This window comes from Musa acuminata, chromosome BXJ1-5 (assembly GCF_036884655.1).
Source record: "Musa acuminata AAA Group cultivar baxijiao chromosome BXJ1-5, Cavendish_Baxijiao_AAA, whole genome shotgun sequence".
Taxonomy (NCBI): Eukaryota; Viridiplantae; Streptophyta; class Magnoliopsida; order Zingiberales; family Musaceae; genus Musa; species Musa acuminata.
This window is the reverse complement of record NC_088331.1, coordinates 3,109,742-3,231,024: the sequence shown is the minus strand read 5'-3', so window position 1 is coordinate 3,231,024 and position 121,283 is coordinate 3,109,742. Positions and strand designations below refer to the sequence as shown.

The 121,283-nt window shown below is 37.2% G+C and overlaps 10 protein-coding genes and 2 long non-coding RNA genes across 25 annotated transcripts; 7 read left to right on the top strand and 5 right to left on the bottom strand.

The window, feature by feature from the left end:
- Window positions 1-7,243: 7,243 nt before the first annotated feature.
- LOC135673023 (L-ascorbate oxidase-like) lies at window positions 7,244-9,558 on the bottom strand. The gene is made up of 5 exons (XM_065181693.1): window positions 9,201-9,558; window positions 9,018-9,110; window positions 8,714-8,926; window positions 8,461-8,637; window positions 7,244-8,369 (listed from the first exon to the last, which is right to left on the bottom strand). The coding sequence occupies exons 1-5, from the start codon at window positions 9,495-9,497 to the stop codon at window positions 7,413-7,415; spliced, it is 1,737 nt and encodes a 578-aa protein (XP_065037765.1). The 5' UTR covers window positions 9,498-9,558; the 3' UTR covers window positions 7,244-7,412.
- Window positions 9,559-13,572: 4,014 nt separating this feature from the next.
- LOC135674902 (protein SODIUM POTASSIUM ROOT DEFECTIVE 1-like) lies at window positions 13,573-14,833 on the top strand. 2 transcript variants are annotated; one of them, XM_065185164.1, is made up of 3 exons: window positions 13,573-13,979; window positions 14,290-14,365; window positions 14,491-14,833. In XM_065185164.1, exons 1-3 carry the CDS (start codon window positions 13,707-13,709, stop codon window positions 14,610-14,612), a joined length of 471 nt encoding a protein of 156 aa, XP_065041236.1. In that variant the 5' UTR covers window positions 13,573-13,706; the 3' UTR covers window positions 14,613-14,833. The 2 variants fall into 2 exon arrangements, with proteins under 2 accessions (XP_065041236.1, XP_065041235.1); XM_065185163.1 differs by having other exon boundaries at window positions 14,479-14,833.
- A 1,414-nt stretch (window positions 14,834-16,247) lies between these two features.
- On the top strand, window positions 16,248-21,582 carry LOC135585872 (2,3-bisphosphoglycerate-dependent phosphoglycerate mutase 1-like). 2 transcript variants are annotated; one of them, XM_065181690.1, is made up of 9 exons: window positions 16,248-16,464; window positions 17,060-17,310; window positions 17,614-17,837; window positions 17,980-18,098; window positions 18,203-18,359; window positions 19,436-19,537; window positions 19,624-19,743; window positions 21,303-21,353; window positions 21,442-21,582. In XM_065181690.1, the coding sequence occupies exons 2-8, from the start codon at window positions 17,061-17,063 to the stop codon at window positions 21,345-21,347; spliced, it is 1,017 nt and encodes a 338-aa protein (XP_065037762.1). In that variant the 5' UTR covers window positions 16,248-16,464; window position 17,060; the 3' UTR covers window positions 21,348-21,353; window positions 21,442-21,582. The 2 variants fall into 2 exon arrangements, with proteins under 2 accessions (XP_065037762.1, XP_065037764.1); XM_065181692.1 differs by having other exon boundaries at window positions 16,329-16,464; window positions 17,004-17,310.
- A 750-nt stretch (window positions 21,583-22,332) lies between these two features.
- Window positions 22,333-26,444, top strand: LOC135673022 (uncharacterized). Of its 5 annotated transcripts, none has more exons than XR_010513207.1 (5): window positions 22,333-22,486; window positions 23,651-24,641; window positions 24,713-24,942; window positions 25,072-25,211; window positions 25,601-26,444. It is a non-coding gene; the product is annotated as an uncharacterized LOC135673022 (long non-coding RNA). The 5 variants fall into 5 exon arrangements; XR_010513209.1 differs by having other exon boundaries at window positions 24,713-25,211; window positions 25,601-25,841; window positions 26,112-26,444; XR_010513208.1 differs by having other exon boundaries at window positions 24,713-25,211; window positions 25,601-25,999; window positions 26,112-26,444.
- A 368-nt stretch (window positions 26,445-26,812) lies between these two features.
- On the top strand, window positions 26,813-30,363 carry LOC135673019 (uncharacterized). 2 transcript variants are annotated; one of them, XM_065181687.1, is made up of 6 exons: window positions 26,813-27,608; window positions 27,770-27,851; window positions 28,736-28,865; window positions 29,004-29,318; window positions 29,407-29,576; window positions 29,729-30,363. In XM_065181687.1, the coding sequence occupies exons 1-6, from the start codon at window positions 27,288-27,290 to the stop codon at window positions 30,127-30,129; spliced, it is 1,419 nt and encodes a 472-aa protein (XP_065037759.1). In that variant the 5' UTR covers window positions 26,813-27,287; the 3' UTR covers window positions 30,130-30,363. The 2 variants fall into 2 exon arrangements, with proteins under 2 accessions (XP_065037759.1, XP_065037760.1); XM_065181688.1 differs by lacking the exon at window positions 27,770-27,851 and having other exon boundaries at window positions 26,815-27,608; window positions 28,741-28,865.
- A 141-nt stretch (window positions 30,364-30,504) lies between these two features.
- LOC135673020 (U-box domain-containing protein 35-like) lies at window positions 30,505-33,795 on the top strand. The gene is made up of 5 exons (XM_065181689.1): window positions 30,505-31,694; window positions 32,454-32,760; window positions 33,026-33,144; window positions 33,264-33,379; window positions 33,453-33,795. The coding sequence occupies exons 2-5, from the start codon at window positions 32,508-32,510 to the stop codon at window positions 33,682-33,684; spliced, it is 720 nt and encodes a 239-aa protein (XP_065037761.1). The 5' UTR covers window positions 30,505-31,694; window positions 32,454-32,507; the 3' UTR covers window positions 33,685-33,795.
- Window positions 33,778-38,469, bottom strand: LOC135673018 (serine/threonine-protein kinase D6PK-like). Of its 3 annotated transcripts, none has more exons than XM_065181684.1 (3): window positions 38,140-38,469; window positions 36,128-37,093; window positions 33,778-34,982 (listed from the first exon to the last, which is right to left on the bottom strand). In XM_065181684.1, exons 2-3 carry the CDS (start codon window positions 37,075-37,077, stop codon window positions 34,118-34,120), a joined length of 1,815 nt encoding a protein of 604 aa, XP_065037756.1. In that variant the 5' UTR covers window positions 37,078-37,093; window positions 38,140-38,469; the 3' UTR covers window positions 33,778-34,117. The 3 variants fall into 3 exon arrangements, with proteins under 3 accessions (XP_065037756.1, XP_065037755.1, XP_065037758.1); XM_065181683.1 differs by having other exon boundaries at window positions 36,128-37,322; window positions 38,140-38,468; XM_065181686.1 differs by having other exon boundaries at window positions 36,128-37,081; window positions 38,140-38,468.
- Window positions 38,470-43,813: 5,344 nt separating this feature from the next.
- Window positions 43,814-49,817, bottom strand: LOC135673017 (zinc finger protein CONSTANS-LIKE 9-like). Of its 4 annotated transcripts, XM_065181681.1 has the most exons (6): window positions 49,660-49,809; window positions 49,198-49,256; window positions 47,971-48,571; window positions 47,029-47,256; window positions 45,280-45,602; window positions 43,814-44,604 (listed from the first exon to the last, which is right to left on the bottom strand). In XM_065181681.1, the coding sequence occupies exons 3-6, from the start codon at window positions 48,553-48,555 to the stop codon at window positions 44,475-44,477; spliced, it is 1,266 nt and encodes a 421-aa protein (XP_065037753.1). In that variant the 5' UTR covers window positions 48,556-48,571; window positions 49,198-49,256; window positions 49,660-49,809; the 3' UTR covers window positions 43,814-44,474. The 4 variants fall into 4 exon arrangements, with proteins under 4 accessions (XP_065037753.1, XP_065037750.1, XP_065037752.1 ...); XM_065181678.1 differs by lacking the exon at window positions 49,198-49,256 and having other exon boundaries at window positions 49,660-49,817; XM_065181680.1 differs by having other exon boundaries at window positions 49,198-49,811.
- A 2,753-nt stretch (window positions 49,818-52,570) lies between these two features.
- LOC135673016 (cytochrome P450 724B1-like) lies at window positions 52,571-55,884 on the bottom strand. Its single transcript, XM_065181677.1, has 9 exons — window positions 55,641-55,884; window positions 54,717-55,041; window positions 54,488-54,640; window positions 54,164-54,406; window positions 53,998-54,081; window positions 53,840-53,918; window positions 53,584-53,690; window positions 53,183-53,307; window positions 52,571-52,956 (listed from the first exon to the last, which is right to left on the bottom strand). The coding sequence occupies exons 1-9, from the start codon at window positions 55,844-55,846 to the stop codon at window positions 52,854-52,856; spliced, it is 1,425 nt and encodes a 474-aa protein (XP_065037749.1). The 5' UTR covers window positions 55,847-55,884; the 3' UTR covers window positions 52,571-52,853.
- Window positions 55,885-62,536: 6,652 nt separating this feature from the next.
- On the top strand, window positions 62,537-77,478 carry LOC135673014 (enhancer of mRNA-decapping protein 4-like). Of its 2 annotated transcripts, none has more exons than XM_065181676.1 (12): window positions 62,537-63,409; window positions 64,799-64,848; window positions 64,923-65,079; window positions 65,262-65,480; window positions 69,271-69,399; window positions 69,640-71,193; window positions 75,012-75,359; window positions 75,681-75,800; window positions 76,001-76,171; window positions 76,300-76,461; window positions 76,667-76,810; window positions 76,960-77,478. In XM_065181676.1, exons 1-12 carry the CDS (start codon window positions 62,666-62,668, stop codon window positions 77,266-77,268), a joined length of 4,107 nt encoding a protein of 1,368 aa, XP_065037748.1. In that variant the 5' UTR covers window positions 62,537-62,665; the 3' UTR covers window positions 77,269-77,478. The 2 variants fall into 2 exon arrangements, with proteins under 2 accessions (XP_065037748.1, XP_065037747.1); XM_065181675.1 differs by having other exon boundaries at window positions 76,664-76,810.
- Window positions 77,479-77,493: 15 nt separating this feature from the next.
- LOC135673015 (uncharacterized) lies at window positions 77,494-78,982 on the bottom strand. Its single transcript, XR_010513205.1, has 3 exons — window positions 78,482-78,982; window positions 78,124-78,365; window positions 77,494-78,052 (listed from the first exon to the last, which is right to left on the bottom strand). It is a non-coding gene; the product is annotated as an uncharacterized LOC135673015 (long non-coding RNA).
- A 524-nt stretch (window positions 78,983-79,506) lies between these two features.
- On the top strand, window positions 79,507-81,931 carry LOC135673013 (uncharacterized protein At4g14342-like). The gene is made up of 4 exons (XM_065181674.1): window positions 79,507-79,637; window positions 80,111-80,196; window positions 80,288-80,411; window positions 81,692-81,931. Exons 1-4 carry the CDS (start codon window positions 79,626-79,628, stop codon window positions 81,737-81,739), a joined length of 270 nt encoding a protein of 89 aa, XP_065037746.1. The 5' UTR covers window positions 79,507-79,625; the 3' UTR covers window positions 81,740-81,931.
- The last annotated feature ends 39,352 nt before the right edge of the window (window positions 81,932-121,283 follow it).

The following is a 121,283-nucleotide window of genomic DNA, read 5'->3' as shown; positions in this document are numbered from 1 at the left end:
TTATTTATTAGTTGAAATAAATTATTGTTCTTACCAAGTAAATGATTATGGATTCATTTAATGATAATGATTCTCAATATCAGGGGACAATTTCTTATGAAAATGAGACATGTCAAACAAATTATTTATATGATTACAAATAATAGAAACATTGTTGATGGATGTCTCATAGAAATCTTTGCTGAGAAATGCCAAATAATTTAAGGCATTAATCCTGTCAAATCTTACACCAAACTTTTCTCATCTCTTTGCTGATTGTTGTGTGTTTTGATGTTTTTTTTTTTTTTTTGGTGTCCTAAAATTATTTTATTGATTCTCTGTGGTTATACAAAATTAATTAATTATATATATAATAATAATAATAAACAACTGATTGGCTATAATTCAATTTAAAAATTAATATATAAATCAAATATTTTCGTAACCATCATCTATAAATATTTGAATGATTATTTATACGTGAGATATGTTAGCTCTAAAATACTCACTAAGCATCCCATCCTATATGAATAATTGAATTCTAAATTTAGGTTGGATCCTCGGAATTATAAATTAGGTCGTAAAACAGAATACTACAATACAAGTTGATGAAGTACCAAACAATTAGCTTGGGGCGATCCTTCCTTACATTAAACATGAGGTGCTGCTATTTGATTTGTAGAGGGAAGCAGGAGCAGAATCCTACTCTACTCTGGGAGTTGTTCTTCGCAGGATAACATCAAACTTCCGAAATGTTAAGCTCATTAAGATTCTCATACTGCTGCTATTCATTCCCATGTAAAGAAAGGTGGCTGCAACATCAAGAACACAGACAACAACATTGTATGCTTCTCAGGCATAGGTTTCAACTTGCAATTAACTAAAACAAAAGTAGTATCCACCTCATTAAAATAAACTGCATAAATAATCATGATAGTGACAAATGATTATTAAATATGATTACGGTAGGGAACCAAAACCTTCTACCCAACTTTGCTATGCCTATATGCTCTTATGGTTGTTGCTGTGCTAAAGCATCATCATCATTTTTTAGTTTAAGTTGAAGGGGTGTCTGCCCATATATTCTTTTGGCATCCATCGTTCAAGCTTTTTTTTTTTTTTTCTTTTCCCAAAAACAAAAAGAGAATATTATAAGGTAACCCATAAAAAGTTTGATATAATTATCGATTATAAATTAAATTAACCCAATCAAGCTCATTAGAGTCGTTAGAAATTGTAATAGAATTATCAATTAGTAAGGGTACAGATAATTTCTATCAAGAACTTTTGAATAATTTCCTCGTAGATACGATCTAGCTTACAATGTCACGGGTATATACTGTTCACCTCATATATTTTCCTCGGATACACTTACATTCATGATATATGGAGCAATGTCTAGTATAAATAAACCATTATGCAATATTCCTTTAGTGATGATCTTATCATAGAATATTATTGAACAATCATTCTTCTTAAAAGAAACTAACTTATGTCCACTAATTGTCAAATATGAAATGAAAATAATATTTTTGATAATAGAAGGAACAAAGTAACATGCATCCAATGCAATAGTAGCTCCACTAGGTAGATGTAGGGTGATCTCGCCAATAGCCACTATAGCAACTTTTGCTCCATTACACATCTTGAGATCCATCTCGCCTCTCGCCTCTCGCCAATCTCCTAGGCCTTACTAGAACCTGCAATGAATTATAGATGTGATAAGCACTGTCGGTATCCAATACCTATGCGTTATCATAAGAATCGACAAATGGAGACTGATCATGAATGTACTTAAAGTTTTTCCAAGCTTCTATTTAACTTCTCTACAAGATATTTTTTATAGTTCCTCTTCCGGTGCCCGTCTTTGTCGTAGTGGAGGTGTTGGCCTTTGTCCTTTGTCGAGTCCTTCTTAGCAACTTTTGTTTTACTCGGTTGCCTTTACTCTTGCCCATCTTAAAGGACTTTTCTTCCTTCCTTTTCTTTTTGGTCTCACAGAACTAACTTCTTTTTCTTGATGGTACTCTCAGCCTCTCTCAACATATTGAAGAGCTTAGGGAGAGTCACCTCAAGTTTCTTCATGTGAAAATTCATAATGAACCAAGAAAAGGAATCTAGTAAGGACTGAAGCATAAGATCCACACACATGTTATTTTCTAGGACCAGTCCTAGACCCTTAAGCTTCTCTATCCACTTAATCATCTTGAAGACATAGTTCTGAACTAATATCCCCTTAGTTATCCTGACACGGAAGAGACTTTTGATATCTCATATCATTGAATTCTTTCATGCTTCTCAAATTATTTGTAGAGATGCAGGAGAATGGATCTAGTATCCATCTTTTCATACTACCTCTATAACTCAAGAGTCATGGAGCCCAACATGTAATACTGAGCAAAAGTGGAGTTATCTATGTACTTTACGTAGCAAGCGATCTCATCCTCGCTTACCCCTTCCTTAGGTGTAGGCATCACTATGTCAAGGACATGCTAGTCATAGGTACCCAGCAAACCAATCACGTGAGTGATGGCACGTGTGACTTGATACATAATCTTTTTGCTTGTTATATGTTGGCATATATCACTTTATAACTATATATATATATATATATATATATATATATATATATATATATATATATATATAGTGATGTCCTTGGATTTGTGCAATGGGAATCAGATCGTGATAAGATCATGATAATGAGATCGATTCACCTTTAAACACAGATCCTAAATAATCCCGGTCACAGATTACTCGAGAGGGACATCGTGATAACCGGATAGACCGGTGTGCTGTATACCCGTCCATATGATGAATGCAGCTGGTCTCATAGCCACTTGTGTAGGGACACTAGGGATACAATACAGGTGCTCATTGGAGAATGAGTTCACTGATTGATCCGCTTACGAAATGATGGATGGTTGATGATGCCTTATTGTCAGACAGCGATTCCGTAGTCCTAGTGGTGTATCTGGTCCTTAGACTTAAGACACCAAGGATGTCCTATATGAGTGCTCTACTCTTTGATACTAGACTTATAGGTTTGGCTGTCTCAGATCTAGTACAATTGGTCATTCGGAGTGATAGTCGACCTTACGAGGGCTATTGAGTGTCGATAGAGGATCATCCACTCTCGGCGTCATGAGAGGAATATCTCATGTGTTCTTACTCAGACAAATCCCTGGCTATGGTCATTCGGGTTGAGAGAGAAAGAGTTCTCCGGGAGAATCCGATTAGAGCGAGACTCGAGTAGAAACCGTAAGGGTCTGACAGCACCATGCTCGATATACGGTCTCTGGGATATTAGATGGATGAGGGACTATAGGTACACGGTAACTGAGGACAGATAGGTCCAATGGATTGGATTTCCCTGTATCGTTTGGGGACTACGGCGTAGTGGCCTAGTACGTCCGTAGTCGATGAGTCAAGTGAATTATTACAGAGATAATAATTCATTGAGTTAGAAGGAGTTCTGACAGGTGTGGCTCACGGCTAGCTCGATATTGGGCCTAGAGGGTCACACACATATGGTAGGCATTGCGATGAGTAGAGGTTCGGATACGAGATATCCGACGGAGCCCTTGTCTTATTGGATGCAGATCCAATACCCACTAGGGGAGGACCCATTAGGGTTTGACAGGGGACCTCTATAAATAGGAGGGATTCAGAGCCTTATAATCTAGAGTCTTTGCTTGTCTCTCCTATTTTCCTCCCCCTCTCTACCTCAGAGTAGGCCCGGAGTTTTGAGGAGCGTCGTCGCAGCCCTACTATGTGGATCACCGCTAGAGAGGAGGACGCTTGACCTCCTTCACTCTCTCCTAAGGATCTGCAAGGAAACAGGGATATACGATATCCCTAGATAACACAATATACTCTATACGGAGTTTTAAGTTTCATGGATTTTGCGCACCAATCTTCGTACGACGACGAACATCTCTTTGGGAAACGGGGGATTTTGTTTTCTTGTTCTTCTGCTGCGCATGTGATGTCGCCCCCAAGATTTTCCAACAGTAAATGCAAACCAGATTTTTATAGTGGTTCGATCGTCGTGACCTACATCTACTCCGGATTCCTCTTTTGTCAAGGCCACCGACATCCATTAATATTCTTTTAATAAGCGAAGAACAACTACCCTTTTATACATTTTTCTTCTTTTCACAGGTTTAGGAGACAACCCTTACAAGCCACTCTTTCACAAGTAGTCCCTCACATATCTCCCTTAGGACTAACTCTAAGCACTAGGAGGAGGGAACTTAAAGTTTTGGTAGAGTTTACTCAGTTTTGTTCTCAAGAATTCTTGCTCCTTTCTTGCTACTCAAGTGGGGTATTTATAGGCCCCAAATGGTTTAAAAAATGGAGCCAAAAATTTAAATTAGATCTTTTGGGTACAAGTGGTACCACCGCCCAGTCTAGCGGTACCATCACCTAACACATTATCACTAGGTGGTACCATCGCCTGATAGCCTTGTAAATCGGGTTTTTCAAGTTTTTCGACTCACAGGCGATTCTACCGCCTGTTCTGACAGTGCCACTGCCTGACCCAACTTTTGGGTCATTGAATGGCCTCCAAATGAGCCCAAATTAGTCTCAATTAAGGCCCAATTGGCCTTAATTGAGTTAACATTATTACACCAAAAGCTAACTCAATTAGTCCCATAAACTACTTTGATCTTAGACAAATTATTATAAAGCATGAATCCTTTGTCTGACATGTCATTGGTTCATCCGGCGCTCGCCCGATCCTTCGACGCATCGTTCTCTTCTTCAATGTATTACCCAATCAGCATGTTGACTCCCGCAACTTTTGATCTCCTTGGCGTAATGTTTGATCCTTCAGCTCGATACCCAAATTCACGGCACGAAGCCTTCTGTCGATACGTCGACCAATCCTCTGACCCAACATCCAATCTTCTGACATGTTCACTCTGGCACAATATTTGATTCCTCCTGCTTTAATCAATTTGCCTCTCCTTAATCGAAGCTAGTCCTGCATCACTCAAAATGTAAATTATATCATAAACTCATCAATTGATTTCATCACCAAAATCTTAGATTCAACAGGTAGTACGTGATGCTATACCTTTTCTACTCAAAGGAATAGGTGACGAAGATAATGGAGAAGATGATACAATCCCAAAGGTGACAAACTATCAAAGATTTATTCCAATTCAGTGAAATTTTGCTCTTTTCGAGCAAAATTTCTAACATTCTAGAAGTTCAATAGCAATAAAGAGGTGGACTATAGTAGCTAACTCAACACAAGGAATACGAACACTTCATGTGCTTTAGAATTATGAACCAAAAGTAAGTGAAATTTAGTAAATAGCCTGATACATAAAGTACAACTCTCGAAGAGAAGAACGAAGATAAGTAATTTTTGTCTTTTTCAACTCTTAAGAGAATGGATGAAATTAAGTACTCAATTCTCTTACTTATCTAATAGAGGAGCTTTATACATGTTCAATAACCCTTCAAAGAAACCTAGTAAAAGATAACAATTATCAAATCCTCACCAATGATGATCGATTCAACTAAGAATATATTATCCACTTCATTTCTTAATATAATATCAATCAAAAGTGAAAGTTATATGAACCTACTTAGAGGCATCAACTAAATAAGAGAATTAATTGGTTAATTTTATGAAAGAAAGACATCAAAACTTTAAAGCTATGAGGCAATGCTTGTTAAAGCTCCAACATGCATCCATCTAGTTCAAGCAGTGTGAAACATTTGATAGACTACGCACAATAAAAATGTCTTTTCCTTCATTTGAAGGATATGTAGAAACCAGCAAAGGCTAGCATAATTCGATCGGCCCTACACTAAAGTGAAAGTCATTAGCGAGTTGAAAAAAAATTAACTAATCAAAGTTTGACTACTTAATAATAGCAGTAGAGAGCAATTGAGAGGCATTGCAACTAAAGCAAAAGATCGAAGATTTAGCAAAAGTGAGAAGATATGGCATTCACAAAGACTTCGACGAAAACGTCGAAGGAATAAGTGAGGGAGAATATCACAGACAAATATGTACATAAGGTGTTTGACATAATATTTGAGTATATCCATGCTTTTTAATTTTGTTAATGCTTTACACAACATATAATAGGCTTAACAATCTCATTTTGGTTAGCTTTTATGATCATCTTCATCTTATAAATGTCGTGAAGTTTTAAGGGTTTTCTAGTTTAATAAAGTGTTGTGAAGTGTCAGTCAGCATAATACCTTAGAGCTACCCAAGTGACATATGGCTAAATGACCCTTAAGGATAGTGTCTAAGATTGGTTCACTGCATTAATTTATAGTAGTATAATGTGGATAGTGTCTAGGATTGGTTCACTATATTAATATATAGTAGTGTTATGTTGTACGATTGTTCAAAACTTATGAAGTCTATATTTATAATTTATATTGTCTATTAGGTGTTTGTTAAAATATTTATTTATAATCCTAAGTTAAATGTTTCCTATAACTCATCTTCTATTTTGTTAGTCTTTAGAAGATCACGAAAGATGCCGGAGAGACTAACTTAGGTGGATACTCAAGGGTATCGTATGACTTAGATAAAATTAGTTAAATCCATAATATCATATGACATGGATAAAATTAATTAAATCCATAACACTCTAAAATGTATGTGAAGTTATAGCTGTTAGAGATGGCCTTCGAGTGGCGATGCTGGATGGATGTAGAATGATCCATATGGAATCTGCTTCAGAAATGTTAGTGGAGGTCTTACACAAAGCTATTTCTCCTTGAAATGTAATTAAGGACATTTGACATATATTAATATTTTTTAATTCCCGTATAGTCTATCGTGTATGAGACAAGAATGAGGTAAATTGGTTTGCTTCACATGGTAGGCTAATTACATCTACATATTTTATATCATTTTTTTGAGAGGTGAGTGATTTTTTTGAGAGGGGAATGGCTCCATCAGTGTGTCATTTTTTGCGCTCTGATACGTTAGGATCCAAAGCTCCTTTAATATGTATGATGCTTAAGTAATATACTTTTCTTTTATATAAAGAAAAAAAATGTGCATATAGTCTACAAAAACATGCTAATGGTTACCAATAGGCGCAAGGTTCTGAATGCATGGGAGCTTCCACATGCTTAGAGTTTCCATCACCCATATATATATATATATATATATATATATATGTTTCATCTTTGTTTTATTTTCAAAGAATGTGTTTTATTTTTCCATTTATACAATTTACAAAAGAAAACATTCGATGCTAAAGGAAAAAAATCAAGAGCAAAAACAATAGTAATAATCACAATAATGACCCATCAATTCTAAGGTACAAAACAAATGAAGATATGATGGAATGGACATGTAGAGGAGAGGACCCAGAAGTTGTTGAGGGTGTTCTTTTAGATGCGCGCGTAGCCCTGATCGATATCTTTACGATCCGTACGCGAACGGCTTAAGGCCCCCTCAAGGACTTGGAATCGCCACAGCCCATGATGGAGGTGGGCAGCTCGCCGACCCTGTCGACGCCCTCCTCGAACACAATCCCCATGCCCATGAAGAAATGCGACTCGATGTGGCAGTGGAACGCCCACGCTCCCGGGTTGTCGGCCCGGAACCGGATCGCCGTCCACCCGTAATAGTGCAGTGGCACCGTGTTCTTCATGATGGGATCCACCAGGTTGTACTCCTTGGGATGGACCTCCGGGTCGAACTTCCCCGACCCGTAGCCCAACACCCAGAAATCATGGCCATGCAGGTGCCACGGGTGCGTCTCGCTCTTGTTGGCCTCAATCATGTTGGCGTTCTGCAGAATCACATCGACCGTCGAGTTGAAGTCCAACCGGTAGATCGAAGTCCCGGTGGTGGCGTTGTGGTTCTCGGGGACACTGTGGATGTCGTAGTTCCTGTAATCGTACGTCTCCGGCGCCGGCCTTTGGTCGAACACATGGCGCAAGTTCTCCTTTAGGGCGATGAGGTACGGCGTGTGGGGCATGTTGAAGGATACATTGTTGAGGGACCATCGGGTGTAGCCATCGACCCTGTTCTGCGTGTTGAGCAGGATGATCATGCGATCGGAGGTGAGCGGAGGAGGGTGGACGTAATCGGGATGGGATCGGATGGCGTGGCTCTGGTTGAACCTGTACGCGGCGTCGTCCCACGGAGGACCGACCGGGGGGGAGGTGGGAGGGGACTTTCTCGGGTGATTCGGGTAGTAATTGAGGACGGCCGTCCCGGTGGGGGTTCCCGGCTTCCGACTGATCACGTTCATGGCGAGCCAGTAGTTGCGAGAAGGGTCTCGATCGGCCGTGAAGAGGACCGAGTACGTCTCGCCGGAGTAGATGTTGAGGTTCTTGATGACGAAGGGCTTGACATAGTGACCGTCAGCTTCAACCACGGTCATGTTGTGCCCCTGCATCAAGTGAGAACAACTGCATCAGAACTGGCAGGAGCAGATGTCGTAACTTTGCGGAATTCCTTTGCGATGTTAACGCAGCGGTTACCTCGATTTCGAAGTTGAGAGCCGAGAGGGAGGTGATGCTTGCGATTCGGAGACGGTAAGTCTTTCCGGGCACGACGGTGAGCACGTAGGGCGAGCACTCGGGGTTGGTAGCATTGCAGACCGCGGTTGGTCCGGCGAGGGAGCAGTTGAATTTCCCTCTTCCATTGATCAGCAAAGACTGCAGGAGAAGGAAGACGAAACTTAGTCTTCAGCTTGCGTACATTCATGATAGTTCCGAAACCTTCGAACCATACCTGAGGCTCGCCAACCCAAACAAAGGGGATGGAAGCAAGACCGGTGGCCTGCTCATAGGTGCTATTGTGCCACCAATCGTTGAGAATGATGCTCCGGTCGTAGTCGTAGGCGAATGGCTCGACGACGCCGTCCGGCACCGCCACTCGGATCAGGCCGTAAAGCCCTGCCGACCTTTGCATCCCGTAGTGGGCATGGTAGAGGTAAGTACCAGGCTGAGATCAGTTGCAGAGAGAGAATGAATCAGTTTGAGTTCTTTTCTTCTTCGTCGGTCGAATCCAATCCTTGTGCGAGTAAAGAACTTACTCTGTCGACGACAAATCTGTAGACGAAAGTGTCTCCGGCGACGATCGGACACTGCGTGACTCCTTCGGTCCCATCGAACCAAGGCGTGCCGATCTGCAAGTCAAAGAAGAATCATGATTTCCACCGCCATCTATTAGAACAAAAGCAGTGATTTTCCCTCCAAGAACAAAGCGGTGTGAGCACCTGACGGATGCCATGCCAGTGAATGGCGACGTTCTCGGTGAGCAAGCTGTTCTTAACTCGAACGACGATGGTGTCGCCCTGCTGGGCGTTGATGGTTGGGCCGGGCGTCTGGCCATTGATGGTGACGGCTAGCTTCTTGAAGCAATCCGGCGACTTGAACTTATACGAGATATCCCATTTGTGGTAGTGCACCTTGGCTTGCACCAGGAGCCCAGTAGTTGACCATATCGTGCAGACGAGCAGCAGCAGCAGGCGTGGATTGCCTCGTCGCCAAGAAGCGCTGTATGACGCACTCATCTTCCACAAACGTTTTCTTTGCTGCTGTCGAGGCGAGAGATTGTGAAGCAGTGCGGGCTCTGCACAAAGGAGACCGCAAGGCTTTTTATATGATGGGAGTCAAAAATAGCTGCGGTCAGTCAACTTTGGCGGCAACGACGAGGTTTTTAGCAACAAATTTTCCGATTGACCGACTCTAATGGAAAAGAAAAACCATTTATCTTTCTTTTTCGTCTTAAAATAAATGTTAATAGTTTACTGCTCTGTATATGTCTTAAAACCATTTTTTATTTTTATTTCCTTTTCAATTTTGCCCATAAAAGGCGAGGAATCTTTCCTTTTTTCTTTTGACCTTCTAGATGGGTTCAGATTTGGTTCAATAAATTCTAAGCCGGTTCAACAAATCGAAATCCACTCCAAAAATAAAACAATTATTATAAGTGAGGTAAAACGCACTACCAACATTAATATTAATTATTATTTTTTGATTCGCTCATACGCAAAAGGAATCGTATCGTTTGGTTTGCGTAAGCAAAGATTAATCTCTCTTTAAGGAAAAAAAAAATCATACATTATTTCTGTCTTAGCTGTCTTTTCTCGGAAGCGAACCTTTTGCGCGTACGGTATCTCTATTTGTCGTTCATGTGGATCATATAACTCATTTCATTCCTTACTTCCATGCGGATTTTAAGATGAATGTGAATGGAATGGATCAGATCAACTCAAATCTCGTTCAAACATCGAAGACTTGTATGATAAGACGACACAAATTGACTTGACTCCCTCTGTGCGTGTTAGTTGTGAAGGAGATATAATAATAATATTATTATTAGTAATCGTAAGCTTACGAGGCACATTTTGTAGTTGACTGAGACGACCGAGATAAAGTCAAGGTCGTATTTAACAAAGAACAAGTAATTCGGTTGGTGAGAAGTTAAATCCATCCTAAATTTTAACTTGACTTTTATTTCTTTTTGAAAGAATCGTCCTATTTTTATTTATCAAGTGTGACAAATATAATTAGTCAAATATTTGAAAAATTATTTTTTAGGACTTTTCCTGGAAAGTGTCCCCACATTTTCAGACTTCTCTAATAATATCTCTTTTTTTTGTGGTCTAAAAACTATATTACAGAATTCATCCAATATGATACTTAATATCATTTTGACTTTGATAGATATAATTTATAATGATTCATATACCTTGATGAATTTCTAAGATACTGATTTAGATTCATATGAGTAGCTGAGTCTACTATTATTATTTGATTCAAGCTCTGATATATTACCTTTTCTAAATTTCATTTACTAATACCGGTCTTCGTAGATGATGATTACCTCCCTTCAAAGCAAGAGAGTCGAAGGACGACGCGTTCAAGACTTGTGGGAGTTGGCGTTGTTTCTTCCTTCAACCAATCCATCCGCGTTTGTGGAGCTTTCCTCCTCAAGTGGAGATTTCAAAGGGATAAGCCTTAAGAAACATCGATGGCGGGATTGCCATGCAACTTCCCAAGGAGAAAGAACAATAAGAAACTTGGGTCATCATCACCTAATCCCATCATTTTCGTCGTCACAAAGATCGATCATATGTGTCGTCACAAACGTCCCGTGATATGATGCTTCCCCTTTTTTTCTCTCTCTATGACTTTTTTTATGTTGACTATTGACAACGGACGGTGGAAGTCATGATCATCGAAAGCAACACGAAGATGGGGAGTCCTTTCTTGTCTCAGATTAGATTCATGAAAATTATTATGGTTCGTAAACACATTAAATGACAACTTAAGTGCTCAAAAAATCAGACTATTATCTTCCCTACTTGTTATAATTAAAACAATAGTTTCTTTTAGCAATCACAACAAATTCGGAGGATAAAATAGGTGTGGCCGGCAAATTAGTGTGTTCAAACCTTGTGCAGCAAGCAAGCATGCATAGAGCACTGTTTCGGAATTATAGACAGTTCTCCTGCAGATTTGCGGAGGATTCAAGGCATGACAGAAAGGAAATGACACAAGGCATAGCTGTATCAGATTGTATTCTTGTGTATCAAATAGGAAGAGGAGCAGTATTGATCTGGTTTTCTTGTAGCTGTTAGTTTTCATGCCTGTCTTTTCTTGTGAAGAACATTCCCACCACACAATTATTGTGATAACTACAAAGATACGATCTTTGAAATAGAAAGAGAAGTTTGGCATGCTTGCCTGTCATCACTATTGCTGTAATGCCTTCTGCTTCAGCCTGAAGCCAATGTGACAACTATTGCAGATTTCAACTGTACATCAAAGAAAAAGAAAATGCAATTAGGTAGCATACATGTACTGAAATCTAACAATAATATTACATGATGTCATAAGCTGAAGGTGCTCACAGTGCCTGACTCATCATATTGGTATACGACTTCATCATCTATGAGGAAAAAGAACCTTGTTTCATCATCATCTTCTTCTTCTTCTTCTTCTTAAACAGATATCTAGAAGAAAGTGAATTAGAGGTATCTTACTGCATGAACAAACCAAGCACCTCCAAGTGTCTAGTATCTAGGCAGTGATGAAGTATATGCATTAAGCTCGAAATATTGAATCATCAGTATTTTCCCATTAACAATACTGTGGGAGAAGATCCATGACATCTTTGTGTTTGCTTACCATCCAACTAGAGCAAATCCTTGTGCAATACCTCTCTCTCTCTCTCTCTCTGCGTTGACACTAGCTCAGTACGGCTACCAACTCAGCTCCAACTGACCTCCTGAACTCGATACTGACAACAGTCCCCTACTGTCTGCTATGCACTTGTAGTGATCGTAACCAATGAGGGAAGAAGCTATTGTTCCTTGATGCTCATTCTACAGCAATTCTTGACATTGTCATGGACATATCAATCATGAAATCTCTCTCTATGTAATTCATGCCAAATAGCTCAATATATACTTATCCTGCACTGTCAGCATCATCATCTCAGCACCTCCCGTAAGGAAATTGGTAGTAGGAGAGCTTTCCAAGTGCAACATAGTTCAGAAACTTGTCGCTGAGGAACTTGGTCCGGTTGTGGCCATAACCACCAAAAAGGTAGTCATCATGCAAGATATGCAAGTACATTTACTCTCTGCGGGTCCAAAGCTACAGTGTCTGCTGCCATTAAATAGTTTAGGGTTGCAGGATGAGTTAGGGTGGATGTGGCTAGATTTTTACCCGCCCTGAAAGGTGATGGGGACATGACAGAGGCTGTGGGGAGGAGCTCCACATGGGGGGCATGCACACTGCTAAAGCAGTGAAGCATGGTTGGTTGGCAGCTCTGGGCAACTACCAGTTGTCTCTCTGCTTTCTTAGGTAGAAGGTTGGTCAAGCAAATATGGACCTTCCAAGTTCTGACCTGATTCTACATACTTACCAGCACCTGTTTATTCCTTCACGATTAGCAATAGATTAAAGAGAAAAGTTTGTAGAAGAAGGAGAGATGAAGTCAAAATGTGCAAGTTGCTTCAACTAACATTACACACAAGATGAAGGGAAAGTATATCTGACAAAGAACAGCATCCCGTCACAGAGTTTCATTCTTTGAATAGGTAATTTGTACTGATTCTCTTTCTCTGAGCTACAGCAACTCAACTCATGTGAGAGCTGGAAATCTCCTCGTTTAGGTCCATCCATTTGAGACCTTAAGCTAAGGAGAGGGTGGGCGGAGGAACAACACAAGCAATGCTTCTCTCCCATCCTCTCGTTTACCCTGCTGCTGTAAGAGACAGTAATGGAGGAGTAACTGTTGTTTTCGCTGCAGCCTCTGCCTTCGGGTTGACGTATTAACGTACATATGTACGTCGAATCTGGTCGAGGCCACTTCCCAAGTCGCTTGACTGCGATCCATCCATCCATCGGCATGTTTGCAGGCTGAGCTGAGCTCATTTGTACATACTGGATCACATCTCTTCAAATTGTGCCACATGCAGTGCTGATAACGATCTCTACCCAAAGCAATGTTGAAAAGGTTATCTCACCGACCGATAAATATATGCAAACTTTGAAGTCTTTGGATCAGATCACATATAATACTAACCAAGTAGATCTCCTTTGAAGATTAGCTACATCTACTCCTTTCAAGTACCACCCTTCCCCTCCCTGTTCACATCCATGTATCATAGTGGAATATAGATACCTTCCACACTCCTGGCACTTTGAACTCTTCTTCTCTCTCTCTCTCTCTCTCTCTCTCTCCCCCTCACCCATTCACTGCAGGAATGAAGGCCAACGGCTTGCTCTGCCGGTCGCGGTCGGCCACGGCGGTGTGCGTGCCCGACGATCCTCGGTTGATGATCGTGCCGCGGCAGCTCGACAGGACTCTCGTCGACGTCAAGTGTTCTCGCCTCGGCGATCCCCGCAGGTTCAGTTCGGGTGATGGGAGATCAGTCACCCTTCCGATGGTCATGAAGAAAGAGCGAGTGCCACGAAAGCCTTCCAGCGGCAGCAACCTCATCTCCTCCTTCCCTCCATCTAATCATCATGTGTTTCAAGTAAGTCGAAGCTTTAGTTTCTTTTTCTTGTTCTTCTTTGTTTTGAAGAATATTACTTTCTTCCACGAGATCATTAAACTGTAGTGATGATTATATTATTCTATGAAATCAGAAGAGAAGGATAGTAGATTCAATCGGAGCAACAGCATCCAATATAGAGTGGTAGAGTAGATGTAGAGTAGTTGCATTGGAAATACCTTTGGTTCTTCTTTACATGTATAATTCATCCATAAAACATCACATTTTTCAGTCTAATTTTTTGTCTACTATAAATGATTTTGTCATCTTTTCTGCCTTTTTGTTTTGCCAGGTTGTGGTTATGAGAGTCTCACTACACTGTCAAGCCTGTGCAGGAAAAGTTAGGAAGCACATTTCTAAGATGGAAGGTATACACATTAGTTTTCCCAATCAAAAAAAGAAGTTCCATAAATTGGCAAAAGATATAGACAATCCTCGAGTTTCTATTTTATAACCTTTTTCTCCTGAATATATACTTTAGTAAACATGGCAGGGGTGACATCCTTTAGCATAGAACTGGAGTCAAAGAGGGTTACTGTCATGGGCTATGTTTCCCCAGAGGGGGTCCTGGAGAAGATATCAAAGGTGAAGAAGGCTGAGTTCTGGCCTTGCTGAGTAGGGCATTTCAAAGGTGAAGAAGTACGAGTCAAAGCATCTCTTTGGATATGATACCTCATTTAGTTTCTGGTTGTCTATGTGATGAATTGTCTAGCATCAGTGGCTGTCCTTGTAATGTCATATTATGAATATAATTCATGCAACATGTATCTCTGAGTCAATCTCTTAGCTGTAGTAAGAGAGCACCCAACTAATTTAATGTTGTGGATTTATGTCTACTGTTTGAGAAGGTAGCAACACTACAGTAATCTGCAGCAGTGAAGAGCAATTCTGAATTGATCCTTGACAAACAAGGATTTGAATGCTGTCCCTTGGAGGGCAGTGATGCTCCTCATAGGACCACTTAAACATAGGCACTCCAGGTATGATGTTGTGATTGATTGAAACACTTTTAGGTGAGGTGGTGCAGTTTCTTCTCAACAAACCATCAACCAGCAGTCACAAGCAAGACAAAGAAATGAAGCAGGTTCACCATACTTTTTTTATCTTTGCTCCAGAGCAGAACAGCAGCTACTAGTTGATGGGAGTCATGGCTTGTTCATTTGGTCTGCCCAGTGTCCTCCACTCAGAGAACATGGGAAGCAGCAACCTCAGCTTGTCCGATAGACACACTGCTGCACTGGTGCAGTACTCAAGAACATGGGGGCTGGCTTTTTGATGCATGCATGGTGTTCAGTCCATTGATTGCTTCAATCAGCCACAGAGAGAGATGCAAACTTCTTCTCTGAACCATTGCTTCTTCATATATGGAACCACTGTATCACACAAACTGTGAGATTGTAGGTTGAAGGATGCTTTGATGGTAGGAGCAACTACAACCAAAAAGTCAAACTCTTTTCTTATTCTCATTCAGCAAATCTTGTATGCATTTTGTACCATCAAAGTTTTAACTTCATTCCTAATGAACTTGTTATCCACAAGTCAAATCAAATTCATAGAACAACTGATCAAGATTATGAGCATTCATAAGGAAGATAATTAAATAGTTCTACAAATTCTAGACATATAACAATATTTTCATCACTGACAAATAAAATGAATTTAAAAGAAAAAAAATATAGCAATTTTTCCGACAGTAAAAAAAATTCATCTTATATTAATTTCTTTCATAAATATTGAACACAAAAACAAAAATCTTCTACTAAATTTAGTTTCTCTAAGGGTTAATCATTGAAGCAATCACAAAAGTTTTGTAGCGCCAATGTGAGTATTGTTCAACTTGTAAAATGTTAATCATCAATCTATTTGTATCTTCGGAGAGTCACAGAAAGTGAAATTTTATTTTAACAAACAATTAATCGTATAAATAGATTTATCACTATCAGAAATTGGAATTTCATGATGCCAATTAGATTGATTAGCATCTTTATGTCTGCAAGAAAAGGCATAAAAGAAATAACTTCAATCATTGACAATTTGGTCAACTCACCATAATTGAAGCCGACGCACGTTGGAAGACGAGATAACCCTTTTGGTTCTCGGTTTCTGCTTTTGCTTTTGCTTTTGCTTTTGTTTCCACCAAAAGGAAAACGTTTTCCCCCTTCTTTCCACGTGTCCACGAAACCCCCCTCTCTCTCCCTTACGCCAAGTTTGCCAAAGGTCGTCATTTTAAATCACACGACCACCCGTCTCGCTTCGGCCGATTGAAGCTTGCTCCTTTTCCGACTCCGATCGCCTTCTAAAGAAATGCTCTCTGTCTCTCTCTCACACACACGCACATCCGTTCGATCGCTGCTTCTCTTGGCCTCGGTTTGACCGTAATCAAATCGGGTCGGGGGGGTTCAACGAAAACGCTACAGATATTGCGGCCTTTCAGGCTCTGATCGACCTTCCTGTGCGCCCGAATAAGGTTGACTCTCACATTCTTCTTTCTTTTTCCTACAAAGTGTTCCCAAATGCGTAGAACCGTAGAGAAAAGAGTTCTTTTGTCTGTTTGATTGGAACGCCTTTTTGTCCTCAGAAGGGGATATTTTTGTTCTTTCCGCTGCGTTTTCTAGAGTACATTTGCTAGTTGAAATCCAGAAATTTCATTCATAAAGATCCGTTCTTGAGTCCCGTCGGTGGAGAACTGATTGCCTTCAACACATCTCGTGGTAATTCAATCAGTGGTCTAAATGTTTGAATTTGATTCTTGCATGTTCCTAGCACTTTTCCCTTTTTATTCTTTGGAAGAACCAACATTTCCTTTTTCCTTTTTATGCCATCGTACACTGGTTTTAGTGCAATCTTGCAGTTGACGTATGTTATGGAACCCTTGTGGCAAGCTAGAAAGTTAGATAGAAGAAATTGCATTTTTATCGCAACTGTACTGTGATTATGCTGTTGAAAAACGCATTAAATTTATGTTCTTTTCTCATAAAGTTTTATCCTTTATTTTTCTTTTTGAAGCAATAAATCATGTAACCAACAATATTGTGTTCTCACATTGGTGTATGCTACACCAGAATGGCTTCAATGGCATGCCATCATGCCCTCAGTTCCATCCAAACTCAGGGATTGCAAAATAAAGTTGGAAGCTTTTCAGGGAAAATAGTTTCCAAGGGCTCTATGATAGACATGGGACTTCTTTCAAGAGCAATCTGCTACTCTGTGAGAAGGAATTTGTTTACGGTTCATGCATCAAGCTCTTCTCCAGTTGCCAATCCAATTCAAATACCATCAAATGGCGAATCTAAAGATTTTAGGAAAAAATCAGGTAAGTGTATCTTGCAGTTCTTGCTGTTACTTTGATACTCCTCACATCGCATAGGATGTTATATGCGACTGGCAAACCTTGGTTATTCTTTACTTAATTCTCTAGCAACTGTATATCCAAAGATGACAAACTAGGCTGCTAGCAGCCAAAAAAGGGGACAAAGATGAGAAAGTTTTTAAACTATTTTTGTAGTGGCTAGTTTTAGACTGCTTATGCATTTTCATTAGAAGTTTTACTTCTTTGTAACTAGATATTGATTTTGTTTTATAACTAACATTAAGTATTATCTTATTGCTTTTGCAGATGAAACTGCACTTATACTGATAAGACATGGTGAGTCTTTATGGAATGAGAAAAATCTCTTCACAGGATGTGTTGATGTACCTTTGACTCAAAAGGGTGTGGAGGAAGCAATTGAAGCCGGCAAAAGAATAAGCAATATACCTATTGACATGATCTATACATCTTCACTGATTCGTGCTCAGATGACTGCTATGCTTGCAATGACCCAACATCGCCGCAAGAAGGTTTTTGTTTCTTCCTTTACTTTAACCTTGTTAATTATGTGAAAAACTTCCTTTGTATCCATAGCATCTCTTAATATACTAAATTACCAATAAGCCTGAACAACTTTTTTTTTTCCTTCCTTGCACATTAATTTTAATTCAGGTTCCAATCATCAAGCACAATGAGAGTGAACAGGCCTGGAAATGGAGTCAGATACACAGTGAAGAAACAAAGAAACAGTCCATTCCTGTGATAACATCTTGGCAACTGAATGAAAGAATGTAATTTCTTTTTCTTTTATCCTTCTGTATATGAGGTGACTCATCACTATGAAGCTTACATCAGGATGTCACATGATTTCACTCTCTTCCATTGTTTTCTCTAGGTATGGTGAACTACAAGGCCTCAATAAGCAAGAAACAGCTGACCGTTTTGGAAAAGAAAAAGTTCAAGAATGGCGTCGTAGTTATGATATTCCTCCCCCAGATGGTGAGAGTTTGGAGATGTGTGCTGATAGAGCTGTGGCTTATTTCAAAGAGCAAGTAAGGACTACAGTAGATGATTAAGTTATTTTTAGAAGTTTCAGCTACTGTCACATGGAGTTCAGTTCTTGTTTTTTTTAAAAAATCATCAAGTGAGTCAGAACAACTTCATCGTATGATATGAAGCCTTTATCCTTTCTTCATATTTCTTATTTCTGTATTTGTCCATTTTTCTTATGCTTGGATCCTATAAAAAGCAGAAAAGGGATTGTAATTTGTATATCAGGTACATATCAGTTATTAAATGAATAAGTTTTTCTCCCACAATATGTGTGAGTTGTGAGAGGCTACAAATTGTCCATTGAAGTGAGTTCAAAGGACTTGAAGTGTGTCCAAGAAATTTCCTCTCTTATTTTCCTCTCCTCTCTTCCCTAAATATGATACCATCTAAATTCCACCATCGCAGAATTCTGAAAACCTAAACTCCCTGTTGCCCAAGACTTTTTTTTTTACTGCACTCATTTGATCAAACATTATTGTTGAAAACCTAATGTTGTTGGAGCTACTGAATGTTGAAGGCTAGTAAATAACCTCAAAATCAAATAAATCTAGTGAAGAAGGTGACATCAATGTCTTTTTCCTTGCTCAAGACTGGTGTGCATTTGATTTTGCAGTTTTGCACTACTTTTTCTTTCGTTGTCTGAATTGAGATTTTATAAGTTTGACAAAATCTAAGGTTTATGATGGTTTTTATAGCAAGATAGGCATTTTAGTTAAGTTTGCATATATGGTGGCAAGCGTTAGAATTTTATGTTCCTTGTCACCTAGCATATCTTATGTGTATTCTACTGATGTGTATTCTACTGATTATATAATACATGGATATAATGTTCTGTTTTCCTGAGCAATTTCGTGTCAGTGAAAGATGAACTTTGAGTTATTAATTGCATAGTGAAACTGTAGAAGTTAATTTGACTGTATCTTGACACAAACTGTATATCCTAACACAAACAGCAACATTTGCTGATATCTTGAATTTAAGCTACCTGAGAACTATCCTGTTTTAATCTATTTAGGATGTAGTACATTATATATCACCCTCAGTCACCTGACCACTGGGAAGGATTTCATGATAGATTGTACCTCAACTCTTGACTGGCAAAAATGTGATGATTGCTGCCCATGGAAACTCGCTTAGGTCCATTATTATGTACCTGGACAAGTTGACTTCTCAGGAGGTGAGGAGATGAGCTTTTATTATTAGAAGCTTTGTTTATTACATTAACTGTTTTTGATGTGGTTAAAATTATTACTTCACCTTCAGGTCATCAGCCTTGAACTGTCAACTGGCATTCCTATGCTTTATATATTCAAGGATGGAAAGTTTTTTAGGAGAGGAAGCCCAACCGGTCCTTCTGAGGCTGGTGTTTATGCTTATACCAGAGTATGCAACTTTGACACATTAAATATATTTCTCTTTATAGTTACCACTTTATGCTTGTTCCTTTGATTGACATAATATCCTTTTATTTTCACAATGTTGTTTAGTTGCCTATGATAAGTCTACATGGATGTATAGTTTGCATGAAACTATGTATATTTCTAGCTTTTAAGATAATCTGATTGTTGAATATGCAAGAAAGAAAAGGGAAGGTATTGAGAAATTGATGGCTCTCTGTTGTTATATTCTAGAAACTTATGCTCTGTCTGTCTTGAAAGTTTTCTTTTCTGTACATTCTAATGCTTTTCCATTACTTGTTCAACAAATTAGTGTTTCAATTTTAAGCAACTGGCAAGAAGTCCTTTGCTCCAGTTCTGGTATTCAAAATGCAAATAATGAGGCATTTATGCAAAAATATTTAATTTCATATTTAGGAGCCATTGGTATATCAATTATATCTCCTTGGTTTGATTAACTCTTTTGGTTCTCTGTAAGGTCAGGAGGTTTGCTCATCTTTTGTGTTCTAGCTCATAGGGTGGGCAATATGTTCAGAATCATATATTATTTGATTGTGACAGGAAGATGTTCTTGTCTAGTGTTTATTTTTTTCTTTCTGTTTTGGTTCTTAGGTGGGCAAATAGATTTAAGTATCTTTCTATATCATGTACTGAATCCAAAGGATTGATTTATGTAAAAGGATTTAATTAATCTGCTTAAGAAAATCTAATGAAGCTATAGCATATTTTAGAATCAGTTATGGTGAGTCGAAATGGTTAGACTGCATGAAAACTTAACAGCAGAAAGCAACTTGTAATGAAACAGTATGTGCTGTTTGCTGATGCAACAGTCATAATTGATGATCTCAGACGAGATTTTGAATGTTCTGTTGCTGCAAGGAAATTTGGGATAGTGGCTTAATGCTTTATAGAAATAAAATGAGTAACAATAAATGTAGTATCAGATTATAGTCAAGAAATAGGAGGTAAAATCAAATCTAAGATGTTTTAGAACTCCATATATGTACTAGAATGACTAAATATAAAATACTTTATACATATACTTAAACAACCACATAACCTCAGGTGAAGGAAGTTTGTTTCATTAAAATAACTTTTCTTATGCTTCTAGCGACATGTATGTGATGTTGATTTTTCAATGCCTTGGATTTTTATAAAGAGAACAATTACTTTTCTGGATTAATCAGAATCCTGGATTTTGGATTTTAACTTGTTAAAATATGACATATTGCATAATTAAACTGATTTTATATTCACAGGGAAAAAATTAAGATTCCATACTGCAGTTAACTAGGAATGCTAGAAGATATAATCTTTGAAGTCATTGAAACTAAAATTAAGACAGCAACATTAAAAAATAATGATTTGGACATGGTTAAGTTAATAATGGTTCCTATTCTTATATCTGAGTTAAACAATTCAAGTTCTTAGAAAATCTGTTACATGTTCTGCAGAAACTTCTGCAGACCAAAAGTAGTAAACAATTCAAGTTCCACTTGTTCTTGTTCATGGCGAGTAATGCAATTCTCTTGCCTGTGAATGCAGAGTTTGGCTCTTTACAGACAGAAGCTGGATGAAATGTTCCATTAACTACCCGTAAGCTTGTATCTTTGATCTTCATTTGCATGCTAATTCTACCAACTAAAGTCTGCTAATTTATGCCCCTATGATATGTTCTCCACAGGCTTCAACTAGGCCATACCAGAGTTCTCTCATCAACAAAAAGCTGACCCATTTGTGATGTCTTAATTCCTACAAGCATCTATTGATGAGATCTTTTTCCCCTTGTTCTAGAGATGGATTCGTGCAATGCTGAAGATTATGCAGATTACTTTTTCCCCTTTTCATTTTTGATCTTCATATTATCATAGACTGGGGGTGGTGTTTTGCTACAACTGCCCTATACAAATTCAGAACTGGTGAGATGATAAATCCAGAAGCACAAGGACTTGGAAATCAATGGTTTAAATCTCATTTATCTTCATAATGCTTAAATGTGGGTTCTCTCTTTATCATCATGAAGTACTAGGTTGGCTGGTGCTATCTACCTATCTTCATGTACATGAGATTGTGGTCAAAATTGACCAAAGGTCCTGTCATAATCTTACAACAATTAGTAAGTAAATGATTGGTGTTCTCATCTTTTGTTTGAACAATGGGTAACTGCTTTTCTAGAGAAAGGGTAACTTTCTTTTATTTATCTCAAAATTCGAGTTCATATATATATATATATATATATATTCCATTGTAGTTAATCTCCATTGGACTATTTTATTTTACATTAAGATCTTTGGAAAATCCATTATGATCTCAAAAACTTTAGGTGTATCTCTGAAGTTTAAATAAACATTAATCATGGTTAGAGTTGACGTGATTTTTGTATGGATGTTAATCACAGTGTTATATATATATATATATATATATATATATATATATATATATATATATATATATATATATTCGATCCCATGACTAGGCGTGAAAAGCTTTCGCCAACATGGGGCCCGGTCCAGCTCATCTTTGGTACCCCGTGGCTGAATCGTGTGGTTCCGTGAGTCCAGCCCGAGTCGATAAACCCGACCCAACCGGCCGAAGATAAACCCCGCTTCACCTGCATAACTATTGCTCGACGTCGTCGCCTCCGCCGCAGCCGCTGTGGCTGCCGTCGAAGCGCAACGTCCCCTCGTCGTGGAGCAGACGGCCGCCAGCTACTGGGAGACGTGCTCAGGGTTTGTATATATAATGCACGCGTTTGCTCGACTCCCAAGCTAGGGTTTTTCTTCGGCTGCTCGTCTGTATAGAGTAATTTTGTTTGAAGCGCTTGCTTTGGGTAATTTGTTGATCGTTTTTAGCTTCTTTCCCGTTTCTTTCATCACGTTTGATGAATAGGATCGCGATTTTTTTGTCGATTTATCTAATTGATGGTCTTTGTTGGGGGTCCCTGTGAAGTGCTGTGTTGATGAGCATTGATCCACGGTAAATTTCATTGAACGCGACTCTTTAGAATGTTCCATCTCATTTGAAATTGGAAATAAGAAAGAAACGGATTGGAGGGAAAACAAGAAATGTCAGTCATTATGGGTTTGGTATGTTGGTTTCAAGAACGATAACCTTTAACTTGCTTTTGATCTATCAAATTCTCTCAGCTGTATCTTTGCATCAGCTGGTGTGCATACGACCGTTGGCTTCTAATCAATATGGGTATTGAGCTTATAAAGAAACTAATTTCGACAGGAAAAGGCTAAACATGACAAAAGACATGATATGAGATATATTATCATCACTAAGCAGCAACAAGATAGTCTTAAACTCTTAAGACAGAAGCTCATTGGTTAATTTGCCTGCTTGCTCTGGAATAGTTTGCATAAGTTGTATCAGTTTGCTTTGACTATGTGCATGACTAACTTCTCTTCTAAAAATCAAACTAATGTTATACTTCAAATGGAGTAACAAAAGAACTTCGTTATTCTTCTTTAAGTTCACATTACTCTGGGAAGAACATCTAGTTGTTATAGTTAGGAATTGATATCTATCCTTGATGATTGAGTGTCTAGATGATTTTCTTTGTAACTAGAAAATTTCTAGTATTGTCAATTGCCTAGACCTCTTTGCAATATATTGAACCTGGTGATGCTTATTTATTATTATTATTTGGACAAATAAGATACCAAGGATATATTATTTAAGTCCTTATTTCCATTGGATAGAAGATTAGTGTGTATTTGTCAACTTACAAATCAATGAAAGGAACTTTTAGTTGGGTTGAAGATGTCCAATCCACCATATATACTGTTCAATTGGCCTAGCTTAGAGTTTTCTTATAGCTACTGTTCTTTTTTAATGTCAATGGAGCATGGTCTTTACGTTTTACAGCTCATTTGTTCTTTGTTTAGGTAACTGCTATCGATATTTCTTGGAGAAGCACATGACCGTCCATCAGAATTGTTTGCCTTGATATGGCTTCTTTGCTATTATTCTGGTCAGGTGAAAGTAATCCTGGTTCTTATACATCAACATCAGCGGTCAAAATCCTTGCGACACCTAGTGGTACTGCATTGGCAATTCCAGTCTTCAGGCCAAGGGCAGAAAAGGGCTACAGGCTACTGTTCCACAGTTCTCCTCAAGTTCAAGTGCTTGGCCCTGGGGGAGAAAAATGGATCCCTGGTGTGGAGTCACTGATAATGCCGCTCAGGTTACCAGATTGCAATGTAAACCATGAAGCACAACCCAGCTGGAACTGCAACAGCATTTGGCTCCATGACAAAGATATATTCCTGCAGTATGTTGATGGGACCACAAAAATTTTATGGCCTTGAGAAGCGATAAGGATGCTGTTATAAGACTCCAATGGAGCACAGATGGGACTCTGGGATACCTGGTATGTAGAAACTGGGAAGCAAGTGACAAAGTGTGGAACATTCATCCTTTGTGAATTCATGCTGCCCTTCACAAGGGGCCTACCTCTTATTGTGGGTTGCTCTACTGATGGAACAGCCTAATTCTGGGACTTATATATTTAAGTGGTGCAATCCAGACATTTCTGGACAAGTAGTAGATCGCATCTGTAAGTTCGTCTGGTAGATCACATTTGTAAGTTCCACTGTGATAGCAGAAAACAATTTTACCGGAGGATTGGACAAGGATAACGAAGTATGCGATTTAGCAGGAATGACGTAACAATGACACTCCAATGTCATGGAACAATGTCACTCCAGTGTCATGGGAACATGATCTGATACACAGCTGATTCCTGGTGGATCTTATCTTTTGACTAATGGCATGGATTGCATGCTTTGGGTCCAGAAAAGGCACCTCTTTAGACTTGTTCCCTAATTTGCATGCTTCAATTCTGGGACATGTGCGCCCATATGCTCCCAATATCAGGTATATTAATTATTTTTCTGGGGCCTCGTCTTAACCTTGAGAAGAACTTTCTGAAATGTGTCTGTTCCCAGATGAAAAGATGCCGAAGCCATGGCATTTTGTGCAAGCTCCTGGACACAATGGCTCTGTAAATAAGACTGTTCTATCCAACTGAGCCCGTCATAAGTACTTGCAGTAGAGACAAGCAAATAAATTCTGGGGAGATTTGAAGCATTGGGCACCCCACTTAGCTTGCTTGGAGCTTCGAAAGCTGAGATGGACAATGGTTGCTTTGATCGTACTTGAAAGATATTACTAAATGGTATTTACGGCTTTCTTCATATACAGGTTTTTGGTATCTATGTTCTAGTGCTTATTTTGAGCTGCCAACTTTCATGTCTCCGTAAGCTTGTAGTCTGCTGAAGGATTGGCCTGATTTTTAAAAGAACAGGTTAAAGACTTGGACAACCTAAACAGCAAGCCAAGAGGCCCACAAGAACTCATCCCATCCATAACAGCGTGGAAAATGCATAGCTTGAGCAAGATGGGGAAAATTGCTGTAGAAAATTAGAGAACCTGTTCTGCAAACATGTAACTGCTGCTCACCTTCTTCTATTGTTTTCCTGCATAGGTCTTATTATTAGATACGACACAAATAGCTGGTCCAGTTTCTCATTACTGTTCAATTTTGAAATGTTCTTTTGGTTAACTAGCTCCTCCAATTACAAAATTTTGCTAGCTATATATTTCTTCATTCCTCTTTACATCTTTTAGTGAAGTACCTTGTCACTTGAGGCTACACAAGACACCTGTATCCTCTTTTTGTTCTGTTTTCTTGTATGCTTACTGCAATTTTAGATTTAACAATTGTTAGAAATTGAAAGTGATTATTGATAGTTGAAGATGAAAGATCAATAGTAGATTACATCCAAAAGGCCACGACCATTGTAAATCTAACTTCCCTTTTCTTTTTCCCCAAGGAGTTTGAAGTCCAATGAACATTTCCTGATCTAATGAAGGGCAGACAAAATTGTGGCTTTGTTCCCATGGACCATCATCAGCTCTGGTATATTCTGAGAAATACCATATGTGAAAGTCAACAGATGAAACAATCAAGTCAAAGAGAAATTCCCATTCATAGTACCAGAGAGTGCTTTGTGAGACCAGGTCCCTGGGTCATTAAAGCTGATTGGAAACATCAGCCTGCTATTTCCAAAGGCAGTAAGTATCCAGACTGATTACATCGAACACTTTTCTTCTTCGTGTTTAAATGCAGGTCAAGCATCCAGGTGAGTGAGCTGGGAAGTCCACAGTCATGGGTTTCAAATATATATATATATATATATATATTTTGGTGATGGAACACTGACTCGTTGCTGGTAGCCTTATCCTGACCACTCTGCTGCTCTTTTAATGTGGCCTTTTTCTTCTGCACACAACATCTTTTGATCTGACCAGAGTCTCTTCTTTATTATCCACCGATGAATGCAGCAGGGGAAGCGGACAAATGGTGGGCCAGCCTCTTGCTTTCTGATCGCTCGAGAGACGATGGAGACCTTCCATGAAGAGTAGAGTTCCTTAGGAAGTGGCAGAGCACCAAACGCTGCTGCAAAGGATGTGATCACTAACAGCATCTTTTAAAGGGGTAGTGCTATATAATAAGTTGGCAAAATCATGCAAGCCTACCGTGATGGTTGGCTGCGATATTTTTGTCATTTTTATCTTGATGCGTGTATGCCATCATAACATTGTTACCTGAAATAATTATGATGAGCACTGAAAGATATCGTATTAGAGTGGTGTTATTTGATGCAGTTGATCAAATCATGAGAAGGCCAACATGATATGTGGGATGATTCAACATCATGATGATAGCTTTATGCATGTGATGTTCACGTGGATGACACATACATGCAATATGGATATCACAAAATAAATAATTGATCGATTATTAAAGATAATTGAATCACTAACATATTTAAACTAATTAACTAAATTGATTTAAATACACATTAAAAAATAAATATTTAAAGGTGGTTTTTTTGTTGTTGTTGTTGTTGTTATTCCTAAATGATAATGGATTTAGTTCATTTACTTAATGGATATTCTATATCCATTTTCAAGTGGATCCGAATCCAATTAAACCAGGGAGGTGTAGGCCAAGAGACACCAGGACCTGAGCGGCGCAGACGACAAGTACGCTAAGAAAACACCAGATTGAGCCATAGATCCTTGTCTCCCTTCCTAACCACTCGCCCCTTCTTCCATCTCCGTCCGCCCCACGCCCCCACGAGTCTTCATCCTTCCGTTCCCGTCACAAGGACACTGTCGAGAGGGAGAGGGAGAGAGAGAGAGGACGTGGGTCAAAAAGACGAGAGGGGGCAGCAACATTGCAGTGCACAAGTCGGTGGCCTGTCTTCGTCAGGGATCTCCTGAGACACTGACTCACGCCTCCCCCTCTACCCCACGGCACCGCTCTCACCCCGAGGCGTAGAGCAGCTGAAGCAGTAGCCGACAAACACAGGGAGGGAGATCCGCCCTCTCTCTCTCTCTCTCTCTCCGCCTCCGCACTCCTCTTTTCCTTATATAGAGATGGTTTCCGTCATGAAATGAACGGCGACGCCAGCCCCAAACCCGCGCCTTTTTTTGCCGTTTCCTTCTCTCACGATGGTCCTCCACGACGCGGCGGCCGCGGCGGATGCCGCCGAAGCGGACGCGGGTAGGGGGGAGGAGAAGAAGAGGCGGAGAAGGAAGCGGAAGGGGCGGGGGAGGAGGAAGAAGGCGACGGCCGAAGAGATCCTTGCCTCCGGATTCGTCCGACGGTGGGCCTTCCCTGATGCCTCTGTCAACGACCACGACGGAGATGGCGATGACGGGAAGCCCACCGGAGCCGCGGGACGGGTGGTGTTCGAGTTCCACTCACACTCGACTTGTAGTGACGGGTTCTTGTCCCCGACGGCGCTGGTGGAGAGAGCGCACAGCAAAGGGGTGAGCCTCACTCTGCTGCTCCCTTTCGATCTTTAAGTGGTCTCTTTTGGTTAACGATCGATGCCCGCGAGGTGTTCGCGTCGAGTTCTTGCCGTTTTCGTTGCTTCACCGGGATCCTTGTTGAAAGATTAGGTTTTGACACGACGTTTTGGTTTTCCTAGGATCTTTCGGAATCGTACTCTGCCGCTTTTTCTGGATTTGAGCGTGGTCTTCGTGATCCAAAGTCCCTTCTATTACTAAAAGGTTTCCATTTCCCTTTGGTCCTTCTCTGACTTGTTCGTCTTGCAGCCATAACACGAGCTTCTTTCTCTTTAGTTCATCGAAATATTACCTCTCTTTTTTCTTGGGTTTAATCGGTTGTGACATCAAGTTTGCACCAATTTGTCCATAAGGATAAGTATGATCTGTAGAACACGGATAGTATCTCTTTTTCATTTCTCTGTTGCATTGAACGACAGTGGTGACTATTAATCTTAATGATTAAGCTTCAAGGAGAAATAATTTCATTTACTTGTTGGGAGTCCTCAAATTCTCCTTATGCTGCTGTTCTGCAATTTCTGACATTGATTTATCCTCTCTGCTTTATATCTGTGACCAAGAACAATCAAAATAATGAAGCAACATTTCCACATCAACATCTCCCTTCTCATGTGACTGATCTCCTTTTACCAATTCCTAAACCTGTCAGCTTAAAGTTAACTTAGTTTCTCTATCTGAAGATTTGATTTGTTTGTGTCTTTCTTGGACACAAGATTCACCATTGGTAGTTGATACAGGTAACTAAGGACTTATTGTACTTGCACTCTGTACTTTCTAGCTATTAGTGTGCCACTCATGGGGTAGCCCGAATCAGCTTTCTTTGTTGAGAAGAGCAACTGATGGAGCCGTGATCATTCTTTGGTTTATTGAGTCCTCCATGGATTTATCAGGGCATCTTAGAAAGTTAGTGGAATAAAAGATCTAAGGACTTATACCTACCATACATGTTAATGAATCTAAATACTTGCCAAGAAAATTACAATCACATGCGTGTGTGTTTCTCTGCCTGGAGCATATGTGCATGGTGGTTTGGTGATGCAGGTTTGTTATGTATACTGCGAAACATAATTAGATTACCATGTGTCCAGAGCAGGTGGATGTACTTGCTTTGACAGACCATGACACCATGGCTGGTGTAGCAGAGGCTGTGGAAGCTGCCAATAAGTTTGGAATTAGGATAATTCCAGGAGTTGAGATAAGTGCCGTATATTCTCCTAGGTAAATACTTTTCTGCTTTTCTTTCATAAATATAAGAGGAATATTTCAGTTTTAATAGCTTAAATGATGTTTCGTATAAGTTTTTTGAAATCGATTACTGGGCTTACTTTGCTGACATGCAACATTAACCATGGAAAGGGAAGAGTCTGAGACCGAGGAACCTGTTCACATCCTTGCATATTATGGTAGCTGTGGGCCTTCACAGTTTGAAGATTTGGAGAACTTATTGGCCAACATTAGATATGGCCGTTACCTTCGTGCAGAGGAGATGTTGGTGAAGCTTAGTAAACTCAAAATGCCTCTTAAGTGGGAACATGTCGCCAAGATAGCAGGCGATGGTGTGGCTCCAGGAAGGGTTCATGTGGCTCGTGCCATGGTTGAATCTGGTTTTGTGGAAAACCTGAAGCAAGCTTTTAGTAGATATTTATATGACGGCGGTCCTGCCTATGCTAAGTAAAAGATGCTACCTTTTGTGAAATTTCATGTATTCTTATCTCTTATATCACTTTAAATGATACCTGATGATTGTTAAATCATATAGGGGCAGTGAGCCATTCGCAGAGGATGTTGTGCGATTGATTTGTCAAACTGGGGGTGTAGCAACCTTGGCTCATCCATGGGCATTGAAGAATCCTGTTGTCGTCATCAGGAGCTTGAAAGCTTCTGGTCTTCATGCAATGGAGGTTTATAGGAGTGACGGGAAATTGTCTGGTTTGATGATTTGAATTATCTTGGTTCCCTTTTCATTTTTGGTTCAAGGATACATATAGTAGTTTCTTGATCACTCATTTAAATATGGTGCTTTTGTGCTCTATCATTCTCTTTCACGGCATGCAGCGACAAGATATTCGTTTCCTTGACAGGGTTCGGTGATTTGGCCGATAGGTATGAGCTTGTGAAAATCGGTGGATCAGATTACCATGGAAGAAGTGGGCAAGATGAGTCCGACCTGGGGAGCGTTGCTCTGCCAGTTCTTGCCGTGTATGAATTCTTGAAGCTAGCTCAACCTATTTGGCACATTGCTATGAGAGACATGTTGTCAATGTTTGCCGACGAGCCCTCTGATATCAATCTACAGAAGATTATCAGGTTCGGAAAGTTCAACCTCACCAAGGAATATTCAGGTGTGAGCTGTGGCAAAGATGTTCTTGATCTGTGCCTATCTTCATGGCTAAATAATGAAGAAAGAGAGAATTCCGAACTTGAGGCCATCAAGGTGCAACTTTCTGATACCGTTCTTTGTGATAGAAAGAAATGCCTGTAAGGAGCAGATGATTTCTTCTGGTCTTTCTCTTTCCAATACTTGATCGAAACATTTTGAGCCGGTTTAAACTAGATGGAAGTTACCTGATTATTACAAAAGAAAAGTTTAGGTCTTTTTGGAAATTCATCTTTCCTGTTTCTTCGGTAACTGAGTTGCATGTGATAAGAGAAAATTCTGGTAGAACTTTGTCAAAACACATGTGCATATTTATCATCAATATATTTTTCTTCTTGATTTGTACTTGTCTGACATGCTTACTTTTAGTTCCATTGAACCTTTCTTCTACAAGGCTATTGATTGTTTCTTCAAATCTTTTGGAGTCATTAAATGCCTCATACTTTGATCTGTTAGCAATTGTCAATGCTTGCAAGTTTAATGAAAGCCCTTTGTAGTCACACCTAGATCTACATTACTGCATTTTAAGATGTTATTTGACAAAGCTTGAATCCAGATACAGGTAAATACTCGATCTGATCCATGGCCATTAGGGAAGAAAAAGGAAGACATCTCAGAGAAGGAAAGAACAATGTCTTCAACCCACCTCAGTAAAAGTTGGCATCAAAACCCATCACTTGCAATGCATTCACATCCAACATTTAGTGTTAGGACATAGCAAACAAGAAGTGGCAGACATTAAGTAAGGTAAAGCAGAAAAATTGACCAACTCTCTAACTCTTCCTGGTACACTTTATTACCATCCTACAATTTCTCTAGTATTGAGAGGCAAAAAAAAAAAATGGCAGAATTCTATGAAGCTAAAGATTGTGAGACATACTTGTTGGGGTGCCTTCTGCTCTCCAACACACTGGAGCACAAGTCATGCACCTCATCTAATTGGATCAAGGGATTTAGTAGGTGAAGACTAGGTTAATTCTTCATCATTCACATCCCATCCTCATAAATTATTATACCAAATAAGATTAGATGATGGTGTTCCTATAAGAGAATCAAGCATGGCTTCCCTAACATGTCCCATCCTAGCTTCTCTGCTCCAAACTCCCAGTTGATTGACACCTCAAGAACAGCATGATGGCATAAGTAGGTAAGATCACTTTCAGAAGAATAGAATCTACCATGGGAGAGATGAAATCGAGGTGGGTTGTTTGCCTTGCGGGGTATGTGTCAGCACAAATCCCCAAAGTGGCAGTGTACAATCTTAAGCATATCTGACAGTTCATTAGGCCTTCCTTCCTTCCTTCCTTCCTTCTCATGGTTATTTTCCAGTTCAAAGATCCCTGAAACAGAAACCTTTACATCAATTGTCGGTGTGCAAAGATTCAGCAGATCGATCTGCCACCACATCAGTGTGACAGTGGAATGGCAGCATTTGGTCCCCATTCCCTTTTGTTTTGTGGAAAGTAGTAAGCATCGGACCTTAAAGAGTACTTCCTGATCTAAGTTGGCAGATCTAATAACACAGGACTATAAAATTCCCCCACATGAGCATGTGATTGGACTCTTTCCAACATCGACTCTGAGAGGAGGGAGCAGAGCAAGGAAACTAGGGTTCCTAGCAGATGAATGCCGCAGCATCTCGGCAACAACAATTCAACAGCTGCTGATCGGTATGAAACTCTATATCATAGCTGAAAATGCATGGATCAATTCTTCATAGTCTCAACACCTAATTCCAACAATCGATCACTGTCATGTATAATCGAAACCAATGTTTGATGACTGACTTTAGGAAAGAGTACCAAATCTATGAGGCTCTTACCTTGGACTTTTTGGACTAATTTCTCCAAGAATATTCCCCATAATTCCCTCTCGCTGAGGAGTGGATATTCCTCTTTCAGGCAACTCAATGTTCAAACAAGAAACACAAAAGTCTTCCTGATCGATACGTTCGCAATTTTCAAACCAAGGAGAATGAACTTCCCATCCCTTTATATCAAAGTCAAACCTTTGTGGGACACTCTTTATTTATGAGACAACGTTGAAACAGTGAGGGCGACAAAAACTATATATATATCGTATATTCTTTCAAAAGAAGTACGATAGGAACAATGCATTGGGGACTATAGAATGAATACATTTCGATTGATGGTATCTTGCTGGTATATACGTAGCATCTGAGATGTATTATTAGACCTGATTCCTTTGGACCATTTGATTAAGGAGTTTAGCTCTTGGTGAAGAGAAAGAAACATCCAAAGTATTTTAGCACAGAAATATCCCCCTCGAAGATCTTGTCTTGTTTGGACTTTTATGTATTATGTTACGTTGACCATCCCAAACACGATCTTCTCCGATCTGCTGCTTCACAGAAAAGTCGAAGTAGATAAGAATCGCTGCATGAATTGATCCCATTCCTTCTCCTGCAGCGCTCGCCAGCGGTGGGATCGATGCAGTGACGCTCCGGTATCACCGTGGATCCAATGGCGCAGCCGATCAGGAGCGGCGGCAGCTGCGGGGAGATCGAGGAGCTGGGAGAGACGATCGACGACATCGTTCCTGGCAGGGGGAAGCCTGTCGTCGTCGACGTCGACGACGACGTTTACGTGGCGGTCGGGAAGGGGAGCTCGAGCATAGTTGCGCTGTCGTGGGCGCTGATGCATGCCGCCACCAAGCCTTCCAGCTTCGTCTACCTCGTGCATGTCTTCCCTCCCGTCCATCACATCCCAACTCCATGTGAGTCCGCCATGCCCCCTTCCTTGCTCCTGCTGATCCTTCTGGTTCGACGCCTTCTTCTTCTCTTTCTCTTTCGGTGTGATGGGTAGTAGCACTTCTTACCAACCAAATCAAGGTTACTTGATTTCTGTGATCTGCGATAGACATCAACACAATCTCTTTCGATGCCGATCATAAGACTTTTGTTGTCAAAATGCAAGTTTTGTCCTCATCCATCGACCGTATGGGTATCGAATGTCTTCTGATGGATGATTGTCCATCGTAGTAGGACTGCTACCGAAGGAGCAAGTGAGCCAAGCACAGGTGGAGTCCTACATGCATCAAGAAAGAGTTAAGAGACAAAACATGCTGCGCAAGTTATTGGATCTATGTCAATCTTTTGAGGTAATTTTCTCATCGCATGATTGATATTTAGGTTATGGAGTTTCAAGGAAAGATGATAAGAGTGAACTTGCTGTGTCTAAATATGTATTAATTTTTTCTTCATTTTACATAAATATCAGGTGCAATTTGATACTTGCCTTATTGAGAGTGATCAGATTGTAAAGGCTGTCACAGAGCTTATTCCAGTGCTCCACATAAAAAGATTGATTGTTGGGACCTCTAAATCCAACTTAAGGTAAATTACACCAATAAATAAATACTTGATTAATGATCATGCCAAATAAAGCTTTCATATGACAAACACACAGGAAGTGGAAGAAAGGAAGCTGTAAAGCAGTACAAATACAGCAGAAGGCACCTGCATGTTGTGAGGTCAAGATCATATGTGCTGGAAGACAAGTCTCAGCTCCTGATCAATCCGTGTCATCTTCCCCAGCTTCAGATAACCCTCACAGTGATAAGAACACAGATGGTGAGACAAGAAACAAGAAGACCAAGGACACAGCAGACTGTAGATGCATACCAGTAAAATTATTGTGATCTATGATTACTTTCTGCCTGCTATCATTTGTCATGATAGGGTGGAACATGAGATTGTTCTATATAGTAAATTGTGTGTGATAATAATAATCCTTCAATAAGTTTTAGCAATATCATTTGTCAAAGAAAAGGATCATCATCATGAGTTTTTGTCTCCACAAGAATGATATAGATTCTGCGAATATCTAGCATGGGAGAAAGAAAGTCTTGTTCATTTCTAAGATGATTAAGAAAACATCTTCTCTTGATCAACAAAAAGGAGAAGATACTTCAGCATCCATTTGATTAATCGATAATACATTTGGAAAAACTGTGGTGCAGCTTTCGGCTTAACGGAATTTTGACAAGTTATAACAAAATTGCAATCCTGACACCTTTAGTAACACCATGAGATTCTAGCACTTCAGCAGATTGCTCCAATGGAGATGAATCACTAGAAGAAATCAAATTCTAGATAGTTGTCAGAACATTTCTGATTAGCGGTAGCTGCAACTTTTTCACCCGTCGATACTGTCGGTTTGGACAACCGCTCAATGTCAATGGATTTTGGGATCTCGGGCGGACTTGCACAACGTATCAGTGCCCAGTTAACTCCCTCAAAAAAAGGATGCTGTTTGATCTCTGAGGCCCCGCGTTTATATGCAAACCGATGCTGAGGCTCTTTCACGAGCAGTCCCCTTATCAGTTCTCTGGCAGCGAAGCTCACGGTCGGGGACTCTGGGAAGCGCAATGGTTGCCCGACGACATTGAACAGTGTGGCCCTGTTACCTGATCCCTTGAATGGGGTCTTCCCAAACAAAAGCTCGTACATGAAGATGCCAAAAGTCCACCAGTCGACGGCACTTCCATGGCCCTCACCCTTGATGATCTCTGGCGCCAAGTACTCATGCGTACCGACAAAAGACATTGACCGGGCATCTGTGGGCTCTGCTATGAGTTCTGGCAATGGGCGAACCTGGTTCCCAATCTCTGGTTTCGATTTCCTGTCTTTAGATATGGAGAAAAATCGTGGACCAAAGCAAGTTGTAGGTGCCACACAAGAAGGCTGGATACAGGATGGCTCGATACAAGCTGGCTGGACACAGTATGTTGGATTGTTCCTCCTAAATGATTCAGAATCTGGATTGGAAGACTTGATCAAAGTCGGCCTTACTGTGCAGCGAAGAGAGAGATCAAAATCAGAAAGCATGATGTGTCCATCCTCCCGCACAAGCACGTTTTCTGGCTTGAGATCACGGTATATGATTCCAAGCATATGTAGGTATTCTAGTGCCAGGAGGATCTCTGCTACGTAGAACCTGCATTTTAAGAATTAAGTAGAAAGAGTGATCAGTGAAGAGCAGAACACCACAGATCTTGATGCCCTCACTCATTAAAAATAGCTCAGTAGGTTTTTATTTACTAATCATGCTACCTCAATTTAGTATCTGGTCTCTAGTTCATAGTCATCATTAGTTTCAAAAGATAACAAAACAAAATTAAGTTTCACGGACGTCATCGGCATAACATGGTACTCTTTTCAGCCTGCATGTGATCGGAATTCTTAAACTTTAAAAGGTGTGAACCCTTCTGCGGGTCTAGTTCAAATATTGGGATTCAGTCAACTGAAATTATTCAGCAATAAGAACTTGGAATACTAGTCTACGGATATATCAAGCAATGTGGATAAACCAAAATAGCAACCTTTAAGTTGACTAATAATCTAGCCAGCATTTTGACAGATAATGATATGATGCATGTGATTGGACCAACCTCCAAATATTTGTTCATACAATAAACTACACAGCAGCAATACTGCATCTTGAAAGTAGCTGATACCTCAAAACCACTTTTTGAGTAACATAAAAGCCAAGAGAATGGTTTCAGCAAATTTGACTCCTGTTTATGTAACATAAATTCTGCTTCAACCAAAGTATGATGTTTGAATTCTAGAGAAATCTCCAGAGATCAATCAACCTACAATTTATGGACTTCTAGTACCTACCATGTAAGACGAGAAAGAAATGTTTACTAATAGAGAATAACCTAATGATGAGCAAATGGATTTCCTCATTGCACTCTCATTTCCAGTTTCATGGCCCTTTGCTCATTCTGCTTCATTTTCCTTTCAATTCAAACCAATAGAAAATTAACTTAAAACAAACATGTCTTATTGCCTCCATAATCATTTAAGTGTCTGAATCAATGCTTTGAAGAAAATGAAAGTGAAAGAATCAAGAAAAGCATAAAGTTAATAAAGATACTAAAAGAAAGATGTATTATTCAGCAGTGTCGACATACACAAACTTGATTCACATGCATTGGCTGACCAAAACAGATCAATTCAAAAGGACTTCAAACCTATCGGAAGCAGGTGATGGACCAAAATAGATCAAATAAACCTAATTTATATTATGAAAACAGTAACCCCAAGTATAATAAGAAATTGAAGTGTAGAATGTACTTCACAGCTTGTTCTGAAAAATGTTTCCCGGGCTGCCTCTGACGAAGTGTGTGCAAATCCCCTCCTGGGCAGAACTCCATCACCAAACATGAGAATTTATCCGTTTCAAAGTGCGTATAAAGTGTTGGAAGAAATGGATGATCCAGAGATTGTAATATCTCCCTCTCTGTCTGAGCTCTAAGAAGTTTCTTACGACTAGCCAGTGAACCCTTATCCATGAGCTTCATTGCAAAAAAACTTTTTGTCCCACTCAACTCTGACAGATACACGCTACCAATATCACCACAGCCTAATTTTTTTAACAACCTAAAATGGCTTAAACCCAGAACCCCATCTCGTGAGCGGATCATCTTTATGGCTTCCCATCTTGAATCATTTGTTTTATGAGGCTTTGTTATGCTGCTACTCAAGCTGCTACATGAGCTCTCATCACTGATGTCGCTGTTTGTACTAGGTCTGCACATGCTGCTTTTCCCGCTGTCAACAAAGTCAGCTGTCAGACTGCTGGTTCCGTCACTAACTTTAGTGGATACAATAATATCATTTCCACTCTGTTCAGAGTTCTTTCCTTGATCTCCATTAACATAGACAACCACCGTAGTCTTATTGACTTCTGTGGAGAGTCCTTGTTGCATTGGTTGTTTCTGACTATCTGAGGGAAGTGTATCACTAGTTTCAGAAGAAATGATGGCCTTTGTATGAACTTTGTTTTTCGAAGTGTCAAAAGATCCCTTCTGATGATGTGTCAATTTTTTATCTTCTTTGTCATCATTCACAGCACACTTAGACTCAGTCTGATCCACAGCTACCACTTTTATGGCTGTAGCAGAATCTGATTTGCTCGGCTTCAAACTTTGTGAAGGTTTACAGACATTTGGTTCTATTTTACGACTTCCAGGTGCTTCAGGTTGGTGCTCGGGGCTGGTTTGCAAGATTGTCCTCGAAGCCATTGATCTATACGCAACACTTGTTCATGTAAGAGAGGAATGTGATCAATAAGTTGCTTATCAAATGAACCAAGATTTGCAACATTCAAACAAAGAATCAAATGTTTCTCTGACAACACATAAAACACGGTCGGTTTATCAAAACAATCAAGAAACACTCTCCTATGAACCAAAATTTATACAGAGATTTGCTGCATTGATAGCCATGGGAGTATCTGATCAGTTGTTTCAAGGTGGAAATATGTGCACTGCACAAAAAGATGCACAGCATGAATTAAGCGACTGCCGTCACAAATTAGGGACTCGAAAGACATAATTCACAAGAAAAAACTCAAAAGGAAACCCGTTGTAGAACATATAGCATAGCAAGATCATCAAACAAATGGAAAGTTCAAATCAGGGCAATTAAGAGTAGAGCAGCGACATCATCCATATCCAATCCTTCAGCGATGTGAGGATGCATCAAGATCCACAAGCAGATTGAACAAGAGCTATGCATTTTAATACACTACGATGTACATAAACAGAGGCTTTGGATATCATAATGTGATGCATCTGAATGCAAAAAAAAGTGTAGATAATGCACCTACGGGGAAAGATCGAGGCACAAATATTCCACAACGGAGAGGACCGTCGATCACATTCGACCTCAAAACAAGGATAAGGATTTTTTTTGTTGTTTTTGACGAAGGACCAGATGCTGCTCGGATTAGGGCGCCAGCACCTCAATAAAGACCCAAAAAATCCAGTAATGCAAAAGAAGAAGGAACAAAATAAGGAAATCAAGGATCATGAACACTACTGATCAGGCCAGCCACAAAAAAAATGCGATCTTTACACAACGAGAGATTTCGAAACCCCGGAATAACCAGAAAAGGGGTTTATCAGCGGGAAACCAACAGCAAGAGAGTGCTGTTTCCAGTGCAATTTCCCGATCATTAACAACGGAGCACAAAGAATATATCTGAAACCCAAATCCAAAACCGACGAGGAGAAGGCGCTGAAACCGACGGGAGACGCAAGAGACCAAAGAAGAACCGAGTGCGAGAGAGGCCAAAACCACACCTTGCGCCAAGCCCACAACTTTAGGCCTTCAGATTGGCAGGCAGTGAGATAGCTACCACTTCCTGGCCTCGGCAAATGAAGAGACTGAGAGCTGGTGAGGAATGGAAACAGGGTAATGGTGATTTGCCGAAGAAGCGAAGAGCATTAGAAATGGGGCAGTTTCAGAAAGGTTTTTGGATGTGTGGTGTGAGTCCAAAAGTGCATGGAAAGAAGAGAACGGTGACAGCTAAAGTTAAGCTTTCTTTTCTTTCTTTTCATCATCCAATTAGTCCATTTTTTCCTCGTCTTGTCTACAGTGCGCCACTCAATCGCCCTACTTCAAGTCTGCACTTCCCATAGATTGGTCCCTCTCTCTCTCTCTCTCTCTCTCTCTCTCTCTCGATCGATGGGATTCCTTTTAATGTGGCACAGTTACAGCTCTCTACATCGACTGCTCATTGACTCTCGTTAGCACCCAACCTATCCAGAGAGGAGAAAACCATCCCAGTTGGACTGAATCACCACCAAAATAGAAGATTTCACGGGTGATGTGGTCTCTCACAGATCTGATGATTAGATCCCATCTGGCCAGATCTGTCGGAGGTGAGGTGGGCCACCTAAATAGCAGAATCCAACGACAAGCTCAGTGCCTACTCCATTCTTTCTGGTCTTTTGCAAGCCCTCTGTTTCAGATTAATTATGAGTAAATGACTAATAAATTATGTTTTGGTGATTCACTAGTACGCATAACGATCAAAAAATAGCTTCCTTTGCGTGATTTAAAGAACATAACATCATCGACCGATTAGGATTACTCTGCTCACCAGTGCTGGTTGATTGCTTGAACGCTGTGGGAGGCGGTGGGTGCTGCCCACCCGACAGCCATTAAATTTTGATTTATGATGCCGCAGTCCTGCAAAGCTTGGTGGTGTTCCTCTCGTTTGACATTTGCGATAACATGGCTTCTTCTTCTTCTTCTTCTTCTTTCACCTGTTACGGATCTCCTCCAGCTTCTGCAACATGAAATGGAAGTGTTCTTCTGTTTCCTTAATTGTTGTTTGTTTCTCTCTTTTTCTCCCCATATATATAGCAACTGCAGAACTTCTATATTCCATAGCATAATTCACCATTTTGCATAGCGTTTTCTTCTGCTATATATAAAGCGCACGAAATGCCAACAAAAAAAAGTGTCTTCTTTTAGCAATAAAAAAATGTATTCTGCAGCCGTTTGACAATAAAAAATCGCCACTGAAGTGTTTTGGAGATGAAAGCTATTTGGTTCCTGAAATCTCTTACTAAGCAATGAATGTGCTTTTAGCAACAAAGAAAATATTTTGCACCTTACTTCTGATGCCTTTCTGTCGGCAGCACAAAATGAATCTTTCGCAACAAAAATTAGAAGAAAAAAAAAAGGTATTTGCAGATATTTCTTAATGAATTGACAACAAAACTGTGAAATTGTCACCAAGTGTTTTGGCAACAAAAGCTCACTCTCTTTTCCAGTAGTAGCTATTTTCAGAAAAGAAAGCTGCTTAATATCTGAAAGCTAGTTTTCAGCGACAAAAGAAGAAGTATTTTTGGCAACGAAAGTTCATCAGTAAGCTATTTCTTAAAGAAATGACAATGACAGAAGCATATAATGAATGCACTGGTGAGAGAGAGAGAGAGAGAGAGAGAGAGAGAGAGAGAGAGAGAGAGAGAGAAAGAGAGAGCTCTCTTTCCAGTAGTAGCTATTTTCAGAATAGAAAGCTGTTTAAAATCTGAAAGCTAGTTTTCAGCGACAAAAGAAGTATTTATGGCAACAAAAGTTCATCAGTAAGCTATTTCGTAAAGAAATGACAATGACAGAAGCATATTATTAACTGGAGAGAGAGAGATAGAGAAAGAGAGCTCTTTCCAGTAGTAACTATTGTCAGAAAAGAAAGCTGTTTAATATATGAAAGCTAGGTTTCAGCAACAAGAGAAGAAGTATTTTTGGCAACAAAAAATCATCAGTAAGCTATTTCTTAAAGAAATGACAATAACAGAAGCATATATGGCACTGGAGAGAGAGAGAGAAGGATGAAGATAAGTTTGAACTTTGGAGAGAGATGCAGCAACAAGATTCAAAAGGGTTCCAATCTGACAGCTGCCCAAGCAATAATCCAACAGTGGATTTGCTTACATTCATCTGCAGTGTTAGGACACTGTTTGGATATCTATGGGAGACCTGCTTGCCTCTTCAACTATAATGTCAAAATTATCTTTGTTTGGTGGTGTATAACTTCAACAAAAACTATATATATATATATATATATATATATATATATATATATATAAAAGCTTATATCCACAAAAATATAAGCCCCAAAATATCCTTTGCTAGCATACTCTGTTTTTTTAGCTTCACTAAAGGTTTATTATTACAATGAGGACATTATTAAGTATGTGTCCACTAATTCCAATAGGAACAACTTCCATCTGACTGACTTCATGCTCTATCAGCCACACTATTCTTGTGGAGGTGCATCTTTTAAGGTGGTATTAGGTCAACGGCAGGCCATTAGGAGGCATTCTCTAGCAATCATCATCTCCTTGGGTACAGTATTTAGCCACAATAAAAAAGGGCTACAAGATTCCATGTTTGTCTCCAACAATGTCTTCGATACAAGTAAAGCCTGCATTGGTCAATAACATGGATCCAGCATTATTATAATCCATTGGTTTACACAACAAACAAAATCCAATGTATCCTATTGCATAGAGGATTGTACCTCAAAACATAGGGAGATTTATTACTGTTGTTGAGCATCTCTTGACTCTCCTCCTCAGCAGTGCAGAAGCTCCAAGGCAGTGCCATCATCAAAACCTGTTTCTCTTCCTCCTGCAGGGAACTAATTCAAACTTGTCAACATAGGCATCTTAGAATAAGTTGCATTTTGTGAGATGAAATCTTGCAATCACACAATTCTGCAAAATCTATGATCTGAAATATCTTGTCCATTAATAATAAGAGACTGTCACGGTTTTAGAAAGGACCAAAAACAAAGTCTAGTTTATCTATGCACAACAATATGCCTGAAGATTTCATGGCCAACAGAGATTGCACATTAGTCAAACTTTCCAGATTAAGGTTTAGGATTTTGATGCTGGCTGATAAAAACAGCAATACTGAACAATTCAGAGAAAAAACAAACTAGAATGACAGCCTCCCAACAGAAGAAAACACAATTTATGGGAAATTAAGATTGCCTGAATCCTACATAAACCCACCCTGAAGTTCTTTGAAACAGAGATCATCATAGAGAATAAACTCAATGAGAATAAACTAAACAGATAGTGATAATGATAAAAGCTGGCAATATATCCCAAGACAATAGTGCCAAGATTAGTGCATATGAAACAATTCACTGTAGAATTGTAGGATATAAACTTGACAGTCTGGACCTCAAACAAATGCTAGAATTATGATTTGAAATTGAGATCCAGGCTCCAAGAAAACACTCCCCCCAAAAAAAAAAGTGAAAATTTCATTTGCTAGAACCAAGTAGTGATTTAAATGTAAGTTCTAACATACAGCAAGTGCAACAGGAATTGACATGTGGATGCAAATACATCATCACAGACAACCCAGCAGTCTGAAAGAATGGGCTTCTGTTCCATAACGAGTGAAGGGAAAAATAGAATATTAATACAGGAATCATTGCATGTTCTTCCAAAAGCACACATGCATTGTGAAGGTAGTGTCAACAATCCAAAATGTTCATCAAACATATGACACTGTAGAGGCTTTAAATATTGTGATCTTATGTGATTTAACCATGATAAGCCTCAGAAGCTATTATTAATGGAAGAAGTAGCCGTGTTGCCCATCTTGACACAGAATAACAGCCAGGTTTACAGAAGAAAAGACTTTAATCTGAATAAGATCTCCAAAAACTGTTGGCATCAGTCAAAACTTTTGCTGGTTGCAGCCAAGATGAGGGTCCTCTGCAGATACTGTGCTAATCTGGCCCTGCCCCGATGCCTCCACAGAACAAAACATGATGCCCTTTATAGCCCTTGTGCAGTTGTACTTTCATGCATCCAGCATGGCCTGGTGTTCAGGCTCTTCAAAAACATGAACAGATGAGGTGAAGGGGACCAGCAATTATTTCACATTCAATATTTTCAACCAAATGGATTGCATAAACAAGTTTCATACATACCCACAACCAAGCTGCCAACAAAAGTAATGCAAAAATTAGCTTCATTGTGATTATTAGGAGTGACATGACTTCAGGGATACAGCACTGTGTGCTGTGCTTGGGTCAAGCATCCAAGTGACATGCTTTCACTTGCTGAAGACACATGATGTCTGAGGTAAGAAGTGTCCAGACACATTTGATGGCTATTTCCAGCTCAATGTGGTTATAAAAGTAGAAGAACATTTCTCCTAGTTCTTTCCATCAAAAGTGAAAGTAATAAAATAATTGAATAGCAGGAGGGATAAAAAGTAAAATAATTTGTAAAAGTAATAAAAATAATTTTAGATATTTAATTTTTTATAGTTAATTTGAGTTTATTGATTGGAAATTAATGGAAGAAACATACATATATGTAAGATTTAAATATATTTCTACAGGAATATAATATATGTGCAATATTAGAATATGGAGGGATGAATATACTATTTTCAAAAATTGAAAGGATAAGCAGTAAAAAAACTCAATTTATGTTTTTATTTATTGGCAAAAGCCTTCTTTATAATTATTGATATTTTTTTATACCCACTGAATAGTTTCTTTGTGAAATAACAAAGGACAAAAGGTGTTTGAGGAGGACCTTAATACATTAAAAATGAAAATAAATTAATAAAAAAGATTTTTTTTATTGGGAATTGCTCCCATTTCAGTGATTCTTGTTTGCTTCATTAGTTGGAATGTTTGTGTTCATTTTTGCCAATCTACTCATTTGTTGTCCTATAAAGCCAAAAATTGGTCAGTGTGGACACATTAAAAGGAACATGAGTTCTATTTGTGTCAATTTTTGTGTGACAATTGTAGACTTAATTACTAGGCTGGCCAAATTGAGAGAATTAATTCTAGGCAGTGGCTGGTAAAAGATTGCATTTGATGTCACTCCATAGACAAAACTGAGGAATATAAAGTAAGCATGTGTTTTAGACATAAATTGTATGTTGTGGTGTCTCTAAATTGATCAGAGGAATATAAAATAAGCAAGTGTCTTAGATATAAATCATATGATATGATACCTCCAAAGCTTATCCATGGTTCATTGTGGTCATTTGACTTTTGTCAGTTATATACCACACCATCATTATACATATTACTAAAATCCATACATACTTGCATATGTAACAAAAAAATAAATTTCTTCATTGAGATCAAAAGCGCATGCAAACACATTACTGATAGTGCAATCATACAAGCAGAATCATGTATTAAAAAGGAGATAATATTCAACATGAAAAAGAATTAGCATTTATAAGGGTTCCCTCTCATAGGACAGGATTCAATAGAACACCTTGTGAGCATGTCTCATGTATGTGCATCTTGTAATCCATATACATAGAAACACATATATGAAAGAATAAAAGTTCATAAGAAAATAATGAGAATGAAATATCGCCAGACAAAATCGCAAACAAAAGGAAAGTGTGTCTTTTGGGCAGAATTCATTCAATACCACAGCACTTTTTGAGAGACATTAGAGCTGTACAACCCAAGTTATAGGGCTTCAAAGTTTTAAACAGATATGAATAGTGTGACAATTATATTATGTTTCTACAGTCACTGGCACACAAACCAATTTTACAGACTCTCCAAGAATCTTATTACATAAATGATCCTCTTTTACATGTGAACTGATACAAAGAACTGTCTGTCAGTTACAAGAGTATGCTCCACAAATTCAACATGAAAAAAGTTAGAGAGATATCCAAAGATCTGAATTGGAAACCTAAACTGGGAGCAGAATGCTGCAGCAGGTCATGCATAGCATGGCTACCGGTCCTGAGGAGAATCAGAAGAATATACTGAAACAATAAGTGAGGAAGAAGATGGGAAGGAAGGAACCCAAAGTAAGGGGGTTGAGGTTCAAGGAAAATACTGTTCGGTTAGTTTGAGGCGGAATAGAAAATTATGCACTGGCTTTACCCAAATTGTAGAATATGTACACACCATTGCCTATCAGAATGAATATGAAGACCAGTTTTTACCAGATCATATTGCTGGGCAAGATGGTGATGGAGAACTCATACTTCAAGAACATGCCCTGATGGCTTTTGTTTTCCCAAAGGAAGCACATTACTTGCAAGGGAAGCGTGATATATGTCAGTTTTCATTTTCCCAAATTATTTATCATTGACCATGCTCTTAAAAGCTTCTTGTCTGTGCAAGTGGATCATAATCATACGCTTCACCAGCTTTGACAAACCTCCCCTTTACACGCCTCCTCACATCTGCCATAGCCTTGCGAGAAGCGTACCTAATTTTTTTCTCAAACCTGTTCAGAAGGCAAGATAGATGTTTCTGAGAATTTAATCGGACATATCCGTGAAATATGTTAACCAAGAAATTACAATTTCCATCCAGTATCCATCAATTATCTGCATTGAAAATTTAATTCAATTGGATGCTGCAAAATGTTGCATCAGACATAACTTCAACAAAAGGAGGATGCAGAACTTGACCACATTAAATGCCAGATAATTTAATTTTGACTTTCATAAGGCATGTTTCTCCAAAATCAAGTTTTACTTGAAAGTTGCATACTGGATAAACAAGCAATCTATGCTTCATTGTAGGAACTTACATTACTCATAACCTAAAGTGATATGCAAATCACAATCACCAGAACTTATGCCCAAAATAACAACATGTATAAATTATTCGTCATTGTTTTAAGTCTTTATGAGAACATTTCCCCTGCGATATATGGCTGTGGCTTAAAAAGCAGCATCCAGAAGTATAAAATTTTAAAAAGCATGGCTGTGGCTTCTAGGCTACATTGTAGTTTCAAACACTAAAGTTCCATGTGCGGCTATAAATGATTTTCCACAATCATGTAAGCCCAGCCATCCAGAATTTTGTAAGGCATTGATTTCAGTTCATTTGTTGGCACATCACAGAGAAGAATATAACCAACCTTTTGATTGAAATTCTCATAGTTAGTACTTACTTGCGTGCTTTCTTTTTTTCCTTGTAACGCATCACAGCACTATCCCTGCTAGCTGTAGGCAATTGGGAATTCTCAGGATCCGCTGGGAACCATGGAGGTTCACCCCTAAAAGGCACTGATGACCCCCCACAATCTTGATAGTCTCCGGCACCGCTTTCACCAGTCAAACCAGAAAATGAAAGGGATAGACTGAAGTGAGCATGGCTTGCAGAAATAAACAGTCTCGAATCTGCATTTTTTCCTCGATTTGACATCACCGAATCAGCAGAAACTGCATTACTACGTGTTGCCAGCATAGGATTAGGCTGCCCAGCAGATGATGCCTGAGAAAGATGGCAAGGATGATGTCAACATTTCCAATAAACAGAAAACCATAAAAGTGAAACAAAGCTTGTCAATGTTAACATAGGCAAGTTATATATATATGTGAATAGCATTGTTATGAACTTATGATAACATAGGCAAGTTCTGATAATATGTGAACATAATTGTTGCAATCAGCATTCAGCTTTACTGAGTACCACGCTCTTTAGCTTTGAAAATTTTACATAAGCTATGGGACTGGGGTCTTCTGACTACTGTAGGGTAAAAGCTAGGAAAATTGTCACAAGATTGATAAAAGATTGGCACAAGCAATTTAAAACAATTAATAAGAAAATAGAGTTATGTATTTACATTCAAATCATTCTTAAATCATGTTATCCAAAGTAGGAATTGAGTCACTTTGGTGCATGATTGCCGCTTCATGCCACACATATATCCTATCATCCAAAGTGTCCACTGAGCAACACCCACCTCACTCAAGTAACTTCACATGAAAAATATCAGGTTTCTAATGGTACCGCCTTCTCATAATATAGGACTCTTTTTAAGTTGCACAACTAGAAATTTAAATGAAAAATACTAATGTAAAGATACATCAGTTTGTGAAACACAATAAAACTGACTAAAATAAGGAAATGGGTGGAAACAAGCAGGGCGTGTCAATCAATTAGGTCATGATAAGTTAATCTATCCTGGCATGAAATCTCTATTGCAATATATTGGGCATATTCAGGTAAAAATACATAACGTATAGGTTGAACTCTATATGCCGTCAGGTCTCAAGATAACGCAGTTCAAAATTACACTGGAACAGTGAGAACATAAAGAATAAATGATACTGAATCAAGATGTACTTGTATTCAGTGAGTACCAGAATGAATCAAGACATACTTGCTATTCTACCAGTCAATTGTAGTGAATATGTTGATAAAGCAACATCATGTCATTTACTGGCATGGTTGCAGCAGACATGAAAAGAAAGAAACACAAATGTTTAATGTCATCCCCTTTTAACTTTCATATCTACAAAGCAGTTAGTTAAGGATTCTCACAAACTCATCTGTTCTAGAGCATTGTTGCCTCTTTTTTTTTCACTTTTATCCGGCAATCTTTGCAGCAATAACTACAGAGGACACTACCATGATGAAAGAAAGAATCTGCTTAAAACCATCTCTTCTTCCCTACTCGACAGAAAGTTGAACCAAAAATATTATGCAGTGCAGGATGCACAACACTAGTTAATGCATAAATCTAAGCTTGCAAACAACAGAGAAGCTAAAGTGCTGATATTGAATAAGTGATGACAATAGAATCTGATGAGCTAGTGCTTGATTTTGAAAAGGAAATACAAACAATAAAAGAAGTTTGTGGTTGCTGATAAAAAATTAGAGACAAAAGTGCAGAAGAGCAAGCAGCAAGATGTACCTCTCCAAAAAATTCATCCTGGTGGTTCGAATTGGCAGCAGAAGTTTCCCTCAAATCAAAAAAACTATCTATGCCATCATCATCATCAAAAATATGATTTATTTGGTTATGAGACACACCAAAAAGTTGTTCATAGCTTTGAAATGTCATGTCGACATCATTCACATTGAAATCCTCACAGAAATCATCTTTGCTGAATTCAAAATCTTTAGTCCCAACACAATCTAGCTGAAATCAGTTAAAAATTTATAAGCAATTGGCATCAGTGTAAGAAGCCAACATTGGAAAACATTCAAGCATAATTCTCAAGGGTAAATTCCATTCTATCTCTCCCGGACAGTGCATCCAAAATCTAAGTTATGAAACAGTTTATCGGAAATTGTTATTATTCTAAGTGTTAGAAACTGGTTGTATTTGTTAATAAAGCATATACTACAAAGTTATTAAGCTCAAACGAAATTTCTGCAATAGCTGCAGAGTCAACTTCAAGGACACCAGACTAGGGAAGTTGCTTTAATGATAATGATAGATTATAGTTTAAAAGTATTTTTGGTGTCAAGGGAATACCTAAAAGAGATCATTTGTCAGTGTCACAGAGACAGAGGAGGTGCAACACAAGGTTATAAAATGCTGAGGGGGTGACAATCTGATAGATTGATAATTTATGGATCCAGAGAAAGGGTACCCTTAAATGTATGTTATATCATGCAGACTAATTGTTAATGCAAGTAACAGCTGCAAACCTTTGGTGGCAACAAGCAATTCTGGAATATAACATGCTAGCTGATTGTTAGTATCAGGTTTGAAGTGGGGGAAAGCATCTTGAATGGCAGAATTGCATTTCATAGTAGATAGTATAACAGATTTTTGTCAACAGAAACAATCATCAGTATATTCGATAATTTGGAGCCAGTTAAATCTAATTTCAAATGTCAGATGCACCTTAGGTATAGTTGAATCCACTGAACCAGCTGTCTGATCAGCAGTAGAGGGCAAAGGACATATTGCAGGCCGTGAAGATCCAGTCAGGGGATTGAGCTTATCTACAACTATTGGATCTTTCATCTTGCCTACACTGGAAATACCCAAGGTACTGTTGCTTTCTGGACGTCCCCAGCAGTTACTAATGTTGTTCTCACTGATGGTCATCAAGCCTAAACCCTTTTCACAGTCAGGCTCAGCTACAGGAGGGAACTCCTGAAAAAAGGGCCAAATTCTTGAAAGCTCTGCTGCTGATGGGCAGCCTGAATAGCAGTTTATTGTCTGCCTTTTGTGCCCTGAAGCGACGCCTGATCCATCATGACTATTCCAATCACAATTTTTACAAAGTGAAACACTTTCTTCAATGCACCTAATAACAGCTGGTTGTGCACTGCATCTGTCACACAAAAGAGTGCGCAAGTGGCGCCGAGAAAGTGCATTTGCAGAGTGGACATTGCGGTCGCATGACAAGCACAAAGAAGCAGCATCAGATCTGCAGTAGATGATAGATCTTTGTTCCCCACAAAAATCACAGAGATGATTCATGCTTCCTCACTTTCAGCTGCCAACCAGTCAAATCAAATGCTGATTTGAGAAAACTGATATTATTCTTTAACGAAAATTTTCATCATGTTGGTGTTGTCAGCATACTCTTGAAAGTTTTGACCAATAACAGCATTTTCCAAATAAAACACACTAAAATTTTAACTACTTGGATGGTTAAAACTGGTTAGGTTTAAAGTGCATTAAACAAAAAAGAACTCAAGTTGTACATTTGTGAATCAATAATGTGTCCTATATAGTGCATTTGTAAAGCAGATTTCATAACAAAAACAGACAGATATGGTTAAAGCTAAGCTCTAAAACTCAAATTGCTTATATGTAAATATTAATCAACATTGTTGATCTTATTTCAATAAAATTGCCCACTTAATAATCACCCAAATATTCAAATTCTTTCAGTTCACTAATCCCAGTTTCATAATCTACAGAAGGGTAGTTATAAATAGAACTTCTTATGATCTTGGAGACCGCTAGTAACATAAAACTCTCCAAGCTGATATCTGAAACCAATAGCGAAAAGGGCAAAAGCTAAAAACAAGCCACGCTAAACGTTGAGGAGCAATTCAACTACAACAGCAAACCAACAGAAATCTCACGCCCGATAAATTAAAGAATATTAGGTACCTTTTAACAGTACAACCAGTTAGTGTGTCATGCGAGAAGAATCTTTGAAGCCAAAGAATCTGAAAAGAAAAAAATGCTTCTTTTACCAAATTTGGATTCGATCAAATCCGAAAAAAGAGAAATCCCAAAAAAAATCAAAAAGGAATTTCTTTTTCCCGATAAATTATAAGACGAACAATCCATCATTTGATCCCCCGTCATTGTTCCGTAGTGGTACGGCTCGTACGAAATCCACATGAGAAACCAAGAAGCATTAGTGGTCGAGGAGTCGGGTTGGCAAAAGAACTGCAGAGGTCGTCCAAACCTAGCTACCCAAAAATGCAAGTGAAAACAACTACCCAAAATATGACTCGTTCCACACGACATCCAGGTCCACATGATAACAAGATCCAAAAAGAAAGAAAACGCGGTTATCGATTCACGGCGATCTCATCGGAAGACGAAAAAGCTTGTTCTTGTTACCTCGTCTTCGATACGAAAAAGAGAAACGAGGGGGTAGAAACCCGCAGCGAAAGACGAAGGATGCGAAAGCGAATTCGCTCAAGAGAGGAATACTAGAGAGATAGGAGAGGTGAGGAGAGGAGGGACCGAAAAGATAAAGAGAAGAAACATGAGACGACGAGGGGGCGGGGGCGGAAATACCTTTGCCTACCCGTATAAATCGTACCTGCCCCCGTGCCGTCCTCTGGATTCATAACACGTGCGGGACCCGCAAATACTCACAGTTTTCGGGTAAACGTGGGCAGGAGAAAACGGGTGCCAATAACTTTTGCTTTTCTGTCGAGAGGCTACTTAAAAGTTTGCTATCAGTATATTATCATTGGGAAAATATCCTCTTTCTTAAGGAAAATATTATATATATATATATATATATATATATATATATTACATATTTATCAAAATAAAGGCAAATGAAATTAAGACCCAATAGAAACTGGTTAATATATAAAAGTAGGTTTAAAATATATATCATTTAAGAATAATAATAATAAGATAAAATATAAAAATAACCAAATACAGAGACCTTCATGTGGATTGTAGTTTTTTTTTTAATTCTTCTACTAAAATACTATCAGTGTATTAAAAAAATACTTTGGTTAAAAAATATTATAATTGAGGAACTTGATCGATTCATCGTTCGGATAAGATGCTCCGATCTAAATCAATGGATTGATTCATTCAATAGATTAATTCATCAAAAAGGACAAAAGCTATTCTTATCTTATCGAGAATATCATGAGAAATATGATAAAATGGAGATACATATAAAATTATGACTTTTGCATGAATTTATCTTTTATATTTTCGATAAGTCTCGAGATAAGAAATAGAGGAAATCATGTTGCGGAATGCACCCTTTCCTTCTCCCTCTATTGGATTCTCATTCTCTTCCGTAGATAAGCCTCTTTCTATGAGTTTCTTCTCCCTCACTTTGTGGATATATGAATGTTAGTTATGGGTCGAAGAATCTCCGTACAATAAGAACTTGGGGTTGTAGATCAGTTTGAGATGAAAAAGATGATAATATTTGATTGTTTTCAAGAGCTTATTTTTATTATTTGTTTTCTTATTAGTAAATTTGGTGTTCTTTAATCTAAATGGATGGTTGTATGGTACTTGAATCCATGATAAATTGGGAGAAAAAGAAAAGGCAAATTCTTGGGTTAAAGAAAAAAATCTAGATGAGATGTTGGGGTCATGGATCTGAGGGATCTGAACTTTGTATAATGTATTCTGATTTCACAAGAACAAATGAATTTTATCTTAAGGAAAAGTGTTAATTAGTTGTAGCTCTATGGGAATCCAGGTGAAATCTTCTACTAAAAGTCATAAGCATTAGTGTGATTCCCTATAGATATTGAATGTTACTGTCCATTTTCTTTCATCAGTTTTCCTGTTCTAATCCAGCCAAGTTATTTCGATCATAAAATCATTTGACTCTCATCTTGGTTGAGATTGAATAGATGAAAAATATGATTTCATATTGATAGTTTCCTATTTTCAACTTCTACAAACAACAAGTAACTTGAATATCCCCAATTAACAAATCATTGTTATTTAGATGTATTTTTCTTAGTTTATATTCTCCTATCTTTTACTTGTGGATTTTAGATGAGTAAAATAGAACAAATCTAGTGTTCTGATTCTCCCATCAACTACGAGGGTTCAGGGAGAGTCATTCTATGTAACCTTTCTCTTACAAATAGAGTCCTTACCTGAATTTATAGGGTATCCTTGAAATACTAACGATCATTCTCATTTTTTATATTCGACCACTTCTTCGATTCACTTATTTTGTATGATAAAATACACTAATTATTTCATCTATCTCTTCCCATTTTATATCAGTTCCTCACATTCCCTATGGAAGTTCAGAACATTTAGTCTTTAAGTGATCTTTGCAAGGCTTGTTTTTAAGCTATTTGGGAGGCTTTTATTTTGATTATGATACTGTCTAAGATTGTATGTAGTTGGGTTTTTGCCAGATGACAGACTGCTGGATGGATATAAGATGAGACTCTGTAGTTCTTTCTGAAAAACTATGACTGTGGATCTTGATAATGGTGTTCACGCCAAAAGGTTTCCTTGCGATGTCCATCGTTGCCCTTCTCAAATTTTATTAGTAATTCCTCGGTTCTTCTGCACATCGAAATTGTATTTTGTTTGAAGGGTCAGATGCAGAAATCATTTAGCAGAGCTTGGGAATATGTGAAGAAGACCATTATCTGCAACATTAAATAGCAAACGAGAGAAAACCTTTGACAATTCGATTAGAAACAGTGAATTCGGGACATTAAAGGATGTTGCATTTGGTAGTACGGCTAATGGCTTGAAGGATCCATGTACTTTGTGCCACATCATTGGGCCTTGCAACCTGTTGCTGTTCTCATTTCCTAGACTCCAGCTTCATCCGAGTTCAAGGTAAAGAAGCAAAAACATATATACGAAATGCATGTGATAACCACATCTGAGTGAAAGAGAAGAGAGGCATTATGATGTCTGAAGCTGTGACCATGTTGTCGAAGCAATCAAATGTTAGTCTCCGCCTGTCAGTGATTGAATATAACTACATTTAGTATGGTCAATACAGGAGGTGAGGAGAAGGGTATAGAATAGGAGCAGTTCTATGTCTTCACCATGGCATGGATGCAGCTATCAAGACATTGGCTAGAGATTCACGCAGTTATGCTTCTGGTATCTAATCTAACATTTCTTTTTTCTTCTAAGTTATCTAATGTTAGTGTTCAATTTCTTTGTGAATGATCTGCTCCTTCGTTCTGTGGCTTTGTGGCATGAATATCTAATGTTTGATGATCGTACTCTTTGTTATGCCTGTCGTATACTGATATCGATCTTGGCACACAAGCAAGGCTTTTCAATGGCCATCGACAGGAGGAGCCAATTTACACTGCAAATGATGGTTAAAGCTACACAGATTTATACAACTCTCTTACATGTTATGGAAACTGGTAGAACAACAGACATAAACATGGAAGGATCTGCAATCTGCTCCGACGACGACTCGCGATCCGAGAAAACATGGCTGAATCTGATGCTATTGCATGATGAACCTGGAACAGAGGCAGTGTGGCCATGCCCTGGTGGTGGAGTGGACACTGGAGTGGAAGACTAGCCTTTTGCTCTCTCCTCCTCGGTTAATATTCGGATGGCACCTGTTCAATTTCCAGCGGTAATCCTCTTGGGAACTCCACGTAGGGGTAAGCCATGGGAATGTCTTCTTCGCCTTCCAGTTTCCATCTAAAGAACATTTTTCATGGCAAAAGTCAATTAAAGCAGATAGCTTGCACGCTTTACTTTGAACAAGGCATCAGTCCGCAAACTTTAATTGCGTAATTTGTTGTAGGAAATTCACAATTTTTATTGTGATCCAACATGGTGAGGTCCTGGAACTCACCAGAATACCAAGGAGCAATCTCAGGGTTACGCCAGAAACATTCTGGAGGCTGATAGATATGTGAATTACCTGAAATTGAGCACCATGAAGTGGAGGAAGAAAGCAACCTCCGCTTTGGCAAGTTCAGATCCTGGGCAAAGCCTTGGCCCACCACCAAATGGAGTGAACTTCTTGGTTGATGTTTGGTTGTAACACTGCTCACAATTTGCAACAAGAGAGATGCTCAATCAAATCAGAATAAAGATGCTAGATCTCATCAGTGTCTCATAACATCACCATGCAAAAGTTAGGATGGCATCAAAACCCAAGGCATGACACTGCGGCTTCGGTGGATCACTACGTGTTGCATCAAATTATTTCATTGTGAAGAATATATACCTCCACTAAGTATATTTAAATGTTTCTTTTAAGTTCATCATCCTCACTGATACAAGGAAGCATGTATTGTTGTAATGTAACAGCTAAATTACCTCCCATCTCCAGGGGTGAAACTCTTGGGGATTTCCATGAAGGGAAGAGTCTAAATGTACTGCACTGAGGACGGGCAGGACCTTCCAGCCACATGGGATCAGATACTCTTGCCAAGAAACACACAAAGGTTGTTCGTCAGAAAGAGATTAAGACAGGCAATAAAGCATTTGCAAAGGATGATGATCTACTGCATGTAGAGTCATGTGAAGACCATATAGGAAGGAGTAATAATATAAATCACAAGTGGAAGGACACCTTTGTATCTGACATCCTTGAGAGCCTTTCTGTGAACAAACTTAACAATGTTTCCACATCTTAAAGTCTCATTTATGACCTGAAAGGACACACCCACACCAATTACTCCAGTAGATGGTGCATAATTTAATCTCGGAAAGGAGGCTCTTCTCACTTACATGTTGGGTAAACTCCATTTTCTTGTAGCCTTCTGAGTTCAAGTACTCATCCTTCTTGTTGGCTCTAATGGACTGGTGTTCTGACTATAAGCAACACAAAAGAAAAGGGTGTTTTAAACAGCTACGTTTGATGAGAAAAAATACCTGTAACACCACAAAATCATACCTTGAGCTGCTCCAGAGCTGATGGACATTGCCCGAGAAAGTAAACAGCCATTGACATCAGCAGGGAGGTGGTCTCATAGCCACCCAGCAAGGAGTCCAGCAAGAAACTGACCTTTTCCTCCTCAGACAAATTACCAACTGATAGGAGTTCATCAAGGAAGTCACCCTTCTGACTGGAATCCCCTCCGTTCTTTCTTCTTTCTTCTAGTATGGCTTTCACAGTTAAAGAAATCCTAGCTCTAGCCTGTAAACATAGAGTTGGAGTGAACAAATGGTGATGAGATTACTCTGAGACAAGACATGAAAGAAAGCAAAGAAGACACACCTGAACAGCTTTGGCATATGAGGTTCCTGGGATGTAGAGGGGAAAAGAAATGAGACCCTTCATAAAAGTCAGGAAGTCCTCAAGAATTTTTGCAGTCTGTGGCTCATCTTGTGACAACCCGAGGACTTGTTTCACTATGACACTGAAAGTGAACTGTGTAAAGAGAATGCAAAGCATTAGACTTGCATACCAGTAGCAGGTGCCCATGTTACGAAGCTTGTGTTCTAACCTTTCTGGCCTCCTCACAGAAGAAGATCCTCTTCTTGTCCTTCCATGAGCCCATGACTCGAAGAGCGATTCTCTCTATATCATTGAGATATCCAGCTCTTGCCTTGGTGGTGGTGACCAGTGTCAAGGCCAGGTTTCTCAGCTTCTTGTGGGTGTCACCTACCACCACAATCATGGAAGACTTGCCCAGTATGCCATGTATGGGTTTCGGGTAGCTGCACTGGAACAGCTTCTCCTCGTTCTGGAGTATGAAGTGGTTCAGCTCCTGGTCACAGGAGACGATGGTCGGGGTACAGAAGAGCTGCGACTTGAAGACCTTCCCATACCTGCACAGGTGAGTCTACAGTCACCTAATCTTTCCCATGGCTTGCTTTCTTCGAGTAAAGTTATTTAGTCAGCAACATTTACACTGCTTGACCATCATGCGAGGAAAGAAAGTAGATGCATGCACTCGAATACTTTTAGCTCTCCACACATAACAGCTTAGCCATAAAGGAGATGACCACATCACATACGTAAATGTTCTTGACAAATTAGATATCATTTTCGCAAAAGAAAGTTCAGAATTAGATGCCATATTTCGTCATTGAAAAGTAGGTAAAACGAATGTGTTCGAGATATCTAAGATGCAATACGTACTACGGAAAAGGAGCGTCTTTTCTCTCATTGGTGAGAGAACCCAATAGATCGACTTAGATTGCAAATGCTTCGAGAACAGTTTCTTTCTTATCGCAAATGGAAACAAAAAAACGGAGAAAAGGAAGAGGGCACCATGGTGATTGATTGCTGGGAGAAGGAAAGGGAGACTGGGGAGGAGAAAGAGACGATAGCCATGCAAGAGCATGCTACAGTGAGTGTTGCAGTCTCCTTTATCAGAGAAGTCTGATCTTGCAAGGAGAGTCAGTCATACGAGAAGAAGATTTACCTAGAACAATGGTCTTCTAAGAAACTTCCAAGAGCATATGAAGCATGTGGGCTCAAAAACCTCAAGGTCTCGCCTAACAAAGGCCATCCAAAGCTCCCCCTTGGAGCAGCTCCAAGATTCAGTAACAAGGGAAGGAAATGGTTCAACACCACAACCAACATCACAATGGATCCCAGGAGAAGAGCAGAGAGCAGCCCTCCCTCCATCACACACTGCGAGGCCAATTCTCATCACAAGAAGCCTTGCAACTCTCCTGGGTGGAACCGAGGAGGCATCTTTATACCAGCACGACAGGAAAAGCAAACAGGCTTTTGGCAGCTTGTTACTGCAGGGTTGAATTGGCTTTTCAGAAGCCTAAGAAATGATATCAAGCTAGACTAGCATCTAGCTAGGTTTCTTAACTCTTGGGGGGTGCGGTATAGCCAGACTTTGTACACACTCGTAGAGGAGCGTAATGGGAGCCTAACATTCTAGCTTCTGATCTGCTTGCTATGTTGTGAGTTGAGAGACATTATCTCATTCTAAGAAATGTTTGAAGCCTCCGTAGAAAAGCTCCTCACAAGCGATTAATTCTTTCTTCAGGAGGTTCTTACAATGCATTTGGATCTAATCTTCACTTACTTCATTTGATTATCGAAGATGCCCATTGTGAGAGGTTATATTCTTGAACTCACTCATCGTCTCCGACCAGCTCTGAGCTCTCCCCTGTTCACATCATATTTTATGGTGCCCTTGGAGCATTGTTCTATATGGGCAGAGAGTTATTCAAAGAGCCGCACGAGTTGCAGTGATTGTAGGACAGATAGGTCCACCTTAGCCCCCATTAAGATGGCTCACAAAACAATGCCACAGCATCTACATCACTCAGCTTTTTTTCCCCCTTCTTGTTGATCCCTCACTCCCTCTGCAAGAGCTACTCCAATTAATATCTTGTTCTGCACCTCTCTCTCTCTCTCTCTCTCTCTCTCTCTCTCTCTCTCTCTCTTCCTTTTAACCAGCTCGATTTGAGCTGAAGTGGATTGTTAGTTTGCTGATTTAATACAAATATAAGGCTCTGCTGCAAGAGGAAAGGAGAGTGGAGCCAAAAGGTGCGAGAAATAAGCCTTGGGTAGTGCAAGGAAAAGTAGGTTTGAGTTAACCAAAAGTTGATAGTATTAAAAACAGGAACAGATCAAAAGTTGATAGCTTTGAGTTAACCAAAGAAGATATTTAAGACACTAGATTGATTTTAAAGTTGTCCCCATCGCAAGTTGATCTCTTGTGAATCCTCTTCAGTTGTTGGCGTTACAACACCATGGCGGATGATCATCTACATGAAAACAACGTATTCCTGATGCATCCTCAAGAATGGTAGAAGCATCGACCTGCAGGCTAATCAACATTCCTTCCAAGGTAGGCAATGGCTGGGCAAGGAATGAAAGGACCAAATTATAGTCTCCGGCTCCACGACCACTCAAATCAATTCATAGGGGTTGGTGAGGGGGGCGGGGGATATGATATGGACAACAGGATGTCATATCAGTCGACAAAACCCTTTGGTGTCTCATAAATCCACTGATTTGACGTGGGCTCCCACTGGTGCATGCATGAGGCTGCATGAAAAAGAGAGAAGAAGAGAAAGGCAAAAAAGAGAGATCATAGCTGGTTGAGTGTGGAGTTGTGGCATTTGACTCTACGCATATTGGTCAAAGGCACTTCGTCTGCCAAATTTATGTTCTTGGGTTCCACAACACCCATCTTTTAAGTCCCAAGAAACCATCTTAGGCAGTGCTGATGAGAGAGAAATGCAAGCCTCGGGAATTCTTATTGTTGGTGAGACTCAAATGAAGATTCTTACCATGAGAAGAACTGCTTAAACTTGAACTTGAGGATTTGTCTAATATTCCCACTTGGTGTTCTTCATGCATTTACGATTTATGCAAAGTGTAATAGATCTATTATGGATACAAGATGCAGAAAAAACCAAGTGGGGAAGAGAGATGACTTGCACTGAGAATTCTTCACTCCTCACAGGTGTATCTTTTGTTCTCTAGCTTTTTGAGTTTATTAGGTCTTTCTTCGCGGTGTTCGAGATGACACGAGGTGGTGTCAGCCGAAACCAGCCCTCCCTTGTCTTGCCTCTGACTCCATTTCCCACTGTCGTCTCTCTCTCTCTCTCTCTCTCTCTCTCTCTGTCTCGCTAGGGGTATTGGTATTCAAACCCTACAACCCCACGTCCCTATTGACCTCATTCATTAGTGCACGAGGGGGCATTCAAAGCTTCCAATGGATGATCTCTTTCGAGTCCATGGCTGTGGGGGTAAACCATGACAGAGGTGGCCCAGATGAGCAGGTAAATGCCAAGTCAGAGGACTGGCAGCTTGCTTGTCGGAGACATGTGGATGTGCGCATGCCACCAAACGTACTTTTGTTTCTCTATGGTCCTTTTTCTTGACTGCTTCCATCCCCATGCAGGTGGTACAGATGCCAAGTACTCCCTCACCCTCAAACCCCAAAGTCCAAACCTACCTTGAATCCTAGTTTGCTCGAATGTGTTATACTCATCACATCTCATGCGAGACAACTTCTCAAGTGATAGATATGTAGCCTCACTAAGAGGAGTTAGTTTGATCAAAACTTTGCTTACGCCATTTCTTGGATTTCTGCCACAGTTCATTCCAGCGCATTGAATGCAGTATGGAATTTAAACCACGCATGACTACATGAAACTTTCTCGAAGAGAGCTAGCAATCAATAACAGGAATGACATATGTATGATCTGCGCTCACACTCGTCGATACGATTTGGTGGACCGCATCCATGCATGATCGCCTCATGCAGCAACAAGCAGCATCGACTCATCGTCAACTCGCGACAGATGGATCAGGGACCACGAACGACACTTCACTTCGACGCTAGCATTCATGGCTAATGGTCCCTCCAGTTGGAGCTCTACAGCACCGTGCATCATTGCTGCAGAAGCCAACCCATAAACTTAGAGGCAGAATCCAGGCGGTGCAAGGAGATATTATGCTCGTCTGGAAGATAATAGTTTGATCCAAAACTTGTAGTTGATGCTTTAGACACAAGTGTTTGCATCTACTTTAATGTGATAACACACTCAAAAGGGTTGTTTGCTTTATGGTGGAATGATTACAACTGAAGAATCCCCTTAGCCTTTTCTTTTATTTAGGCAAAGAACAACACTGGATCCCCTTCACCTTCTTCGCCCTAAAGGAATGTGCAGGACCACCAACATTGCAGACATGCAAGAATAATGCACGCTGCTGGTCTTTGGAGAGCATATATACACACACACATCACCATTTTCACTGACCTAATCCATGAGAAGGCTCGTGTTGCCGTATGCTGTGTGGCACGTGCAACCCCGTGGTCTTCATGCCACCAGGGAATCATCTTCGAGGAGATGTTTGGGTCCCAAGCAGCATAAAGCCGAAGAATGGGGGAATCATCACAAGCTTCCGTCACAATCACTTGGGTTTGCATGTGGGAAACATATTCTTTCTTTGCGCCTGTGGGCAGCTGCATGAGCGAAGTCTTGATCGAACAAAACAATTGATTATGTTTCGCTAATCTGATCCTTCTTTTACTCAACCAGTTCCTTGATCCTTAACATGAAGGCCTTTGGATGATGCCTCCGCTGCATGCCCTTCTCAGGTCATGATGCTTGCATCCAAAGATCTCATGCCTAAAGTTCTAAAGCTTTGTGGATGTGATGGATCTTTTACTTTAATAAGAGGCCCAACCTTTATGTTCTTTTTAATATGAATCAAGGATGTGATGTTTGGGGGGGTCAAGTTGCTCGGATGAGGTTGAACCCTCCAAGGAACTCCATCAAGTACTTGATCCATAATGCATGCCTTATAATTAGCTTCGAGTGTTCTTGGAGGCTGTGACTTGTAGCCACTATGTCCCTAGTATGACACTGTTCATGGAGGCCAAGCTCGTCGGTCCAATGGAGGTTCATCCAGTACAACCGTTGCCTCCCACTGTTAGTGCTGTGTCATTGGGTCCATAAAGATGTGGCTGCAGGTTCAAGGCAGCTAATGCAATGCATGATGGGACTCTTGTGAGTGCAAAAGAGCACACAAAGGAGCCAAGCAACTTAGTGGTCTTCACTGTGCTCGAGATCTATTTGGATCTACTCAATTCGGTGCAAGAAAAGGTTGATGCTCAAAATCTAGATCCTCGTAAACTTTGTCAGCAGCCATTTTTGATCGCCAATCTAGAATTTGAATCCTAGTCAATGAATGGACTTCAGTACAATGACAAGATTGCTCCTTCATTAGATCACCCATGTATACTACTTCGATCAAATTAAGTCAAGATTACACACACGTCACACGCTTGCTACCACGTGCGTGTCTCGTGCGGAGTAATTATCCGCTACCACGTGTGTATTTTTATTTTAGTTCCGCACGAGAAACGCACGTGGTAGCCACACAACACCGGCAAAGGCCTCGAACCAAAAGTAAAATACGTTTCCTACTCTTTCGTTAAATACCCTGATAATTACTGGCCCCGTGACCGGAGGTAGCGATGGTAGAGATGGGCCCCACATGTGCCCGACTTCATGCCAAGGTAGGTAGAGGAAGTGGTAGGGAAAAGAAGTGCTACTTCCGTTGAAAGGATGGTCATCGTCTACTTCGACGAGAAGGCACTTGGGAATGTTTTCCTCTGGGCACAGTTCTGTGAAGATTAAAACCTCAGAAGGAAGGCAGACGTCCCTCTCGCAAAGAAGACTAGTCCATTCGGAGACGCAGCTGCACTAGAGTTCTAAGAGGTGGTAGGATAAGATGTGCTGCAACTCAGACCACACCAAGTGTTCGATCGCTTAGACTATGCTCCCACCCACTTATCTCTCTCTCTCTCTCTCTCTCTCTCTCTCTCTCACTCCCATGCATAAGAAGTATCCCAAAATTTGAAATTCTTTTATAACATTTTTTTCTAATAATATTTAGAATATTATTGACTTAACAATCAATCACCTATCCGTTTTTTCTCTATTTTTCTATAGATCGATCCAAGTAATATTTTTTTACACCATGTAATTTTAATAATATTATAATACAGTAAAAATTACTATAACATAATGTAAAAACATTACAACACCATTTATAACATTATAATATAATTTTTATTATGTTATAATATTTTTTAGTATTACTGAAAACACTGTAAATAGAGAAAAGATGATCGGACATCGAATATTTCAGATATTAGGTAAAAAAATGTCATTAGAAAATTTTGAAAATAAGCGACACCTATTAATTAGCAAGAGTAAAAAAGAGAGAGAGGTTTTTCCACCTAAAAAAAACTTTGGTTTATGTTCAGTTTTAGACAAATTTGTTTGCTTTTGTGGATTTAGCATCAGTTGTTCGTTTGAGGTATATATGTTTTAGAGGAGTGGGTGGAATCACCACTTTTACATCAAGAGGATAATGACATTTTGTTTGTATCATCATTTTCCAATAATGCTGCAGCCTACTGGTGAAGTTGAGTGCTGAAATAGAACAAATATTTTACCTTTGGAAGATTCCAAGCCTTTTGTGCTAGTAAGAACTTTCCAATGTCCTTATTTGGCAATCCCTATTTTCCCACCATTTTCAATAAAAACTATGAAAAAAAAATAAAATAATCAAGTCAACAATTCCCACTGCAAATGCTCCTATATACAATAAAACTTGAAATAATACACTCTTAATTTCTCTGAAGATTAAAACAGAATAAGATTCATAAATACAACAACAATAATAATAATAAAATAATCATAAGTCTTAATTATTTAAAGTTGATTACATCAATATTTTATTGTAAAGAGTCATATATTTAATTAAATTTAGAATATTTTTAAAAAATATTTTATAGTTTTTATTAAGATATTTTTTTTTATTATCTTTATCTATCTCAACTTGTACTTATATTCTTATGTATCTTTTATAGTGACTCTATTTATTCATTTCACTATTTTTGTCTCATAAATATAAATTTATTATTTTATATATCATTTCTTAATTATCTAATACTCAAATCCATACAGATCTCATTACTATTTTATATTTTTAAAATTAAACATAAGATTCATAATGCTTCTCATAGACCAATCTTTTTTTTACTGTATGAATTATATCTCTTTATCTTATTAAATGGTTGATCTAAAATATCTAAAATATTTAGGAGAAATTTTTGTCTATCCAACTCAACTATATTGTTCTATCTATTATTAGTATTATTATAATTATATCTTATATAATAGGATAAAAAATAAAATTATAAATAGGACAGGATAAACTTTTTACCCTAAGACATGACATAAATATTTTTCTTAAAATCATAGTAATTCATCAAATAATTTTTTTCATTCTGACTATAATTAAAATGGTTTAAAAATATTATCAATTGACCAAATATGAGGATTAGGATTCAAACTTAAATGTTTAATGAATTATGACTTAAAACATCAAGTGTATGCATAAAAATATGCATGAAATTCCCTAAATTAGCACAAAAAAAGTTATAATTAGAAAATCTATGTTGCGGTTTAATTACAAAAAGCCAAATATAATATAAGGGTTTTCTAAAAAAGTAATACATTTTAGAATGTGTCAAGGCAAATTAGCTTAACAATAAGTTATAATGCCTTAATTATTTGAGTTATTGCATGTTTTTTTCATCATTTGTCTTGCATGAATAAATATCTGTCAACAAGTATTAGTCGAAGAAGAAGTTACTCCAATTGCATATAATTAGCAAAAAATGGAATCAAATAAATATCTGTCAACCAGTGTTTTCACGAAATAGAAAGCACTTCTTATCCGAAAACTAAAAACAAAATTGTGTTTTCATGTTTTTATAAACAACTAATAAACTCTCCCCATTTCTTCTCCGCTGAGTACTCCACCGCGTCGTCTTTTTCTTCCCCTGCGGACCGCTTAACGTACGCCTCCCCCGTTCCTGCGCACGGTAGCGAACGTCCGTTTCCGAAACCCTAGCCCTCCTCTCCGGCCCTCCGCCGCTGTCCGCCGATGGCCTCCCCCGCTGGGAACCCTAACCTCTTCAAGCCCCCCAATCCCAACCCTAGCATCTCCCCGCCGACGTTGCCCCCGCCGTCCTCCTACCCAGCTACGCCGCCGTCGTACCCCTCGCCACCGGCCCACGGCGACTTCTCCTATCCCCCCGTCACTCCACCGTTCCACCACCAACCACCCTTCCTCCACTACCCTCAGGATCCCCTCCACCGACCGGCCGTCTCGTACCCCACTGCCAGCCCCCAGCTCCCCGGTCCCAGACCTGGCCCTAACCTTAGCTCCAATCCCAACCCCGGTGCCCGGCTAATGGCGCTACTGAATCCTGCTTCCACTCAGCTTGAATCCGCCGTCTCGATGCCGCTGCCGTCATCCATGCCCGCTGAGCTCTCGGCCCCAGGGAATGCGGCGGTCTTACATCCGATCCCGTCGGCGCCAGCAGTTGCTCTGGCGGTTGCTCAGCCGGCGCCGGCGAGAGTCGCGAGTAGCAAGCTGCCTCGGGGGCGGCTACTGGGAGTTGGAAACCGCGCTGTGTATGATGTCGACTCTAGGCTGCCGGGAGAGTCACAGCCTCCGCAGCTCGAGGTCACGCCAATCACCAAGTACGTATCAGATCCGGGGCTTGTTTTGGGCCGCCAAATTGCTGTCAATCGGACATATATATGTTACGGGCTCAAGCTGGGGGCTATTAGGGTGCTGAATATCAACACAGCCTTGCGAGCTCTGCTCAAAGGGCACTCTCAGGTTGATCTTGCTTGGAACCTGTAGTTCACTTGCTCGTAATGTTGGTTCTATTGGTTAAAATCTGTCTTTTGCTACCAGAAGAACTAATTTTGCCAAAGGAAACACTGGTCTAATGGTTGTTGCAATTTGCTTGTTGAATTTGATTGTTAAATGCATTGATCATATGGTGCTAGTAACTTAGTTGGACCAGTAACTTTGTTGAACTCTTTGTTATCTCATGGCATTTCTTATCTGGATTTTGGTGTGAACGTGCACTTCAGTTGACGATTGTTTAACAATTCTGTTAAGATTGAAACTCAACCATTGTGGATTACTATGGTTCTCTTGTTAAATTATGTGGACGTTTGATATTTTTCTCTGCTAACATGATTTATCAGTGAGGTTTCTTCCATGTGCAAATTTTAGGATAATACATTGTTGGTTATTGTGAGCAATACATATATGATACCTTGAAAGACTGCAGTGATCCGTGACCACTGAAACTTGGGGCTTCAAGAATTCTACATGCGCCTAGAAACTTTTCTTAGAGCTACAATTTGGATACTATTAACACAGAACTTTTGTTCATCTGAGTGGGATATAAGTTCTTTAACTTTTATAAAGCTGATCCTGCTTCATGATGCAATATTAACAGTTAGCAAGCTCAGAAATAGAAACTTTAATATTTTAGCTTGTTAGATGAAAAGCTGTTTCATGTGCACAATTGGCTTGCTTGTGTCTTTAGCCTATTGCTGTGTGTATACTTCCGACAGAGGTCAAAGGTATGGGAAGGACAACCTAGCCCAACAGAAGGTAATAGGTCTTTCGTTTTCTCTTTCTGGGCTTAAAAGCTCTTTTTAGTTCATGAGATGTTATATTCTAATTTAGCTCGATGATGATGGTACCATTGTGTGTAGGGAATGAAATTAAGGGTACAGTGGTACACTAGGTTGTGAAAACTATAATCCTCTTGCTGGATAAAGATCAAGCAGGCTACGAGGCCTATTTTTTTGGTGCCCTTGTTTGGACCATGTTGTGAGGCATCATGATCGACAAGTTCAATTAACCTCATTAAACGTTACATTCTACATAAGTTCATGATTGTGAAATCTTTTCTGTAGTCTTATTTTACATTGAAAATGCAATTTCTATAGGAGCAGTTTCCACACAAACATTCCTGCAAGGAGCTGCTACTAAAATAACACATTTAGTTTGTGGTTTTACTAAACCTTTTGGAAGTTAATGTTGTTTTTTTTATCTCAACCTTGTGTGTAGCTAAGTTCCTTTTGAGGTTTTTTTTTTCTTTACATTCTTTACTCATGCTATATTAAAGTGGAGGCACAGTCAATTGAAATTGATTATATAATGGTTTTTGTCGGCATTTTGAATTTATTTATTTTGCACTTTCAGAGAGTTACAGACATGGCTTTCTTTGCTGAAGATGTTCACCTTTTAGCAAGGTAATATATTGCTTATATTTGTATCTTTTATATGCTTCTTTTATTTGTCAGTTAACTAATCTTTTGTATTGTAGTGCGAGCATTGATGGAAGGGTTTTTGTGTGGAAGATTGATGAAGGTCCTGATGAGGGAAATAAACCACTGATAACAGAAAAAATAATAATTGCTCTTCAGATTGTAGGAGATGGAGAGCCTTATCATCCACGAATTTGTTGGCACTCTCACAAGCAAGTATGTTGAACTATGACATGCATTATTGGCATGAACTTTTTGCACTTAATTGATCTTAATCTTCTTGATATCTATGTGGCTATAACTTAATAAGAATGCATCTTTAAATTTTTTGTTCATAAAATATTTTGCAAGTGTTTCATGTGAAGTTCATGCTTCTCATTTTTGAGAAACCTTTGCAGGAAATCTTGTTTGTTGGAATTGGAAATCGTGTATTAAAAATTGACACAATCAAAATTGGAAGAGGAAAAGAATTTTCAGCAGAGGAACCTCTCAAGTGTTCTGTTGAGAAGCTGGTTGATGGGGTTCAACTTATTGGTAAACATGATGGAGAAGTGACAGATTTATCCATATCCCAATGGATGATAACCCGATTAGTGTCAGCATCAAAAGATGGCATGGTATGTAATTATCACTTTTAGCTCCACTTGTAATTGCCAATGATTTGCATGTACGAGCTTATTGCTATGGCTTTTGGTTAGTTTCACACTTAACTATATAGCTGAATGGGCTGCATAGAATATAAGATTGTCACCACCATCTGAACTTTTATATGAATAATTTATCATCACTTGTCATGGCAGGTTGTAGTAGAAGTATATTCTGAAAATAACATGTGGCCTTGAAAATGTGTACAGATGATGTTCCTACTTGTGATGACCTGTATAAAATATTTGGTTGTAATAGAAGTATATTCTGAAAATAACATGTGGCCTTGAAATTATGTACAACTGCCTACTTGTGATGACCTATATAAATTATTTTAGATACACACATACATGTAATACACAATACATTTAGTTGGGTTGATAAAGCTGGATATTAGATACTTTTGAAAAGCACATTTGGTAAGTTTGCTCTTTGCCACTTCGGTGACTAGGGTTCAAGTTGCGAAAGCAACCTTTTAATAGGGGAAGACTATGTATATTGACCATTCCCGAACTTCACATTGACAGGAGCCTTCTGCATTGGGTTTTCCCAAAAATGCACATTTGAAGGTTCTTTTTCATTGTTCTTTATGTGAATTAATGGCCAATGTAGCCTCTAGTAATTTTGTTATGATCTAAATACAACAAACTAGCAGGAACAAGAACGAGGTAAATGTTATTAAAGATCATAGAGTAAAAAGTTCTAGAATAAGTTCTTAAGAAGCTTTATTCAGGAGATGCAATGTTAGCATCTGCCTTTTAGCGCCACTTGTCACCACATATTGTGCTAACGCATACTATTTCCAGAATGTGTTATTTGAAGCCATATTAGGACATTTATGTTGGTTTTTTCAAGGTGGTATAGGTTGATATAGCTCCATATAGTTACGAATGTTTGATAACTTGTCCTACTTTTAGTCTAGGATTTGGTTGACCCTAAGCCAGTGTTTCTAAAATAGCCAGGTGCTATAAAGCGACAAGGTACCCTATTGCCTGAGCCGATCTCCTGAGCAAAAAAAAATTCTTACCTTACAAAAAATTAGAAAAAATGATTAAGGATAAAGATAATCATCTAAACAAGAACTTCAATCAAAACATGAATTTTTTCATTATATCAAAACAAGAACTTGATGTTGTCAGAAAAGTTCTAAAACATGCAAATGATTTGAATTTTTTTGGATCCTTTAAATAATTTTAGACTCTTTATTAATATTTCTTGATAATTCCTATTATTCTTGTACATCCAATGTAATTTTTCATTTTAATTTGATTGATTAATGTCAAGAGAGAGGAGAGAAGAGGGGGAAGAGAGATGAAGACAATGGAGGACTAAGGGGAGAGGAAAAAAGAGGTAGGGGAGGACAGTGGTGATGACGACTGTCGTTGGCTGCGGATAAGGGAGAGAGAAGATAATAGAAAGGGAAACAATAGTCATTGCGGCCTTAGAGAGGAAAGAAGTGATGAGGAAAGGTAAGAGAGGTTCAGAGCGATTGAGATGTGGTAAGGCACAAAGTAGCGGGGGAGAGAAGAACGAAGAGAGATGAGAAGGTGGTGATTTGTGAAGAGAGGGCAGAAATAAGGAAGAAAGAAGGAAGTGGGAAAGAAAATGAGAGCTAAAAGAGAGATGAGAAAAGAAGAATAGGTGCCAGGTGTACTCGAGAGGGTCAGAGCCCATCAAGGTGCTCGGGCAAGGTGAGTCTTGAGTCTATTGGATTGCATAGTTTGAATCAGGTCAGGGGGTTTGGGTTGTGTGCTAGTCCAGATGAGCACCTGGGACATCAAATGCCTCAGTTGAGGTGCTTGTCTAGACGACACTCAGTTGAAGGAGACTAGTCTAGGCCCCCCCATTGAGGCACTTGAGTCTTGCCTCATCTTTTCCATATGCCTCCTGATATCATTGGTCTAAAGTATACGTATGTGAGAAAAGTGTATGGATTCGAATTTTTTTTTATTGCTTTGGATGACCACAAGGCTAAGTTAGCTATTTATATAGTTTTTCTTGTGACTTGCATATAGTGTTTTGTTGACATTCTGTCCCAATGCAGAAACGAGGTCATCAGAACAGAGACATCTCTGGATGCCTCCATACTTTGGTTCACATCAACATATTGGTTGACATATTGAATAATGTTAAATAAATTTGATTGATTAATTTGATTATTTTTGTCTAGTGAATGAAACCCTTGAGAAGTTAAAAACGATCTGGGGAGTGATGTTGATTGATCTTAGTTTTCTTTTTCAAATTTTCTATATGTTTTCACACTGTCATGATAATTCTTTGATGATTTGAATTTTGAATAATGGTTTTGAAGTCACACTTTAAGCAGAATTGATGATTACAAGTTGTGGATAAGTTTGGGTTGGAATTACTATCAAGTCACAGGGAGTCAATCTTTTGTAATCACATGAACATACTTTAGTATAAGCACTAGTTTCAATTATTTAGTCTTTGTGCATGGAGGTCATCATTTACAGAAAATTCAACTGTTTCTGTAGCTTCCTTCTAATTCATATTTTCTTGATTTCTAACCTTGTTTTAATCCCTTGGTTATCATTTCAGCCTGTTTTTTGGATTGTCATTGTTTTTTTTAATTGTTCACGTTTTATATTGCTGCATTATGCATTATCATTGATCAAAATCAGATTTAGGCTGCCTTTAGTCACCACACAATCCCCTGTGTTATCTAGCAGAGGATTTACTTTGAAGAAAGATATTGTCTCCTCCTCTTTCTATTCAGATTTTTTTTGGCTATATTTTCGTTCTTAGTCAATTGGCAACCAATTGTAACATCAACAAAGAAGAGAAGAACAAGAATTTTCAATTCTTTTTTGCATTCTTGGGAATCAGGATTTATCTGCATTACAAAGACTAAGACCAAAATTCAAGGCATTGCAGTGACTATTAATCACTAGGTTGTGAATATTCATAGCAGAAATGTATTGATACATAGTAGGTGTAATATAGAGTTCGGTTTCTTTACAATCTAGATTGAGTCATGTAAAGTTGATAATCAGATTTTCTCTTTCCTTCAATTGTATATATTTTTAATATTAAGCCTTGTTCCATCAAATTTCTTTTCCAAAATTCTTAGGTATGTGAGTTAATTGTTCTCTATATATGTGGGGTCACAATTATAAAGTATCAAGTTTATACATGGATACTTTTTAATTCATAGAGGGTCTTAGGTGCTGGCTGATCCATTTATGTTATCTCCATCTTTATGTTTTCTCCAGTTTATGACATTTTATTTACCCCTATCACTAATCTAACTGCTTATGTTTAGTTCCTAATCTATCTTTTGGGTTATACTTTTGTGTTTGATTTGTCTGCTTTAAGTTACTGTTCTGTGTGTTAAGCATCTTATCAATAACTCTTCCACCCTGTACTTACTTTCTTGGTACTAGATTATGTGATTCATGTTCATGTATAAATTAATCACTTTCGCTTTATTTGCATGGGCCAGATGGTAATTAATTTATGCAAGCCAACTTATGAGAATGTATCATTTTGTTCTACTTTTTTCTTTTCCTTTTTGGTCTCTGTTCCTTCTTTTTTCAGGTGGGAAAAGGAAAAAGGTTGGATCTTGGTTTGGAGTTTGTAGAGTTGAAAATTAAATATAACTTTTGATATAGAAGATAAGCATTTCAAAGTTGTAAAGATTCATTTGATGCAGCTTCCGTACTTTCTAGACCCTGCAGTTTAGTTATCGAACCCTTCTCTTTTATGTATTTATACTTTTGTCTTTTCTTTATGTTGCCACAGGTAAAGATCTGGGAAGATCGCAAAGCGATAGCCCTTGCCACATTGAGACCACACGATGGTCAACCTGTTAATTCAGTTGCATTCATGACATCCCCTCATCAACCCGATCACATCAATCTTATCACTGCGGTACATTTCCTATTGCCTCTCGAGATGTGTTTAAATAGCATGCAGTTTTTGTTTTGTTATTTTTGATGAGTTCAAAGTATGTTTAGGTATTCGTTATGCACAAGTTAGGTTATTACTTCTGATGCAGTTGAATATTGTTAGTTAACACTTCTAATGGTGCTTCATTCATTATCAATGTCATCTCTTTGTCAAGCTCTCATCTTACAATGAACTTTAGTTGATTAAAACTTTTTGTTGCAGGGCCCTTTGAACCGAGAAGTGAAAATATGGACTTCTTCTAATGAAGAAGGTTGGCTCTTGCCTAGTGATTCTGAATCTTGGCGCTGCACTCAGACCTTGGACTTGAAAAGTTCCTCAGAACCTCATCTTGAAGAGGCATTTTTCAATCAAATTGTAGTCTTACCTCAAGCAAATCTTATAGTTATTGCAAATGCTAAGAAGAATGCGATATATGCTGTGCATGTAGACTATGGCACATGTCCGGCTTCCACACGCATGGACTATGTAGCAGATTTTACAGTTGCAATGCCGATTTTGAGTCTTACTGGTACAAATGATTTCTTGCCTGATGGGGGACAATCGGTTCAGATATATTGTGTCCAGACACAGGCAATTCAGCAGTATGCATTGGATCTGACCCAGTGTTTACCACCACCAACTGATAATGCTGGTTTGGCCAAAGATCCTCTATCTCGTGTCCTGGGGACACCCAGCCCGGAAGCATCATCTGTGTTAGAGTCATCTTGTGGACCTTCTGTCGGTGATCCTTCAGTAAGTGCTTCACCACAAATTCATACAGTGAGCAGCAGTGACTGTGCAATTCCATATCCGACAAGCTTAGCTTCTTGTGAGGTCATGGATGTATGTGAACCACCCATGTCAAAACCTGAATCTAAGCCCAGTGCTCCATTTTCTGAGAAAGACACTGATGCTCAAGATGTTTCTTCTTTTCCTGCAAATCCAGACCTCCTTGCTGGAAGAGTACCCAGTCTGAATAGCCCCCATAAAGGTTCTGATCATGGATCATCAATTGGTGATCATGTTGTGGACCAGTCGGTTTTTGATCATTCAGTTGACAGTACACCTGATGTTCCTTCTATAAATGAGAACTTGAAAAAAGATGATTCCAAAACTGAACAAGATGATCCTTCTATGGTGCCAAATCGTCGTTTACTCTTTAAGCTTGGTGGAAACACAACACACCTGATTACTCCATCAGAAATCCTTTCAGGTGCTATAAGTTCTTCAGAAAGTAGCCATGTCAATCAAGGTCCAGTGGTTGAAGGAGTCAAGGTCCAAGATGTGATCATAGATAACAATATGGCGAGTCATGAGGTGGAAGTAAAAGTTGTCAGGGAAGGCCAATCAGGTGAGGCAGAGGGCAATGGTTTTCAGAAAGTGCCTCAAGTTGTTATTATTGAAGATTATGAAAGATCCTCCCAGACTTTAGAAGCAAAATTTGAGGCCAACAATGAGTGTTCTACTGTGATAGAAACTTGCCAGGGTGGTCACACTGCTGAGACATTGGATCAGCCACCCAGTATCCTCGAGGAAGAAGTTGAATACAACAAAAAGGATATGCCTGAAAAGGAATCTGCTATTACACCCCAAAATCTCTCAGCTACTAAAGGGAAGAAGCAAAAATCAAAACAATACCAGACAACTGGTGTTTCACCCCCTTCATCAAGCCCTTTCAACTCTACTGATTCTCTGAATGAACCAGGGAGATACTCCAGTACTCCAACTGATGCTACCATCCCTCAGATTCTTGCACTACAGGAAACACTGAACCAGGTATTTAGAGCACTTGACTTCGTGATGCTTTTTTGATGGATATTAGTTTGATATTACTTAACATGTTATGTTATATACATTAAAAAGTATAGGTTGTAAGACAAACCTTCATAATTTATAGTGTATGACAAACAACTTATATCCCGACATATTTTTGGATAACATTGTCCTTGGATGATGAATCCTGTTTTCTTAGAACATAGAAGTACTTTTTTCTTTTTGTTTGGAAAACTAAATTTGGTTTTCTTAAACATCAGATGATTATTGATTGGCAGGGAGCTAGGCTTATGAAGTATGTCACATTTAGAAAAGTAAACAGAAGTTTTCTCTATTTTGCTTTTGAGAATTTTAATTCAGTGCATGTTACATGAGGGGCAGAGCTCTTTTTCTGTACTCCAGACATTGTTGGTATCTGTACTGTCTATGAAGTTGAGTTCTTATTTCTTTTTTGAAGAGGTGAACTGGTGTACTCAACTAAACTGTTTATTTTGTTAGACATAGATGAACTTGCTATTATCTGGTAACCCCTAATCACTTGGTCATATCTTGTATATTAAAAAAGATTTTGACAGCCTTCAGCTTGGATGAGGTAGTTAACAAAGTTTTGCTCTTTCTTTCTGCTTATACTTCGAATTTTAGAACTTATTTTTGCTAAGAAAGTTGACCTCATTTTTGTTGCTTTGTCAAATTTGTTTTACAATAGTCTTGCTGTTTGTTCTCCTATGAGTTTTTTATACATGACTAAGAATTAAAGATTGAGATCATATGGAGGTTCCATCCTCGTGAAGTAAGACTGCGTTTGCCTCACATTTTTCAGGAAGTTAAAGGAAGTTATTTGTTAGTATTTGCTTCTCTGGATATAACTTGTATATCTTAGGACTTCTTGCTGTTACTTGTTTATGGTTACCTGTTATTGGAACTTCATAGCCTAATATTCTAATGGGTTGGGAAAAACATATTACGAATCATTTGGTTGAATGGCTACTGCTAGAAATTTCATAACCATTAATGCATATGGATGGACATATTTAGCCCAAAAGGCAATACAGATATCTAAAATGGTGAAGTAATGAAGAATACGCTTGTCAACTTGGCTCTAGGAGGCCAATTCTACAGTGACTGCATATCCTATCATTGTCCTGGTATCTGAATTCCTTGTTCTCCTTGAATGGACTGTAACCTTACCTCTCTCATTCTGTTCTGTCCTTTATCTTCTGAGGATCCTGTGCTGTCTGATTTGTGATCTTCAGAATTCTAATCATCGGCATATGATAGGGATTTCGCATGATCAGAATTCTAAGTAGGAGTTAAGTATATGCATAGTTGTGTAGGGTACCATATATTATGATGTATTTACTATGATTTTTTATTGTTGCAAAATAAATATGAAAGGAGTTGAAAATTATTATAATTCAATGATTTTGTTCCCTGTATTGTTAAAACTTGAAATTATATTTACAAAGTCAAACATCTCAATTTTCTTCAGTGTCATGCTAAGATTTCCCCTTTACCACGTGGATGATTATGTTTTAAGCAGCGATGTAAAGAGGTGTTCTGGTGCTCATCTAGATGCTTGGACAAGGTGAGTTGAGGATTTTAGTGCCCCGATAAGTCTGGAGCAAGGTGCTGTCAAGTGTCAACTAGGCATCACCTAGACGAGCGCCTTAGCCGACCTGTTGGGTATTTCAGGTGCTCTTCTAGGCTGACCCGGACAACACATATTACTTGATCTGATCCAAATCTAATGCCCTCTCCCTGGTCCAATCTAAACCTAATCCTTCATGCCTGACACCCGCACTATGCCCTAACATTTTTGCTGTTGAATTGATGCTGGTAGCCACATCTCCCCTCTTTGTCGAGAACATCTCTTCTTTTCTTCTCTCCCATCCCTCTTCCCTCTTTTCTACCTCTTCTTTCTTCCCTCTGTCCATAGGTGCTTCGCTGCCACCCTCTTCTCTCTTCCCTCTTTTTCTCTCCCTCTCCTCTATGCATGGCCAACACCCTCCATCGCTGTTGTCCTCTATTCCCTCTCCTCTCCTCTCCTTTCCTGTAAGTGTCCAGCACCTGTTGTCGCTGCTTTCTTTGCCTTCTTTTCTCCCCTTTCTTCTTCCCTCTCTTCCCTCTTTTTCTTCCATCCCTCTTTCCTCTCTTCTGCCCATCACTGCTGCCTCTGTTCCATTTCTATCCATTCCTCTTATTCTCTTCCTTCTCTCCTTAGCTTAATTAACCAATTTAATATAGTCATTGAAACTACATTTCAGGTACAATGGCAACTAAATGTACATCAGAGGAATTATCATCATCATTTGCATGTTAAAGATGAAATATTTCCGTAAAACAAAATCAAGTTGGCAAGTCAGAAAATGCATCATCACGCAAGAAATGTCTTGATGTAAAGCAAAAGTTATAAGCTTATATGAATAAAATGAGATCACAAAAGATAGAATCTTTTCGTCATTTACTTGATTTTGATGATTAGAGCTCCTAGATCAATAAATGTTTAACTTTCTTTTGTTTTAATTTTTAGATATGGACTAATTTAATTATCATTTTATTGGTTGAGTGCTCTAGTTATACATGTGTGATTTGGTACTTTAGTAGTAATCATCTTGCATATGTAATGTTACAAAACTAATGTTTTGATTTAAGTTCTTGTTGGATGATAATCTTTACTCTTAATTATTTCTTTAGAGCGAGTGGCCTAGTACCCCAAGGAGTTGTGAGATCAACAATGCTTTATAGATCGGAGTGTTTGACAATTAAGAAATAGCATATATAAAAAGTTTATATTGTCAAGATGAGAAAGTTGAGATAGATGTGTGGAGTATTAGGAAAGATAGGAGAGATTTTTTTATTCGTGAACAACTAGATATCGCTTCAATACAGGATAAGATGAGAGAAAATCGCTTATGATATTATATGCACGTGTTTAGAAGACTACCGGATGCAATAGTCAGAAGAGGTGAAATAATTAATGTTAGTGATACGAGGAGAGGTAGAAGAAGACCTAAAGAAACTTTAATAGAAACTATAAATAAAGTTTTAGGTACTCTAAACTTAACTAAGCATATAACCTTTTACAGATCTCAATGGCGGCAAAAGATCTATGTAGCTGACCTCAAATAGTTGGGACTAACGGCTTTGTTGTTGTTGTGCTTTATGACATATAGTGTGTTTGACAACACTTATTTCAAGTCATAAACTGCCTTTTATTTTACAGGGTAAGGGTAAGGGAGCCCCGTTCACCCTTACTTATTGGTGTTTGTTTATAGCTGTGTTTTGTGACTTTATTGAGTAATTTTTTAAACTTATGCATAGTATTTATCTAAATTAATCTGTTCTACTATGAGATTCTCTTTCATTAACTTCTGTTTCTCATATTTCTCATATTTGATGGTTTTCTTTAAAATACTTCGTGTGCATCAGTTTTTTGTTTGATGGTTATACTTCTTTATAGAGTGAATGCCATGAATCATGACTGACTAGGACTTGATGTTTGCTGTGAAGTCAGGCAAGGGTGTCTTCAACATGAAATTCTTAATTGTTTAGGTTTTGCATCTATCCTGTTTGACATTTTGGATAAAGCTATTGTCAAATCCTTGAATTGTTTAGGTTTACATGTATCCTTTGTCATGTTTTAGACAGAGCTATAGTTGAAGCGCAAAGAAATGTAAAAAGTTCATGTGCCACTTGAATAAACTAGCTTTACAAAAATATGGCACCAACTTTGAACTGATTTGGTTAATTGTCACTTTTTATATGTAAAACTCCACCTAGCCATTCTTCTAATATAGTTTAGAGATGATATCTTTTTGCAGATTATGAACATGCAAAAGGAAATGCAGAAGCAAATGAGTATAATGGTGGCCGCTCCTGTTATGAAAGAAGGCAAACGAGTGGAAGCAGCATTAGGTCGTTGCATGGAAAAAGCTGTCAGGGCAAATTCAGATGCTCTATGGGCTCGTTTTCAAGAAGAACATGCAAAATGTGAGCGGGTTGGGAAGGACCAGATGCAGCAGATGGCAAATTTAATCACCAATATCGTCAACAAGGATTTGCCTGCCATATCAGAGAGGATATTAAAGAAGGAAATTTCTGCAGTCGGGCCTACTGTAGTGCGGGCAATTACACCAGTTATTTCTTCAGCTATCACCGAGTCATTTCAGGTTTTCTTTTTATCAATTACACCCCACCCCTGTGGATTTTGTCTTAATAGAAAAAATTTCGTACGTATCCCATAATTGTCCCTTGAAGACTTGACAGGTTACCCATGTCTCTCGAGAACTTGAAAATTATTGCCTATATCCATCATGTAGAATGTCCTTACTGATGGATATGGGCGTTGACTTCAAGATTTTGAAAGACATGGGCCTTGAAAGTTCCGAGAGATAAAAGCTTGATTTCTCAACTTTTATGGGGATATGGATGAAACTACCCCGTGGTTTAAATATGTGCCTTTAATAATTTCCTTGTGTCTTGCTTCTTAGAGGGGAGTTGGTGATAAGGCAGTGAATCATTTAGAGAGGTCTGTTTCTTCAAAGCTTGAAGCTACAGTATCAAGGCAAATTCAAACACAGCTCCAAACCTCTGGAAAGCAAGTTCTTCAGGTAGGAAAGTGTCACTGCTTAGTCAGTTTCTGTCTTCTGACATTTGATGAGCTCTTCCTGGGAACAGATATGAAACCCTGTAATATGCAGAGCTACTTCCCTCTAGTTCATATATATCTGATGCTGATATGTCTTTTTCATTTTTCTCAGATATTCTGTTCATACTCTAAAAATTGCTTACCTTAAACCTTAACATGCAGGATGCTTTAAGGTCTTGTGTGGAGTCCTCAGTGGTTCCTGCATTTGAGCAGTCTTGTAAAGCAATGTTTGAGCAAATAGACAGTGTCTTCCAGAAAGGAATGAATGAACATACTGCTGCTTCTCAGCAGCAGCTTGAGGCCGCACATACTCCCTTGGCACTTACTTTGAGGGTGCGTGCTTAACATGCTAGTTTGTTGGTTAGCCTGTGTGTATCAGGTTCTTGGAATATTATTTGCAGTAGTGCCTATGGCAGTAGAATTATTCTTTGGTAGTAACTTCTGCTGTTCTGTGTGCACAGGATACCATCAATTCTTCTTTGTCAATCACCCAAAATCTCACTACTGAATTGGTTGATGGCCAGCGGAAACTGCTAGCTCTTGTTGCTTCAGGAAACACAAAAACGACTAGTCCCACTACTATCCAGCAGACTAATGGTCCCCTGCCAGGTCTTCCTGAGATGGTAAATACTATTTCAAGCATGTTTGATCCTTCCATTCTCCTTCACTTGCTAAAAAAGGAAACAAGAAAAGATCGCTCATGTAAACACACACGAAAGGAAAAAATTTTCTGCATCACACATTAATAGTCAATTGGATTAGTTTCATGGTGGAGGCTGAAAATTTGGTTTAAGGGGAACAAGTTCTCTGAATTCTTGTTTCCAGCAGGCCTTGTCCGTGCAGCAGGTTGAGGCACCTCTGGATCCCAAAAAGGAACTCTCAAGATTGACATCCGAACACAAGTATGAAGAAGCTTTCACGATGGCTCTTCAAAGAAGTGATGTATCAATTGTGTCTTGGCTCTGTACACAGGTTTGTTGTTCATACTCATCCGGAACTTGGCCAGGGAAGAAGGATCAATCTTTATGCTCACATTTCATATTCAAGCATTATTTTTTCCGAGTTTTTTCAAGGTTGATAAGCAAGCCAGTTATTTCGCTGTATGTGGTATAAATTTTCAGGTTGATCTGCACGCCATATGTTACACCGTGCCACTTCCCCTGAGTCAAGGAGTTCTTTTGGCTCTTCTGCAGCAGCTAGCATGTGACATCAGCATCGAGACACCAAGGAAATTGGGTTGGATGACCGATGTGGCTGTAGTGATCAACCCAGCAGATCCAACAATCACATCTTACGTTCGGCCAATCTTTGAGCAGGTTTACAGTATACTAGTCCACCAAAGATCACTTCCCAGTGCCACTGCTTCTGAAGCAACTAACATGCGTTTGGTTATGCACGTTATAAATTCTGTACTCATGAGCTGCAAATGATCTCCACCTGAGTCAACACCCATTGGATCTGTTGATGTGTAGTAGTACCTTAGTAACTGATTTAACATTAGAGGCTGTATAAAGAAGTGAACAAGGAAAAGAAAAAGAGAGACTGGTTATTGCATTTAAGGTGTTTTTTTTTTCTTTTGTATGTACATTAGAAGGTGGTGTTGGAAACTGGCCAATTTGGTTCATGTGGCATTTTTTCTACGGCCTATTCATGATTGTAAAAACCTCATTTGTAGAACTAACTTTGATTAAGTCACATTATATATATATATATATGTATATATGTATATATATATGTATATATATATGTATATGTATATGTATATGTATATGTATATATATGTAAAATGGAGAATGGAGTAGGGATTGTATAAAGCTTGCCTTGTTAATTTTATTTATTTATTTCCCTAATCTTTTTTTTACATTGTGAAAATCATCAGAAATAAATTTTCCAAGTAAAATATAATTTCTATGTATATCATCGAGAAGACCTTAATATTGCTGCAAACATTTTATTATCGATCTGATTAAAAAAAAAAAAGAAAACAAAAAAATCAAGTAAATTGCTTTAACAACAGGTGAATTCTCACTTCAAATATGAAAAGAAATGTCTTGCAGACGTGCCTAGTGGCTTAAAGAACTTGCTTTTGATGCCCATTCTCCTCAGCAATACTGCAAAAATAAGGGCTCAGACAAGTTCTTTCTTTGTGAGAAGGACCAGAATGCAGCTGTAGGATTGTTCAGTCTCCCCACTTCATTTCGTATTTCGATCAATCTGTCAACTTGGAGTGTTATGGAAAAGAATAATTTGGTATATATTTTAAAATAGGATAATCAATAAAATACCTCTGTAGTCATGGCCTCCGTCTTCCGAGATCGTTAGAGAAAGAATTGCAGAGATTGCTATCGCATGCCTAACCGAGAAGATCACGGAAGCTGTAGCTGCAGCGGCGTTTCGCCGGCTGGACTCGCTCATGAAGCGTTCGGGGAAAGTTCGGGGCAAGATGGTTCAGATCGGAAGGGAGCTCGAGGTCAGGAACGAATTCCTCAGGTGCACGAGCGCATACAGAGGAGACCACGAGCAGCCTCTGAGTACATGGGCCAAGCAGATTCAAGATGTGGCGTATGAGATCGAAGACATCATCGATGAGTACAACTACATCGTCGCCGGAAGAAGCTGGAGCGGCTTGCAAATCTCACTCACCTGGTGCTGAAGATGTCAAGACTCAAAGAAGAACGCAGTGTCCGCGCTCATGGCGTCGCCCAATCTGGTCTCGCTCTTCCTCATGCAAGCGTTCGAGGGGAACGCACTGCGCTTCCCTGCAGGATCGCTGTGCAAGCTCAAGTCACTGGGACTGTGCGACATGGCGCACCTAAACTGCATAGAAATCGAGGGGACCGCCCTGGAAAGCCTTCAGGAGCTGACACTGGTGAGATGCAGCCAGTTGCAGACGATTCCCAGAGGGATTCAGAGCCTCAGTGGTTTGCAGAAACTGGAGCTCGAAGACATGCCTGATGAGCTGGTGGAGAAGCTCCGGGAATGGAGACAGCACTACCAAAGCATTCCTATCATTAAGATTTGGTACCACATAAATGGAAGCTGGATCGTAGAGAGACTCTCTTGCCCCCTCCTAAGTTTCCATGGCTGATGATATCACAGCTCACATAGAAGCTTGTTGGATTTTGGCTCAAGACCAGAGTTGTAAAGCGGTAATTCCTTTTTCATTTGTGTATAGTATTGTCTGTATAGGTATCTGTTCATAGTGTTGTCTGTATAGATATCTGTTCTTGCTTATAACAGAAATGTAATTTTTCTCTTGCCTACAACTCTTTTTTTTTTCCGAGAAAAAAAAGTAATTAAAGTTAATATTTTGATGTGAAAATTATCAGTTGCTTGGTCAAGTTTATTACTGTGAATTATATTCTCTGATTACTTGAGATCAATTACATTTTCTGTAGCCTACTGTTAGCTTCATTGTTCATACCATCTTGATTCCAAGAATTGTGATGGATTTCTTTCTTCTCATTGTTCCTATTCAAAGCAGGCAATAAGTAAGTCAACGCCTATTGGAGTTGACTCACGTTTGATTCACGGCCGCCGAACACCGTTGACTTTTACTGCACCCGTCGATTCTGGCGAGTATGGTTGCTGCTGCTGCGCTCTCCGTCATGGGTATGGGAATCTTCGACCATGGGCATAGCAGCAAAAGCCCAAGCCCGGTCCATTTAGGCCCACTATTTTGTTGGTGTCGGCTACTGGAAGGAACGGAGCCCTAATCTCGTGACTTAACACCTCGCAGGCGTCCTCCAATCTCCCTCTCCGGCGACCCGCGAGAACATAGCGGAAGATGGATTTGAAGGTGCCTACATCTCTTTCTTTCACTTATCATATCCGTATTGGTTTCGATCACAAAAACTTGTTGTGCACTTGTCTGGTTTTACTATCTCCTCTCCCTGTTCCTCTTCTGTGTTCGTGATGTGCTTTTCTTGATTTACTTTCCTTGTCTGCGTAACGTCTCCATCGATTCTAATAATCGTCAGATGTCTCACCAAGATAAGTTCTGTAACACTGTCTCTGTGCTTCATGATTACTCTCTGTACGAATAATTTAGATATATGGTGGTAAAACACTTGATTGTTGGTGTTTGGTGAAGTCAAACTTGTGTGTTCGAAACTCATGAAGGGATTTTAGATGCAGATCGTTTGTGGGTCCAAAACTTAACCGAGTTATTTCATGCATAGCAAGATGATAGCTTGCTTGTATATTGCCCTTTTTTGGATTAAGGTTTTTTTTTTTCGACTGAATATTGCATAATTACTCTGTTGTGTGCAGGCTAGCGACAGATTCAACATTAATTCTCAGCTCGAGCATCTTCAAGCTAAATATGTTGGAACAGGGCATGCTGACTTGAGTAGATTGTAAGCTTCCAAATCGTTGTTAGACATGCTTGTTTCCTATGTAGAGGTTGCTGTATAAATTTCCTACTGGTTATATTTCTTAATGTTACAGTGAATGGGCAGTGAACATCCAGCGTGATAGTTATGCATCATATATCGGTCACTACCCTATCCTGGCATATTTTGCGGTTGCTGAAAATGAATCAATTGGAAGGGAACGCTACAATTTTATGCAAGTGAGGCATTGTTCTATTTATTCTTTAGTGTAGCTTGCATCATTTATCAGTTGTACATATTCTGCACCTGCTATGCGCTAAACCACCGCCAAACCTCAAAGATGATTTGTGGTAGTTTGGCAAAAACCATTTATTATATGACTCATACAGGTTAATAACCTAATTTATCTGGTGGGTAATAAGATTAGTATAAGGAATTTTCTTTTAATATGGTTCATTGTTTTTGTTGAGAAGTCATTGAAAATATATTTCGTAGCATGTTTGTGTAATACCCACAATTCTATTATGTCTTAGCCAAGCTGTTAAATTTTGTTTTCTCTATGGCTGAGATGAATCTACCGATATAGTGGCATTCATGCTATATCTTAAACATAACAGTGCCACGCTATCAAAAAGTTCAAATACATTTTCTTTACATGTCTGTGCCCATATTTTGTATGATATTTATAAGGTCCAGCGGGTTGGTGTATTCATATCGCGTCATTCCATTATCTCTATCCATGCTGCACAGAATCTCGCTGATGGCTTGCTAATATCACAAAGTTAGTTATTCCAGTTTCTTAAAGAGAATCATCCTGTCCCGTTATTAAGGCCATAGGCAACATGAATGATGGTATTGGAAAGGACCTGATTACTTCTTTCGATGTGTTCTCACCATGGGGTTTATTTGATTTGTTCATGAGAGATAGGGGTCAATAGTTTTGTCGTTGAATCATTAATTAGATTCTAATTGGTTAAATATTGTACTAGGACATAATTTGTGATTTCTATTTCAGCCTGCTTTGATTGATTTGTTTAAGAGAAATAGGAGTCAATAATTTCATTGTTGAACATTGACTAGATTGTAATTGCCTAATTGGTTAAACATTATTTTTTTTGACATAGTTTGTGATTCCTTTTTGAGCTTGCATTAAACTTTTGATGATTGTTACTGTCTCTACAACTAGTTTATGCTACTAGGACTAGGCTAATGATATTTCTTTTCTAAAAAGCTAATTCTTGCCCTGTGTTTTTGTTTCACCAAGTGGATTGCTATCTACCTATACTTTTATTTCCTTGTTCTTCAAAAGTTTCCTTTGATAAACAAAAATATTTAGCTTTCTGGACGAGTACTAGGTCAACTATGCTAGCATTCGATGCCATCTCGAAAAGAACCCTTCTTTTTGGTCCTATTTTACTGCTGGACTAGGCATAGTAATTTACTATGTCAGTAGTTTTGCATTTTTCTTGTTTCTTCCGACAAGCCGCTTGCGACGTAACTTAAATGTCTTTCCTTGCAGAAAATGTTGTTGCCCTGTGGTCTTCCACCAGAGAGAGACGAAGATTGAAGTGGATTATCACAGCGTCTTCGAATCTGGCTTCTGAGGTCGATTGTGGGTTCCTTTTGCCAGGGAGTCGAGAAACAATCAGGGTGTAACCATATTTCTATCACCAAGTTATTGTAGTTATCATGTCTCCTTGAACTTTCAAGTTGGGATTTTTAAGTTAAGCTCAATCGAACTTGCTCCTTTCTACCTGAACCTTGTCTTGATATGAACGCTGTGACTCTGCTTACTGCTTGGCGGTGAGAATAATTTCCTTAGAAAACAGAGATTTCTGGATGTCTTGTAAAGATGAAATCGCTGCATCTTGGAATCTTTTATTTAGGGTCTTTTTATTTTTATAAAGAGAATGTTGATATTTTTGTGAACTTGGAGCTAAAATCTTTGTTAAATTCATTTTGTAAACAGCTGTAAGATCTTTACTGAATGCATCTATAAACAATCATCTGTAGGTCCGATCAACACACTTTATGTTTATTATGTTTGTTTTGTGTTCTAAATTTGCATTTCAAAGAGCAAAAATAGATGTCCATTATTTCTTAAAAATGAAAAAAAAGCAAAATTTAGATTTTCTTTTTTTTTCTGGGTACCACCGCTAGCTTCGGATCAGAAGTTATTGTTATGCAGGTGGCATATATCATCATCTAGGCAATGGAGAGACTATGTAGCTTAATATCATCATCTAGTGTTATTGTTATGCAGGTGGCATATATCCAATAATATCCTAACTAATTACAAAATGATATTTCATATAAAGAATGAAGCAGAGGAATTTATGTCAAGTTGGAACCTTCTAGTATTAATAATCTTTTAATGAAGCTGAGTATGAATACATTTGGGAACACTTGCTTTGAATGAATGTGCAGTTGTGAAATGCATCCAGTGTTGCTTGGTAAATAATAGATAAAACTATATTTTAAATATGCATTGATGTAAGTGTTGCTTGGTAAAATTATATTTCAAAAATCCATTGAATATTATATGTTTTTAATATTTATTCAAAAGTTAACATATATATATATATATATATATATATATATATATATATATATATATATTATTTAAATTAATGAGTAAATAAATAAATGCATTTAATCTTATAAAAAAATTTATATGGCTCAAATATATAAGGAATAATATAATCATAGAAATCAATATAAAATAATTTTTAAAAATAAATAAATAAATAAATAAATAAATAAATAAAGTCTCAACTTATATAAAATATAAATCATGTTTATTTCACACTAAATCATCTTGGCAACTTTGTAATTTTAGATAAAGTCATAGGATCTTTCAAAATTTAAAGAATTATATGAGCATCCTGAAAATGCTGAGATGCTAATGTAATAACCCTAAGATACGAAGCATCAGCATTTGAGCTTTTTTTAATGCAGCATGTAAACTAGATGCGATTTAAATAAAATTCACCCAACATCAATTCATATTTGAAATGTGTTTATATACGCATCCTATGTTGGATCTGTGTAGTTGACTAATTACAAAAAGAAAAAAACCTAACAACTAATAGGTATATTTCCAAACACTTACTAAGTAGAATAGCTTCTTTACGAAGAACAATGCAGATTCATAACATTTGGACAGAATGCTCATGGGAAGTTTAAAGGAGGTATCTTGGTCCTTCCCAAGAAGATCCATGCTGTGAATGGCTTAGTTTAGAATTTAAAGGGCGTCGTATCTAAGAATGCATTAAATATGATATTGTAATTATCACAGATAATCGAGAATATACAAGTAGATAAAGAAGCTTGTGGCTGTATTGTGAGAGGCACCTATGAGATTGCAGAGAATAAGAGCTCATGTTACCCTATTCCTTTGTCGGCAATTGATCGCCATCGGAGGAAGCTTGACTTGAAGTGAAATCCTGTTGAAGAAGTAGTATATGACTTGAATCTTACACCTTTCCACCTGAGTTGGATCGTATTATGGAAGAGTTCAATGCAAGTGATATAGCTCACGGAATTCGTTGAACCATCAACTATATGAGCTTTCAAAGACGAAAGGTTGTCCCAGCAATATCCAGTTTTCTTTGAGATTATAGAGTTCGCTCAAGATACTACATCTCTGGCTACTATAAGTACAACTATCTTAATGAAGTCGAAATTGAGGGTACAACATCCACGACAAAATAAAAGAATAGCAATTGTTAGAGGGTACAACGTTTACAATTATGCGTATTGTTTTTCCTGCAGGTTATTTAGACTATGTTCGACTTATTAGAGATGTTGAAGCTGATGAAAATTATGGATTTTGTGCTATTGTTGGGCTACTAGGCATGAGTGAGAACTATTAGGTTCTTAATGTCAGATGGTGAATTAGTGTTATAGTAAATTTTAACTTATTTTAAAGCTCGATCATAAAATTCGTATTAGAAATATGATGAACCAAATATTGAGCGCAAATAAACATTTGAGTAAGGTGAATGATAATAAGTAAGTAAGCACAAACAGAAGTCACGAGTAAGAGAAGAAATACAAACTGATTTATAGTAGTTTGATCTTTCTGACCTACATCTACTCTCGATTCCTCTTCCATTGAGGCAATCAATCGGCTTTCACTATTGATCTTCTTTCCAACGGACGAAGATCAACTACCCTTATTACAATTTTTTTCTTTTTTATAAGCTTAGAAGGGAATCTATATAATTATTCTTTTACAAGAGATCTTTCACCTCCTATAACTTAGTATCATAACTAAACTCAAGAGGGAGGAAGAGACTCAAACAATACTTAAAGAGAGAGTTACAATACTTTACAAACTCAAGAATGGATATTCCATTGATCAAGCTAAATAGGATATTTATAGGCCCAAGAAAGCTTTAACAATAGAATCAAAAATTTAAATCCCCAAAATTTTGGGTACACGGTGTTAGAATCGAGTCGGCATTAAGAGGGGAGGTGAATTAGTATAGAGGATAAAAACGTCAATTTTGAAAGTAGGTTGCAATAAAGCTAAATAGCAAAACAGAAATGCAAACCAATTTATAGTGGTTCGGTCGTCGTGACCTACATCCACTCCACCGATTCCTCTTCCATTGAGGCTACCGACATCTACTAATGATCTTCCTTCAATAGGCGAAGATCAACTACTATTATAACTCAATTCTCCTTTTGACAGGTTTAGGAGAGAACCTTTACACCCCCACTTACTCCTCTATTAAACTACACTAATACTTAGTCCTTTTAGAGAAGTTCTCACAAGATTATAACAACGGTTTTCTTCATTTTTACTCTCAATTCTTATATATGTTAACCAGGGATGAGAGGGGTATTTATAGGCCTCAAGTGGATTCAAATTTAGAGTCTAAAAGAGTTTCATCCATGATTTTCGGGTACTGGCGGTACCACCGCTTGTGCTGGGTGGTACTACTGCCTGTGCTAGGTGGTACCACCGCCTACAGCATTGACACTGACATTGACACTAGGCGGTACCATTGCCCAGTCTAGTAGTACCATCGCCCAGTCTAGTGGTAACACCACCTGACAGTCTCTCGGAGACTGTGTTTTGGTGGTACCACCGCCTGACACAGTCTTAGAGATTGTGCCACGACGGTTTCATATGTTGGGTCACTATTTGAGCATTTCACTTGGCCCAACACAACCTAAACTTAGGCCCAATTAGTCCCTAATTGAGTTAGCCCAATTCCAACCAAATTATGTGATAACTATAAATTTTAAGACATACACTAAGCTAAATAAGTCTGATTAGTCTAGGTTTCTTCCAGCGAGCTTCCGACGATATTTTGACGAACTTTTGACGATTTCTCGACAATGTTTCCGTTAGGACCCTATTTCTAAGCTTTTGAATAATGTTTATTGAGTCTGTTTAGTCCAGTTGTTTATTGAGTCGATTTGGTTTAGTCAGAGTCGAGTAGAGGTTTATTTAATATTTATTTATTATTAGAGTTCAAGTCCTGATGGACTCTAGGTGGAACTCTATAAATAAGGATGTAACTGCTTCTTTTCAGTAATCTATCAAAAATACTATTCTCGATCCCCTCGAAGCGATCAAGGCCGATCCCCTCAGTGATCAAGGAGGGTCCGATCCCCTCGAAGCGATTATTATCATCCCTATTTCTCCCATTTGTTATCAGAGCGATGATCCTTACCGTTCTCGTTGCCGTAGCTATAAAAAAATAAAAAAGAAAAGAAAAACACGAGAGGAAGAAGAAGCCGCAGCCACCCCTGCGTCCCCTGCTTCCGGCCAGCCCACCCGCCGCTGCTGCTCTCCGGCCAGCGCCCACCATCGCCCCGCTTCCCGGCCGGCGACCACCACCGCCGCTGTTCCCCGGCCAGGAGACGACGCTGCCAGCGTCCATCCCAGCCCTACTGCCGCCGCCCGCCTTCCCTTGCGTCGCAGCGCAGCCGCTCGACCTCTCCTCCTCGGCGATCGTTGGTGACGCTGCTCACAGCCGCGCCACCACCGCTGCCTCTCCACCGCCGCCCGCCTCCCCTTGGGTCGCAGCCGCAGCCGCCGATTGTCGCCCTCCTCACGGCGACCGAAACAGGGCAACTCACGGATTGCCCTTGTTCCCAGCCGCGTCACCACCACTTTTCCCAGCCGCATCGCCGCCGCTCGATCACCCAGCCAGCGACCTCTTCTCCTCGCGTCCCCATTTCGCTCGAGCGAGAAGGACTGCCGGCACCGCAGCCGCAGCCGCCGGTTGCCGCAGCCCCTCCTTTCAGCGGTTGCAGAAACAGAGCTTCCTCTGTTGCCCCAGCCCCTCGTCGATCGCAGCCACGCCTCGAGCGCCGTCGCCTTCCAACCGACCCATCACCACTGCCAGCCACCGTGCGGCGACCGCTGCTCGCCTCCCAGCCGCCGCTCCCCTGGGCTCGGGCGAGAATGACCGCTGCCACTCCCCCTTGCTCTGCCCCCTTGGTGACCGAAACAGGGCAATCCTCTTGCTGCGAACGCCGGTTGCCACCACCGTCGCCGCTGCTGCCCAGCCAGCGACGACGCCGCTCGCCGCCCAGCCTGCCACTGCCGATTCCTATTTTCCACTGCAGCCTCAACCTCGGCAACACCACCGCAGCCCTCCAACAGCACACGCAGGAAGCTCTTGTGCGGCCGCTTCAACCTCGACAACGCACGCACCGACACCTGTCCTCAGCATCACCAACGCCTCCTTCCATCCGCACTGTCGCAACCACTGCAGCAAACCATCACCGCCTCCCAGCCCTCAACAGTAGCGATCCCTCCACGTAGCGACCACAGCAAGCATCATTGCCTCCCACGCAGCAAACGCAGCTATATCCTCGCATCCTCGCAGCAACCCTTCATTCCCATAGTGTTGCCATCGACTTCGTCATAACAGCAGCACCGAATAGGGCAGTGATTGATGCCCTTGACCAACACCAAAAATAGGAGTTGAGATTACAGATTTACAGTCTTATAAAATGACCACCGATAACTTAATGGAAGTATTGGAAATTAGAATTAAGAACCGGTTACAAGAAGTACTTAATGATTTCAAAAAGGACTTACTGTGGAGCCTTAGTAAATTTCAAAAGGTAGGAGCTCAAGTTCTACATTGCACATATTTGAAAATACTAGAAAAGGGCTCCAAGATTGTGACACAATCTACTCGTACATGAAGGTGGATGGACAGCTCTCCAAAACTTGTTAGACTTCTACAGTGTTGGAATATCAGAGTAGGTTTAAAAGATTGTCAAATCAAGCTAGAGATTGGTCGGAACGATAACTTCTGGATACATTTATTGAAGGGCTTATTCCAGAGATTCGGTGTGAAGTTAAGACTCGTCAACCCTGCACTATGATAGCTGCGATCTCATTCGCACATCTACATGAGAAAAAAATCAACAGGAAAAATCATGGAAACATAAGTGACAACTACCAGATGATTAGTAAGCCACTGGCCCCATCTATTCCCAACCAAAGCCTTGACACCCGAAGACTAACCCAAGAAGAACTCAATGAAAGATCAGCAAAGGGTTTGTATTATGATGAAAAGTGGAGTATGAAGCACCAATGTAAACAAGGGCAACATATGATGATTGAGCCAATTAGATAGGAACCGAAAGCAGAAGAGTTGGACTCCGATTATGAATGTGTGGAAACTGATGAAGATATTGAAGCCATCACACATACAGTGCATGCATTGGCTAGCTATGCTAACCCACAAACTATGAAAATCAGAGAAACTTTGAAGCATCAGCCTGTCACTATGTTGATTGATACGTGCAGCACTAATAATTTTATGGACAGGAAAGTTGCAGCCCGATTAGCTTACCGCATTGAAGGCTATGACATATTCGAAGTAAAGATTACTGATGGACGGATTTTAACTTGTGATAGCAAAGGCCAGGAGTTTCTTGCAATGATTACTACACTAAAAGATCGACCTGTTGCTTACACTGTCAAAAAGTGGAGACCATGTTTACTTGATCAACGGGTTGTGATGCGTTGCAGATAGTCTATGGCTAAAGTGCTGAAAGAGAACCTCCCCAAGATTGATGCTGCTCAGCCTTGAGGACAAGGCTGATTTGAAGAGGGAGGAACTGTTAGGACCCTTTTTCTGAGCTTTTGAATAATGTTTATTGAGTTTATTTAGTCCAGTTGTTTATTGAGTTGATTTGGTTTGGTTAGAGTCAAGTAAAGGTTTATTTAATATTTATTTATTATTAGAGTTCAAGTCCTGAGGGACTCTGGGTGGAACTCTATAAATAGGGATGTAACTGCTTCTTTTCAGTAATTTATGAAAAATACTATTATGTCTTTGGACAACCTTAGGAGGCCGATCCCCTCGAAGTGATCAAGGAGGGCTGATCCCCTCAAAGCGATCAAGGAGGCCGATCCCCTCGAAGTGATCAAGGAGGGCCCGATCCCCTCGAAGCGATCATTATCATCCCCATTTCTCTTCTTCTTTTTTACGATAAGACTTTAGGGTCTTATCAGTTTTAGTGGACTCCCGACTAGCTCTCGGACTTCACGACGATCTTATTGGTGAGTTTCGACGAGCTTCTTTGGCAAGCTCTTGGACTTCTCGGTCAATTCTGACGGAACTTCCGATGAATATTCAAACTTCTGACAAACTCTCGAACTCCGAACGAAATCTCATTCTTGACTTCGGGACTTCATTTTGCTTTATGCCTTGATCGCTATCGTAGTTAATCCTACACACTTAAAACCTACTTCAATCTAGATAATTATTATAAAGCTTGAACCATGTTGTCCGGCATGTCATTTGTTCATCGATGCTTTGTCCAATTCTTCGGCGCATCGTCCTCTCTTGCGACCCTGTTGGGTCATTGTTTGGGCCTTTCACTTGGCCCAACATGACCTAAACATAAGCCCAATTGGCCTCTAATTGAGTTGGCCCAATTCTAACCTAATTATGGGCTAATTATGAATTTTAAGGCATACACTAAGCTAAAAAAGTTCGGTTAGTCTAGGTTTCTTTCGATGAGCTTCCAGTGAACTTCCGACGATCTCTTAACAATGTTCCAGCGGACTCTCGGCAAGCTCCTGGACTTCACGACGATCTTCTTGGTGAGTTTCGACGAGCTTCTTTTGCAAGCTCCTAGACTTTTCGGTCAATTCCGACATAACTTCCGATGAACGTCTAGACTTCCGACAAACTCTCGAACGAAATCTCGTTCTTGTCTCTGAGACTTCATTTTGCTTTATTCCTTGAACACTATCATAGTTAATCCTGCACACTTAAAACCTACTTCAATCTATATAATTATTACAAAGCTTGAATCATGTTGTCCGGCATGTCATTGGTTTATCGACGCTTCGTCCGATTCTTTGGCGCATCGTCCTCTCTTGAGGCCTATTGCCCAATCGGCCAGTTGACCTCCGCAACTCTGATTTCCTTAGTATAATTTTAGCTCTTCTTGGCCCGATGCCTGAACCCATGGCCCGAAGCCTTCTGCCGATACGTCGACCGATCCTTCAACTCGACGTCCAATCTTCTAACACGTTCCACTCTGGCCCAACATGATTCTTCCTGCCTTAATTGTCTCTCCCTAATCGAAGCTTCTTGCGTCACTCAAAACACAGATCAAATCAAAGGACCTCTATCCAAGGAAAGCTTTGTGTCTCCGCTCCATATTTCATCTTCTGTGTCGGCTCCCTTCATGCGGCTTGGGTACTTCACTAAATTACACCTAAGTTGCTCTGCTCCTCGTTTTGCATTCAGTTGATGGTGGCCCTCACGCTCACCATTCCACGGGTCAGCCTTTTGTTGAGTCCGATCTTCATATTGACTCTAAGTGTACCTTCATATTGTGTTGCCTTGGATCGCTCCCCCACTTGATCTCGCAATGCATTCCCCAATGCATTATCTCAAGCGAGATCATGCGACGACTCCTCGCTGCTCACTCAGTTTGTTTAGCTTTGTGGAGTTGTTTTGAGGTACTCCTCCTAAACATGTGTGGTCCGTTGAATATGGTTCTCCCTCTGGAGAGTCGGGACATATCCCTCTTGGATATCTATCCCATTGGAGCAACTCTTCTCTTCACTTCCTTCTCTTTGAGAAACTAGATACAGGAGTCTGGTTTCACATTGCCATTGGAGCTACCATAGACATGAACACAAGTAGACGTCATATTTTTGGCTTGCTCGTCGTCGCCATTGCACTTCAAGCTGATGTCGTTGAGCTCCACGCCCTCACATGGAACAGCCTTGCTACAGACTAGTTTTATAGCTTCTGGCGAGGCAGTGGTCCCCGTGATGTTTCTGAATTTGATGTCCTTGATCTTAACCAGAGAAGGATCCTAAATGAAGAGAGGGAGGATGCACAAATTTGAAGACTTTGAGTCCAATTGAGAACTCTGATGATATATTTAGTAGTAGTAGTAGTAAGGAGGTATACCGTTTCGGGACAATTAGCATAGGGGCAATAGTTCTGATCTATGATGATGGGATTGTAGACATTATTCATGATAATGTCTTCGAAGACAAAACCGGTGGCCTTCAAACTGGATGGAGAAGATGGCCATGTCTTGATCCTCAATCCATTACTTGTACCGGTAAAAGTGCATTGCCTCACCGTCAACCCACTGACATCTTTCTCATTGGCATTTTTGCCGAGACTACCGACGCTGATGCCGTGGCCGGGACCGCATAACACATTAAAGATGGTCAAATTGGTGCAACCTGGGCCGATGGAGATGCAGTCATCACCGGTGCCGATGACCGAGTTGGCAACCTGGATATTGGTCGAGTCGGCTATGTGGATGCCATCAGTGTTAGGGCTGTCTCCAGGAGCACTGATTTTGATGGAATCAAGGGTGATGTCTCTTGATTCAAAGATTTGCATGTGGAATAACTTGCTGTCGATAGAAGAAATGCTACTGATGGTTGCATTCGTCACGAAACTGAACACCAAGTTCTATAGAGTAGCATTGCAGGGATTGTTAGTGCAAGTCAAAGTGAGAATGAATTAGTGATAAATTTTGCTTGGTTAGAGCAAGGAAGACAGGGCTAGAATACCGCGGGTAGGAGTTTGCATTTGCGTGTCTTGGGGCATTGGTTGTAAGGCCATGCAGAAGCTCCTTGTCCATGAAATATTCCACCACCTGAGATTACCAATCCATTAATGTACTGAAAATCGAGCCAGTTTTGTGTGTAAGCTTCGAGATGGGTGGATGCCAATAGCTGCCCTTTCACTTGCATCACCATTTTGCCTTTGCAAGGCCCTTTAAAGATTATTGGACCAAGCAAGTATTCTCCCTCTGGGATCACTATTGTTGCTGTCCCTTCCACTGCACATGCCGCACTCCATGTCGATTCAAAAGCCTATCGTATCCATAATTGTTACAACCGTAAGTATGGAGTTCTTGTGATAACAAATACAAAACGTTTCTTATGTTCGTCCTATGTTCCACTCAAACTTTTTACGATTCAAGTTCATGAAGATGTTTAAATTCATAGGATCAAAGACAAAAACTATTTGTAGTAGTAATAACCTATACTAAACATGAAAAGTTACCTTTGTGTTGTCGGTTTGGCCATCTCCTACGGCTGCGTAATCCTTCACATTGTAAACACCGACAATTGTGTCTGCACCCGCACCACTTAAGACGAAGAACAACAAGCTAATCCCAATAATACTTAATTCTAAACCCATTATCAAGAGTCCTCTCCTCGATCGATGTATTATTTGAATCGGTGCTTTTGTGTGCCTGTCAATATTCTGAATTAAGCAACCATTTATAGTCAGAGCATGCAAGAGATTTCTTCCCAATAAGTCAACATGTCCAGATTTATTAGGCAATTTTTGACCACTAATTAATAACAACTTGCTATTTATATATGCTTGCGGTTGAGAAGGATACAAACAAGTTTTGGTTTGCCATTGCACTATCCTATTCTTGGCCTATGTTGAATATGTAAACAACCTCTACCTTCCTAAAGTGTTGCCTCGATAATTTATGAACTTTGTGAGCTTTGTTGGTGTCTCGTATAATTAAAGTCTTTAACTTTTTTGTCACATATAAAGTGAAAATGAACCATACATGATGCCATTGTGTCGGAAATAGTTATATATGTGAGATGAAATGAGATGAACTAATAGAATAGCACCATAATCAAATAATTAAGTCTTTTGTTTTGTGTTTCAAATTTTGGTATGATATATATTTAGATATCGGACGATAAAATTTAATCTAAAAACACTTCGGACAAAAGAAAAATGGAAGATTGACCTAATAAGGTTATGGTTATGATTGAATTAAGATGAATAGTGGCAATAGGTACACATGGATAAAAAGTCCTATGAGTTTAAAATTTAAACCTTTAGGGACAAAGAGAATGGTGGATTGGACTGATGTCCAATTTAACAAGTTTCATATATCATCTTCCAAGTTCAAATTCTAAAGAATAAAAGGTTGGAACAATTGGTTATTATCATCTTAAGTCTAATGAAATCATATAACTATTAAAATTAAATATATAGATATTTTAACAAATTTGAACGAATATAATGCTAAAATAAATACTAATATAAACACAGAACAATTTCATTTGTTAAATATGAATCATAATTTATTATTGATTACTGATAAACATAGTATTTTATAATTTTTTTACCAATAAAATAAATTATAAACTAACAAATAATTGTGTATCCGACGCACGTCTACAAATTGCACACATATACATTGATTGAAAACATATATTGTTACTTTTATGAATAGACCTGCTGAAATCATCATATACTTTTTATTATATATATTAGATAAAAACATATAATTCTCATACCTCCGTTTACTTGATCATTCGGATAGCACAAATCAACATGAAAATTTTAAAATTCTATTGGTAATTCAATACATAACCAAATATAATTAAAATATTCTATATTTTCTCTCTTTTTTATTTTTTACTTTTCCTCCATCACCATCAATTTAAGACTATATTTCTTTAATCTAGGATTAAATTTATTATCTAATATCATATAAGATCATATTAAATAGGGAAAGTCAAAATTAGTTAACCAATGGTCCTTAAATGCTCTATGCAATCTCCATTTTCATATAATTCATGTTTACTTTTGTTTTTCTTTAATCCCTTCATTCTCTTTATCACGAGAGCATTTTTTTTCTTTTTTTCCAAATGTTTTCTTTACATTTAATAATGAATTTAACTATTATATAACTTTATCAATGTGACTAAATATCAAAATTAATTAATCTCTAGTACCATACAATATTATTATTAATAAAAGGACTCAAAATTTTAAAAATATAATGAATCAAGTGTTTTCTTGATATGATTTTATTATTTTAATAAAAATAAATCTGTAATAAAATATATCTTCAATACTTTTCTTTTTCTTCTCCTATCCCTCACTTTCTCTTCTGGCTCACATTGTAAGAGTGTGTTGTTTATATTTATATATTGTAGACCTTATATTGATTTATATTATACTCTTAGATTATTAAATAAAACTTGGATATTCGGTCCTTTCCTTCTAAACTTGACTTATGTATTGTGCTTCAACATACGAAATGATTAATCAATACTATAATGTTTTAATCCTTGTATGACATATCACTTTCCAATTAATAATGGTATAAATTTAATTATAAAATAATTTTTGAATTTTTTAAGATGAAAATATGAAATATATCATGACTCAAATCAAAGTACAGATGTATAAGTTACATCTCCAATCCTTTTTGAAAATATTGATAGATTTAATAAATCAAAATATCGATTTGTTATATATTTTAAATCACTTGATACTTTGAGTAAAGAAATTTTTAAGAAAATTTAATTTTCAACTAGGAATACTATGCCATATTTTTTCCGATCAACGTATCAATTTTTTTTGCATAATCGATAATAATGATTTTTTAATCAACCAAATGTTTTGAATTATTTTTTTAATTATATTAGGTCCAAATTTTTCTTTCACTAAAATCATCTCAATATAATGATGAAATATAATTTCTATCGTATAAAAATTTATTGGATTATTTTAATGCTTCTTAATACTTACTATTATAAATAAATTCCACCAATGATAATGATATGGTAAGATTTGAACAATTCAAAAAAAAAAAGTATTATTATTTCTCATTAATTATCTGCTTATGGCAATTGTCAAAATAAGAGAAATAAATGGTTGAACTAGAAAAACCTAGAATGACCAATTATTCGTGCATTCAATGGGTTATATTAAAAACCAAAATAAACTAGTTGACCTTTATATAATAACTAATATTATTTAAATACTCTTAACTCTGGATCTTTCTTGTTGTTTGTTTTAGAGGGTATTTATGTTAATTTTAAATAATATTATAATGAGAAATAACATAATATTTATCAATGAATCACTCTCATTTCATCGCCCTCTCTTCTTCTCGCCATCTTTGCGCTTCACATGATCATCTTCCTCCACCATTACTCTCTTTCCACCTCTCCTCTCTCATATATTCTCTTCATCTCCTCTCCTACCAACCACCTCTTCTTTTTATTATTTTTCTATATTTTTTTCGTTTCTCTTCCATTGGTAATGGATTGTCTGCCCCTTTGCCATCGATCGTTGTCTCTTCTAAGATCATTTTCTCATTATCAACTCTTATTATTATTGTACCTTAGTTATTAAAGTACATATTATTCTATCATCATTTATGTAAGTTATATCTATGTCGACATTCGTGCTTAAGCAACTGAATTTAATATTTATCTTGTAATATTTTATATATTATCTTGTGTTATTTAATGTGCGTGAAGGTTTATGTTTACAATATAAGTTGATGAGATTAGTTTTATCATATTTTATGTGATTGATGTTTTATTTTTATTTGTTTAATATTTTTTAATTTTTATTAATTATGATATTTTAGATTTTTGCTATATAAAATTTTGAATTATTTATATGTTCTAAGGTATTTTCATAATTAAACATGTAGTCTGACTTGTTGATGCAACCTATCTCCGAGGGCTTAGTTGAATCACTTCTCGGTTATATTGATAACTATTTGTTGTAGTTATGATGCCACTAAAATTTAACGTATATTTTTCAAAAAAATATGAAACAAAATTGAGATATCCATTTTCCATGCATTGGATGCCAATTTGCATGCAGTACATTTTTTTTCCCTGATACAAGGAGGTTGAAGAAAGAAAAAAGGGAGAGGAACTCTCGTGTGGAATAGTTCATCACTTTTGCCTCACAATCCAACAATGAGAAACTAGATACAGGAGTCTGGTTTCACATTGCCATTGGAGCTACCATAGACATGAACACAAGTAGACGTCATATTTTTGGCTTGCTCGTCGTCGCCATTGCACTTCAAGCTGATGTCGTTGAGCTCCACGCCCTCACATGGAACAGCCTTGCTACAGACTAGTTTTATAGCTTCTGGCGAGGCAGTGGTCCCCGTGATGTTTCTGAATTTGATGTCCTTGATCTTAACCAGAGAAGGATCCTAAATGAAGAGAGGGAGGATGCACAAATTTGAAGACTTTGAGTCCAATTGAGAACTCTGATGATATATTTAGTAGTAGTAGTAGTAAGGAGGTATACCGTTTCGGGACAATTAGCATAGGGGCAATAGTTCTGATCTATGATGATGGGATTGTAGACATTATTCATGATGATGTCTTCGAAGACAAAACCGGTGGCCTTCAAACTGGATGGAGAAGATGGCCATGTCTTGATCCTCAATCCATTACTTGTACCGGTAAAAGTGCATTGCCTCACCGTCAACCCACTGACATCTTTCTCATTGGCATTTTTGCCGAGACTACCGACGCTGATGCCGTGGCCGGGACCGCATAACACATTAAAGATGGTCAAATTGGTGCAACCTGGGCCGATGGAGATGCAGTCATCACCGGTGCCGATGACCGAGTTGGCAACCTGGATATTGGTCGAGTCGGCTATGTGGATGCCATCAGTGTTAGGGCTGTCTCCAGGAGCACTGATTTTGATGGAATCAAGGGTGATGTCTCTTGATTCAAAGATTTGCATGTGGAATAACTTGCTGTCGATAGAAGAAATGCTACTGATGGTTGCATTCGTCACGAAACTGAACACCAAGTTCTATAGAGTAGCATTGCAGGGATTGTTAGTGCAAGTCAAAGTGAGAATGAATTAGTGATAAATTTTGCTTGGTTAGAGCAAGGAAGACAGGGCTAGAATACCGCGGGTAGGAGTTTGCATTTGCGTGTCTTGGGGCATTGGTTGTAAGGCCATGCAGAAGCTCCTTGTCCATGAAATATTCCACCACCTGAGATTACCAATCCATTAATGTACTGAAAATCGAGCCAGTTTTGTGTGTAAGCTTCGAGATGGGTGGATGCCAATAGCTGCCCTTTCACTTGCATCACCATTTTGCCTTTGCAAGGCCCTTTAAAGATTATTGGACCAAGCAAGTATTCTCCCTCTGGGATCACTATTGTTGCTGTCCCTTCCACTGCACATGCCGCACTCCATGTCGATTCAAAAGCCTATCGTATCCATAATTGTTACAACCGTAAGTATGGAGTTCTTGTGATAACAAATACAAAACGTTTCTTATGTTCGTCCTATGTTCCACTCAAACTTTTTACGATTCAAGTTCATGAAGATGTTTAAATTCATAGGATCAAAGACAAAAACTATTTGTAGTAGTAATAACCTATACTAAACATGAAAAGTTACCTTTGTGTTGTCGGTTTGGCCATCTCCTACGGCTGCGTAATCCTTCACATTGTAAACACCGACAATTGTGTCTGCACCCGCACCACTTAAGACGAAGAACAACAAGCTAATCCCAATAATACTTAATTCTAAACCCATTATCAAGAGTCCTCTCCTCGATCGATGTATTATTTGAATCGGTGCTTTTGTGTGCCTGTCAATATTCTGAATTAAGCAACCATTTATAGTCAGAGCATGCAAGAGATTTCTTCCCAATAAGTCAACATGTCCAGATTTATTAGGCAATTTTTGACCACTAATTAATAACAACTTGCTATTTATATATGCTTGCGGTTGAGAAGGATACAAACAAGTTTTGGTTTGCCATTGCACTATCCTATTCTTGGCCTATGTTGAATATGTAAACAACCTCTACCTTCCTAAAGTGTTGCCTCGATAATTTATGAACTTTGTGAGCTTTGTTGGTGTCTCGTATAATTAAAGTCTTTAACTTTTTTGTCACATATAAAGTGAAAATGAACCATACATGATGCCATTGTGTCGGAAATAGTTATATATGTGAGATGAAATGAGATGAACTAATAGAATAGCACCATAATCAAATAATTAAGTCTTTTGTTTTGTGTTTCAAATTTTGGTATGATATATATTTAGATATCGGACGATAAAATTTAATCTAAAAACACTTCGGACAAAAGAAAAATGGAAGATTGACCTAATAAGGTTATGGTTATGATTGAATTAAGATGAATAGTGGCAATAGGTACACATGGATAAAAAGTCCTATGAGTTTAAAATTTAAACCTTTAGGGACAAAGAGAATGGTGGATTGGACTGATGTCCAATTTAACAAGTTTCATATATCATCTTCCAAGTTCAAATTCTAAAGAATAAAAGGTTGGAACAATTGGTTATTATCATCTTAAGTCTAATGAAATCATATAACTATTAAAATTAAATATATAGATATTTTAACAAATTTGAACGAATATAATGCTAAAATAAATACTAATATAAACACAGAACAATTTCATTTGTTAAATATGAATCATAATTTATTATTGATTACTGATAAACATAGTATTTTATCATTTTTTTACCAATAAAATAAATTATAAACTAACAAATAATTGTGTATCCGACGCACGTCTACAAATTGCACACATATACATTGATTGAAAACATATATTGTTACTTTTATGAATAGACCTGCTGAAATCATCATATACTTTTTATTATATATATTAGATAAAAACATATAATTCTCATACCTCCGTTTACTTGATCATTCGGATAGCACAAATCAACATGAAAATTTTAAAATTCTATTGGTAATTCAATACATAACCAAATATAATTAAAATATTCTATATTTTCTCTCTTTTTTATTTTTTACTTTTCCTCCATCACCATCAATTTAAGACTATATTTCTTTAATCTAGGATTAAATTTATTATCTAATATCATATAAGATCATATTAAATAGGGAAAGTCAAAATTAGTTAACCAATGGTCCTTAAATGCTCTATGCAATCTCCATTTTCATATAATTCATGTTTACTTTTGTTTTTCTTTAATCCCTTCATTCTCTTTATCACGAGAGCATTTTTTTTCTTTTTTTCCAAATGTTTTCTTTACATTTAATAATGAATTTAACTATTATATAACTTTATCAATGTGACTAAATATCAAAATTAATTAATCTCTAGTACCATACAATATTATTATTAATAAAAGGACTCAAAATTTTAAAAATATAATGAATCAAGTGTTTTCTTGATATGATTTTATTATTTTAATAAAAATAAATCTGTAATAAAATATATCTTCAATACTTTTCTTTTTCTTCTCCTATCCCTCACTTTCTCTTCTGGCTCACATTGTAAGAGTGTGTTGTTTATATTTATATATTGTAGACCTTATATTGATTTATATTATACTCTTAGATTATTAAATAAAACTTGGATATTCGGTCCTTTCCTTCTAAACTTGACTTATGTATTGTGCTTCAACATACGAAATGATTAATCAATACTATAATGTTTTAATCCTTGTATGACATATCACTTTCCAATTAATAATGGTATAAATTTAATTATAAAATAATTTTTGAATTTTTTAAGATGAAAATATGAAATATATCATGACTCAAATCAAAGTACAGATGTATAAGTTACATCTCCAATCCTTTTTGAAAATATTGATAGATTTAATAAATCAAAATATCGATTTGTTATATATTTTAAATCACTTGATACTTTGAGTAAAGAAATTTTTAAGAAAATTTAATTTTCAACTAGGAATACTATGCCATATTTTTTCCGATCAACGTATCAATTTTTTTTGCATAATCGATAATAATGATTTTTTAATCAACCAAATGTTTTGAATTATTTTTTTAATTATATTAGGTCCAAATTTTTCTTTCACTAAAATCATCTCAATATAATGATGAAATATAATTTCTATCGTATAAAAATTTATTGGATTATTTTAATGCTTCTTAATACTTACTATTATAAATAAATTCCACCAATGATAATGATATGGTAAGATTTGAACAATTCAAAAAAAAAAAGTATTATTATTTCTCATTAATTATCTGCTTATGGCAATTGTCAAAATAAGAGAAATAAATGGTTGAACTAGAAAAACCTAGAATGACCAATTATTCGTGCATTCAATGGGTTATATTAAAAACCAAAATAAACTAGTTGACCTTTATATAATAACTAATATTATTTAAATACTCTTAACTCTGGATCTTTCTTGTTGTTTGTTTTAGAGGGTATTTATGTTAATTTTAAATAATATTATAATGAGAAATAACATAATATTTATCAATGAATCACTCTCATTTCATCGCCCTCTCTTCTTCTCGCCATCTTTGCGCTTCACATGATCATCTTCCTCCACCATTACTCTCTTTCCACCTCTCCTCTCTCATATATTCTCTTCATCTCCTCTCCTACCAACCACCTCTTCTTTTTATTATTTTTCTATATTTTTTTCGTTTCTCTTCCATTGGTAATGGATTGTCTGCCCCTTTGCCATCGATCGTTGTCTCTTCTAAGATCATTTTCTCATTATCAACTCTTATTATTATTGTACCTTAGTTATTAAAGTACATATTATTCTATCATCATTTATGTAAGTTATATCTATGTCGACATTCGTGCTTAAGCAACTGAATTTAATATTTATCTTGTAATATTTTATATATTATCTTGTGTTATTTAATGTGCGTGAAGGTTTATGTTTACAATATAAGTTGATGAGATTAGTTTTATCATATTTTATGTGATTGATGTTTTATTTTTATTTGTTTAATATTTTTTAATTTTTATTAATTATGATATTTTAGATTTTTGCTATATAAAATTTTGAATTATTTATATGTTCTAAGGTATTTTCATAATTAAACATGTAGTCTGACTTGTTGATGCAACCTATCTCCGAGGGCTTAGTTGAATCACTTCTCGGTTATATTGATAACTATTTGTTGTAGTTATGATGCCACTAAAATTTAACGTATATTTTTCAAAAAAATATGAAACAAAATTGAGATATCCATTTTCCATGCATTGGATGCCAATTTGCATGCAGTACATTTTTTTTCCCTGATACAAGGAGGTTGAAGAAAGAAAAAAGGGAGAGGAACTCTCGTGTGGAATAGTTCATCACTTTTGCCTCACAATCCAACAATGAGAAACTAGATACAGGAGTCTGGTTTCACATTGCCATTGGAGCTACCATAGACATGAACACAAGTAGACGTCATATTTTTGGCTTGCTCGTCGTCGCCATTGCACTTCAAGCTGATGTCGTTGAGCTCCACGCCCTCACATGGAACAGCCTTGCTACAGACTAGTTTTATAGCTTCTGGCGAGGCAGTGGTCCCCGTGATGTTTCTGAATTTGATGTCCTTGATCTTAACCAGAGAAGGATCCTAAATGAAGAGAGGGAGGATGCACAAATTTGAAGACTTTGAGTCCAATTGAGAACTCTGATGATATATTTAGTAGTAGTAGTAGTAAGGAGGTATACCGTTTCGGGACAATTAGCATAGGGGCAATAGTTCTGATCTATGATGATGGGATTGTAGACATTATTCATGATGATGTCTTCGAAGACAAAACCGGTGGCCTTCAAACTGGATGGAGAAGATGGCCATGTCTTGATCCTCAATCCATTACTTGTACCGGTAAAAGTGCATTGCCTCACCGTCAACCCACTGACATCTTTCTCATTGGCATTTTTGCCGAGACTACCGACGCTGATGCCGTGGCCGGGACCGCATAACACATTAAAGATGGTCAAATTGGTGCAACCTGGGCCGATGGAGATGCAGTCATCACCGGTGCCGATGACCGAGTTGGCAACCTGGATATTGGTCGAGTCGGCTATGTGGATGCCATCAGTGTTAGGGCTGTCTCCAGGAGCACTGATTTTGATGGAATCAAGGGTGATGTCTCTTGATTCAAAGATTTGCATGTGGAATAACTTGCTGTCGATAGAAGAAATGCTACTGATGGTTGCATTCGTCACGAAACTGAACACCAAGTTCTATAGAGTAGCATTGCAGGGATTGTTAGTGCAAGTCAAAGTGAGAATGAATTAGTGATAAATTTTGCTTGGTTAGAGCAAGGAAGACAGGGCTAGAATACCGCGGGTAGGAGTTTGCATTTGCGTGTCTTGGGGCATTGGTTGTAAGGCCATGCAGAAGCTCCTTGTCCATGAAATATTCCACCACCTGAGATTACCAATCCATTAATGTACTGAAAATCGAGCCAGTTTTGTGTGTAAGCTTCGAGATGGGTGGATGCCAATAGCTGCCCTTTCACTTGCATCACCATTTTGCCTTTGCAAGGCCCTTTAAAGATTATTGGACCAAGCAAGTATTCTCCCTCTGGGATCACTATTGTTGCTGTCCCTTCCACTGCACATGCCGCACTCCATGTCGATTCAAAAGCCTATCGTATCCATAATTGTTACAACCGTAAGTATGGAGTTCTTGTGATAACAAATACAAAACGTTTCTTATGTTCGTCCTATGTTCCACTCAAACTTTTTACGATTCAAGTTCATGAAGATGTTTAAATTCATAGGATCAAAGACAAAAACTATTTGTAGTAGTAATAACCTATACTAAACATGAAAAGTTACCTTTGTGTTGTCGGTTTGGCCATCTCCTACGGCTGCGTAATCCTTCACATTGTAAACACCGACAATTGTGTCTGCACCCGCACCACTTAAGACGAAGAACAACAAGCTAATCCCAATAATACTTAATTCTAAACCCATTATCAAGAGTCCTCTCCTCGATCGATGTATTATTTGAATCGGTGCTTTTGTGTGCCTGTCAATATTCTGAATTAAGCAACCATTTATAGTCAGAGCATGCAAGAGATTTCTTCCCAATAAGTCAACATGTCCAGATTTATTAGGCAATTTTTGACCACTAATTAATAACAACTTGCTATTTATATATGCTTGCGGTTGAGAAGGATACAAACAAGTTTTGGTTTGCCATTGCACTATCCTATTCTTGGCCTATGTTGAATATGTAAACAACCTCTACCTTCCTAAAGTGTTGCCTCGATAATTTATGAACTTTGTGAGCTTTGTTGGTGTCTCGTATAATTAAAGTCTTTAACTTTTTTGTCACATATAAAGTGAAAATGAACCATACATGATGCCATTGTGTCGGAAATAGTTATATATGTGAGATGAAATGAGATGAACTAATAGAATAGCACCATAATCAAATAATTAAGTCTTTTGTTTTGTGTTTCAAATTTTGGTATGATATATATTTAGATATCGGACGATAAAATTTAATCTAAAAACACTTCGGACAAAAGAAAAATGGAAGATTGACCTAATAAGGTTATGGTTATGATTGAATTAAGATGAATAGTGGCAATAGGTACACATGGATAAAAAGTCCTATGAGTTTAAAATTTAAACCTTTAGGGACAAAGAGAATGGTGGATTGGACTGATGTCCAATTTAACAAGTTTCATATATCATCTTCCAAGTTCAAATTCTAAAGAATAAAAGGTTGGAACAATTGGTTATTATCATCTTAAGTCTAATGAAATCATATAACTATTAAAATTAAATATATAGATATTTTAACAAATTTGAACGAATATAATGCTAAAATAAATACTAATATAAACACAGAACAATTTCATTTGTTAAATATGAATCATAATTTATTATTGATTACTGATAAACATAGTATTTTATCATTTTTTTACCAATAAAATAAATTATAAACTAACAAATAATTGTGTATCCGACGCACGTCTACAAATTGCACACATATACATTGATTGAAAACATATATTGTTACTTTTATGAATAGACCTGCTGAAATCATCATATACTTTTTATTATATATATTAGATAAAAACATATAATTCTCATACCTCCGTTTACTTGATCATTCGGATAGCACAAATCAACATGAAAATTTTAAAATTCTATTGGTAATTCAATACATAACCAAATATAATTAAAATATTCTATATTTTCTCTCTTTTTTATTTTTTACTTTTCCTCCATCACCATCAATTTAAGACTATATTTCTTTAATCTAGGATTAAATTTATTATCTAATATCATATAAGATCATATTAAATAGGGAAAGTCAAAATTAGTTAACCAATGGTCCTTAAATGCTCTATGCAATCTCCATTTTCATATAATTCATGTTTACTTTTGTTTTTCTTTAATCCCTTCATTCTCTTTATCACGAGAGCATTTTTTTTCTTTTTTTCCAAATGTTTTCTTTACATTTAATAATGAATTTAACTATTATATAACTTTATCAATGTGACTAAATATCAAAATTAATTAATCTCTAGTACCATACAATATTATTATTAATAAAAGGACTCAAAATTTTAAAAATATAATGAATCAAGTGTTTTCTTGATATGATTTTATTATTTTAATAAAAATAAATCTGTAATAAAATATATCTTCAATACTTTTCTTTTTCTTCTCCTATCCCTCACTTTCTCTTCTGGCTCACATTGTAAGAGTGTGTTGTTTATATTTATATATTGTAGACCTTATATTGATTTATATTATACTCTTAGATTATTAAATAAAACTTGGATATTCGGTCCTTTCCTTCTAAACTTGACTTATGTATTGTGCTTCAACATACGAAATGATTAATCAATACTATAATGTTTTAATCCTTGTATGACATATCACTTTCCAATTAATAATGGTATAAATTTAATTATAAAATAATTTTTGAATTTTTTAAGATGAAAATATGAAATATATCATGACTCAAATCAAAGTACAGATGTATAAGTTACATCTCCAATCCTTTTTGAAAATATTGATAGATTTAATAAATCAAAATATCGATTTGTTATATATTTTAAATCACTTGATACTTTGAGTAAAGAAATTTTTAAGAAAATTTAATTTTCAACTAGGAATACTATGCCATATTTTTTCCGATCAACGTATCAATTTTTTTTGCATAATCGATAATAATGATTTTTTAATCAACCAAATGTTTTGAATTATTTTTTTAATTATATTAGGTCCAAATTTTTCTTTCACTAAAATCATCTCAATATAATGATGAAATATAATTTCTATCGTATAAAAATTTATTGGATTATTTTAATGCTTCTTAATACTTACTATTATAAATAAATTCCACCAATGATAATGATATGGTAAGATTTGAACAATTCAAAAAAAAAAAGTATTATTATTTCTCATTAATTATCTGCTTATGGCAATTGTCAAAATAAGAGAAATAAATGGTTGAACTAGAAAAACCTAGAATGACCAATTATTCGTGCATTCAATGGGTTATATTAAAAACCAAAATAAACTAGTTGACCTTTATATAATAACTAATATTATTTAAATACTCTTAACTCTGGATCTTTCTTGTTGTTTGTTTTAGAGGGTATTTATGTTAATTTTAAATAATATTATAATGAGAAATAACATAATATTTATCAATGAATCACTCTCATTTCATCGCCCTCTCTTCTTCTCGCCATCTTTGCGCTTCACATGATCATCTTCCTCCACCATTACTCTCTTTCCACCTCTCCTCTCTCATATATTCTCTTCATCTCCTCTCCTACCAACCACCTCTTCTTTTTATTATTTTTCTATATTTTTTTCGTTTCTCTTCCATTGGTAATGGATTGTCTGCCCCTTTGCCATCGATCGTTGTCTCTTCTAAGATCATTTTCTCATTATCAACTCTTATTATTATTGTACCTTAGTTATTAAAGTACATATTATTCTATCATCATTTATGTAAGTTATATCTATGTCGACATTCGTGCTTAAGCAACTGAATTTAATATTTATCTTGTAATATTTTATATATTATCTTGTGTTATTTAATGTGCGTGAAGGTTTATGTTTACAATATAAGTTGATGAGATTAGTTTTATCATATTTTATGTGATTGATGTTTTATTTTTATTTGTTTAATATTTTTTAATTTTTATTAATTATGATATTTTAGATTTTTGCTATATAAAATTTTGAATTATTTATATGTTCTAAGGTATTTTCATAATTAAACATGTAGTCTGACTTGTTGATGCAACCTATCTCCGAGGGCTTAGTTGAATCACTTCTCGGTTATATTGATAACTATTTGTTGTAGTTATGATGCCACTAAAATTTAACGTATATTTTTCAAAAAAATATGAAACAAAATTGAGATATCCATTTTCCATGCATTGGATGCCAATTTGCATGCAGTACATTTTTTTTCCCTGATACAAGGAGGTTGAAGAAAGAAAAAAGGGAGAGGAACTCTCGTGTGGAATAGTTCATCACTTTTGCCTCACAATCCAACAATGAGAAACTAGATACAGGAGTCTGGTTTCACATTGCCATTGGAGCTACCATAGACATGAACACAAGTAGACGTCATATTTTTGGCTTGCTCGTCGTCGCCATTGCACTTCAAGCTGATGTCGTTGAGCTCCACGCCCTCACATGGAACAGCCTTGCTACAGACTAGTTTTATAGCTTCTGGCGAGGCAGTGGTCCCCGTGATGTTTCTGAATTTGATGTCCTTGATCTTAACCAGAGAAGGATCCTAAATGAAGAGAGGGAGGATGCACAAATTTGAAGACTTTGAGTCCAATTGAGAACTCTGATGATATATTTAGTAGTAGTAGTAGTAAGGAGGTATACCGTTTCGGGACAATTAGCATAGGGGCAATAGTTCTGATCTATGATGATGGGATTGTAGACATTATTCATGATGATGTCTTCGAAGACAAAACCGGTGGCCTTCAAACTGGATGGAGAAGATGGCCATGTCTTGATCCTCAATCCATTACTTGTACCGGTAAAAGTGCATTGCCTCACCGTCAACCCACTGACATCTTTCTCATTGGCATTTTTGCCGAGACTACCGACGCTGATGCCGTGGCCGGGACCGCATAACACATTAAAGATGGTCAAATTGGTGCAACCTGGGCCGATGGAGATGCAGTCATCACCGGTGCCGATGACCGAGTTGGCAACCTGGATATTGGTCGAGTCGGCTATGTGGATGCCATCAGTGTTAGGGCTGTCTCCAGGAGCACTGATTTTGATGGAATCAAGGGTGATGTCTCTTGATTCAAAGATTTGCATGTGGAATAACTTGCTGTCGATAGAAGAAATGCTACTGATGGTTGCATTCGTCACGAAACTGAACACCAAGTTCTATAGAGTAGCATTGCAGGGATTGTTAGTGCAAGTCAAAGTGAGAATGAATTAGTGATAAATTTTGCTTGGTTAGAGCAAGGAAGACAGGGCTAGAATACCGCGGGTAGGAGTTTGCATTTGCGTGTCTTGGGGCATTGGTTGTAAGGCCATGCAGAAGCTCCTTGTCCATGAAATATTCCACCACCTGAGATTACCAATCCATTAATGTACTGAAAATCGAGCCAGTTTTGTGTGTAAGCTTCGAGATGGGTGGATGCCAATAGCTGCCCTTTCACTTGCATCACCATTTTGCCTTTGCAAGGCCCTTTAAAGATTATTGGACCAAGCAAGTATTCTCCCTCTGGGATCACTATTGTTGCTGTCCCTTCCACTGCACATGCCGCACTCCATGTCGATTCAAAAGCCTATCGTATCCATAATTGTTACAACCGTAAGTATGGAGTTCTTGTGATAACAAATACAAAACGTTTCTTATGTTCGTCCTATGTTCCACTCAAACTTTTTACGATTCAAGTTCATGAAGATGTTTAAATTCATAGGATCAAAGACAAAAACTATTTGTAGTAGTAATAACCTATACTAAACATGAAAAGTTACCTTTGTGTTGTCGGTTTGGCCATCTCCTACGGCTGCGTAATCCTTCACATTGTAAACACCGACAATTGTGTCTGCACCCGCACCACTTAAGACGAAGAACAACAAGCTAATCCCAATAATACTTAATTCTAAACCCATTATCAAGAGTCCTCTCCTCGATCGATGTATTATTTGAATCGGTGCTTTTGTGTGCCTGTCAATATTCTGAATTAAGCAACCATTTATAGTCAGAGCATGCAAGAGATTTCTTCCCAATAAGTCAACATGTCCAGATTTATTAGGCAATTTTTGACCACTAATTAATAACAACTTGCTATTTATATATGCTTGCGGTTGAGAAGGATACAAACAAGTTTTGGTTTGCCATTGCACTATCCTATTCTTGGCCTATGTTGAATATGTAAACAACCTCTACCTTCCTAAAGTGTTGCCTCGATAATTTATGAACTTTGTGAGCTTTGTTGGTGTCTCGTATAATTAAAGTCTTTAACTTTTTTGTCACATATAAAGTGAAAATGAACCATACATGATGCCATTGTGTCGGAAATAGTTATATATGTGAGATGAAATGAGATGAACTAATAGAATAGCACCATAATCAAATAATTAAGTCTTTTGTTTTGTGTTTCAAATTTTGGTATGATATATATTTAGATATCGGACGATAAAATTTAATCTAAAAACACTTCGGACAAAAGAAAAATGGAAGATTGACCTAATAAGGTTATGGTTATGATTGAATTAAGATGAATAGTGGCAATAGGTACACATGGATAAAAAGTCCTATGAGTTTAAAATTTAAACCTTTAGGGACAAAGAGAATGGTGGATTGGACTAATGTCCAATTTAACAAGTTTCATATATCATCTTCCAAGTTCAAATTCTAAAGAATAAAAGGTTGGAACAATTGGTTATTATCATCTTAAGTCTAATGAAATCATATAACTATTAAAATTAAATATATAGATATTTTAACAAATTTGAACGAATATAATGCTAAAATAAATACTAATATAAACACAGAACAATTTCATTTGTTAAATATGAATCATAATTTATTATTGATTACTGATAAACATAGTATTTTATCATTTTTTTACCAATAAAATAAATTATAAACTAACAAATAATTGTGTATCCGACGCACGTCTACAAATTGCACACATATACATTGATTGAAAACATATATTGTTACTTTTATGAATAGACCTGCTGAAATCATCATATACTTTTTATTATATATATTAGATAAAAACATATAATTCTCATACCTCCGTTTACTTGATCATTCGGATAGCACAAATCAACATGAAAATTTTAAAATTCTATTGGTAATTCAATACATAACCAAATATAATTAAAATATTCTATATTTTCTCTCTTTTTTATTTTTTACTTTTCCTCCATCACCATCAATTTAAGACTATATTTCTTTAATCTAGGATTAAATTTATTATCTAATATCATATAAGATCATATTAAATAGGGAAAGTCAAAATTAGTTAACCAATGGTCCTTAAATGCTCTATGCAATCTCCATTTTCATATAATTCATGTTTACTTTTGTTTTTCTTTAATCCCTTCATTCTCTTTATCACGAGAGCATTTTTTTTCTTTTTTTCCAAATGTTTTCTTTACATTTAATAATGAATTTAACTATTATATAACTTTATCAATGTGACTAAATATCAAAATTAATTAATCTCTAGTACCATACAATATTATTATTAATAAAAGGACTCAAAATTTTAAAAATATAATGAATCAAGTGTTTTCTTGATATGATTTTATTATTTTAATAAAAATAAATCTGTAATAAAATATATCTTCAATACTTTTCTTTTTCTTCTCCTATCCCTCACTTTCTCTTCTGGCTCACATTGTAAGAGTGTGTTGTTTATATTTATATATTGTAGACCTTATATTGATTTATATTATACTCTTAGATTATTAAATAAAACTTGGATATTCGGTCCTTTCCTTCTAAACTTGACTTATGTATTGTGCTTCAACATACGAAATGATTAATCAATACTATAATGTTTTAATCCTTGTATGACATATCACTTTCCAATTAATAATGGTATAAATTTAATTATAAAATAATTTTTGAATTTTTTAAGATGAAAATATGAAATATATCATGACTCAAATCAAAGTACAGATGTATAAGTTACATCTCCAATCCTTTTTGAAAATATTGATAGATTTAATAAATCAAAATATCGATTTGTTATATATTTTAAATCACTTGATACTTTGAGTAAAGAAATTTTTAAGAAAATTTAATTTTCAACTAGGAATACTATGCCATATTTTTTCCGATCAACGTATCAATTTTTTTTGCATAATCGATAATAATGATTTTTTAATCAACCAAATGTTTTGAATTATTTTTTTAATTATATTAGGTCCAAATTTTTCTTTCACTAAAATCATCTCAATATAATGATGAAATATAATTTCTATCGTATAAAAATTTATTGGATTATTTTAATGCTTCTTAATACTTACTATTATAAATAAATTCCACCAATGATAATGATATGGTAAGATTTGAACAATTCAAAAAAAAAAAGTATTATTATTTCTCATTAATTATCTGCTTATGGCAATTGTCAAAATAAGAGAAATAAATGGTTGAACTAGAAAAACCTAGAATGACCAATTAGTCGTGCATTCAATGGGTTATATTAAAAACCAAAATAAACTAGTTGACCTTTATATAATAACTAATATTATTTAAATACTCTTAACTCTGGATCTTTCTTGTTGTTTGTTTTAGAGGGTATTTATGTTAATTTTAAATAATATTATAATGAGAAATAACATAATATTTATCAATGAATCACTCTCATTTCATCGCCCTCTCTTCTTCTCGCCATCTTTGCGCTTCACATGATCATCTTCCTCCACCATTACTCTCTTTCCACCTCTCCTCTCTCATATATTCTCTTCATCTCCTCTCCTACCAACCACCTCTTCTTTTTATTATTTTTCTATATTTTTTTCGTTTCTCTTCCATTGGTAATGGATTGTCTGCCCCTTTGCCATCGATCGTTGTCTCTTCTAAGATCATTTTCTCATTATCAACTCTTATTATTATTGTACCTTAGTTATTAAAGTACATATTATTCTATCATCATTTATGTAAGTTATATCTATGTCGACATTCGTGCTTAAGCAACTGAATTTAATATTTATCTTGTAATATTTTATATATTATCTTGTGTTATTTAATGTGCGTGAAGGTTTATGTTTACAATATAAGTTGATGAGATTAGTTTTATCATATTTTATGTGATTGATGTTTTATTTTTATTTGTTTAATATTTTTTAATTTTTATTAATTATGATATTTTAGATTTTTGCTATATAAAATTTTGAATTATTTATATGTTCTAAGGTATTTTCATAATTAAACATGTAGTCTGACTTGTTGATGCAACCTATCTCCGAGGGCTTAGTTGAATCACTTCTCGGTTATATTGATAACTATTTGTTGTAGTTATGATGCCACTAAAATTTAACGTATATTTTTCAAAAAAATATGAAACAAAATTGAGATATCCATTTTCCATGCATTGGATGCCAATTTGCATGCAGTACATTTTTTTTCCCTGATACAAGGAGGTTGAAGAAAGAAAAAAGGGAGAGGAACTCTCGTGTGGAATAGTTCATCACTTTTGCCTCACAATCCAACAATGAGAAACTAGATACAGGAGTCTGGTTTCACATTGCCATTGGAGCTACCATAGACATGAACACAAGTAGACGTCATATTTTTGGCTTGCTCGTCGTCGCCATTGCACTTCAAGCTGATGTCGTTGAGCTCCACGCCCTCACATGGAACAGCCTTGCTACAGACTAGTTTTATAGCTTCTGGCGAGGCAGTGGTCCCCGTGATGTTTCTGAATTTGATGTCCTTGATCTTAACCAGAGAAGGATCCTAAATGAAGAGAGGGAGGATGCACAAATTTGAAGACTTTGAGTCCAATTGAGAACTCTGATGATATATTTAGTAGTAGTAGTAGTAAGGAGGTATACCGTTTCGGGACAATTAGCATAGGGGCAATAGTTCTGATCTATGATGATGGGATTGTAGACATTATTCATGATGATGTCTTCGAAGACAAAACCGGTGGCCTTCAAACTGGATGGAGAAGATGGCCATGTCTTGATCCTCAATCCATTACTTGTACCGGTAAAAGTGCATTGCCTCACCGTCAACCCACTGACATCTTTCTCATTGGCATTTTTGCCGAGACTACCGACGCTGATGCCGTGGCCGGGACCGCATAACACATTAAAGATGGTCAAATTGGTGCAACCTGGGCCGATGGAGATGCAGTCATCACCGGTGCCGATGACCGAGTTGGCAACCTGGATATTGGTCGAGTCGGCTATGTGGATGCCATCAGTGTTAGGGCTGTCTCCAGGAGCACTGATTTTGATGGAATCAAGGGTGATGTCTCTTGATTCAAAGATTTGCATGTGGAATAACTTGCTGTCGATAGAAGAAATGCTACTGATGGTTGCATTCGTCACGAAACTGAACACCAAGTTCTATAGAGTAGCATTGCAGGGATTGTTAGTGCAAGTCAAAGTGAGAATGAATTAGTGATAAATTTTGCTTGGTTAGAGCAAGGAAGACAGGGCTAGAATACCGCGGGTAGGAGTTTGCATTTGCGTGTCTTGGGGCATTGGTTGTAAGGCCATGCAGAAGCTCCTTGTCCATGAAATATTCCACCACCTGAGATTACCAATCCATTAATGTACTGAAAATCGAGCCAGTTTTGTGTGTAAGCTTCGAGATGGGTGGATGCCAATAGCTGCCCTTTCACTTGCATCACCATTTTGCCTTTGCAAGGCCCTTTAAAGATTATTGGACCAAGCAAGTATTCTCCCTCTGGGATCACTATTGTTGCTGTCCCTTCCACTGCACATGCCGCACTCCATGTCGATTCAAAAGCCTATCGTATCCATAATTGTTACAACCGTAAGTATGGAGTTCTTGTGATAACAAATACAAAACGTTTCTTATGTTCGTCCTATGTTCCACTCAAACTTTTTACGATTCAAGTTCATGAAGATGTTTAAATTCATAGGATCAAAGACAAAAACTATTTGTAGTAGTAATAACCTATACTAAACATGAAAAGTTACCTTTGTGTTGTCGGTTTGGCCATCTCCTACGGCTGCGTAATCCTTCACATTGTAAACACCGACAATTGTGTCTGCACCCGCACCACTTAAGACGAAGAACAACAAGCTAATCCCAATAATACTTAATTCTAAACCCATTATCAAGAGTCCTCTCCTCGATCGATGTATTATTTGAATCGGTGCTTTTGTGTGCCTGTCAATATTCTGAATTAAGCAACCATTTATAGTCAGAGCATGCAAGAGATTTCTTCCCAAGAAGTCAACATGTCCAGATTTATTAGGCAATTTTTGACCACTAATTAATAACAACTTGCTATTTATATATGCTTGCGGTTGAGAAGGATACAAACAAGTTTTGGTTTGCCATTGCACTATCCTATTCTTGGCCTATGTTGAATATGTAAACAACCTCTACCTTCCTAAAGTGTTGCCTCGATAATTTATGAACTTTGTGAGCTTTGTTGGTGTCTCGTATAATTAAAGTCTTTAACTTTTTTGTCACATATAAAGTGAAAATGAACCATACATGATGCCATTGTGTCGGAAATAGTTATATATGTGAGATGAAATGAGATGAACTAATAGAATAGCACCATAATCAAATAATTAAGTCTTTTGTTTTGTGTTTCAAATTTTGGTATGATATATATTTAGATATCGGACGATAAAATTTAATCTAAAAACACTTCGGACAAAAGAAAAATGGAAGATTGACCTAATAAGGTTATGGTTATGATTGAATTAAGATGAATAGTGGCAATAGGTACACATGGATAAAAAGTCCTATGAGTTTAAAATTTAAACCTTTAGGGACAAAGAGAATGGTGGATTGGACTGATGTCCAATTTAACAAGTTTCATATATCATCTTCCAAGTTCAAATTCTAAAGAATAAAAGGTTGGAACAATTGGTTATTATCATCTTAAGTCTAATGAAATCATATAACTATTAAAATTAAATATATAGATATTTTAACAAATTTGAACGAATATAATGCTAAAATAAATACTAATATAAACACAGAACAATTTCATTTGTTAAATATGAATCATAATTTATTATTGATTACTGATAAACATAGTATTTTATCATTTTTTTACCAATAAAATAAATTATAAACTAACAAATAATTGTGTATCCGACGCACGTCTACAAATTGCACACATATACATTGATTGAAAACATATATTGTTACTTTTATGAATAGACCTGCTGAAATCATCATATACTTTTTATTATATATATTAGATAAAAACATATAATTCTCATACCTCCGTTTACTTGATCATTCGGATAGCACAAATCAACATGAAAATTTTAAAATTCTATTGGTAATTCAATACATAACCAAATATAATTAAAATATTCTATATTTTCTCTCTTTTTTATTTTTTACTTTTCCTCCATCACCATCAATTTAAGACTATATTTCTTTAATCTAGAATTAAATTTATTATCTAATATCATATAAGATCATATTAAATAGGGAAAGTCAAAATTAGTTAACCAATGGTCCTTAAATGCTCTATGCAATCTCCATTTTCATATAATTCATGTTTACTTTTGTTTTTCTTTAATCCCTTCATTCTCTTTATCACGAGAGCATTTTTTTTCTTTTTTTCCAAATGTTTTCTTTACATTTAATAATGAATTTAACTATTATATAACTTTATCAATGTGACTAAATATCAAAATTAATTAATCTCTAGTACCATACAATATTATTATTAATAAAAGGACTCAAAATTTTAAAAATATAATGAATCAAGTGTTTTCTTGATATGATTTTATTATTTTAATAAAAATAAATCTGTAATAAAATATATCTTCAATACTTTTCTTTTTCTTCTCCTATCCCTCACTTTCTCTTCTGGCTCACATTGTAAGAGTGTGTTGTTTATATTTATATATTGTAGACCTTATATTGATTTATATTATACTCTTAGATTATTAAATAAAACTTGGATATTCGGTCCTTTCCTTCTAAACTTGACTTATGTATTGTGCTTCAACATACGAAATGATTAATCAATACTATAATGTTTTAATCCTTGTATGACATATCACTTTCCAATTAATAATGGTATAAATTTAATTATAAAATAATTTTTGAATTTTTTAAGATGAAAATATGAAATATATCATGACTCAAATCAAAGTACAGATGTATAAGTTACATCTCCAATCCTTTTTGAAAATATTGATAGATTTAATAAATCAAAATATCGATTTGTTATATATTTTAAATCACTTGATACTTTGAGTAAAGAAATTTTTAAGAAAATTTAATTTTCAACTAGGAATACTATGCCATATTTTTTCCGATCAACGTATCAATTTTTTTTGCATAATCGATAATAATGATTTTTTAATCAACCAAATGTTTTGAATTATTTTTTTAATTATATTAGGTCCAAATTTTTCTTTCACTAAAATCATCTCAATATAATGATGAAATATAATTTCTATCGTATAAAAATTTATTGGATTATTTTAATGCTTCTTAATACTTACTATTATAAATAAATTCCACCAATGATAATGATATGGTAAGATTTGAACAATTCAAAAAAAAAAAGTATTATTATTTCTCATTAATTATCTGCTTATGGCAATTGTCAAAATAAGAGAAATAAATGGTTGAACTAGAAAAACCTAGAATGACCAATTATTCGTGCATTCAATGGGTTATATTAAAAACCAAAATAAACTAGTTGACCTTTATATAATAACTAATATTATTTAAATACTCTTAACTCTGGATCTTTCTTGTTGTTTGTTTTAGAGGGTATTTATGTTAATTTTAAATAATATTATAATGAGAAATAACATAATATTTATCAATGAATCACTCTCATTTCATCGCCCTCTCTTCTTCTCGCCATCTTTGCGCTTCACATGATCATCTTCCTCCACCATTACTCTCTTTCCACCTCTCCTCTCTCATATATTCTCTTCATCTCCTCTCCTACCAACCACCTCTTCTTTTTATTATTTTTCTATATTTTTTTCGTTTCTCTTCCATTGGTAATGGATTGTCTGCCCCTTTGCCATCGATCGTTGTCTCTTCTAAGATCATTTTCTCATTATCAACTCTTATTATTATTGTACCTTAGTTATTAAAGTACATATTATTCTATCATCATTTATGTAAGTTATATCTATGTCGACATTCGTGCTTAAGCAACTGAATTTAATATTTATCTTGTAATATTTTATATATTATCTTGTGTTATTTAATGTGCGTGAAGGTTTATGTTTACAATATAAGTTGATGAGATTAGTTTTATCATATTTTATGTGATTGATGTTTTATTTTTATTTGTTTAATATTTTTTAATTTTTATTAATTATGATATTTTAGATTTTTGCTATATAAAATTTTGAATTATTTATATGTTCTAAGGTATTTTCATAATTAAACATGTAGTCTGACTTGTTGATGCAACCTATCTCCGAGGGCTTAGTTGAATCACTTCTCGGTTATATTGATAACTATTTGTTGTAGTTATGATGCCACTAAAATTTAACGTATATTTTTCAAAAAAATATGAAACAAAATTGAGATATCCATTTTCCATGCATTGGATGCCAATTTGCATGCAGTACATTTTTTTTCCCTGATACAAGGAGGTTGAAGAAAGAAAAAAGGGAGAGGAACTCTCGTGTGGAATAGTTCATCACTTTTGCCTCACAATCCAACAATGAGAAACTAGATACAGGAGTCTGGTTTCACATTGCCATTGGAGCTACCATAGACATGAACACAAGTAGACGTCATATTTTTGGCTTGCTCGTCGTCGCCATTGCACTTCAAGCTGATGTCGTTGAGCTCCACGCCCTCACATGGAACAGCCTTGCTACAGACTAGTTTTATAGCTTCTGGCGAGGCAGTGGTCCCCGTGATGTTTCTGAATTTGATGTCCTTGATCTTAACCAGAGAAGGATCCTAAATGAAGAGAGGGAGGATGCACAAATTTGAAGACTTTGAGTCCAATTGAGAACTCTGATGATATATTTAGTAGTAGTAGTAGTAAGGAGGTATACCGTTTCGGGACAATTAGCATAGGGGCAATAGTTCTGATCTATGATGATGGGATTGTAGACATTATTCATGATGATGTCTTCGAAGACAAAACCGGTGGCCTTCAAACTGGATGGAGAAGATGGCCATGTCTTGATCCTCAATCCATTACTTGTACCGGTAAAAGTGCATTGCCTCACCGTCAACCCACTGACATCTTTCTCATTGGCATTTTTGCCGAGACTACCGACGCTGATGCCGTGGCCGGGACCGCATAACACATTAAAGATGGTCAAATTGGTGCAACCTGGGCCGATGGAGATGCAGTCATCACCGGTGCCGATGACCGAGTTGGCAACCTGGATATTGGTCGAGTCGGCTATGTGGATGCCATCAGTGTTAGGGCTGTCTCCAGGAGCACTGATTTTGATGGAATCAAGGGTGATGTCTCTTGATTCAAAGATTTGCATGTGGAATAACTTGCTGTCGATAGAAGAAATGCTACTGATGGTTGCATTCGTCACGAAACTGAACACCAAGTTCTATAGAGTAGCATTGCAGGGATTGTTAGTGCAAGTCAAAGTGAGAATGAATTAGTGATAAATTTTGCTTGGTTAGAGCAAGGAAGACAGGGCTAGAATACCGCGGGTAGGAGTTTGCATTTGCGTGTCTTGGGGCATTGGTTGTAAGGCCATGCAGAAGCTCCTTGTCCATGAAATATTCCACCACCTGAGATTACCAATCCATTAATGTACTGAAAATCGAGCCAGTTTTGTGTGTAAGCTTCGAGATGGGTGGATGCCAATAGCTGCCCTTTCACTTGCATCACCATTTTGCCTTTGCAAGGCCCTTTAAAGATTATTGGACCAAGCAAGTATTCTCCCTCTGGGATCACTATTGTTGCTGTCCCTTCCACTGCACATGCCGCACTCCATGTCGATTCAAAAGCCTATCGTATCCATAATTGTTACAACCGTAAGTATGGAGTTCTTGTGATAACAAATACAAAACGTTTCTTATGTTCGTCCTATGTTCCACTCAAACTTTTTACGATTCAAGTTCATGAAGATGTTTAAATTCATAGGATCAAAGACAAAAACTATTTGTAGTAGTAATAACCTATACTAAACATGAAAAGTTACCTTTGTGTTGTCGGTTTGGCCATCTCCTACGGCTGCGTAATCCTTCACATTGTAAACACCGACAATTGTGTCTGCACCCGCACCACTTAAGACGAAGAACAACAAGCTAATCCCAATAATACTTAATTCTAAACCCATTATCAAGAGTCCTCTCCTCGATCGATGTATTATTTGAATCGGTGCTTTTGTGTGCCTGTCAATATTCTGAATTAAGCAACCATTTATAGTCAGAGCATGCAAGAGATTTCTTCCCAATAAGTCAACATGTCCAGATTTATTAGGCAATTTTTGACCACAAATTAATAACAACTTGCTATTTATATATGCTTGCGGTTGAGAAGGATACAAACAAGTTTTGGTTTGCCATTGCACTATCCTATTCTTGGCCTATGTTGAATATGTAAACAACCTCTACCTTCCTAAAGTGTTGCCTCGATAATTTATGAACTTTGTGAGCTTTGTTGGTGTCTCGTATAATTAAAGTCTTTAACTTTTTTGTCACATATAAAGTGAAAATGAACCATACATGATGCCATTGTGTCGGAAATAGTTATATATGTGAGATGAAATGAGATGAACTAATAGAATAGCACCATAATCAAATAATTAAGTCTTTTGTTTTGTGTTTCAAATTTTGGTATGATATATATTTAGATATCGGACGATAAAATTTAATCTAAAAACACTTCGGACAAAAGAAAAATGGAAGATTGACCTAATAAGGTTATGGTTATGATTGAATTAAGATGAATAGTGGCAATAGGTACACATGGATAAAAAGTCCTATGAGTTTAAAATTTAAACCTTTAGGGACAAAGAGAATGGTGGATTGGACTGATGTCCAATTTAACAAGTTTCATATATCATCTTCCAAGTTCAAATTCTAAAGAATAAAAGGTTGGAACAATTGGTTATTATCATCTTAAGTCTAATGAAATCATATAACTATTAAAATTAAATATATAGATATTTTAACAAATTTGAACGAATATAATGCTAAAATAAATACTAATATAAACACAGAACAATTTCATTTGTTAAATATGAATCATAATTTATTATTGATTACTGATAAACATAGTATTTTATCATTTTTTTACCAATAAAATAAATTATAAACTAACAAATAATTGTGTATCCGACGCACGTCTACAAATTGCACACATATACATTGATTGAAAACATATATTGTTACTTTTATGAATAGACCTGCTGAAATCATCATATACTTTTTATTATATATATTAGATAAAAACATATAATTCTCATACCTCCGTTTACTTGATCATTCGGATAGCACAAATCAACATGAAAATTTTAAAATTCTATTGGTAATTCAATACATAACCAAATATAATTAAAATATTCTATATTTTCTCTCTTTTTTATTTTTTACTTTTCCTCCATCACCATCAATTTAAGACTATATTTCTTTAATCTAGAATTAAATTTATTATCTAATATCATATAAGATCATATTAAATAGGGAAAGTCAAAATTAGTTAACCAATGGTCCTTAAATGCTCTATGCAATCTCCATTTTCATATAATTCATGTTTACTTTTGTTTTTCTTTAATCCCTTCATTCTCTTTATCACGAGAGCATTTTTTTTCTTTTTTTCCAAATGTTTTCTTTACATTTAATAATGAATTTAACTATTATATAACTTTATCAATGTGACTAAATATCAAAATTAATTAATCTCTAGTACCATACAATATTATTATTAATAAAAGGACTCAAAATTTTAAAAATATAATGAATCAAGTGTTTTCTTGATATGATTTTATTATTTTAATAAAAATAAATCTGTAATAAAATATATCTTCAATACTTTTCTTTTTCTTCTCCTATCCCTCACTTTCTCTTCTGGCTCACATTGTAAGAGTGTGTTGTTTATATTTATATATTGTAGACCTTATATTGATTTATATTATACTCTTAGATTATTAAATAAAACTTGGATATTCGGTCCTTTCCTTCTAAACTTGACTTATGTATTGTGCTTCAACATACGAAATGATTAATCAATACTATAATGTTTTAATCCTTGTATGACATATCACTTTCCAATTAATAATGGTATAAATTTAATTATAAAATAATTTTTGAATTTTTTAAGATGAAAATATGAAATATATCATGACTCAAATCAAAGTACAGATGTATAAGTTACATCTCCAATCCTTTTTGAAAATATTGATAGATTTAATAAATCAAAATATCGATTTGTTATATATTTTAAATCACTTGATACTTTGAGTAAAGAAATTTTTAAGAAAATTTAATTTTCAACTAGGAATACTATGCCATATTTTTTCCGATCAACGTATCAATTTTTTTTGCATAATCGATAATAATGATTTTTTAATCAACCAAATGTTTTGAATTATTTTTTTAATTATATTAGGTCCAAATTTTTCTTTCACTAAAATCATCTCAATATAATGATGAAATATAATTTCTATCGTATAAAAATTTATTGGATTATTTTAATGCTTCTTAATACTTACTATTATAAATAAATTCCACCAATGATAATGATATGGTAAGATTTGAACAATTCAAAAAAAAAAAGTATTATTATTTCTCATTAATTATCTGCTTATGGCAATTGTCAAAATAAGAGAAATAAATGGTTGAACTAGAAAAACCTAGAATGACCAATTAGTCGTGCATTCAATGGGTTATATTAAAAACCAAAATAAACTAGTTGACCTTTATATAATAACTAATATTATTTAAATACTCTTAACTCTGGATCTTTCTTGTTGTTTGTTTTAGAGGGTATTTATGTTAATTTTAAATAATATTATAATGAGAAATAACATAATATTTATCAATGAATCACTCTCATTTCATCGCCCTCTCTTCTTCTCGCCATCTTTGCGCTTCACATGATCATCTTCCTCCACCATTACTCTCTTTCCACCTCTCCTCTCTCATATATTCTCTTCATCTCCTCTCCTACCAACCACCTCTTCTTTTTATTATTTTTCTATATTTTTTTCGTTTCTCTTCCATTGGTAATGGATTGTCTGCCCCTTTGCCATCGATCGTTGTCTCTTCTAAGATCATTTTCTCATTATCAACTCTTATTATTATTGTACCTTAGTTATTAAAGTACATATTATTCTATCATCATTTATGTAAGTTATATCTATGTCGACATTCGTGCTTAAGCAACTGAATTTAATATTTATCTTGTAATATTTTATATATTATCTTGTGTTATTTAATGTGCGTGAAGGTTTATGTTTACAATATAAGTTGATGAGATTAGTTTTATCATATTTTATGTGATTGATGTTTTATTTTTATTTGTTTAATATTTTTTAATTTTTATTAATTATGATATTTTAGATTTTTGCTATATAAAATTTTGAATTATTTATATGTTCTAAGGTATTTTCATAATTAAACATGTAGTCTGACTTGTTGATGCAACCTATCTCCGAGGGCTTAGTTGAATCACTTCTCGGTTATATTGATAACTATTTGTTGTAGTTATGATGCCACTAAAATTTAACGTATATTTTTCAAAAAAATATGAAACAAAATTGAGATATCCATTTTCCATGCATTGGATGCCAATTTGCATGCAGTACATTTTTTTTCCCTGATACAAGGAGGTTGAAGAAAGAAAAAAGGGAGAGGAACTCTCGTGTGGAATAGTTCATCACTTTTGCCTCACAATCCAACAATGAGAAACTAGATACAGGAGTCTGGTTTCACAT

Bases quoted from the DNA above. Each gene is read 5' to 3' on its own strand.
- LOC135673019 (XM_065181687.1), top strand. From the start codon at position 27,288: ATGGTCCTCCACGACGCGGCGGCCGCGGCGGATGCCGCCGAAGCGGAC. The intron at 27,852-28,735 runs GTTTCCATTTCC...CCATGTGTCCAG, and splicing joins GTCCCTTCTATTACTAAAAG to AGCAGGTGGATGTACTTGCT. The intron at 29,319-29,406 runs GTAAAAGATGCT...TAAATCATATAG, and splicing joins GGCGGTCCTGCCTATGCTAA to GGGCAGTGAGCCATTCGCAG.
- LOC135673018 (XM_065181684.1), bottom strand. From the start codon at position 37,077: ATGGCTTCGAGGACAATCTTGCAAACCAGCCCCGAGCACCAACCTGAA. The intron at 34,983-36,127 runs GTACATTCTACA...CTTAAAATGCAG, and splicing joins TTTTCAGAACAAGCTGTGAA to GTTCTACGTAGCAGAGATCC.
- LOC135673017 (XM_065181678.1), bottom strand. From the start codon at position 48,555: ATGAATCATCTCTGTGATTTTTGTGGGGAACAAAGATCTATCATCTAC. The intron at 47,257-47,970 runs GTGCATCTGACA...AACTGATTTCAG, and splicing joins TGGATTCAACTATACCTAAG to CTAGATTGTGTTGGGACTAA. The intron at 45,603-47,028 runs GTACATCTTGCT...CATCTTTCTCAG, and splicing joins AGGATGAATTTTTTGGAGAG to GCATCATCTGCTGGGCAGCC.
- LOC135585872 (XM_065181690.1), top strand. From the start codon at position 17,061: ATGGCTTCAATGGCATGCCATCATGCCCTCAGTTCCATCCAAACTCAG. The intron at 18,360-19,435 runs GTAAGGACTACA...ATTTCATGATAG, and splicing joins TGGCTTATTTCAAAGAGCAA to ATTGTACCTCAACTCTTGAC. The intron at 19,538-19,623 runs GTGAGGAGATGA...CTTCACCTTCAG, and splicing joins ACAAGTTGACTTCTCAGGAG to GTCATCAGCCTTGAACTGTC.
- LOC135673014 (XM_065181675.1), top strand. From the start codon at position 62,666: ATGGCCTCCCCCGCTGGGAACCCTAACCTCTTCAAGCCCCCCAATCCC. The intron at 65,481-69,270 runs GTATGTAATTAT...ATGTTGCCACAG, and splicing joins CAGCATCAAAAGATGGCATG to GTAAAGATCTGGGAAGATCG. The intron at 69,400-69,639 runs GTACATTTCCTA...TTTTTGTTGCAG, and splicing joins ACATCAATCTTATCACTGCG to GGCCCTTTGAACCGAGAAGT.
- LOC135674902 (XM_065185163.1), top strand. From the start codon at position 13,707: ATGAAGGCCAACGGCTTGCTCTGCCGGTCGCGGTCGGCCACGGCGGTG. The intron at 13,980-14,289 runs GTAAGTCGAAGC...TTGTTTTGCCAG, and splicing joins CTAATCATCATGTGTTTCAA to GTTGTGGTTATGAGAGTCTC. The intron at 14,366-14,478 runs GTATACACATTA...TATATACTTTAG, and splicing joins GCACATTTCTAAGATGGAAG to TAAACATGGCAGGGGTGACA.
- LOC135673020 (XM_065181689.1), top strand. From the start codon at position 32,508: ATGGCGCAGCCGATCAGGAGCGGCGGCAGCTGCGGGGAGATCGAGGAG. The intron at 32,761-33,025 runs GTGAGTCCGCCA...TGTCCATCGTAG, and splicing joins CCATCACATCCCAACTCCAT to TAGGACTGCTACCGAAGGAG. The intron at 33,145-33,263 runs GTAATTTTCTCA...CATAAATATCAG, and splicing joins ATCTATGTCAATCTTTTGAG to GTGCAATTTGATACTTGCCT.
- LOC135673023 (XM_065181693.1), bottom strand. From the start codon at position 9,497: ATGAGTGCGTCATACAGCGCTTCTTGGCGACGAGGCAATCCACGCCTG. The intron at 8,927-9,017 runs GTAAGTTCTTTA...AACTGATCTCAG, and splicing joins ACAGATTTGTCGTCGACAGA to CCTGGTACTTACCTCTACCA. The intron at 8,370-8,460 runs GTAACCGCTGCG...CACTTGATGCAG, and splicing joins CTCTCAACTTCGAAATCGAG to GGGCACAACATGACCGTGGT.
- LOC135673013 (XM_065181674.1), top strand. The intron at 80,197-80,287 runs GTAAGCTTCCAA...TTAATGTTACAG, and splicing joins CATGCTGACTTGAGTAGATT to TGAATGGGCAGTGAACATCC. The intron at 80,412-81,691 runs GTGAGGCATTGT...CTTTCCTTGCAG, and splicing joins AACGCTACAATTTTATGCAA to AAAATGTTGTTGCCCTGTGG.
- LOC135673016 (XM_065181677.1), bottom strand. From the start codon at position 55,846: ATGGAGGGAGGGCTGCTCTCTGCTCTTCTCCTGGGATCCATTGTGATG. The intron at 53,308-53,583 runs GTAATTTAGCTG...AATTGTGAGCAG, and splicing joins TTCACCCCTGGAGATGGGAG to TGTTACAACCAAACATCAAC. The intron at 52,957-53,182 runs GTAATTCACATA...AATGTTCTTTAG, and splicing joins TTCATGGTGCTCAATTTCAG to ATGGAAACTGGAAGGCGAAG.